General features: G+C 51.6%; 7 protein-coding genes, 1 long non-coding RNA gene and 1 other non-coding gene across 35 annotated transcripts in view, besides 1 other annotated feature; 1 reads left to right on the top strand and 8 right to left on the bottom strand.

Moving 5' to 3' along the window:
* Window positions 1-8855: 8855 nt before the first annotated feature.
* Window positions 8856-8959, bottom strand: Gm25622. The gene has a single exon (XR_003950305.1). It is a non-coding gene; the product is annotated as a U6 spliceosomal RNA (small nuclear RNA).
* Window positions 8960-33584: 24625 nt separating this feature from the next.
* Tmem121 (transmembrane protein 121) lies at window positions 33585-37205 on the bottom strand. 2 transcript variants are annotated; one of them, NM_153776.2, is made up of 2 exons: window positions 37150-37205; window positions 33585-35129 (listed from the first exon to the last, which is right to left on the bottom strand). In NM_153776.2, exon 2 carries the CDS (start codon window positions 34942-34944, stop codon window positions 33988-33990), a length of 957 nt encoding a protein of 318 aa, NP_722471.2. In that variant the 5' UTR covers window positions 34945-35129; window positions 37150-37205; the 3' UTR covers window positions 33585-33987. The 2 variants fall into 2 exon arrangements, with proteins under 2 accessions (NP_722471.2, XP_006516264.1); XM_006516201.4 differs by lacking the exon at window positions 37150-37205 and adding an exon at window positions 37077-37145.
* Window positions 46181-49863: an origin of replication, noted in NCBI's record as "region spanning probes 199M11:76 and 199M11:79; contains origin of replication detected by change in replication fork polarity". NCBI's record gives the evidence for it as "EXISTENCE:two-dimensional agarose gel electrophoresis evidence [ECO:0000339][PMID:12370427]".
* Window positions 57650-66687, bottom strand: Tedc1 (tubulin epsilon and delta complex 1). Its single transcript, NM_134041.3, has 8 exons — window positions 66537-66687; window positions 66355-66433; window positions 65745-65947; window positions 65381-65530; window positions 64941-65039; window positions 61719-61805; window positions 61216-61395; window positions 57650-60055 (listed from the first exon to the last, which is right to left on the bottom strand). The coding sequence occupies exons 1-8, from the start codon at window positions 66669-66671 to the stop codon at window positions 59726-59728; spliced, it is 1263 nt and encodes a 420-aa protein (NP_598802.2). The 5' UTR covers window positions 66672-66687; the 3' UTR covers window positions 57650-59725.
* A 2541-nt stretch (window positions 66688-69228) lies between these two features.
* On the bottom strand, window positions 69229-71096 carry Crip1 (cysteine-rich protein 1 (intestinal)). Its single transcript, NM_007763.3, has 5 exons — window positions 70955-71096; window positions 69733-69827; window positions 69596-69653; window positions 69444-69490; window positions 69229-69333 (listed from the first exon to the last, which is right to left on the bottom strand). Exons 1-4 carry the CDS (start codon window positions 70992-70994, stop codon window positions 69450-69452), a joined length of 234 nt encoding a protein of 77 aa, NP_031789.1. The 5' UTR covers window positions 70995-71096; the 3' UTR covers window positions 69229-69333; window positions 69444-69449.
* A 3893-nt stretch (window positions 71097-74989) lies between these two features.
* Window positions 74990-76646, bottom strand: Gm30599 (predicted gene, 30599). Its single transcript, XM_006516447.4, has 2 exons — window positions 76546-76646; window positions 74990-76156 (listed from the first exon to the last, which is right to left on the bottom strand). The coding sequence occupies exons 1-2, from the start codon at window positions 76624-76626 to the stop codon at window positions 75248-75250; spliced, it is 990 nt and encodes a 329-aa protein (XP_006516510.1). The 5' UTR covers window positions 76627-76646; the 3' UTR covers window positions 74990-75247.
* A 955-nt stretch (window positions 76647-77601) lies between these two features.
* Crip2 (cysteine rich protein 2) lies at window positions 77602-82872 on the bottom strand. Of its 3 annotated transcripts, none has more exons than NM_024223.2 (7): window positions 82494-82872; window positions 79497-79649; window positions 78953-79093; window positions 78811-78879; window positions 78615-78709; window positions 78241-78298; window positions 77602-78145 (listed from the first exon to the last, which is right to left on the bottom strand). In NM_024223.2, the coding sequence occupies exons 1-7, from the start codon at window positions 82534-82536 to the stop codon at window positions 78078-78080; spliced, it is 627 nt and encodes a 208-aa protein (NP_077185.1). In that variant the 5' UTR covers window positions 82537-82872; the 3' UTR covers window positions 77602-78077. The 3 variants fall into 3 exon arrangements, with proteins under 3 accessions (NP_077185.1, NP_001334372.1, XP_030102750.1); NM_001347443.1 differs by having other exon boundaries at window positions 82330-82503; XM_030246890.1 differs by lacking the exon at window positions 82494-82872 and adding an exon at window positions 79956-80114.
* A 95-nt stretch (window positions 82873-82967) lies between these two features.
* On the top strand, window positions 82968-84753 carry F930026P19Rik (RIKEN cDNA F930026P19 gene). The gene is made up of 4 exons (NR_165646.1): window positions 82968-83050; window positions 83709-83818; window positions 84224-84371; window positions 84453-84753. It is a non-coding gene; the product is annotated as an RIKEN cDNA F930026P19 gene (long non-coding RNA).
* A 1148-nt stretch (window positions 84754-85901) lies between these two features.
* On the bottom strand, window positions 85902-124860 carry Mta1 (metastasis associated 1). Of its 20 annotated transcripts, XM_030246531.1 has the most exons (23): window positions 122671-122738; window positions 122498-122573; window positions 110895-110962; window positions 106027-106120; window positions 102847-102897; window positions 102155-102281; window positions 102022-102085; window positions 99874-99991; window positions 96231-96333; window positions 95394-95493; window positions 94888-95076; window positions 92914-92988; window positions 92516-92574; window positions 92108-92223; window positions 91641-91792; window positions 91346-91535; window positions 91131-91220; window positions 89771-89923; window positions 89532-89612; window positions 88296-88307; window positions 87280-87311; window positions 86676-86827; window positions 85902-86590 (listed from the first exon to the last, which is right to left on the bottom strand). In XM_030246531.1, exons 6-23 carry the CDS (start codon window positions 102247-102249, stop codon window positions 86440-86442), a joined length of 1932 nt encoding a protein of 643 aa, XP_030102391.1. In that variant the 5' UTR covers window positions 102250-102281; window positions 102847-102897; window positions 106027-106120; window positions 110895-110962; window positions 122498-122573; window positions 122671-122738; the 3' UTR covers window positions 85902-86439. The 20 variants fall into 20 exon arrangements, 12 of the variants coding, with proteins under 12 accessions (XP_030102391.1, XP_006515481.1, XP_006515483.1 ...); XM_006515418.2 differs by lacking the exons at window positions 122498-122573; window positions 122671-122738 and adding an exon at window positions 124663-124860; XM_006515420.2 differs by lacking the exons at window positions 122498-122573; window positions 122671-122738 and adding an exon at window positions 124663-124860 and having other exon boundaries at window positions 89532-89567.
* A 9330-nt stretch (window positions 124861-134190) lies between these two features.
* Window positions 134191-139250, bottom strand: part of Tex22 (testis expressed gene 22) — a 14455-nt gene continuing 9395 nt past the window's right edge. For 3 of the 5 annotated variants that reach the window (NM_029381.2, NM_001361920.1, NM_001361919.1), the window contains exon 3: window positions 134191-134628. In NM_029381.2, coding sequence (NP_083657.1) covers window positions 134215-134628 — 414 coding nt within the window. In that variant the 3' untranslated portion in view covers window positions 134191-134214. Of the gene's footprint in view, window positions 134665-139250 lie in introns of all 5 variants that reach the window. The other 2 variants (XM_006516338.4, XM_030246974.1) reach the window with 1 other exon arrangement.

Here is a 139250-nt window from a genome sequence, read left to right as displayed (position 1 = left end):
TGCACAGCTCAGAGCAAAGGTACAGCCTTTGCCCAGTCCAGCAAAAGTGGAAAAGGCCTGCCCTGGTCTCCATAGTGAGCACTATAGTCAGGTTACATCTGCCTCAGCAGCTCAGAGCTGGCACTGAGCAAGCAAACTCTGCTGCCCCCGTGTGAGCATAGCCAGCGTTGCACACACACCACGCAGACGCTCTCCCTAGGGATGATGGGGGCAAGGAGGGTTTGTCAGGGTGTGAAGGGCGGCCTGCCCCGTGTAGCTATGGACTAAAGGGATGTATTCCTATCTAGTTATTTTAGATGGAAGCACACACCCCACCTATTTAGGGTGGGTAGGGACATGTGCCTTATTATAAGTCTGTATTGAGAGTGCAGACTTAAACTCCTGACCCAGGAGCACACCTCCTGACCCCTGTGTAATTGTCCCAGCATCCTCTGTGCTATTGGCTTCCTGGGGTCTGTTGGGACCCCCGCCCCCACCCCTGCCAATCAAGACTGGCACACAGGGGATGTGATCAGGCCTAGCCCTGGGGCTGGTCAAGGCACAGATGGACCAGTGATGCCTCAACTCCAGGTGTGCCTGCTGGGGCTCCAGAGTGGTGTAATACAGGGCTCGTGCGCCCCCTGGTGACCATGTGTGTCACTGCACACGGAAGGCCGGATTCAGATACTTGGCTCTACCCAACCAGGTGTACTTTCAGTAACAAAACAGACCCAGAGTATGTACACACGCAAATGTCCATGTGTGTGTCCCCATGTTTACACATCTGTGTCCCAGGGAGTTCATGTATCACCCATGATAAATGTAGACACTGGTGGAAATAGTATGACAGGGGAACAGGAACTGCGACTGGAGAAGGTGCCCCCAGGAGCAGATCTCTGCTGCCACCATGTGGCCATTGGTGGTATTATCTTTGCAGCCCACAGGAAGCTCCTCTTACGCAGGCGCAGAGGGACTAAGGCACTGGTTCTCAACCTGTGTGTCAGGATCCCCGCTAAGGGGTCCGATGTCTTTTCCACACTAGTTGAAAGTCAGATGATTTGAAACAGTAAACAAATTACAGTTATGAGGTAGCAAAAAAAATAATTTTACGGTTGGGATGACAACATAAAGAGCTGTATTAAAAGGTCACAACGTAAGGAAGATTGAGAACCACTGAGCTAAAGCGACCAGGAGTACATGCCTGGGTTTTGATGATCAAGTTGAGAGTTCAGGCTTGTACTGCAGTTTGGGAGAGAAGGCTTATATTCTCCTCGTGGTTACCCCAAGACTCTGTACATATCTTGTGCACAATGTACCAGCAACAGGAAAAATAAAAAATTACATAAATAAATAAGCCCCAGTCTGGGCTCCTGGGCAGTCTACAGTCCCATATTCCACACAGATCCATGGACACGCCAGGAAACAAAGAGAATTAATAACTGAGGTAGGTGGGGAGAGGGCTAAGTGTCAACAGAATTAGGGGGTACCCAGGGCCACCAGCTCCAGCCGCCCCGCCCCCGACCTGCACTGTCCCTAATACCTGTTGGGTTCCTAGGGCCTAACGATACTTTGCAATCTGGTGTCTGGCACTGAGGAAGCACGGTTAGGCCAGTCGTGAGACTGGTCAGGGCTGTCACACTAGCTGGTTGCCTAAGCACCTGAGATACACCTGTGGCGTCTCCACAATGACCACAGCGTAGTGCTCAGGTGCCCCCTGGTGGACAGATGCACCACTGCATGCTGTGCCAAGCCAAGTTCAAAACCTGGCACCTACAGAAAACTACTACGATAGAAGCTTCTTAAAATATATACATATAGGGGGCTGGAGAGATGGCACAGTGGTTAAGAGCACTGACTGCTCTTCCAAAGATCCTGAGTTCAAATCCCAGCAACCACATGGTGGCTCACAACCATCCGTAATGAGATCTGACTCCCTCTTCTGGAGTGTCAGAAGACAGCTACAGTGTACTTACATATAATAAGTAAATAATTTTTTTAAAATATATATATATACATATGTGAAAGAAATCTAAATGGAGTCGCCAAATAACAGAAGAGACGAAGGCCCAACTAGACATCTCTGACCCTCCAGTGTGTGTGTGTGTGTGTGTGTGTGTGTGTGTGTGTGTGTGTGTGTGTGTGTGTGTGTTTAGACATTTATGTCTCTAATCCTCCTCCCCGCTGAGGCTCCAGCACTGTTCACATCACAAATGAGTCGGGCGTGGAGAGAAAACAACATTGGTAGAAATCCAGAGGTCATGTGATGGTGTTAAAGTCTCACTGTTGACCGGGATTCTCTGACTGACCAAATTGCAGTCACCAGGAGGGGCTCTGAGCTCAGAGCTCCACAGAGTCTACTATGACTACAAAGTTCCTCCCAGCCCTGTTCTAACCAGCATGGGCCTGAGGCCTGCAAGAGCAAGACTCTACTGGCCTCATGTGGCCTCTGGTAGAATTGCACTTACTGCCTACTCGAAACTCTCCTTAGAGCTCTTAGAGCAGGTTGGGGAAGGGCTGTTTTCTCAAGGCAGGTGGGGTCAGTAGCTCTTCCTCTAGTGTGGGAGACAGCGCATGCTCTGACTAGTCATACAGTTACGATGGGGAAGGGCATGTGTCCCATGTGTCTAAGGCTGCACTTGGTAGTGAAGGTAGGGGTGCAGGCTTACCCACCCAGGCTCATGTCCACCTCATGGTAATGCCCAGGCTCTGTGCATGCCATGTGTGTGCACAGTTACTGGCAGCAGGTTCCAAGGCCCAAGCCAGGCTCCTCAGCAGCCTAGACTCCACATCCCATGTGGACACACAGCCACACCCCACACTAAGAGAATTTATGACTGAAGTGAAGAGATGTTCGTGAAATTTGACAGAATTAAGGAATTCTGAGGGCCAGTGTCTCCAGCCAACCCCACCTACACTTCCCTGTGGGCTTTGAGTTTCTAAGGCATGGTGGGATACCCACTGTCTGACACTGAGGGAGTGTGGTCAGTCCCTGCCCTGGAACAGTGGAGTCAGATCACATTGGCAGGTCAACTAAGGACCACAATGCACAGTGCAGAGCTCATGTGCCCCCTGGTGGCTAGATGCACCACTGCAACCTCTGCTAAGCCAAGTTCAAAGAATTGGCCCCACCCAGCCGGGTAGACTCTCAGGCACAAGTGACAAACACGTACTCAGAGAGCATGTATATATGCCGCTGTGTGTGTAAGAGGCCAACACTGGTAGAAATAGAGATTGTGTGATGGTGTTACAGTCTCGCTATTGGCCAGGATTCTCTGGTGCCACACCACCCCCAGTTGGATCTGTGTGACAAGTTCCACAGACTGTGGCGATCGACCTCAAAAGGGGAAGACTTCCTGGAACCAACTATGGAACTCTTTGCCGGAGAAAAATTATTGAGCCATAGTTCTCATGGCAATCTATCTGTTTTGTTTTCTCTTATTCCTTTTCTTATTTACATGTTCCTGGAAGCCTAGGCCAAGATCTTAAGCGAGAATAATGGGTAAGAAACCATCCCTAGAGATGGGGCCACTAACATGACCTTATCCCCAGGGAAACCAACACTTTACTTTTTAAATCATTTATAAAACTATTATGATAAAAAACTTTCCCAACAATAAAATTTCATATGGTTACACGTGTGTCATCGGAGGTGGGTTTTGGTATATAGTAAAGAAAGCCTTAATTAGAAAGAATTAAAATGGTTTAAATTTATGCAATGAAGATTTATTTTAAAAATCAGACATTAGATGTTAAATAATAATTGACCATAAGTGGCTGGAGAGTTAGCTCAGCAGTTAAGAGCACTGACCATAAAGATTTATTAACCTGCTCTTGGAAGTATACCACTAGCCTTGGACGACTGCCCCACTGAATACATTCTTTTAGAATTGTTGTTATATTTTGATGATTTATATTAATAATGATGTTACTTGCTCTGTTTGTGATTCACTGAATACATAGTTTCAGAGTTGTAATGCTTGGATGATTTTTGTGCTTTACTGTGCCAAATGATTTTTGTGGGTATTTGTGATTGTTTCACTGGATACAGTTTCTAAGAGATGTGATGTTTGGAAGAAATGTGATGTTTGGTTTTTTAATGTATAAAATCCCCTGCTTGAGCCCAGAGGTGGTGGAGCACGCCTTTAATCCCAGCACTCAGGAGGCAGAGGCAGGCGGATTTCTGAGTTCGAACCCAGCCTGGTCTACAAAGTGAGTTCCAGGACAGTCAGGACTATACAGAGAAACCCTGTCTCAACAACAACAACAAAATCCTACTTGAGATCTGCAAAATACACTCAGATGCAAACTGCCTCTGTGTTTGTTTCTGTTTGTCACCACCGAATCCTTACCCACCTAGCTTCGAGGACCCTCATTCCAGGGACCCCCATACCCGACTGGGGTGGTCCATGGCACTCTGGTTGACCAGACTGTAGTCAGTCTGAGAGAGGGGCGCCACTGAGGTGTGTCGGGCCTGGGACGCTAGGAGTTGAGTCCGGACCAGATGAGAACTGACCCTAGTTGGGGGTTGTCTTAGTCAGGGTTTCTATTCCTGCACAAACATCACGACCAAGAAGCAAGCTGGGGAGGAAAGAGTTTATTCAGCTTACACTTCCACACTGCTGTTATCACCAAAGGAAGTCCAGACTGGAACTCAAGCAGGTCAGGAAGCAGGAGGTGATGCAGAGGCCATGGAGGGATATTCTTTACTGGCTTGCTTCCCCTGGCTTGCTCAGCCTGCTCTCCTATAGGACCCAAGACTACCAGCCCAGAGATGGTCCCACCCACAAGGACCCTTCCCCCTTGATCACTAATTGAGAAAATGCCTTACAGCTGGATCTCATGGAGGCATTTCCTCAACTGAAGCTCCTTTCTCTGTGATAACTCCAGCTGTGTCAGGTTGACACAAAACTAGCCAGTACAGGGGTAGAGTGGAGCATGTGTTGGGCTCCACAGCCTCCACTTGCCCTCCCAAGACTAACCAGCAACTCCAAGCAGGTTGCTAGTCAGTGTCCACAGGAACAGCGCTCTGCTGCCACCGTGTGGTCAGTAGAGCACACTACATCCTGCCGCTCGCAGAAGGTTCTTGTCAAAGTGGGTGAGAAGGAACTGTGAGAAAGGAAGTGTGGACGTGCCTACCCTGTCTGGTTGAGGCAGGAGTGCACACAGCCCTCCTGATGATCAAGTCGGGGTTGCAGACTTACACTACATTTGGGTAGATCAGCCCATAACTCATCTTCCCCTCATGGCAATCCCCTGGCTGTGTGCATGGCATGTGTCCCATCTATACAAGGAGGTACAGGGGGCTCATGGGTTTATAAGTTCAGGTTTATACCAAGGTTTCGGGGGGTAGCCTGAGGCTCATGTACCTTCTTGTGGTAGCCCCCAGGTTCTGTGCATGGTACTGCTCAGTTACTGGCATGGCTTCTGGGAAGGCTGGGCTCCCACGTCCCCTGTGGACACATGGTTACGCCAAGAACAGAACTACAAAGTTAGGAGTTACCATTCCCACCTGCACCTGTATCTCCAGTACCTGGGTTTCTAAGACGTAGTGAGTCCTCTTGCCAACCAGGGTCTGCCACAATGGTCAGGCACAGCTGTGGGCCGGTCAGCCCCATCAGGTCACACCAGCAGGTCCCAGGAGCACAGAGCTTAAATGCCCCCTAGTGTCCAATTGCAACACTGCATGCTCCACCAGACCAGGAGGAATCTGGAGACCAGGGAAGGCAAGCCTGGGTTCTTCAGCCCTCCAGAAGCCTCAGAAGAAGGCACACACATGACACAGGCACCTGTGGATGTCAGGTGTCAATCCTCACCTTGCCCTGGTTCGAGACAAGGTCTCTTTGTTATTCATGGCTGCATACACCGGGCTATCTGGGATGCACGTTTCCAGGGATCCTGTCTTTACCTCCCATCTTACCTTAGGAGCAGAGCTGTTACAGACTCAGGCTGCCACACACAGCTGTTCAGGCTCTGAGAATTCACACTCAGGTCTTCACACTTGCTGGGCAAGTGCTTCACTCCCCGAGGCCCTGTGTCTTTGTTTTTAATTGTAGGCTTTCATTATAAACTCAGTGTGGGGTAGGGTGGTTCTAACTTCTGTGCATGAATCTCTTCTGAGTGGTCAGCTTAAGCCATTGCAGCTTGCTGTCATTACCAGTCTTGGGTCTTGGCTCTCTCTTTGTGCGTATTTTCATGGCATTTTCTCTTTCCTTCCTGTGTTTATCCTGCTTCCTGGTGATAAATTAAATTTTCTTCTTCTGTTTTCTTTTTTCTTGATTTTATTTTCAAAACTGGGTTCCCCCGTGTAGCCCTGGCTCTCCTGGAACCCACCATGTAGACCAGGTTAGCCTCAGACTCGTAGGTCTCCCTGCCTCTGCCTCCTGAGTGCTGGGAATAAAGGCGTGAGCCAACATCCATCTTCCTTTGGAGTCAAACACTCTACTTGTCACTTTGTGGTGATTGCTTTGAGGGCCATTCAATTCATTTATTGAATTTATTTATCCTAATATCCTTCCAATAAGACATATACTTCAGCCTAATGTGTCTCCTCTAATCATAGCCCCCTCCCCCTAACCACGAGGGTGGTCTCTGGGTTATGGTTATGAGTCCTGTGTATTATGTTCGCCTGCATGTCCTTTCTGCAACAAGAGGCTGGTCAGTTGGCTTCTTGCAACTCTTACAGCAGGCTGCTGGGCCTCTGTCTAGGACAATGTCCTTAGACTATTCCTAATGGGGTCTCTGGATGAAAATTCCTGTAAGCTCCTCTGCCTAAAATGTCTTCGTTGTGCCCCTGAAAGGGAGCAAGCAACTCCACACCACCAGCTTAGATGAGCGTCAGGATTTGGTTAAAATATCAGCCCAGCCCTGGGACGGCCAAGGTTTGCTCAACTTTAGGGTCATCAGTGTCATGGCAGTGTCCAGTCAACACTGGCAGGCAGGTCTGCCTCAGGCTCTGCAGCAGCTGCTCTGCCTTCGTCGGCCAAATTATAGTGCTTGTGCACCCCCTGGTGGCCTCTCCACATCACTGCATTCTCCGCCAGTCCCACCCAGCCAGACCCAAGTTCATCTGCCCATTCAGTGGAACACACCTCCCTGCTGTCCCCTGAGTGATTCATCACCCAACTCTTACTTGACTTCTGTCTCCCATCAGAGACATAGCTGCTATTCCTAGGACTCATCTGTGCGAGCTCCTGACACTCATCCCTAGTATTGGGAAGAAAGCACATAGCCTATATCCCTGTGACCACAGAGATCTCTATGACACTCTGCCCCTCCCCTAGTCTCTCCCCTTGCCCCTGTCCCTGAGATACTATAACACTGGCTGATTCCCAGAAGGCCTCTCTCCTACAGCCAGAGTCCAGACAGTGCAGAGGGCATCTCTCAATGCTGCTAAGCCACTAAGCCATTCCTCTTGATCTTGATTGTAAATGGCAAATAAAATCCTTTCCACATCCATTCTCAGCAATGAAACTGAATTCACACAGTGCTCACCCACAGCAAAGGGTGACCTCCCGGTTTCCACAGCCATTACGACTGTCGGTTTTATTAACTTCACCTCATCAAAATGTTTGCAGCGTCGGTTGTACCAAGAGGCTGAGGTTCCCATGCCAAGGTCTGGGCAGCACAAGAGCTTCCAAGTGCAGTTTGTTGACTGACAAAATGTTTATTCTTTTATCTGTAACACTCCCTTCGTTGAATAAGACTGAAATCGTATTAAACTTGTTGAACTTAATAAACTTATTGAGTCAGTCTTGCCGATCGTGGCGGTACAAGCCTACAGTAAGCTGCAGAAAAAGGATCCCAAGTTTGAGCCTGGGCTACACAGTGAGACCCTGTGGACAAAAACGGGCTCTGGAAAATGCAGACTTTTTTTTGAGACTTGCACTCAGCCATTGTGATGGTTTGAATATGTTTGGCCCATGGGAAATGGCATTATTAAGAGGTGTGGCCTTACTGGAGGGGAGGAGGTCAGCCTTTTTAGAGGAAGTGTGTCACTGTGCGATTGGGTATTGAGGTCTCCTCCTAGGCTCAAGCCCAGTGTGGAATAAAACACTCCTTCTGGCTGCCTTCCGATCAAGATGAAGAACTCTCCGCTCCTGCAGCACCAAGTCTGCCTGGACGCTGCCATGCTTCTCACCATGACGATAATGGACTGAACCCCTGAAGCTGTAAGCCAGCCCCAGTTCAATGCTTTCATTTGTAAGAGTCGCTTTGTCATGGGGTTTCTTCACAGCAATAAAACTTTAAAACAGTTAAACACATTCACTCACCATTGTTCTACCACCAAATCCCAAGACAGAGCCCGACACCAACAACAGATGCCTCTCAGGCCCCTCCCACGAGGTTGCTACTGCATTCAATGCCCCCCAACTTTCAGATGAAGAAGCCGAGGCATGGGGCGATTCGGTCACACCGTAAGGATATCACAGCCAAAATGTGAGCCCAAGGAAGTGCCTGTGACCGATAACTAAAACTAGCAAGGTCCAGAAGAAAAGGGAAAGGGACTCTGCAACCAAGATCTGGAACCACTCATGGGGTCCTGGTAAGTTCAAGCCTAACGATAAGACAGCAGCCGGCGGGCAAGGGGTGGAACACAAGGCGGCCTGGTTCCCATTGCAGCGCAGGGAGGCTCAGAACCCGGAGGCCGCGTGCAGGTGCAGAGATTGAAGTAGCAGAGCAGCCGCGTGAAGGTGCTGTGACTGGAACAGAGGGTGAGGGACCAAGAAACAGCAGAAAACCAGAGATCACCGTACCCTGTCTATGTCGAGTGTCCCTTTCCCATATAATTACCTATTCATTTATTTATAGCCTTTGGGTTTTCATGATATGCTTCAAGAATTTGCAAATTTATTTATTCATTTATTTATGGCATGTGGGTTTTCATGGTACGCTTCAAGAACTTGAATGTCATCTTTGCCCAGAGGCCATGTTAATCTCAGTACTGTTCCAGTTTTAGTATATGTGCTGCCGAAGTGAGCACACGTGTGGGCGCTTTATGCGTGTGCGTGTTCACGTATGTGTCTGTGTGTGTGTGTAGGTCAGAGGTTAATGCTGTATGTCTTCCTCAATAATCTTTCATCTTATTTTTAAAATGTTTTTTTAATTCTTTTTTTAAATTCATTTATTTATTGTGTATAAGTAAACTGTAGCTGTCTTCAGACACACCAGAAGAGGGCATCAGATCTCATTACAGATGGTTGTGAGCCACCATGTGGTTGCTGGGATTTGAACTCAGGACTAAAATGTTTTTTTAATTCTTTCTCTAGTACATTGGTGTTTTGCCTGCATTTGCGTGTGTGAGAGCATTGGATCTCCCAGAAGTAGAGCTATAGACAGTCAGGAACTGCCATATGGGTGCTGAAAAATGAACTCCGGTCCTCTGGAAGAGCGGCCAGTGCTCTTAACCATGGAGCCATCTCTCCAGCCCCTAATTATTCTTTGAAACTTTCCTACAGAAATACAATGGATTTTGCCCCCATCTGTCTGCCCTCACTTCCCCCCAAATTCCTCCAATGCTCCTCATGTCCCCTCTTTTATCATTATTATTAATAACTAAGTCCAATTAGTGGTGCCCACATGCACAAGAGTATGGTGGCAACATACAAGAGGCCATGTCCTCAAAGGAAAGTGGCATTCCCTCCCATGCAGCCAGCAACTGCTAATAGCTCCTACACCAAAGATGGGTCTCAAAGGCTCCTCCCCAACACCGGCTGGAATTTTGACTAACTTGATCTTGCTTCAGTCCAGCCCTGGATGAGACCACTGAAGTCCCTCCCACCCTTCAACAGCTGGCACAGCAGCCTCCAATGCTAGGGAAGCTAGCCAGCAGGGAAAGCAGGGAAAGGGTTCCTGGCCGAGCAAGATGGAATTTTCACTGCTCTGCATCCAAAATAAGTGGCTCTTCAGCAGTAAGGTCTTACCATCTAGTCATGGTGGACGGCCAGGAACAAAGGCAATAAACAGCCTGGCTTGTCTTGGATTCTTCTGGAGTCTTCCAACTAATAACTTGTAGGCGATTAAGATTTCATTTAGTAACCCATGTCTTTTTGTTGTTGTTTTGTTTTGTTTTGTTTTGTTTTGTTTTGTTTTGTTTTGTTTTAAGACAGGGTCTTTCTGTGAATCCTGGTTGTCCCTGAATAAGCTATATAGACTAGGTGGGGCTCGAACTTAGAGATCCTCCTGCCTCTGCTTCCTGAGTGCTGGGATTTAAAGCATGTGTTGTTGTAGCTTGTCAAAAGACCCTCACTCACACAAAGATTCCACAGAGACCGCCATCGTTGCAAAAACGAGTGAGGATTTTACTTATCTAACATGTCGGGGAACCCCCTCTCAGCACGAAGGCCAGAGGAGAGGCCCAGAACAAAGAGAGATCACACTTTTTATACTTTTGTAAGGGCCGGATATAGGCACCAGGGTAGTTTGGCTTAATTTAATTGGTGTAGCCAATAACCTTTTTAGACATTGGTTGGTTTGTATACGGTGACTCTCTTTTTGTCTGTCCTTGTGGTTTTTAGTGTGCGGCGGGGCAGGGGAATTGTTAATCTTGTTTTGGAAGCTTAGTAAGTTTAACCGTTAAAACTATGTTTCTATCTTTGTTTAGTCAGCCAGCTTCCTGATCTGGCTCTGCACTTGGCCTGCTAGTACAGTTTGAAGGGGGAAGGTACTGGGTAGTCTTGAATTTAATTTGGATATTACATTCCCCCCTTTCTCTTTGGTACATTTCAATCCTGAAATGATGTCTTACTTTGTTGTAGCTACTGATATTATTGTCTGAACATCAAAACTTGTAGTGTACTTAAGCAATTAAGGATGTATGGGCCAAAGGTTAAGGACAGAAAACAGGATAAGAAGGGGTAGTGAGTAGGGCTAGGTGGGGACCCTTCCATCGATGCTCAAGGGTCTGAGCGTGATCCAGGTGCACGCAGATTAGATCTCCGACTGGAACTGGTGAAATGTCTTTGGGGTACCCGGCTCGTTCGCTGTCACCAGTTGGATCAGACTTCTTTTTGTATCACCTGTAAGTCTTTTAACTTAGCATACAGAGCATTATTATAACAACATGTGGGTTTAATTATATTATTTAAACAGTGGTGGACATGGGAGCCCCATAAAGGATCTCAAAAAAAAGTGAGACTGAATTAAAAGGAAGTATTTTTAGTTTTAAACAGGGCAAGGGGAAGGAGCACTATCTGGTCTGTAGCCATGGGTAATTTTGTCGAGGTCTCTTTTAGGGTTCTATGAATCCTTTCTACCTGTCCTGAGCTCTGAGGTCTGTATACACAGTGTAATTTTTATTTGACCTCTAAATACTTAGCCACGCCCTGACTTACCTGGACAACAAAGGCAGGGCCATTAATTGGCCTTATTGCTTTTGGCACTCTAAACCTTGGAAAAATTTTTTCAATAATCTTTTTGATGACTATCTGAGCAGTCTTATTTTTACAGGGGAAAGCTTTTATCTATTTTAAGAATGTTTACAAAAGCCAGAAGGTATTTATATCTTATCTGTTTTCAGTAAAGTCTACTTCCCAGTAGACTCCAGGTCTGTCTTCCTGATCTCTTCTCTGGATCCACCATGGTGTGGCAGACATTGACTTTTTGGCAGGGCACACACTTTTGCACCACCTACTCTATAAGGTGTTTTAAACCTGGTACATGATACTTAGTTTTGGAAAATGTCTGGATGAGCTTGCTGACCCCTACGTAAGTCCACTGGAGCATCTGTTTGATCATAGCCTCTGATTGTCTTTGTGGCAGGAATTTTCTTTCCATGGAGGTGTACCACAGTCTCTTATTTTTGTTGAACTGGTGACTGGAATCTTTGGAAATGAAGGCTAAGTCTTTTGCTATGTAGGCAAACTCGGGCTCCATTGCCAGGAGCACCCGCAGGGCCATGGCTGTAACTGTTCGTGCCTCTCAGTCTGTCACGTTGTTGTCCCTTGTTATCATGGGTTCTCTCTTCTGGTGACTAGGACAGTGGATGATGTTTACCTTGGCAGAGCCATGGAGGGCCTCAGTAGATCCAGTACTACTTCTTTGTTCTTAATTCCTTTTCCTCCCGACGTCAGTAGACTCCTCTGTTGATATATGGCCTCATGGACGTGGTCTGTGGCAAAAGCGTACCTGCTATCCATGTAGATGTTGAGTCTTTTTCTTTTTTTTTTTATTTCAAGGCCTTAGTGTGGACGATCAGTTCTGCCTTTTGAGCCAATGTGTTCTCTGGCAGGGCCTGTGTCCAGCTACCACAGCTGCTGGTCTGTCAGATCTTCACGCCAGTCTTGTCTGGGAGCAGGGTAGCTAAGTTCAGACTTGCGGGGGGCAAAAGTGACTCTACCAGAGTTGAGCAACAGAATCTGGTAATGAGTCATGCGAGCATTAGTCAGCCATCGATCGGGGCTGATCCACACTTTTTAGGGCATGCACTAAGTTCTGTCCCAGAGTCAATTTATCTGCTTCCTTGACCAGTAACGTTACAGCAAACAAGCCGGCCATCCTACAGCCACAGGGTCTAATTTTTTAGATACGTATGCCACAGGTCTTTTCTAGAGCCTCAGTCTCTGAGTAAGAACTCCTTTTTGGCAATATCTTTGTTCTCAGTCACATCTGGGAGGCCTAAAGCTGGAGCCAACATTAGGGCAGTCTTAATGGCATCAAAGGCCTGTTGTTTTTTTATTTTTTTTCATATGAAGGGCTGTTTATCTCTTTAATTTAGCAAATTCTGGAATCCACAGGCTGTAAAGGCCCGCAGTGCCCAGGAATTTTCTAACTTGTCTTGAATTGGTTAGTGGGTGAATATGAAACACAGTCCCTGTTTTAGTTTTAGAGAGCCACATTGTCCCTTTTCTTCTTTTTGTTGGAGCAGTCTCTCACCCAGTGTCTTTTTTTTTCTTTACAGTAAACATTGATCTTTAGCCAAAGGCGCTCTGCAGCTGCTGCCCAGGTACTATCTATCTTACTAGCCTCTCTAGCTTTCCTGACTATTGTGGCCAATAATTTATCTTATCCCTTTTTAATTTCTTGGCTTCTTATTTGTTGTTGTTGTTGTTTATCATTTTTAAGTGCTAACATTATCAGCATGTGCCACTTCGCTAGGCTCTCGTCCTTGTTATGTGTTTCATTACAAGCATGCTAGGGCACTACATATTATTTCTCATAACAGACAATCTTGAAGCAACATGAAAAAGCAGGTTACAGACAAACAAAACTTCATTATTCACATGTTACACACATATCATTAAAATGTTCACAACACTGTATTTGTGGGTAAAGGACCACAGGTAAATAGCCTGGTGTAAATTAAAAACACGATAGTCTGGGGGTTGGTGAGATGGCTCAGTGGGTAAGAGCACCTGACTGCTCTTCTGAAGGTCTGGAGTTCAAATCCCAGCAACCACATGGTGGCTCACAACCATCCATAACGAGATCTGACTCCCTCTTCTGGAGTGTCTGAAGACAGCTACAGTGTACTTACATATAATAAATAAATAAATCTTTTTTAAAAAATAAAATAAAATAAAAAAACACGATAGTCTGTAACTCCTTGGAATGTTTGTGGAGAGCCATCATCGTATTTTCTAACATGACCCACATTTAGAGCAAGGGGTGACCAAGTGGAAGGAAAAAGAAACTGTAGTCTCAGGGAAACATACAAATTAAGTAATCTCTTGATAGAACACAAACTAGTGATGCCTAAATATCAAGTCACCGGAGGACTTGCTCATCACTTACCATGCTCTTAGTTCCATAAATGCCTTTTGAACAACACCAAATCTACACACATTTAACATAAGCAAGCGATACAGTGTCACCTCACCCAGCCTAACACATTTCTTCAGAGAGCAACATTGTTCACCCATGGATATACTTTGTTCAAATTGCTTTATAAATGTTAGCTTACAGAGTAGCGACTTTATAAGGCTTCTTCATGTGTCCTTGCTCTTGGCTAACCCGACTTAACCCTCTCCTCTCCCCAGTCCTCCAAGCCCCTGATTCCCACTTAAATCTGAAATCCCTCCATTTTCAAGCTGCCTGTGTTCTGCATCCCCCTCAGAATTTTTTTTTCTTGTGTGGAGGTTTGTAGATTTGAATGTAGGAAGCCTTCACTCTGGCTAAGCCTCCCCCAACCCAGCCTTTCCCATCCCCACACCTCCTCACGTGTGATTTAGCCCACGTCCCCTCATGTGCATGGTGTTTCTCTTCAGTCTGAGGTATTACCCCCATGTCCTCTGTAGAGCGGCCTATGGTCACAAATACCTTTCATCTGTTTTTGCTGGGGAAAGCTTTTATTTCCCCTTGAATTTTAATAGTTTCCTGGTTGAGAATTTTGGTCTTTCAGAACTTGGAATGTCTTTCCACACGTCTGGCCTTAAATGTTTCTACTGTGTGGCTGCAGAGATGGCTCAGTAGAGGACTTGGATTTGGTTCCTAGTACCCACGGGGCAGCCAAGAACCATCTGTAACTCCAGTCACACAGGATTTGATTCCCTTTTCTGGCCTCTGCACACTGTATGTATGTGGTGTACAAACACACATACAGGCAAAAAGGCCCATACACATAAAATAAATATGTGTAAAATGTCTCTAGAGTAATCAAGTGTTATCATTCATAAGTCAGGTGAGTCTACCTTTATAAATAACTGAACCTTTCTCTCTTTTTTTAAGATTTATTTATTTATTTATTTGTTTATTTATTTATTTATTTATTTCCTGTATGTAAGTGTACTGTCACTGACACACCAGAAGAGGGCATCAGATCTCATTACAAATGGTTGTGAGCCACCATGTAGTTGCTGGGATTTGAACTCAGGACCTCTGGAAGAGCAGTCAGTGCTCTTAACCGCTGAGCCATCTCTCCAGCCCCTGAACCTTTCTCTTTTGCAGCCTTCAATATCCATTCTTTGTTTTCTGTTTTTAATGTTTATAAAATGTCGTGGAGTGTTTATTTTCTGGTCCTGTCTTTTTGGGGGGTTTCTGGGGGTTTCTGTGTCTACATGGGCACCTCCTTCTCTAGGTTTGGAAATTTTTCTTCTATGACTTTCTATGCCTTCGGCATGGTATTCTTTTCCTTCTATGCTTATAATTTGAAAGTTGGCTCATTTTGCATCATGCCCATCGGGGTTTTGTTTTGTTTTCAGTCATTGACCTTTACTGAGTAAGCCAGTTCCTCTGCTTCGTCATGCAGCCCTGATATGCTCGCTGCTTTCTTTCCCCGTGAGTCGTCCTGTTGGTGAGTCTCCTGAATGAGGCTTTCACTTGGCTTACTGACTTTTTCACTTCCAGCATCACTATAGCTTGGGTTTTCATCAGCAATGAATGCTACCTCCTCACTTAATTCTATTTTCACATCTTGAATTGATGTCTCCACTCCATTCTGCTGTTTGATGTTTTCCTCTTGGAGTATTTTAATACCTTCTTTGAATGGTTTGAACATAGTTATATTCATTCTTTGGAAATTCTTCGTTGGGGAGACCTTCCAGGTCATTCTGACTATGGAATAAGCAGTTCGAGGAGTACCCATGTCATAGCTTTTCGTGTTATTTTTGTTCCTTCTCTGGGACTTCAACATCTAAAGTGGTTTGGGATTGAATCTGTCTTTTTGTTCAAATCGCCCTCTTCCTCTGTGAGACTATTACTGAAGACTGCGATTCTATCCCTAGTTTTCATTTGAGGGTTGTCTTCTGTCTGTGCTGACAGTCTCTATCAGAAGGTCAGCACACCCTTCCTGGTCCTCTCCTCGACACTTGGAGGAACAGCTCTCCAAACCTACACACCCTTGGGTCAACCGTGGTTGTGGGCTTGAACTCTCAGGGAAGCCAGGTATAAGGTCGGAAGGCCTGTCGGGTGGGAAGGAGTGGAGCTACCTGGTGCATCAGAGAAGCAACATTCAGGAAGCCTGTGTGGTGGGGAGATGTGGCTTCACCTTATTTGGTAAGGCAAGGTCTCATACTGATCCTGGAGCTTACTACTAGTCTAAACTTGTTAGCCAACAAGCCCCGGGCAATCTCGCGTCTCCACATTCCCACCCAGTGCTAGGGTTACAAGAAACACGTGCTCTGGATTTCATATTGCCAGAAGATGCTATGCAGGCTGCTGGGGGGCGCTAGGGGGAATACACCAATGATTTTTTTCCAGCACCAGACTCTGCATGCTTCAATCTTGACCTGTCCAGTAAGATGTGCCCACTGGTGCAACAGTACAAAGACTATTATGGGATTGATGGTTATTCTATGTCTGGATTTGAGGCCTGCTCCATAGGAGAGAGTTCATGTGTGGTTCTATAGTACTGTTTAAAAAAAAAATAGCTGAGGGCTGGGGGGATGACTCAGTGGGTAAGAGCACTGACTGCCCTTCATAAGGCCCTGAGTTCAAATCCCAGCAACCACATGGTGGCTACCACCACCCGTAATGAGATCTGATGCCCTCTTCTGGTGCATCTGAAGATAACCACAGTGTACTTATGTATAATAATAAATAAACCTTTGGGCCGGAGAGAGCAGGGACTGAGCAAGTGGGGCCGACCAGAGCGAGCGGGGTTGACCAGAGCGAGCAGAGGACCATAGGCTGGAGCCTGCTATGGCTGTTTTGCAAGATGGTCATGCTGTAACTAACTTTACTTTTGTGCCCGTGGGCCCGGGGCTGCTCTCAAGCGTGGCCCCCTTTTGCAGAGGGCAGCAGTGAGTGGGGAGACACGTGCCTGGTCAGGGTGCTGAGACGAATGAATGCCCAACCCTGAACAAGAGAGGAGACAGAAAGAATGCAAAAGCCAGAGGATGGGAGGAGAACATGGAATGCTTTCTTCTAGACATGACACGCCACTGCATTGGTGAAGTCACAGCAACCGCCATTACCTGTGCAATGTCAAGCCTGCCAGTGTCCCAGCACAGGACGGGTACAGGACTCCCAGGCCCTGTCTCACACTAAGGAGCTATTGGCCTTGCTAGAGGGACCATTATTTTTGAGAATGTTGCTACCATTAGACTCCAGTGTTCTGCTGGACGGACCTTTACCCATGCACATATGAGCAGCATTAAGGATTTAGTAAGCTATCAAAAAATGTTTTAAGGATATAAATATGGGAGGGAAGGGGCATACTGAGTGGGTTATGGGCTGTGGGGAAGTTATAAGGGGAAAATGTGGGTTATATAATCATATTTCATTGTAGACATGTCTGACATTTTCAGAAATAAAAGAACATTCTAGAAGGAAGAAAAGGGTTGTGTTGCCAGATGCCCTTCACCTTGGAGAAGGACTTTCATCCACAGACCAACTTCACTTTTCATCCCCATGTCGGGAATATCACAAAGCTCACCAGAGCTGGGATTTATGTAGGGAGTCAGGGGAAGCCACTGGGACTGCTTACAGCACCTGCCACAAAGTGGCAGTACAGACTAAGGCAAGAAAGACATTTAATGCCAGACAAGGCCATCTTCTGCTACATAAGCAGTTGGAGTCATGGGTCCCTCCATGGTTGGTGGTGTAGTCCCTGGGAGTTCTGGGAGCTCTGATTGGTTGATATTGTTCTTCCTGTGGGGTTACAAACCACTTCAGCTCCTTCAATCCTTCCTTCCTTCCCCTAACTCCTCCATTGGAATCCCCGTGCTCAGTCCAATGGTTGGCTGAGAGCATCCGCATCTGTATTAGTCAGGTTCTGGCAAAGCCTCTCAGGGGACATCCATAGCAGGCTCTTGTCAGCAAGTGCTTCTTGGCATCAGCAACAGTGTCTGGGTTTGGTGTCTGCAGATGGGATGGATCCCTGCCTTATCTGGAATCAATAGGACGGGAGGCCCGTGGTCCTGTGGCGACTCAATTCCCCAATGTAAGGGGAATGCTAGGGCGGTGAGGTGGGAGTGGGTGGGAGGAGCTCCCTCATAGAAGCAGGGGGGAAGAGGGGATCGAAGAGGGGGTTGTGGAGGGGAAACTGGGAAGGGAGAGAACATTTGGAATGTAAATAGATAAAATAACGAATAAATAAATAAATAAATAAATAAATAAATAAATAAATAAATAAAAGATATTGGAAAAAGAAGACTAAGCAAGTCCTTCCCACAAGCCCTCAGGCCCCAGTTGGGATTAAGCCTGACGTTCCTAAAGAACAGTGACTGCACAGGGCCATGTCCAGCCTCCGTCTTGTCACAAGCCAGAAGAGGGGCTCCCCATCTTTTGCGCGTTGGGTGCAGACGTGCAGGAAGAAGTATGAAATCTCACAGCAGCAAACTAAAGCTAACACGGGTTTTTGTCCCGGAGAAACAACAGCCTAAGGGTCAGTGGGTCTACTAAGCAGTTTCCTCCACGAGGTACCGGAACCCTAGGGCTGTGGTTGATGGATGAGATGGTATAGGTGCTGTAGCCTGAACGTGCCTCCAGGACAAGGAAAACAGCCTGGGGCAAGCCTGGGAGGAGGGCAGTGCTCAGATCATGGGCCCACTGCAGAGCTGAGAGTTATGCCACGTGGCTTGCCCACGCCTCGTGCCCTGTGGAGCTGCAGTGTGCGAGGCCTCGGCTTCACATGAACCTCAGCCCTGGACTGTGAGTCTCAGAACTGCGACCTGGCACTGTAAATTCTCAGGATCTGTAATTACCTGCACAAAGCCGGTCCAAAACTGAGCCCATCAACATCCTGTCACGAAGGGTTGGGAGCTCGGGAGGCCTCACTCCTTCCTGAGTTTCTACAGGCCATGACCTCTGGGAAGGAAGGGACATTTGTGGAGATGTCGTTATCCGTAAAGTGCATGCATGCGCACGCTCTCTGGTACCCATGCCTCGCTGGTACTCCCGTAAACAGCGCCAATGAAACGCATTAGGTCATAACCCCACGACCCCAAAAAGTCATGAAGAGTAGAAGAGGGGTTAACTGAGAAAAGGAAGGTGACCAGTGGGGGTGAGGAGAGGACAAGAGGGGATAATAGAGACGAATATCATCAAAGGACATTATATACAAAAATGTAATGAAGCCCATTGTTACACATATAGTTAATATATGCAAATAAAAAACTTCCTAAAAAAAAAAAAAAGCAAAATTGTCGTCCTCAAAAAATTCAATGGTGACAAAGGAATTTTTTTTTCCAAAATAAAACTGCATTTCTCAAACTGACATTGAATGTACCCTGGGAAAGGCCCCCAACCAATAGCCAGCGAGAGCGAGGTAGACGGGAGGACAAATGGAGAGAGAACAAAATCCGAGGTAAAAATAGGCTCCGCTACATCAGAACTCACAGTAAGTGAATGCGAATTAAGTTTTTCTTTTCAGCACAGCTTTCCAGGGGGAATTTAAATAGCAAGCTCACATCCGAAACAAGCCACACAGTGTCCTCTGCTCGGGTGAAGTAGTGGACGTTCGCTGTCACAGTTCTGAAGGCTGGAAGCCCGAGGTCTGACTGCTCTACCCAGGGTTGACTGGTGAGCAGTTCCCTGGCTGACCCCTGTGTCCCCACATTGCCGAGGGAAGAACTCTTACCATGCCTTATCTAACCCTCATTAGCTGGTCCCCACCCCCAAAACACAGCAGGGCAGGATCAGGGCTGGCCTTCAGTGAAGGGACACTGAACTAGAATGCTCAAACAGAACTATTCACTCTGAAAATATATATATATATATATATATATATATGTGTACATATATATATATATGTGTGTACATATATATATATATATATATATATATATATATATATATATATATATATATATATATATAGAAATGATATAAATGGAATTGAAAAGTATTTACCAGACGATGTGTTAGGGGGTTGGCTTAGAGTCCTGGTTAGATTTTTTTTTTTTGTCAACGAGACACAAGCTAGAATTATCTAGAGAAAGTGGAACTTCAATTGAGAAACTATCTCTGTAAGATTCCTTGTAGACAAATCTAGTGGGCATTTTCTTGATTAATGATGGAGGTGAGATGTCCCAGCTCGTTGTAAATGGTGCCACCCCCCCGGGGAAAGTGACCCTGGGTACTACAGGAAAGCAAAGTGAGCAAAGCCAAGAGAAGCAAGAGAGCCAGCAGCCCTCCACTCTGGTTTCTATGTAGTTCCTGCCTCCAGGTTCCTGCCCTGACATCCCTCATTGATGGAGTGTGGTCTGAGAGCTGTAAGACAAATTAAGCCCTTTCTTCCTCAAGCTTGCTCATGGTATTTTATTACCTGTTTGAAGGAAGCAGGTCTGAGAGGTGGAGCCTATTTGGATGAAGTAGAAACCCTTGATTTGGCTCATGTTGGTTTGGAACAGGGTCTTACTGGGTAGCCCAGAGTTAGAATTGTAAGCAGATGCCACTATCCTGACCAAGGTGATAGATTTTGGTTGGTTGGTTTTTTTGGTTGGTTGGTTGGTTGGTTGGTTGGTTGCTTGCTTGCTTGCTTGCTTGCTTGCTTGCTTGCTTGCTTGCTTGCTTGCTTGCTTGAGTTAAGATCTCATTACGTAGCCCTGGCTGGAGTGGAATTCACCATGTAGAGCGGGCTGGCCTCAATCCACTCAGATCCTCCTGCCTCTGCCTCCTGCGTGTTGCGATTGCAGGCTTGTGCCGCCACCACACTGGCACGTGATAGATTTTTAATTGGTGCTCAGAATAAAATAAACAAAATGCCACAATGTGGAGACTCTTAATAAGATACATGGCAAAAAGTAAAACTAAAAAAATAGACATTTCGTAAATACATATAGATTTAATGAAAGTAGCCAAGCATTGTGGCACATGTCTGAAGTTCTACTTCAGGAGGTAGATGTAGGACTGCTGCAAGTTTGAGTCCAACCAAAGAGGTGATGTGAGACTCAGTCTCCCCCAAAAAATTTTAAATTAAAAACTAGTAAGTAAAATTGTATAGAAAGAAAACCTAAAACAAAAAACACAACAGTAGGACTCAGGGTACTCAGTGGGTGCAGTGGGAGGGGCCTGCTCACACAGTGAGTGCAGTGGGAGGGGCCTGCTCACACAGTGAGTGCAGTGGGAGGGGCCTGCTCACACAGGCTCAACTCTTGTTTTGTTTGGGGAGAGTGCAAGTGCCTGTTAACATTATAAAAAGCAGCACATTAAATATGTAAAGCAACCTGCCCACCAGTGCCAAGGATAATGGCACTTCTAGTTCTTTGTGTGTAAGATCCATTTAAGTAATAAATAAGTGGTGGCAAAAAGTGAACTCTATAATTCCAGGTCAAGGGCTGCCGGGGATGAATAGCATGATCCTGTCTTAAAACAACAAGCATGTGGAGGAGAGCGGGGACAGGACACTCGAGGCAGGGGGAGAGACACAGGGAAGAGGGGATGGGGTCACCACACCTTTAATCCCGACACTCTGGAGGCAGAGACAAACACATCTCTGAGTTCGAGGCCAGCCTGGCCTACAGAGTGAGTTCCAGGACAGTCAAAGCTACATAGAGAAACCCTGTCCGGAAAAAACAAAAGCAAACAAAAACAGCAACAAATCCATTTAAAGAAAACAAAATTATGGCCAGAATATGGGCAGGGTTCCTTCAAATCCCTACCCTAACCCCCAAAAAATGGAGTAAGAAAATGGATTTGGAAAGGACAGAAGAGGGACATTCCCCAAAATAAGCGAGACACTCAGCCTACAAATGGTCAGGGCGAGGCTGATGAATCCAGACTGCAGAGCCTGGCTGGCAGCCACTGCTACGACTCTGCCAAGGCAAGGCATGGGTGAAGAGCCAAACGCTGGATGTCCACTGACAACACAAGACAAGGTGAGGCTGAGAAGACCAAGTCAGTCTGTTTCCAGAGGCTAGCCCATGACCCTAGGATGGCCCCTTTCTCTGCCACACCTGCTTATAGGGCACCCAAAAGGTAAACCCTTTCCCTGCTTGTAGCATGTATCTAAATTCTGGACCACAGCGGTATCATGTTTTGAATCTGAACTATCCTGCAAACATTCATGTGGAAAAGTTTGGTTGGCTTTGGGAAGTGCCTGAGTCCTGAGAGCTCCGACCTCATAGATGAAGATTTTATAATTCAATGAAATTGTTAGAAGTGGTAGATGCTGTTGGGAGCCGCCCCCACATTCGCCGTCACAAGATGGCGCTGACATCCTGTGTTCTAAGTGGTAAACAAATAATCTGCGCATGTGCCAAGGGTATTTTACCACTACATGTACTCTGCCTTAACTCGGCCATGGGCTGCAGCCAATCAGGGAGTGATGCGTCCTAGGCGGAGAATAACTCTCCTAAAAAGGGGACGGGGTTTCCGCCATTCTCTCTCTTACTTGCGCTTCTTGCGCTTTCGCTCTGGCGCGCTGGCGCTCTGGCTCCTAAAGATGTAAGCGAGGGGCGCTTTCGTTTTTGGGGCTGGGGGCTTGCGCTCCTGGCTCCTGAAGATGTAAGCAATAAAGTTTTGCCGCAGAAGATTCTGGTTTGTTGTGTCTTTCCTGGCCGGTCGTGAGAACGCGTATAAGAGTTGGTGCTGAAATCCGGGACGAAAAAATACAAGAAAACTCGGGACCGGCGCAAGGAAGATCCCTCATTCCGGAACCAGAACTGCGGGTCACGGTAATAAAGGTTCCCGTAAAACAGACTGTTGAGAAGGATTCAACTGCATGAATTCAGAACTTTTCAGCTGGGGAACAGGAGTACCAGTGAGTACAGCTTTACAAGGTAAGTCTGGTCTTGAACTTTCTAACGAAATTCAAGACAGTCTATCAGAAGTAAAGTGGAAAATAGCTTTACAAGGTATGTTTGGCCTTGAACCTTTTCTAGTGTTAGGAGCCCTTTTGTTCTTTTTCACATGTTATCAGGTGATTAAGATAGGGCTGAAAATTCTAGATGAAATTCAGGACAATCTATCAGAAGTAAAGCGGGGAGAGAGAGTAGGAGCAAAGAGAAAATATGGTTCACAAAATAAGTATACAGGCCTTTCCAAGGGTCTTGAACCCAAGGAAAAGTTTAGGTCAGGTAAGAATACCTGGGGAGAGATTAGAAGGAAGGAAAAGAAAAAAGAAAAGAAAAAAGATCAATTAGCGGAGGTCTCTAGGAGATACTCGTCACTAGATGAGCTCAGGAAGCCAGCTCTTAGTAGCTCTGAAGCAGATGAAGAATTCTCCTCTGAGGAAACAGACTGGGAGGAAGAAGCAGCTCATTACCAGCCAGCTAATCGGTCAAGAAAAAAGCCAAAAGCGGCTGGCGAAAGCCAGCATGCTGTTCAGCCTCCGGGCAGTCGGCTTCAAGGTCCGCCCTATGCGGAGCCCCCGCCCTGCGTAGTGCGTCAGCCCTGCGCAGAGAGACGATGCGCAGAGAGGCAATGCGCAGAGAGACAATGCGCAGAGAGGCAATGCGCAGAGAGACAATGCGCAGAGAGGCAATGCGCAGACTCATTCATTCCCAGAGAGGAACAAAGGAAAATACAACAGGCATTTCCGGTCTTTGAAGGAGCCGAGGGTGGGCGTGTCCGCGCTCCGGTAGAATACGTGCAGATTAAAGAACTCGCCGAGTCGGTCCGTAAATACGGAACCAATGCTAATTTTACCTTGGTGCAGTTAGACAGGCTTGCCAGCATGGCACTAACTCCTGCCGACTGGCAAACGATTGTAAAAGCCGCTCTCCCTAGTATGGGCAAATATATGGAATGGAGAGCGCTTTGGCACGAAGCTGCACAAGCGCAGGCCCGAGCAAACGCAGCTGCTTTGACTCCAGAGCAGAGAGATTGGACTTTTGACTTGTTAACGGGTCAGGGAGCTTATTCTGCTGATCAGACAAACTACCATTGGGGAGCTTATGCCCAAATTTCCTCCACGGCTATTAGGGCCTGGAAGGCGCTCTCCCGAGCAGGTGAAGCCACTGGACAATTAACTAAGATCATCCAGGGACCTCAGGAGTCCTTCTCAGATTTTGTGGCCAGTATGACAGAGGCAGGCTCTTGCAGCCTACAAGGTCTTATTGTCCACCCTAAAGTTGTAGATCAAGATTATAAAGGGGAACTTCAGGTTCTCTGTTCTTGTCCTCAAGTTGTCTTTTCTATATCACAAGGGGACAGAATAGCTCAACTAATAATTTTGCCAAGCCTACATGGCTGTTTTTTCTTCCTCTGGTATTCCTAGAGCTGCAAGAGGGATTAGTTCTACTGGAAATGATTCTGATTACTTAATAATGCCTTTAGATTGTTGTCAAATTTTATCTACTCACGTAGGGGTAAGCCCTCGTGGCGTCAGGCCATTACAGGTCTGACAAATGGATGTCACGCATATTTCCTCCTTTGAGAGAAATCAATATTTACATGTTTAGATAAAAAGAGATCACCTCCATACCTTAAATGATTTTCAAAAGCTGTTGGGAGATATTAATTGGCTCAGACCTTTTTTAAAGATTCCTTCCGCTGAGTTAAGGCCTTTGTTTGGTATTTTAGAAGGAGATCCTCATATCTCCTCCCCTAGGGCTCTTACTCTAGCTGCTAACCAGGCCTTACAAAAGGTGGAAAAAGCCTTACAGAATGCACAATTACAACGTATTGAGGATTCGCAGCCTTTTAGTTTGTGTGTCTTTAAGACAGCACAATTGCCAACCGCAGTTTTGTGGCAGAATGGGCCATTGTTGTGGATCCATCCAAACGTATCCCCAGCTAAAATAATAGATTGGTATCCTGATGCAATTGCACAGCTTGCCCTTAAAGGCCTAAAAGCAGCAATCACCCACTTTGGGCGAAGTCCATATCTTTTAATTGTACCTTATACCGCTGCACAGGTTCAAACCTTGGCAGCCACATCTAATGATTGGGCAGTTTTAGTTACCTCCTTTTCAGGACAAATAGATAACCATTATCCAAAACATCCAATTTTACAGTTTGCCCAAAATCAATCTGTTGTGTTTCCACAAATAACAGTAAGAAACCCACTTAAAAATGGGATTGTGGTATATACTGATGGATCAAAAACTGGCATAGGTGCCTATGTGGCTAATGGTAAAGTGGTATCCAAACAATATAATGAAAATTCACCTCAAGTGGTAGAATGTTTAGTGGTTTTAGAAGTTTTAAAAACTTTTTTAGAACCCCTTAATATTGTGTCAGATTCCTGTTATGTGGTTAATGCAGTAAATCTTTTAGAAGTGGCTGGAGTGATTAAGCCTTCCAGTAGAGTTGCCAATATTTTTCAGCAGATACAATTAGTTTTGTTATCTAGAAGATTTCCTGTTTATATTACTCATGTTAGAGCCCATTCAGGCCTACCTGGCCCCATGGCTCTGGGAAATGATTTGGCAGATAAGGCCACTAAAGTGGTGGCTGCTGCCCTATCATCCCCGGTAGAGGCTGCAAGAAATTTTCATAACAATTTTCATGTGACGGCTGAAACATTACGCAGTCGTTTCTCCTTGACAAGAAAAGAAGCCCGTGACATTGTTACTCAATGTCAAAGCTGCTGTGAGTTCTTGCCAGTTCCTCATGTGGGAATTAACCCACGCGGTATTCGACCTCTACAGGTCTGGCAAATGGATGTTACACATGTTTCTTCCTTTGGAAAACTTCAATATCTCCATGTGTCCATTGACACATGTTCTGGCATCATGTTTGCTTCTCCGTTAACCGGAGAAAAAGCCTCACATGTGATTCAACATTGCCTTGAGGCATGGAGTGCTTGGGGGAAACCCAAACTCCTTAAGACTGATAATGGACCAGCTTATACGTCTCAAAAATTCCAGCAGTTCTGCCGTCAGATGGACGTGACCCACCTGACTGGACTTCCATACAACCCTCAAGGACAGGGTATTGTTGAGCGTGCGCATCGCACCCTCAAAGCCTATCTTATAAAGCAGAAGAGGGGAATCGAGACTCTACCCCGAGCACCAAGAGTGTCTGTGTCTATGGCACTCTTTACACTCAATTTTTTAAATATTGATGCTCATGGCCATACTGCGGCTGAACGTCATTGTTCAGAGCCAGATAGGCCCAATGAGATGGTTAAATGAAAAAATGTCCTTGATAATAAATGGTATGGCCCGGATCCTATTTTGATAAGATCCAGGGGAGCGGTTTGTGTTTTCCCACAGAATGAAGACAACCCATTTTGGATACCAGAAAGACTCACCCGAAAAATCCAGACTGACCAAGGGAATACTGATGTCCCTCGTCTTGGTGATGTCCAGGGCGTCAATAATAAAGAGAGAGCAGCGTTGGGAGATAATGTCGACATTTCCACTCCCAATGACGGTGATGTATAATGCTCAAGTATTCCCCTGCTTTTTTACCACTAACTAGGAACTGGGTTTAGCCTTGATTCAGACAGCCTTGGCTCTGTCTGGACAGGTCCAGACGACTGACACCATTAACACTTTGTCAGCCTCAGTGACTACAGTCATAGATAAACAGGCCTCAGCTAATGTCATGATACAGGGAGGTCTCATGCTGGTTAATCAACTCATAGATCTTGTCCAGAAACAACTAGATGTATTATGGCAAATAGCTCAGCTGGGGTGTAAACAAAAGTTTCCGGGATTGTGTGTTACTTCCATTCAGTATGTTAAATTTACTAGGGCAGCTAATTTGTCAAAAAGTCTTTTTCAGTATATGTTACAGAATTGGACGGCTGAATTTGAACAGATCCTTCGGGAATTGAGACTTCAGGTCAACTCCACGCGCTTGGACCTGTCCCTGACCAAAGGATTACCCAATTGGATCTCCTCAGCATTTCCCTTCTTTAAAGAATGGGTGGGATTGATATTATTTGGAGATACACTTTGCTGTGGATTAGTGTTGCTTCTTTGGTTGGTCTGTAAGCTTAAGGCCCAAACTAGGAGAGACAAGGTGGTTATTGCCCAGGCACTTGCAGTACTAGAACATGGTGCTTCCCCTGATATATCTATGCTTAGGCAATAGGTCGCTGGCCACTCAGCTCTTGCATCTCACGAGGCTAGACTCATTGCACGGGATAGAGTGAGTGTGCTTCAGCAGCCCGGGAGAGTTGCACGGCTAAGCACTGCAGTAGAAGGGCTCTGCGGCATATATGAGCCTATTCTAGGGAGACATGTCATCTTTCAAGAAGGTTGAGTGTCCAAGTGTCCTTCTCTCCAGGCAAAACGACACGGGAGCAGGTCAGGGTTGCTCTGGGTAAAAGCCTGTGAGCCTAAGAGCTAATCCTGTACATGGCTCCTTTACCTACACACTGGGGATTTGACCTCTATCTCCACTCTCATTAATATGGGTGGCCTATTGCTCTTATTAAAAGAAAAGGGGGAGATGTTGGGAGCCGCCCCCACATTCGCCGTCACAAGATGGCGCTGACATCCTGTGTTCTAAGTGGTAAACAAATAATCTGCGCATGTGCCAAGGGTATTTTACCACTACATGTACTCTGCCTTAACTCGGCCATGGGCTGCAGCCAATCAGGGAGTGATGCGTCCTAGGCGGAGAATAACTCTCCTAAAAAGGGGACGGGGTTTCCGCCATTCTCTCTCTTACTTGCGCTTCTTGCGCTTTCGCTCTGGCGCGCTGGCGCTCTGGCTCCTAAAGATGTAAGCGAGGGGCGCTTTCGTTTTTGGGGCTGGGGGCTTGCGCTCCTGGCTCCTGAAGATGTAAGCAATAAAGTTTTGCCGCAGAAGATTCTGGTTTGTTGTGTCTTTCCTGGCCAGTCGTGAGAACGCGTATAAGAAGATGCTGGGAGGCGGAGCCTATTTGAAAGAAGTAGGTCTGGGAGGTGGAGCCTATTTGAAGGAAGTAGGTCTGGGAGGTGGAGCCTATTCGAAGGAAGTAGGTCTGGGAGGTGGAGCCTATTTGAAGGACGTAGGTCTGGGAGGTGGAGCCTATTCAAAGGAAGTAGGTCTGGGAGGTGGAGCCTATTCGAAGGAAGTAGGTCTGGGAGGTGGAGCCTATTTGAAGGAAGTAGGTCTGGGAGGCGGAGCCTATTTGAAGGAAGTAGGTCTGGGAGGTGGAGCCTATTCGAAGGAAGTAGGTCTTGAAGGGGTCTCACACAAACACACTTTTCTGACTTGCGTGAAGTGAGTAGCCACCTCCACAGCACACTCTTGCCATCATAACGCCGTCTTCCCTCAGGTCCAAAACAATGGAGCTAGCCATAGTCTAAAAGCTCTGAACCTCTGAGTCAAAATGAATCTTTTCTACTTTAAGCTGTTTCTCTCTGAGATTTGTCTGTAAAGAAAACCTGCCTAACACAGGAGAGTGAGCGTGTGTGTAAAGCCAGGATCCAAGCATCCCCCACCGCATCCCCTCCCCACAAAGAAATCCTACCAGGGCCCTTTTCGACCTATTCAGCCCTCTCTCTGGCTTTGACCTAAGGGAGCAGCTGCAGTTTCAATAGCAGAACTCACACCAAAGAAAATGAGATCGGAGAGACGTGGGTTCCATCAGCTGGGGAAGTGGCAGCCTGGACCACTTACACTGGCAGATTTACAGAGAAGAGAAACGAAGTCCACACGGGCTGCACATATTCCGCACATATTCTCCCCATGTCTGTGCTGCAGTCACAACATGCTGCAAGCTGGGAAACTGATCAGCAACAAAAATTTACCTCTCATGTTTCCAAAAGCTGGAGGTCCAAGGTCACGTTGGCAGCAGGTTGTGCACAGTGAGCGTTGCTCTCTGCTGCCAAGACGATGCCCGCTTCATCCTCCTACTGGGTCATCAAAGGAGAGCAATGGCAGGCTCCCCACATTAAAGCCCTTTTAAAGGGCACAGCCTTCAACTAGGTTGCTTTGGGTTTAAAGGGTCAACACAGATTTTAGAAGGACACAGACTGTCAAGCCATAGAGCTAGCTTGAGTTTTATATCCTAGTGAGAAGTTATATGTGCCTTAGCTGGCTCGACCATGCCAAACCCAGCTTAAGTAAAACAGAGAGCCCATAAGTCAACCTGACACCAGGGAGTTCTCAGTGACAGACTGGAGTCTCTTCACCTGGAGAGGGAGGCTCTGGGCCCGTTCGCTGGCTAATTTTATGTCAACTGAAACAGGGGAACCTCAATTAAAAAATGTCTCCAGCCAGGCAGTGGTGGTGCACGCCTTTAATCCCAGCACTCGGGAGGCAGAGGCAGGTGGATTTCTGAGTTCGAGGCCAGCCTGGTCTACAGAGTGAGATCCAGGACAGCCAGGGCTACACAGAAAAACCCTGTTTCCAAAAACTGAAGGAAAAAAAGGAAAAAGAAAAGAAAATGTCTCTATAAGATTGGGCTGTATGCAAGACTCTTAAGGAATTTTTTTTTTAATTACTGATTGATGGGAGAGGGCTCAGCCCATTGTGGGTGGTGCCATCCCTGGACTGGTGGTCCTGCGCTCTATAAGAAAGCAGGCTGAGCAAGCCATGAGGAGCAAGCCAGCAAGGAGCACCGTCCATGGCCTCTGCAACAGCTCCTGCCCCCAGGTTCCTACCCTGATGTGAGTTCCTGTCAGGAATTCCTTAAGTGATGAACAGTGAGGAGGAAGTGTGAGCCTTTCCTCCTTCTCAAGTCGCTTTAGTCACAGTGTTTATCACAGCAATGGTTACCCTGTCTAAGACAGCCCTATAGGTCACTCCTGACCAGGCCTCCTCAGGGTCCTAGACTCTACCTCCTGCAGTTCAGTCCTGCCAGCAGAGAACTCCCACATATCTATATGTGGCACACACCTGCCCCACCCACACCAAGCCACAGAGGTGACAGTTCTTCTTGCCCACCTCTGGTTGAGGAGCCCTTTGCATTTACTTCTGATCTTGTCTCACAAGTGAAGTTACTCACGGCTTACCATGAGGGTAGTCCCCCACCCCTTGCTTCATCCTGGGCAATTAGCAAAGGAGTTCCTAAGAGGGAGGGTGACTCATCTAAAAGACAACAGAATAGACAGCTTTGCTGAGGGCCATTGGTTGGTGTCTCTCACAGTTTCTTTGCTCAGAGCAATCAGATGACAGGAAGGTAAGTGGGTCTGATTTTGATGAATTCAGGTTTCTTTCTTTTGCAGCCATTTTTCCACAGCAAATGTGAGTTTGTTTTCAAGTGGAAGGTGAATGGCCACAAGTCCAGACTTTCCCCTGTGATGGGATCAGACTGGCAAAGGCTGTCTGACCCTGGTCCAACAACATTACTTCAACATAAGTACAGATAGAACGGGCAGGCATCCCTAAGTGTCCCTCCCTCCTCAGAAGCCCTAGCTTGGAACCCAAGACCTCATCCAGCTCCTAGCACAGCCTCTTTTTGTGGGGCTCCCATGCTTGGCCATGTCTGGGATTGGACTTTGAGAGCCTGCCACAGTGCCAAGGTGCCAGGGAAAACACTGACTCCTGGGCCCAATATGCAGTATTTCCTGGCCCAGCAAGCAGCACATTGTAGCCTGAGCGTGTTGCTTCCTCTTGCCCACAGGCCCAGCCTAAAGGAGACGGTGAGGGCCAACAAGGGGCTGCCCAACGCAACTCACCAGAGCCCACTTCCTCAGACTGTAGATAGTGGAGCATCAGTACTGAAATATTGGTGGTCTGCCCAGGGCGTGGCACACCACAGCAGACAGCAGTCCTTGCTACCATCACCCCTTACCAAAGCCCGACCAGAGGAAGATGGAGCAAAGGGCCCTAATGCATGCAGCCCTCTCACCTGCACCAGAAAAGGGCTAAGATTGGGGTTAATCTATGACAGCTTTGCCTAAAGGAGAAAACACCAGCCTACCTTTAAGGGCGGGGCTGAAGATGTAGATCAGTTGGCCCAGTGCTTGCCTACCATGCATGAAGCCTGGGTTTCAGACAGTACTGCTTTTTTAAAAGGGTGGTGGGCACAGTGTTCATGCCTATAATCCCAGCTCTGGGAATGGAGGGGCCATCATCCTCAGCCACTCAGTGCATTCAAGGACAGCCTAGGGTACATGAGACCCCAGCTCAATAAACAATCAAACAGACAAACTGCCCAAGTCAGGAAGGTAGCACCTATATTCTCAGCTACTCAGGCAGCTGGGGCAGGGACAGCACTTGAGCCCAGGACTTTGGAGCCAATCTATAAGACAATATGAGACCCTCATCTCAAAAACTAACAGTTGAGAAAGCTGAGGGAGTTTAGTGCCCCAGGAGAGTTTCTAACATTTGGTTTGTGGGTCTTGATCACCATGAGGCTAGGCTCCAAGTCCACAGACCTGTCCGGACTCTGGTTAAGATCTCAGATCTTGGCAAAGTCAAGCTCCCGACAGTAATGGGGCTATCTACCTAGACAGAGAAAGTCAAGCACACAGTAGGTCCCACTCTGGGACATGGGCATAGGAGCTTCTCTGATCCTTCCCCGAGCCTTGACACATAAGCTGGAAACATGTGGCATTGCACTGGAGGAGAAGCTGGAGAGGGTGGCTATGCTCCTGATGACACCAGAGGTGAGTTGACTCCTTGGAGGGGCATCGCACATGGGGTAGCCCTGGCCCCCAGCCTTGCTGTCCACTTCTCTCCCTCCACTCCCCACTGACTCCCCAAGGAGCTGACTGCCTATGCTGTCTTTACATTCTGACTCTTTTGCCCAAGTCTCAGGAAGCACTTCTCTCCCTGGCCCACACGGGCGCCTCCAGCCCATGCCCTCCATGCCAAGCCACAGCTCCCACCCCTTCTTGGGCCTCCTTGGCCCCACCCATCTTGGCCCCACCCATCTAAAGCACTCTGGGGGTTTAGCCTTGGATGCTTCATGTCTTATGCTGTGTACAATCTCAGAATCCTCTTCTGAAGCAGACACAGAAGCCATTTCAGAATCCTCACAGCGAGCATGCCTTGACAGGCCATTCCTCTAAAACCCACGTGAGGGCTAGAGCCCAGGAAGAATTCTCCATACCAATTTACCTCACAGGGAGTGTCCCCATCCCATCCCCCATCCCCGAGTCTGCTCACCATTCGCCTCCCTGCCCATTGGCAGTCATCTGACTTACCCAACACTTCACCTGAGGTATTCACTGAGGTCCCTGTGACCACAACTATCCCCCAGCCTCACACAGTAACCTTTCTTGATGTTAGCCAGAACCCACCACTCACGGCCCTGGGATGCTTGCTGTTGGAGGGCCCAAATCCAATTTCTTTCCATGTCCCCAAGGACCAGCTCTGCCCAGTGCTGGTTCCAGATGCTCATCAGACCCAGACCTCTTAAGGACTTTAGATCACAGTCAGCAGCCTAGCACCAGGATTTATGAAGCAGGAGTGAATTATGGGGACAAGGGACCCCTAGCTCCCTTCTCTACTATATCTGGACAAACATGCCACCTCAAGAAGTTAGGGAAGAGATGGCTAGGTGCAGCTAGATAAAGATGACCCTTCTCAAATGGGACCACAGAGACAAGAGACCAGCAAGGTAGGATGGCCCTGGCTTAAGCAAGAGAAGGCCACAGGCAACAGCCCAGCACTGCAAACTAAACCTCATCCCTTGGGCCTCAACTACTGTGCTCCCCACCCAACACTGCACAGAGCCTGGGTCTGCCTATTAGCTGAGGAATACCCGGAGCCACCCCCCATGTGTACTTCACAGGGTTTCTGCCCTGTATACCATAGGCCTCCACTCTCTAAGGCCTGTCGGTGGATTGCGGTGTCATGGGAGTGTGGAACCCAAAGCCAAGGTTTTCAGGATGCTCATCAGGCACTGTGATCAGTAGCGGAGACAAAGCTCAGTAGGGCAGGCAGAGAGGCACTGCCGTACTCCACCGGGTCAGGGGTGTAGCCATGAGTGGCCCCTGTACCCGTGGAGAGAATGATCTCCAAGGACAGCTGCCTGCAAAACAGGTGACTCCAAGTCCAGACTCAGCGAAGCAGCTCCCTGGGTAGAGAAGGGAGCAGCCGGTGCATCCAGAAGTGGGCACAGGAACGGAGCTACCCTACTGTATACAACTGGGTCTGGTCTACACCCCTCTACAACCAGTGACAGACTGGACAGCAAAACCCTTGCTCCGTCCGGATCGCAGGGCGTGGATCCTCGCTTCAGGGGAGGTGAATGTAAGGGACCGGGCAATGCAGTGAACGCAGGCCTGGCAGGCCGTAGGTCTGCATGGCACTGCAGATGCCGGGTCAGGAATCTATGTGACCCTCACCTCTCACAGGTAAGGCTCCCCAAACAGCCTCATGAAGGTCCCTCCCCCAGATGCCACAGAGAAACACTCCAAGGTCTGGTGAATTCAGTCACCACAGATGCAGGGTAGAGGTCAGGGAGACCACCTGCAGACAGACTTCAGGGCCTCTGCCGCTGGGCCAGGGCACTGCGGGACTGGTCAGTGTCTGGGGCAGGGCCAGGCTGGGTGACATAAGGCCAGATTGTTCTGGCTGAGGCTGCAGGCAGCACCAACTTGGGAACAAGGCTGGCACCTGATCCCGTGGGACACTGACAGTCATGAGTCAAGGCCCCCACAGGCAGAGCAAGTCTGCACGGGAAGGGGGTGGAGGTGCAGGACTTTTCTGAGCCTGAGTTGGACAGGGGTGGGAGGCCTGGGAGGCTGTGGAGAGGTGGAATGGGAGGAGAAGGAGGAAGTCAAGGTACCATAGCAAAAGCAGATTCTGTGGGGACAGTCACAGTGAGGTGGGAGAAGAGAGGGTGTCTCTGACACGGGACCACAATGGACTACCTGGAGAAGAGACCCCACAAATACCTGTTTGCTCCAGAAGTACCTGACTGCCCCATGGCCACCAGCACTCACCAGTCCTTGCTACTCTGGCCAGCTGTTAGGCAGGGGACTCATGAGACAGGAATAATAGCCAGGCTTTGGGTACAAAACTGTAAACACAAGTCTTTAAAATGACAGAGGCCTCTTTGGCCCCAAACTCTGAGCCAGAAGCCCCTACCATAGGTCCAGATCTCCTGGAACACTGCCCGCCCTCCCATCCCGGCAGCCCCGCATCAGGCAGGGGTTGAGCCATCTCCACTCAAGACCAGGCCTCACCAGCTGCCTTTGCATCGAGGCGAGCTAGTGGAGTGGAGGCTGAGAGTCCGTGGTCCGAGAGATTCCTGAGATGAAGAAGCAGACATGGCCCCAGGCACCGCAGGCACTGCACAGGTATGCATTCACAACACCTGTCCCTAAGGGGAGCCTGCCCCATCCCATCCCATGCAAACCGCGCGCAGTTAGTCCAGCGTCTGTGCGGCCCGCGCGGGGGGGGGGGGCTGTCACGTGTCCAGCGCATCCCGCGTGGGTGAGGGCCCGTGGGGGCGCACTGGCGGGCCATGCAGTGGTGGAGGAGGCGGCACCGAGTTGCGCTGGGAAGGCGGTGGTTGCAGCTCAAGTGCAAGCGCAGGTGGTGGAAAATCGCGAACCTGGCGACGGTACTCGAGGAACGTGCAGGCCTTGGTGGCCAGTGCCACCACGTTCTTGCCTACGAAGATGGCCGAGACTCGGCTATCGCGGAAGAGTGCCATATTGGCGGCACGAGCCAGCACAGCCACCACATTGACAGTGGCGAGGCTGAGCACCGGGTACAGCATCATCTTCTGCGGTGCGATGTGCTCCCCTTGCATGCTGACCTCGCTGAGCGCTACGCAGGGCAGCACCAACAGCAGCATATAGCAATAGAAAAAGGTGAGGCCTTCGGCCCACAGTGGCAACCCAGTGCGTGGCGGCTCCCAGAGGTTGGCCTGCATGTCCAGCAGATCCAGCAGATCCAAAGCCACCCAGAAGAGGCGGCCCCGCAGGTCCTCGCGCTTTCGGAAGGTGCGCACATATTCCATGCGGTCTAGTGCCACAAGCAACAGGAACAGGCCTGGCACGCACACAGACAGTAGCAGTGTCAACGCCTTGCGAGCCACTGGGTCGGCCGCTCCGCGCCGCGCAGCCTTGTAGTTCTGAAAGATGAAATAGAGCTTGATCTCCAGCACGAAGATGTAGAGGAACCAGAGGATCATAGCGTAGCCACGCTTGGCCGTGCGAACCTCGGCCCCCACCCACACGGCCACATAGCGCAGCACCAGCAGGAAGCACACATCGCCTACCAACACAATTATGCACACGCCAATCTTGCGCGGGCCCTGGTTCTGCTCCACCAGGTATGCGTCCATGACGGCCATACTGCCCATGATCACCAGCGTGGTCAGGCACACGTGGCGCCGGTCTGGAGGAGGCAGCACCATGGTCAGCGGCCCGGGCTCCGCCCTGGCGCGCGCAGTCCCAAGGCGCCAAGGGACGAGGTCCTGCTGTGTCCCAAAGAGCAGCGGGCCCCAAAGCTCAGCCCTCCGGCATGGCGCAGCGCAGCGGGGCGCGGGGCTTGTCCACTTGCCCGGAGAGCGCTGCTGCTCCCGGCCGGCGAGCTCGGAACCTGGGAAAGACCAAAGACAAGTCTGATTGTGGTGGCCAGTGGCACCGAGGTTGGGACTGGTAGGGCGCACGGCAACCTTCCCAAGCCTAGCTGTTTCCTGCGCATGGTGCTGTCCCCCTGCCGGGTGCGGGAGGCCTCCTTGGACGCACGCACGCGCCGCTGCTAGCACCGGAGACCTGGAAACCCTGAACTGGGCCTCCAGAGGGCGCTGCGGCCCCACCTGAGGGACCGATCTCATTCCCGCCACCGCCTGGAAGGAAACGGAACGGAAGTGGTTTCTCCCCGCCGCCACTCGCATTCTAAATGCCCTGGTGATTTGTCGCGGCTGGACCCACACCTCCCTCTCTCCTAGCTCTGGCAGCCTAAACCACAATGCCCCGGCTGGCGGCTTTAGGCCGCTTCTTTAGAGCTTCAGGGCATCTTCTGGAGATGCGCTGAAATAGCCGCACAGGAGAACTGAAGACCCAGGTCCCACCCTGGGGACAAGGCACTGAGCAAGTTTTCTGATCCTAGATGGACGGTCATTCAAATCCTGAGATATCCATCCTACAAGTCCCTCATGCCTATGACTTTTTTTTTGCACCACCAGCACCCCCTTTTTCTTGTATCCACAGTCAATCGCTCCCCTTCCTTAGGCTAAGGCAAAACAGACTATTCTCTTCCCTGACCCACCATTGCTAGCCATCGCCCCAGAAGTGTTTTCCTCCTGACCACACCTCCTGCTATACCCTCTCTGGCCTAGCACACTTGCACCTCCAGCTCCTCTGATCGCAGGGCCAACCTCAGGAAAGCCATCAGTGGGATTTAGTCTCTCCCTATGTTCCTGGCACTGGCTGTCATGTCTGTGGTACTCAGATGGCCAGATTGTGCGTCCTGATATCTGAGCTTGTTCACACCACCCAACCCAAAGCCACTTCCAATCAAGGCCTCTCCTCCAAAGCACCTGGCACAAGGGCTCTGTTTACTGTCCTGTCTAGACAAAGACATAAAATTTAGTGTCACCCATGACAGCGATGCATTCAACCTGCTCCTGGTGACACCACAGTAACCCTCAAACTCCATCTCAGCTTCTGCCTCTTCCATTCACCCCTGGGGTTCTCAGTGCGCTTCTATAAGGTGTTTAGGAGTCATCTGCCCACAGCAGGGCTCCTCCTTGTCAGGTACACCCACTCTCACTCCCACTGGTAGGTACTCCTCTCCCAGGACGCACAGGCTGGACCCACCCCTGCCCACCTGGAACTCCATTGGCTACAGCCAAAACCTGAGAATTCCCTTCCTCTTAGCAATTGTCCAGGCCGAATAGCCTGCTGCTGGCCAACCCATTCCATCATCTGCACACCATCGCTCCCTTGCTCGGTCACTGTCAAATACCAAATGTCACGAGCCAATTGGTAATGGGACAGACCCCAACCGCTAAGAGAGGAGTGCCCGGCCTTCAGAAAGCCAGAACCCAAGCCTTACGACCCCTCCCCCACACTCTGCCCTAGCCATGTTCCCAGAGACCCAGCCCAGGTCCACCTGGCCTGAGTCTCCCACGCCAGGCCCAAATGCCCTAGCAACCCTGCCCCCTGTTCAAGCCTCACACCAGAGAGAGATTCAGGGCCTCCAAGCCCTAAAATGCCTGTCTCTCTCTCTCTCTCTCTGACGCTTTGCAAGATACCCTCTTAGCATCTCCAAAGGAGAGGCTGAGGCGAAGGAGGGTCCTCTCCTCCTCAACCCCGTTGAGGAGGGTCTAATGGCTCCCAGCAGGTTGCGTTTCAGTTTGTCTTTTCCCACTAAAGGTTTCCCCAGTGGGGCTTGGGCCTGGTCCCGCCGCCATGCAGCTGCCCCTGCCCAGCCCACGGCCTGCAGCCTGGGGGCGGGAATAGTATAGGCCCACTGGCAGTCGCTACCGCTGCCGCTGCCGCTACCGCTGCCGCTGCCGTTGCCGTTGCCGCCGCCGCCTACCGCCCAGCTCTGCCGACCCGCTTGGCTCAGCCACCCGCCTCCTGCTGTCCCGCCGTTCGCATCCCGCGCTTACCCGGCCGGCCAGATGCAGCGCGCCGGCCGGCCCCGCCGAGCCTCCGCGCCGGGCCCAGGCGCTCCGTGCTGCGCTCCGCCCCTCCGCCGCGGGCACCGCCTCCGGCCGAGGCTCCGCCCCGCGCCCCCTGGACGCCCGGACCCCAGCCAAGAGAGGACCCAGGTCCTAAGGCTGTTGCGTAGTTCAGGTTGCCATGGCGACAACTCTGCGCGCTCAGGACAGGTGGCACTAGGTGACAGACAACCTAGCATCCACCCCAGACCCTGTGGTCAGTCCACTCGGCCTCACTCACAGCAAAAAAATTGTCAAAGAGTCCTCCTCACACCATGAAATGGCTCTGTATGTAGCTCTCCAAGCTCAGACCCTGACAGCCAATAAAGCGACTCTGCTTTCCTGCTTCAGGAAGACCTCTGGACTGGGACCCGCGGAGGTGGCTGGACAAAGGGGTGGGACTAAGTGCCCCGCTAGCTAGCCGCAGTTATACCTCCTGGCCAGACCTCAGCAGTGGCTCACAGGCTCACAGGGACACACACACGTTAGGGCCTAGATCCCAACACTGGAGTGTTATACTCTATGGGGAAAACCCAGCTGTGAGGCTTTCAGTCAGTACAAGGAGGGCCAAATGGGAGTGCATCGAGGCTCCAGGATAAGACTTCTCTCCAGGTCCTGCCTTCACTGAGTGACCCATTCCTTACCTGACAACCCAATAGCAGGGCTGCCCTGCCCAGAGGACAACAGGAGGCTAACTGGTTGCCTACGCTTCTTCCCAGAGCTGCAGCTTCGCTCTGCAAGCACTGAGGGCAAGAGAGCTGAAGGAACTTGAAGGGGGGAGCTCCTGTCAGCAGCCTAAATGACATTGGGTACACTTGGCAGCCAGCTCTGAGTGATGCATTCTGTTCTGGTGACCCTGGGAAGCTAGAATATCAGGCCATACTGGGTCACCCTCCTAGTAGGGGGTGGTTCCAAGATGCCCATCGTCGGGAGAGAAGGCTAAGGAACAGCCCTGTAGTAAGCAGTATGAGCCCCAACCAACCAGCTCTCTCCCCAGAAGTGCAACAAGACCCCGAAGCTCTCGTGTACCCAGGAAGAGGCCCTGCATCTAGCAAGGAAAGGTTCGATCTCCTCAACCTAGAGAACCAGGGGCCTGGGGGGAGAACACCCCTGACAGAGTCAAGCAGGAGTGAGGAGGCGGCTGGGAGGAGAAGGACAGGTGGCAGGTGGCAGCCCTGTCTGCTCTGTTTCTTCCTTCGTTCTCCTACTTCCTCTCAGCCACGGTTAACCCAACCCTCACCTAAAACCTGCCAGCTTGCCTCAGTGCTCTCTCTGTATCCCATGCCAGCATCCTCGAATCTGTGGGCAAACACAGGGAAAGGGGACGCTCCAGCTCTGCTCATAGTCAGGACCACAAAAGGAGACATCACCCAGGAACCATATGGGTGGGTGGTCCAGAGTCTTTACGAAGGTCCTTACAAGAGAAAGGCTAGGGTGGGTGGGTATGGGGGACTTTTGGTATAGCATTGGAAATGTAAATGAGCTAAATACCTAATAAAAATGGAAAAAAAAAAGAAAATCAGACCGGCAAAAAAAAAAAAAAAAGAGAAAGGCTAGAGGGTCAGGTCAGAGGGTGAGGAGGCTGCACCACCAGAAAGAAGGGGCCAGGGGTCAGGGGCATGGACTTCTGTAGAATCTGATTCAGTCAGCATATGGATTCTACAGGGCCCCAAAAAGAAGCAGCCTTGATACGAGCCTACTGGGGCTTAGGCCTGTACCACCACACAAGCAAACTGTATTGCTTCAAGCGCTTGCTACAGCCACAGTGAGAAACCAATGCATTTTCTGACCTGAAGCAACTCCACACAACTAAAAGGCAGTGGAGATTATTGCTGTGGCCACACCTGTAGTTCCGGCTCTCAGGACTGTCATGAGGGGGTAACGAGCCCAGGACCTAAGACCAGTATCTTAAAGCATGACAATATAGTACCTAAAAAATACATAAGTCAGAGACCTGTAGTCTCAGGTCTAGAGGGGGCTGACACGGTCACATTGGCGCAGGGTAGCCCATACAAAGTAGATCCAGAGGACCTTTTCAGGTTACCCAATTACAAGCCCACTCTGACCCACACAGCCTCTTGACTCGCCATCCTAGCCCAGCCATGGCTGTACTCCGTTAGATCTCTGGGTGGGATTCAGCTGTCCAGCCTCAGAGCACAACCTGGAAATGTGCAGGGCACAGTCACAAACTATGCTTCTTTGTTCAGAGAACGAAGAGAATCAAAATCAACAGGGCCCAGGGCAGAACAACACTGAAACTTTCAACTACACAAGAGCAGACAGTCAAGCAATACAGAAATAAACAAATATAGGTCAGACAGGGGATGCAGGGCTGGCTCAGAATGTGGAAAATAAATGATGTGATCTACTTACTATGCTAGCAGGAATCAAAAAACTACAGGGCTTAATGCACGCCTTTAATCCCAGCACTTGAGAGGGAGAGAAAGGGGGTTCTCTGAGAGTCTGTGTCAGCCTGATCTACATATCAAGTTCCAGGCCAGCCAAGGCTATATAGTGAGACCTTGTCTCAAGCAAAACAAAAAAAAAAAAAAAAAAAAACAAAATCAGAAACAAAAACAACAAACAACAAAAACAAAACAACATGTGCTCAAATCAAATGATCCAGCAAAAGTCTGCAGCCATCAAACGAACCAGAACAGAAAGAATATGCCTGATATCACCTAAGTCTATTACAGGGAGCCTACAATAATCAATAGCAAAACTACAACTATCATGATGTTTAAGAGTGGCCAAAGGCAGGCATAGTAGTGCACGCCTTAATCCCCGTGTGGGGAGTGAGGACATGAGAATCTGGAGCTCAGGGCCACCCTCAGTGACATTCTGAGCTTGGGGCCAGTCTGGGCTGCATGTAACTATCTCAGGACAAAAGTCTGAATGCTTTGCACCATGGTCAAGAACAAGGTAAAGACATCCACCCCATCCCTCCCTCTTCAACCCGACTCTCAGTCCTGGCCAAAGGGGAAAAGCCTACAAAGTAAGAAAAGGACACACACACGCTAAACTCAGTTTACACGCTAGGCTCAGTTCAAAGGGGGTTCTCAACCTGTGGGTCATGACCCCTTTGGGGAGGTCACAAATGAGATACCTTGCACTTCAGATATTTACACTACAAATTTATAACAGAAGAAAATTACAGTTATGAAATAGCACCAAAATAATTTATGGTTGGGAGTCACCATAACAAAAAGAGCTGTATTAAAAGGTCACAGCATTAGGAAGGCTGAGAACCACTGGTTTAGAAAGGAAAAATATGTCACTCTCCCTGCTGATAGACAACATGAAAGTCTATAGAAACCCCAAGGTCCCTCCCCAACAGTGTTTATAAGTGGAGTGTTTATAAGCAAGCTTAGCAAGGCGGAAGGACACCAGGCTGAAGCAAAAATCCAGTTCTATAGAGTCACAGACCCTGTAGCTCAGGCCCATAATTCATGCTGCTCTTTATGCACAGGCTAGCCCTAGGCCGCCTACACATAGGTAGCAGATGTCCAGCATGGTCTCCATGTGGGTCCTCTAACAAGCAGAGCGGGGCTGACTCTGACTCTGTTGCCTCCCTTCCCTAGTGGGCTACCTTGTTTGGCCTCAGTCTCCTGCTACAACTTAATGTGCCAGGGCTGGTTGGTACCCATGGGGCGGGGGTGGGGTGGTGGGCTTCCCTTCTCAGAGGAGAAGGGGGAAAGGAGAGTGGGGGAAGGGATGAGAGGGATGTGATGGTGGAACTGGGAGGAGAGGAGGGAGGGGCTGCAGTCAGGATATAAAGTGAACACATGAATAAGTTAAGGGAAAAAACAACAAAAATGCAGAGAGAGAGAGAGAGAGAGAGAGAGAGAGAGAGAGGATCCATGCTGTTCTTGAAGCAAGGGATCTTTATGACTTCAAGGTCAGCCTGGTCTACCCAGCAAGTTCTAGGCCAGCCACAGTTATATTGTGAGACCATCTAAAACAAAACAAACAAAACCATGCTCCTTTTTCAGTGTAACTCAGGACAGGACCAGAGTCTGGGCCTCATCACCCACAGAGGATAGCTCACTGTAACTCTCGCTTTAGGAGATCTGATACCCTCTTCTGATCTCCACAGGCACCCACAGGTACCCACACTCACACACACACACATGTAGGCATGCAGACACACATAGATCAAAACAAAAATTATCTGAAAAATGTCATTAGCAGTGAGTGATTAAAAGCCAACTTTTTTTTTTTTTTTCGAGACAGGGTTTCTCTGTATAGACCTGGCTGTCCTGGAACTCACTCTGTAGACCAGGCTGGCCTCGAACTCAGAAATCTGCCTGCCTCTGCCTCCCGAGTGCTGGGATTAAAGGCGTGCGCCACCACTGCCTGGCAAAAGCCAACATTTTAAAAGTAATAACATTTATAGTAACTACCAATAAGTTCAATAACCACTATTAATCTACAAAAATTTATATGTCAAAAACAGAAATATAGCTGGGCATGGTGGCGCATGCCTTTAATCCCAGCACTCGGGAGGCAGAGGCAGGTGGATTTCTGAATTTGAGGCTAGCATGGTCTACAGAGTGAGTTCCAGGACAGCCAGGGCTACACAGCTACACAGAGAAACCCTGTCTTAAAAAAAAAAAAAAAAACAGAAATATATTGACGGAAGAAATCAACAGTGCCTCAACGTGTGGGACATTCCAAACCCATGAGCACCAAAGGTCACCCCAGCTCCACCCACAGTGACCTGTAGATCAAACGCAGCTCCAGGCAACAGCCCTGACATTTATAGATACAAGTAAGCTGAGTAAAATTTTGTATGTAAGCATAAAGCCACAACCCAAACAATGCTTATAAGAGAAAGAAAAAAGACAAAAGAGTCTAGACAGTCAGGTAAAGGGCTAAAGACTGAACTTACATGGCCTCAAGCAAGCTAAGCAGGCATTTTGCCATGAAGCCACACCTCCCAGCCCACATTAACAGATTTTTTTTTTTTTGAGACATGATCTCCTTGTGTATCCCTAGATAGACCAGGCTGGCCATGAACTCACAGAGATCGCCTGCCTCTGCCTCCGAAGTGCTAGAAATAAAGACATGCACCACCATGCCCAGCTCTTGGTGGATTTTAAGACTTCATGTAAACCTGAGTGGACAGGACAGTGTATATAGGCAGAAGGAGAAACACAGAGGACTGTGGGACAAGGAAGAGATAAGCTCTTCCGAATGTGGCCAGTGACTTTCGAAGAGCCTTACTGACTAGCTCACAAGCCACAAGGGGCCACCATGCAGTTCAGTGGGTCTTGGCATATTCATAGGCAAAAAATAAAAAATAAATCTACTTTGCCAAAAATTAACCCAAATTGTTACACAGGCCCTAAATTAAATGCAAAGTTAGAAAACTTACAAACGAAGAAAAAAAGTCAAAAGAAAATCTATAGCCCATCATGATGGCGCACACCTTAAAATCCCAGCACTCAGAAGACAGAGGCAGATCTCTGTGAGTTCCATTCCAGCCTGGTCTATATAGTGAGTTCCATGACAACCACAGCTACATAGTGAAACCCTTTCTCAGAAGAGATAGGGTGGGGGGAGGGGGAGAGAAGGAGGGAGAGAGGGAAGAAGTATAGGGAAAAGAAAATCCTTACAACCTGAAATAATAAATAGATTCTTAGATATGACACTAAAGCGCCATCCCTGAAAGGTAAACTGTGATTTGGGTATAACTCAGACAGAGATAGCCCAGCACCTGCAAGGCCCTGGGATCATCCTCCAATACACAGAGAAAAAGACTAGATAAACTGATAAATGAACTTCATAAAAATCTACAACCTTCTGCTTGAATTGGAAGTGTGTATGGCTCAGTGATAGTGACTTTAGCATTAATGTAGTCCCCTGTCAACCACCAGAACCAAAACGAGGGTGGGGAGATATTGTCCCTAAGTCACTATTAAGACAATAAGTGACTGGGAGGTGGTGGTGACACACATCTTTAATCCCAGTGCTCGGGAGGCAGAGGCAGCTAGATCTCAGTTCGAGGCCAGCCTGGTCTACAAAGCAAGTCCAGGACAGTCAGGGTTACACAGAGGAACACCCCACCCCCTCAAAAAATCAAAGTCAAGAGTGGCGGGGCACGCCTACAGCCTCAGCAGAGCGGGACGCATAGGAAGCTCCGTTGGAGGCCAGGTTGAGCTCCACAGCAAGACCCTTATAAAAGAGCAGTACAGCCGGGCATGGTGGCGCACGCCTTTAATCCCAGCACCCGGGAAGCAGAGGCAGGTGGATTTCTGAGTTCGAGGCCAGCCTGGTCTACAGAGTGAGTTCCAGAACAGCCGGGCTATACAGAGAAACCCTGTGAAAAACAAAAAAACAAAACAAAAAAAAGAGCGGCAGAGACGCTGAAAGGCAAAAGACTTCTTTGAGAAAAATGAGTACCCGTGATCATTTGACTTACAGCTTCTTTTTCAGCTTTACGGTGTTGGGAAAGTGATACATGTTCAATAGGAGCCATACTTCAGGTGGCTATAATAACCCTGCCTCATGCTGGACAGCTTGAACTGCAATCGCTGCGGGCTTTAGGGTCAGGGCGGGGTCTGCCGTGCGCAGTGCTGCTGGCTGCGGCATTTGTACAGCAGCACATAGTTTTAAACGTTTGGTGCATTTATCGCGCATCCGGATTTGACCTCTTTGAAAACAGACGATCATCTTTATAGGATACAGGAAGGTTTGAAGGGAGGAAAGGAGGGGGGAATGATGTAATTATAATCTCAAAATTTTATGTATACAAATACATCTCAGCAGCAGGAAGCAAGACACAGGGATGCCACCTTCAGCCCAGGCACTTGGGAGGCAGAGCCACGTGAATTTCTGTGAGCTCAACACCAACTTGGTTGGCAGCGAGTTCCATGTCACCCAAGGCTACACAGTGAGGCCCCTTCTAAAGATAAATAAACAAGCAAATAAAATGACAAACAACCCAACTTAAAACAGCCAGGCACTACAGATGTGGCTTGGCAGAGCGTTTACCCAGCGTGTGGGAGGCCCTGGGTTCAATCCTGGTACCCTCTACCCCCCACCACAGAAGTCAAGAGACTAAAAAGACTTTTCACCAAAAAGGATGTATGAATGGTATATCCTGAGAAGTACACTGTTAGGGAAATACACATCTGAATTGCGGAAAATGTAAAAGAAACATGCTTGTCTTTTTCCATCAAAAGGTTAAGTAAGACAAAACTTCATTTTTAAAATATAAAGAACAGCTAGCTGGGTGTGGTGGCGCACACCAGCACTCAGGAGGCAGAGGCAGGTGGATCTCTGTGAGTTCAAGACTAGCCTGGTCTACATAGAGTTCCAGGACAGTTAGGGCTCCATAATAGCGAGTTCCTGTCTCAAGGGGGGAGGGGGGCTGCTTGGCAGAAATTCAAATTCCTCAAGGGTCAGAACTTCTTCTTTTTATATATATATATATTTTTAATTAGGTATTTCCCTCATTTACATTTCCAATACTATCCCAAAAGTCCCCCATACCCTCCCCCCTCCCCTACTCACCAACTCCCACTTTTTGGCCCTGGCGTTCCCCTGTACTGGGGCATATAAAGTTTGCATGTCCAATGGGCCTCTCTTTCCAGTAATGGCCGACTAGGCCATCTTTTGATACATATGCAGCTAGAGTCAAGAGCTCAGGGGTACTGGTTAGTTCAGAATGTTGTTGCACCTACAGGGTTGCAGATCCCTTTAGCTCCTTGGGTACTTTCTCTAGCTCCTCCATTGGGGGCCCTGTGACTGTGAGCATCCACTTCTGTGTTTGCTAGGCCCCGGCATAGTCTCACAAGAGACAGCTATATCAGGGTCCTTTCAGCAAAATCTTGCTTGTGTATGCAATGGTGTCCTTGTTTGGAGGCTGATTATGGGATGGATCCCTGGATATGGCAGTCTCTAGATGGTCCATCCTTTTGTCACAGCTCCAAACTTTGTCTCTGTAACTCCTTCCATGGGTGTTTTGTTCCCAATTCTAAGAAGGGGTCAGAACTTCTTGAAATCAAACTATGTGCTCTGTGCTCAAAGTTGTAGGTGATGCTCAAAGGTGCATTCTTATCAGCTGAGTCACTTTAAATTTGCCCAGTCATGTAAATGCAAGGCTGAGCTCTGCCGCCTTTCATTAATAAACCCAGCAGGAACCACATCCAGTGTACTGGCCTGCTTGGTCCACAAACTTCTCACCTTGCTGAAATGCTCTATAATCATTTTCTTCGGACCCAGACCTATTTCTAACATAAAGGATGATTCATGGCTTAGACACCTCCTAGGGTAAACTGGAAGAGCCTCAGCTGAAAAACTACCCAGATTAGATTGGCCTGTGTGCATGAGTGTGAGAGACAGCCTAGTTTGATGATTAACACGGAAGGGCCCAGCCCACTGTGGGCGGTGCTCTCCCTACGCAGGTGGGCCTAAGCTGCTAGTGAAGGAATCCAAGCACGATCCAGTGAGCTAGCAAGCAGAGTTCCGCCCATGGTTTCTGACTCAAGTTCTGCTGGGACTTCCTTCATTGGTGGACTCTAGCCTGGAAGTACAAGCTGAAATCAACTTTTTGTTCAGTGTTTTATCACAGCAATGGAATGAAAGTACTACAGCCGCTTTGGCACACCTCTCAAAGTGGCTTCGAGTTGAGGCTATAGCTTGGATCTAGAACGTTGCCCGCATGGGCCCACGTTAAGGGCTTGTTTCCTAGAGTGGTGTGATTTGAAAAAGTACAGTTGGTCTTCTCGTCACTAAGGGTGTACTTCTGAGGAGGAGAGAGGGACTCCAGCCCTTCTTGCTCTTTTTTTTTTTTTTTTTTTTTCGAGACAGAGTTTCTCTGTGTAGCCCTGGCTGTCCTGAACTCACTTTGTAGACCAGGCTGGCCTCGATCGAACTCAGAAATCTGCCTGCCTCTGCCTCCCGAGTGCTGGGATTAAAGGTGTGCATCACCACGCCCGGCTGCTTCTTGCTCTTTTTCACATCCCCGCCACAAGATGAACAGATATGTCCTGATGTATCTTCCCACAGCTAAAGTGATGAGGTATGGACCAAAACCTAAAACCTTGTGGGGCAAAATAAGCCTTCCTCACCCTAAGCTGATGATCTCCTCAGTTAGCCATTTCAATAACATGGTGTCACAGACCAATTGACAATTCTGGAGGTTATAGGTAGCTGGGACTTATATCAGTCAGCCAATTACAAACAGACTGAAAGAGGCAAACCGATTCTCTTTCTACGACTCACATTTAAAAAGACGTAGGTAGACAAGTTGACATCAAGGGAACAGACAAGATGGTCTCCTGAAAACGGGGGCTAAAAGAAAGCTCAGGTCCCCAAACTTCTGAGAACGATGGCCAAGAAGTTGTGTCCTATATCCTCCTGCACCCAGTATTGGACACAAATAGAATTTCAGAGTGTAAAGTGCCAGCAGGGGCTCAGAGGCACACCTGTCAGGAGCAATTCCACTGAACATTGTCACAGCAGGGTAGGCAGCACTGGGGAGAAAAATGGGAGTCACTCGTGGTCCGAGTCTACCCAGAGTACGTGTCCCTCCTGGGGAAGTAGCAGGAAATAGTAGTCGTAGTACCACAGCGGTATGAAGGTCAGGGAAGACAGAATAGCTCCGAGACAGAATGAAGGTCACTACAGAGGGTGGCAAACTCCACACAAACACATCTGCAAAACTGGGACTAAGCAGGGGATTTGGGCGCAGTCTACAGATTACACAGGAGCACGGGATCTGTAGTATTTCCCTAACACTGAACGTCACGGCGTGTTTGCAGGTTGGCAAGTGCTTTGACTTCAAGACTATCCTCTTAGACCGTCAGGGTATTGAGCTTCATGCCTGCAGCATAATTTTTTACATTGGTTTTATTTATCTACATGGGTGTGTGAGGCTGCATGAGTTTACATGCACCATGTACGCCTATGGAAGTCAGAAGGTGTCAGACTCCCTGGAATTGGAGTTATTAGATGGTTATGGGCTGCCAGATGTGGATGCTTGGAACTGAACTGGGTCCTTCACAAGTGCAGTGAATGCTCCTAACCGCTGAGCCATCTCTCCAGCCCCGAGCTTTAGTCTTTGTTAAAGTATGAGATGCACGGAATCTGGCTATTACTGATGATCTCAAACTCCTTGGCACCATCTCAAACTGCCCAGTAACTGGGACAAGTTTTAAGTACCAAACCTGGCTCTGCAAGCCGTTCTCTAATGGCGCAGCAGTATCTACACAAACTACGTATAAGCAGGTTTGTATCACACACGCTTTATTCATGTTGTGTATGTGTATATACACACATGGTGTGGGGCCAGAAGGAATACTAAAGGGAAATGTCCAATACTGGATAAGTGTTTATGAGAGTCATTCAAACAACTTCTGCAGATTTTTTTATTTGAAGTTATATTTTGCGTTAGCTGTTTCTAGAAACCCACAAATGTAATTCTTTACATTAACAAGCTCAAGGGAAAAATATGATCATGTCAGTAGATGCAGAAAAGACATTAATAGAATCTCATTGCTGCACATGACTTGCAAGAGAGGAACTCCCAGGAGAATGGAAGAGAATGATCTTTAACCAACAGAATTCATCTGCAAAAACCCTACACAAGCAGCAAGCGCAGCGATTAATGGTTGGAAATATTCTTTTAAAAAATATATTTAATTTTTTATTTATGAATACACTACAGCTGTCTTCAGACACACCAGAAGAGGGCCTTACAGATGGTTGTGAGTCACCATGTGGTTGCTGGGAATTGAACTCAGGACCTCTGAAAGAGCAGTCGGTGCTCTTAACTGCTGAGCCATCTCTCCAGCCCTGGAAACATTCTTTTTGAGCCAGAAGTAGATAGATGCCCACAGCTACTGATCTGCTCGTTGTTGTACTGGGGACACCAGAAACCAGGAAAGAACATGTTATGAGTAAGAAGTAGACATTTTAGGAATATACAGGAGTGTGGCTGGAGAGATGACTCAATGGCTAAGCGCATTTGCTGTTCTTACAGATGACTTTGGGTCTGGTTTCCAGTTCCTACACTGACTGTAGTTCACAATAATCCATAACTCCAGTTCGAGGGGAATCCGATGTCCTCTCCTGGCCTCTCTGGGCACCAGGTATGCATATTGTGCACATACATGCTTGCAGAAAGAGAAACTATTTACACATATAAAAGTTAATCTGAAGCAGCAGCAACAATCAGGACTGGAACGGCGGCTCAGTGGTTAAGGGCACTGCTGCTCGTCCAGAGGATCCAGGTTCAGTGCCTAGATGGTGACTAACAACCACGTAACTCCAGTTCCAGGGGATCTGATGCCCTGGCCTCCACAAATAGGGAATACATGTGGTACACAGGCATATATTCAAGCAGAACCCCCAAACACGTTAAAATACTTCATTTTAGAGTTGGAACTCATTAATTTTTTTCAGGTGGTCTAATTGTGCTCGTGACAATTTTAAGATAACTAGAGATAAGTTCCTAGAATAAGTGATTCTAGCAGGCAGAAATCAGTTATGCTTCTGCAGCCTTTAGCAAATGTAGTATTAATCTTCAACAGAGATTAATGCTACATTTGCTAAACAGAGAGGGGGAGAAAGTTAATAGAACTTACTCAAATACTGATAAAGAAAACCAAACAAGATAAACTCTCTACCCAAGGATCCATGAGACAACAATAGAGTGTTCAGAAGCTGGAAGAATCAAAATTATCAAAACATGGATTCTCTTAAAACTGCAAATACAAATTTTTTGATGGGGTGGGTGTTTGCTTAGTTATTTAGTTTGGGGGGCGGGGAGTGGCAGATGTGTTGTTTTTTATGTTGTTGTTATTACTGCTGTTGCTACCGAGCCATAGCCTTGGCTGTTCTGGAACTCACTCTGTAGACCAGGCTGGCCTTGAACTCACAGAGATCCACCTGCCTCTGCCTCCACCTCCCAAGTGCTGGAATCAAAGTCATGAGCCATCATGCCCAGCCAACCTTTTTCTAAAGTTTGCCACTCACTCTACAATGTCTGAGGGAATGTTGTCAGGAAAGAGATCAGCCCTGAAACAGCACAGAGAACATTGCCCTCCCCACGTGACAGGTTATCTAAGGCAGGGTAAGAAATCCATAAAAGGATTTGCAGGACGAGCACAAATGAGAATCAGGAACTCAGCAGCAGGCCGCCATGGAGGGACAGGCTTGGAATCCCAGCAGCCCAAGCCGCCATGGAGGAACAGGCCTGGAATCCCAGCATCAGCTCACAACCAATCCACACTGCCCTGTCCAGAACCAACACACAAGAGTCCCAGTGTAGCATCCCACACCTATAGCCCCAGAACTTGGGAGATGGAGGCAGATGGGTCAAGAGTTCAAGGCCATGCTTATGGGGGAAGGTTCACGACACCAGGCATGGTTAACTGGTTTCTTCCCCAGAATCCACATGGTGGGAGGAGGGAACTGACTCCTGCCTGCCTGTTGTCCCCTGACCTCCACACACTTGATGTGATGCGTATGCACCCATACACACACACACACACACACACACACACACACACACACTAAACAAATAAAGTGTATTTTAAAAACTCAAGGCTAGACAAGTCCCTTTTCTTTCTCTCTCCTCCAGCAGAGCAAGATGCCCAAAGGACAGAAGGCCAAGGGGAAGAAGGTGGCCCCAGCCCAGGCCATTCGTGAGAAAACAGGAGTCAAAAGAGGTGGTCAATTTTTTTGTTTGTTTGTTTGAGAAAAAGGCCCAAGAACTTCAGCACTGGACAGGACATCCAGCCCAAATGTGATCTTACATGCTTCGTCAAACGGCCCTGCTACATCAGGCTGCAGCGGCAAAGGGCCAGTCTCTATAAGCAGCTTAAAGTGCCTCCTGCCATTAACCCGTTCCCCCAGGCCCTGGACAGACAAACAGCTACCAAGCTGCTACAGCTTGCCCACAAGTACAGGCCAGAGGCAAAGCAGGAAAAGAAGCAAAGACTACTGGCACGTGCTGAAAAGAAAGTTGCTGGCAAAGGGGATGTCCCAACTAAGAGAAGTCCTGTCCTCTGAGCAGGGGTCAGTATAGTCACCACCTTGATGGAGAACAAGAAGGCTCAGCTGGGGGTGATTGTCCATGATGTAGACCCCATTGTGCTGGTGGTTTTCCTGCCTGTGTTGAAAGATGGGGGGTTAGGGAGGGTGCCCTACTGCATCATCAAGGGAAAGGCCAGGCTAGGACTCCTGCTCCACAGGAAGACATGCACCACAGTTGCCTTCACACAGGTTAACTTCTTCACACAGAAGACAAGGGTGCTCTGGCTATGCTAGTGGAAGCTATTAAGACCAATTACAACAGATAGGACAAGATCCATAGCCACTGAAGGGGCCACGTCCTGGGTCCTAAGTCTGTGGCTCACACTGCCAAGCTGGAAAAGGCAGAGGCTAAAGAACTTGCCGCTAAACGGGGCTAAATGTACACTGCTAAGTTTTCTGTACATAAATATAACTACAAAATTAAAAATAAACAAAACTTGGGGGTTGGAGAGATGGCTCAGTGGTTAAGAGCACTGAGTGCTCTTCCACAAGTCCTGAGTTCAATTCCCAGCAACCACATGGTGGCTCACAACCATCTATAATGGGATCTGATGCCCTCTTCTGGGGTGTGTGAAGACAGCTACAGTGAACTCATGTAAATAAAGTTAAAAAAAAAAATTCAAGGCTAGGGGCCAGGTTAGAGAGAGATGGCTCAGTGGCTACAGATACCTTCTGCCAATCCTGATGGCCTAAGTTGGATTCCCTAGCACCCATATGGTGGAAGGACAGAGCCAAGTTTATCCCCTATCTAATTGTTGTTGTTCTTGTTCTTGTTTTGTTATTATTATTATTATTATTATTATTATTATTACTATATGGGAAAATATAAGAAAAATGAAAGCAAGGCCAGCCTCTGCTTCATAGAGTCTGAAGCCAGCCTAGGCTATTTGAAACACTGTCTTAAAGAACAAACAAATAAAGCAAACTCAGAAACTAAGGGCCTGACCAGCTCTTCAGAACAGTGGCACAGGTGGCACATCCATAAATGATAATAAGAAATTTCCATATTGGAAAAAAAATAGTCAAAGCTCAAAGAACCAGGGGCTGGAACTGGCTCAGCGCGTAAAGCAAGTGTGCATACTTAATGCTGGACACAGTGCCATGTGTCTGTAACCTAGGGAGCTAGGGAGGGCTCACAGCCAGCCAGCATAGCCAAAACAGCTAGCTCCAGTTGCAAAGACCCTATCTCAAAAAATAGAGTAGAGGGGCTGAGGAGATGGTGTGGCAGTTAAGAGGAAATTAAGAGCACTAGCTGCTCTTCCAGAGGTCTTGAGTTCAATTCCCAGCACTCACATGGGGCTCTGTAACTGTAGTCTCAGGGAATCTGATACCCTCTTCTGGTATACAGATATACTTGTAGACAAAACACCCATACACATAAAATAAGTAAGCCTTTAATTAAAAAAAAAGTAGAAAGTGATGAAGATCTGGCCTCCGCGTGTATGCTTGTGCGCAGGCACGCACCATTGCACACATCTTTAATGCCAGCATTAGGGAGGCAGAGGTAGGCAGATCTGTGAGTTCAAAGCCAGCCTGGTTTACAGAGCGAGTTCCGGGACAGCACAGAGAAACCTGTTTCAAAAAAAGAAAGAAAGAAAAAGATACAACTAGTCATTTACAGAAGAAATAAACAGGGCTACAGAGATTGCTCAGTGAATGAGGTGTTTGTAGTGCACGAAGGTCAGGGTGGCCTGCCTGTAGTCCCAGCACAGGGAATGAGGACAGAGGAAGCCTAGAACAGCTGTCTAGCCCAAATAACTACAAGTGCAAACTCTGGGTTCGGCAAGAGACCGTTCGACCGTTCCTCAGCATGTAAGATGAACGTGAGCGGGAAAGGCACTCAACATGGACGAATGTGCATGCACCTACCTGTGCATGTGTGCCACCCCATGCACACTTGTGCCTACATACAAACATGCAAACATACATGTTCCACACACATATGTGCACATTCATCAAATAAGACCAGAAAACTAAGTAAGTGCATGTACTAGACTTCAGCAATCAAAACAGTCACATGGGACAGAATGACCACTTAATGTCCAATCAACAGTCTATAGAAGCTGAAGCTTGTTAAAGGGTGTCAGGGACCCTGGCAGGAGCTTGCAGGCACTGGGTTGCAACTGTCACCCTGACCAGACAGCCAAGTCATTGCTCCAGAGCAGGCTTCAGAGAACCAGAGATAACGTGCTGTTGAACTGTGGGAAATGGACGGAGATGGGTACACAGACCTCACCGGACATGGCATAGTGTGCTTGGGTTAGAACAATACTCCCAGTGTGAGTCCTTTTTTTTTTTTTTTTTTTTTGGTTTTTCAAGACAGGGTTTCTCTGTGTAGCTCTGGCTGTCCTGGAACTCACTTTGTAGACCAGGCTGGCCTCGAACTCAGAAATCTGTCTGCCTCTGCCTCCTGAGTACTGGGATTAAAGGCATGCACTACCACCACCCGGCCCAGTGTGAGTCTTTTAAGACATGTCAGTACAGACAGAGTGGGAAAACACAAAGACAGGTATTAGCTGGAGCTAGGTTCCTGAAGTGTGTGCTAAGGCATCCCAGGATGCCACTGTGAATTCTCATGGAACGCTGCAAGGTACTGGGGGAGTGGGGCATATTTTTTGAGACCAAGCTGACTTGAGCTCAGAGACTCACATGCCTCTACCTCCTGAGTTCTGGGATTGGAGGTGTGTGCCGTTACACTTGGTTATTTCAGTTTTGAGGGAAGCTCACATAGTGATTGATATACAGCCCATCAGATACCTCCTGAGCAGCTTGAGAGAGCTGAGGGTTTCAACACTGGGCACACACCCCTTTGATTATTTCCTTAACAAACTGGGTTGACAGCCACTGCCGTGATAAGAAAGCAAATTCCAGGCAAAAGCCAAAGCAAATCAGGATGCCCAGCTGATCCCACCTGATCCCATAAAAGCTTGAAAGTGTAGCCCCACGATCCTCTCATCACACAAGCACAGCTGTTTAAGAACTAAACCAAGGCTTTTTGGATTGGTTTGCCCACACATACACACCCATTTATGTGTCTTTTACATTTTTTTTCGAGACAAGGTCTTGTGCAGCCCAAATTGGCTTCAACCTGCTCTGTAGCCCAAGGACAATCTTCAACTTCTGATTTTCTTGCCTCTACCTTCTAAGGGCTGGGATTACAGGCTCCGGCCACTACATGCAGCTTATCAGATGCTGGGGACAGAACTCAGACTTTCACACATGCTAGGCAAGAATTCTACCAGCTTAGTTACTTAGTTCTCAGCTCCATAATTAACTTCCTAGGACGGGACAAAAACTCCTGTGCTATCTGACCCACCCAAGTCCACACAACTGCTAGGCCTTCCTTTTGTTGGTCTGTGTGTCTGCGAGCACATGCACACATGTATAGGACAGAGATCGACACCACGTCTATTCCAGTATGGTTTTATACTTGTTTTTTGTATTGTTTGTTTGTTTAGATTGGTTTCTGTTTATTTTGAGGTTTTTAAAAAAGATTTTACGTATATGAGTATACTGTCACTGTCTCCAGACACACCAGAAGAGGGCATCGGATCCCATTACAGAATGTTGTGAGCCACTATGTGGCTGCTGGGAATTGAACTCAGGACCTCTGGAAGAGCAGCCACTGCTCTTAACTCCTGAACTACCACCTCTCCAGCTCTATTTTTGGCTTTTTGAGACAGGGTTTCTCTGTGTATAATTATATATATTTTTTTATATATCATTCTAAAAGCATATATAATTAAATAAATTTTATATATAAAATTGTTGTAGAATCATATATTATGTAAATATAATATTCATTTATAAGTTAACGTATATGAGTGCACTGTCTCTGTCTTCAGACACACCAGAAGAGGGCGTCAGATCCCATGACAGATGGTTGTGATCCACCATGTGGTTGCTGGGAATTGAACTCAGGTCCTCCGGAAGAGCAGTCCGAGCTCTTAACCACTGAGCCATCCTCTCTAGCCCTCATCTCCACCTTATTTTTTGTAACAGGGTCTCTCAATGAACCTGGAGCTCACCAATGAACTAGACTGTCTGGCCAGCACATGCTTTGGACCCTCATCTCTTCTTGCCAGTACCCACATTACAGGCGCGTGACTCCAAACCCAACTTTTTACATAGGTGCTGAGGATCCAAACTCAGGTGTTTGTGCCTGCATATCAAGCGATTCACCCACTGAGCCATCTCTCTAAAGGATGTAAGGAAACTACTGAGACACAGACAATATCGTAAACAGAGAAAGCTCAGAGACCACCAGGCCTGCAACGGAACAGCAAGGAGCCAGAAGGGCCAGCTCCGAGTCACTGTGTCCTGCAGGTGTGTGGGGACGGGAGCAACAGTGTCTCATCCGGTCCCAGGCTCCCCGGCTTACATCCCAGGGCTTGAGGCCTGACAGGTGTCCCTACCACATGTGTTGTCTCTATTACCACATCCTCACGGTCCCTAGGGTATAATGGAGTGGTTCAGGGAAAGCTCTGGTCCACAAAGAGGAAGCTGGGTTACAGACTGACAGACCGCACAGGAAGAGCCTGCCCTACACCCCCTGCAATCAATAAGATCTCCCTTGACTGCCAGGCACTGTGGTGCTCGCAGCTTGCAGGTCCTTTCTCTTAGCATGGGTACAAAGGTACCTGGTCTAACAGTCACTTCCTGCTTGTACAACCTCAGGGGACACCCCTGCATGTCACAGTATGAGGGTACCACCACCCCGTGCTGTCCTGGTCTAACAGTCACGTCCTGCTTGTACAACCTCGGGTGGCACCCATGCCTGTGGCTCTGACTTCATTTTCATAGCTGCTGCTTGCAGGAGGCCCAGGCCTCAGATTTGCATCTTGGCTCCATGGCTTCCAGTGTGGTCACACCCACACCAAAGTTCTCACCGGAGTTCTCACCTATTCTCTAGCCCCAGCTTCAGTTTGTGAAGTGTTAGGCGCCCCACAAACTGATGCCATAGCTGGAGATACATGGTGAAAGCTGGGCTCCATGGATGACTAAGCTCTAAGACTAGGACAGTTCGTGACCAGGACACCAGACCTTGTGCCTACAGCAACTGGACCCCTGTAGCTCCCCAGGCAGGCCTCACCTCCCTTCTGCTTGACCCCAGAATTTCTCTCAAGCCAGAATAGGCCATCCAAAATGAAGATCAGATCTAGGGCCGGGCGTGGTGGCCCACGCCTTTAATCCCAGCACTCGGGAGGCAGAGGCTGGCGGATTTCTGAGTTGGAGGCCAGCCTGGTCTACAAAGTGCGTGCCAGGACAGCCAGGGCTACACAGAGAAACCCTGTCTCGAAAAACCAAAAAAAAAAAAAAAAAATCAGATCTAGGCCCTGCTGTATTCCGCCCTACCTCCCACCATCTTCCCTTTACACACGAAACTTAGTCCAACCAAAGGCTGTTGTCCTCCCCCACCCCACCACGCCAGCCCACTAGCTCCACTGCATGGGTTTGCTCAGTGTCCCTTCTCTTCGATTTAAGCCGTGGGTGCTCAACTCTGGTCCCACTCCATCCCTACCTCATCAAAGAGTACCTTGTGGGTTTTTGTTATTGTCTGCCAAATGGGTAAGGAAAGAGACAAACATGAACAGAGAATGAGAGAGGAGGACCAGGGCAGGAGGAGAAGATGGTCACCAGAGCACTCATACCCTCAGGATTGGCGACAGCTCCAAGCCCAGAGCTCCTGCAGGACAAAGCGTCAGAGGCACCTGTTGGGGCATGGTGGGACAAGGCATGAGACCTCACGACCATACAGGTGGACAGAGACTGTGGGCCCGAGGGAATGGCAACAGTAGGACAGACTGACAGAAGCAAGTCCCGAGGGCACTGAGGCAGGACCAGACACTGCTGAGCATGGTTAAAAGCTGATGAGCGTCCATTTTGTGTTGAACTGTAAACACCCAACATTTTGTTTTGTGCAGATGAGCAAAATAGCAGCAGGTGTAGGCCACAGGCCTTTGAGTGGCAGGAAGACCCTTCCTGGAGGGCTGGCAGCCTCAAGCAGGGACCTGTCTGCCAGGCAGTCCTTTCTCTCAAAGCTGGTGGCACTGCTCTCAAAGTAGCTGGCTGTTTTAGACACTTCACTGGGAATATGCCACCGTAACTGGACACCTAACCCAAGAGGCCTTGCCTGAGTCCCCGCTACTCTGCAGGACGACCCCGGCAGTCTTGAAAGGCACCATCCCAGGTATGACCCTCAAACTCTTTCTCACTCTGAGTGTGAAGAGGGCTGCCTCCTCAGTACCTCAGCAAGAAGCCAGTGCTGAGAGAAATGGGAGCTGGGCCCATTTGTGTAAACAGAATCCTCCATTAACAAACATGTCGTACACCCGTACATCCCCTCCTGGCTATACAACCAGGCTGCTCAGCTTTCTCCAGTCAACTGGGAGACATCGGAGATGCCCCAGGTGCTGCACTCGGCCCAGTGGCAGCAGTGAAGATGGCAGAGTGGAGGTGGAAAGTGATGGGGGAGAGACTGCAGGCCAGCACTAGGTCTTGGAATTACAGAGGATGCTCTCAGTGTCTACACAAGTATGCAGGAGGGCTGCAGGCTGACCCGTTACCCGGGGCTGACCCACCCACCCGTGTTATATGAAGGGCGAAGCTTCTTACAGCATCTTCATGGGATGGGGAGAACACCCACACCTACCCTTGTTCTAGCACATTCCATGAATGAGATTATTGTGCCAGTCTTTTTCTGGCCGATTAACTGGGTTCTCTTTCGGTGCTAGGTGCACCCTCTGCACTGCTTTATTATAATAAACAAAACTGTTTATTATTATGGCCTCGTTAAATATCATACTGCTTTTTTAAAGCTGTTTTTTGATTTTGCTTTTTAAGACAGGGTTTCTCTGTGCAACTGCCTTGGCTGTCCTAGAACTCACTTTGTAGACCTGCCTGCCTCTTCTGCCTCCTAAGTGCTGGAACTAAAGGTGTGCGCCACCTCACCCAGATTCAAGATTACTGAATTTTTACACTCAGGACTGCAGCATCCTTTGGCGTCTCTTAACATCGTGGGTATTTCTGGTTTCTGTAGTTATATAGCTCCCGGGCAGTCCCATCCAGGCCTGTGCATGTACAACTAATTCTCTGGGATAGGCCTAGAAGTGGTTCTCCCCATCCACTGCGTTGGTTCCTTCCCCCACCCAAAGCCGTTTCTCAGCACACCTTCCGGCCTGTAACTGGCACCCCCTTCCCATTCAACCGGCAGCCATGAAGATGACTACTTACCGATCTCAGTTCCTGCCTTGCACAGCAACCCTTCCATGACTGATGTCCTGTTGCACACCGAACCATTTGCAAACGTAACTGACACTCCCAGCCCAAACTGTTTCCACCGCCACCACCACCTCAAACCAAGATGGAGATGAAATCCAATTTCACATAAGACACTCAAGCGTTCCGCCATTGAGACACATCTTATTAATGTCGACTTTTAAACAGAAGTTTCTAGTTTTGACAAGAGTTGGAATTACTAAACTTCCCTTCCAGTCAGCACATTCCGGTGTCAGGAATCCACCTCTGGTATTCCCCACTACCTCAAGCAAGGAGGTGTCTGCCTTGGGTGGGAACCCAAGGAACAAACTCCATGTCCTCACTGGTTCGAGAGCATGGCCCCACTGTCCACCTGCTGGCCTCAAATGTACCCGTGGGTGGCCAGAGCTTCAGTTCTCGTGACAAGTATTAAAGATGCTGCGGACCTTAGGATCAGGTTGGGAGTCCTGGCGGACAACGTGGTCTTCCTCAGAGGCAGGGAGGATAGGGTTGATGGTGGTCCCTAATGCCTGATCTGTTATGCTGCAGGACCCTGGAGCAGCACGGTCATCAACCTGTGAACTTGCCCCAGGACGTCAGGATCTGCCAGGGACATTGTGGCCAACTGACACTACATTTTATTCCTACTTGACTGTGTGGCTCCCAAGTATGGGAGCTGAGGACACAGAGCACTGAGACCACAAACGTGGGCTATTTCAAGCCCTTGTGTGGAAAAGCTAGTTCTGAGGTCCTTCCCAGGTGACAACTTGACCAAGGATGAGTCCCATGGCTAAGCCCCCTACCCCTACAGGCTCTTGCCTTCTCATGGCCTGAGACAGACAGACACAAACAAACACACACACACACACACACACACACACACACACACACACACACACACACACACACACACACAGAGGATTCTGACAGGAATTGCACTAACTCTGCAGAGCAGATGGAGAAGCGAGAGCTCTGAATCCGCTTTGGATTTTTAAGGGTGAGTTCCAGAGGACCACTGGAAGTCCTAGAGCAGGGCAGTTTTCAGAGACAGCGAGCTTAAGTAGATTTGTTTATAGACCACATCACAGTCATGAGGAGCCAGACAGTCAAGTTCCCACATGCCCTGGACCAGAGCCGGAACCCACTGGTGGAAGCAGCAAGAAGAGCTGAACAAGTGTTCGCAAGCAGGAACAGGGGCTGCGGGCCAGGAGGTCCAGCAGAGGCCCAGCGGCAGGCAGGAGGTTCCAGAGATTCTAGGAGCTATGTCCGTAAAAGTTAGGAAGGACCTATTAGACACTGGCCATCCAGAAGTGGGCTAGGAACATTCACTGTAGCTAACCATATGGTGTCCTGCCTCAGGGCCACAGGCCACCTGTACCCAGACATGAGCTGTCACTCCAGCACACACCACCAGACAAGCAGGAAACCCCCATGAAAGAATGTTTTAGTGTTCAAGGCTCCGAGTCACGTAGTGGCTTCTGGCCTAGATAAGCAAGAGACAGAGGCTGCCTGGTGGGTCCTACCGGCTGTCCAGTGCCTGGTCAGTGTTTGGAGCTGGGGATTGGAAGGAAGGTAGGGCTAGAGACCATGGAACCCGCTTGAGCCTGCTGGCTGGGAAAGACTGGGTTAGGACAGAACTATCCCACCAGGCTGTACGCACGTCCCGGACACAGGCTGCTTTGTGAGCGCCGAGCTTGCCCAGCAGCCTTCAGAACAAAAGCCTTCTGTCTGCACCGCAGCTTCCTCTCCTCCGGTCTCCCAGGCAGAGCCCCCAGGCTCCCATCCAGCTTCCCACCACACACACACATCAGGCGCATCCGTGGCCCAGTACAGGAGGGAGCTCTGCTGCAGGAGGCATAGAGCCAGAGTCTAAGAAAGAGGTTCAGGGAAACAACCAGAGCTGTTCCACTCAGGGAGGCCCAATACTTCCTGTACTTTGGGGCATGTGTGATTACAGCATGGTGCCAACCGTACGCTACACACATCCCAGTGTGCCAAAAAGAGGAAGATAAAGGGACAGTGGAAGAGGGCAGCAGCCAGGTATCCCCAGGAACAGCTCTACCGCGTATATATAGGTCCCCTCCAAACCTCTCAGGAGGACCAGACTGTTGTAACACCAAAACCATAGGCGAAAGGGCTCTGGCCCTGGAGGGAACACAAGCCTGGACCTCTCTGCTCCTTGCCTCTGAGATCCTACACAGATGGCTACATCCTAGGGCCTTCAGTGTTCAGGAGGCAGAATCCAAATCAAGCCAGGCAGAGCACCAGCCAGCCTGGCTAGCTCCTGCTGACATTGCCGCTGCAGTTGGTGCAACGCCTTCTTCAGACAGGCCTCCTTGGCGCTCAGTGTCCTGATCACCTCGGCTGCCTGTAGGCCTTGGGGTCTTGGTGCCCCATCTTTACTTCTCACCAGTCGATGGGGTCTTTGTGGCTGGCCAGGGGTACTGGATTGCTCCCAGGACCCCTGCAGGGCTGCCAACTCCTGCTGGACAGCCTCCTGTAGGGCCTTCCTTGAGTTGCTCCATTCTGGCCCCTGACCTAGGCCTCCAACCTGCGTGAGAGAAGGTACAGATGCTCTTGAGCCAAGGGCAGCTCTGTTCCCAGAATCCAGGATCCAGGTGCTCCCAGCAACCCTGCAGCCCCGAAGCTCCTACCATAGAAAGCCAGCCCCACTCTCCCAGGTCCAGTACAAACGGCCTAGCTAGCCCCAAAATGTTTCACCCTCACAAAGCAACTGAAGTCCATGCCAGCAGCAACTGGAACACAGGGACCCAAACCCAGGGGCTCAGAATCCCTAACCTCAACCTCCAGGGCTCCATTCTCAAGACCTACACCTGGCTGCAGGATAGCCTGGCAGTTTCTGGCCTACCATGCTCCTTAAGGCCCTTCAGAACTCAGAGGCAGACTCTTGAGGACAGCCGGGACTCCGGGACTCAGTGTAGCATCTCCCATCTCCCTCCACTGAGCCCCTTCCCACCGCCATCCAGGAGTACATGAGTGGGAGGGAGCATGTCCTCCTCAGGGCAGACTCTATCCAAAGACCCCGTGGGCAGCAGGCCTGGGGGAAGCACATGGATGAGGTCTTCCCAGCCTCTAACTCACTTGGAACACTCAGAGAGCCACTCTGAGACCTGGGTGCTCTGCTGGGTGGGTTCTGCCCTTACTTCTGGGAGGGGAGGAGACCTCTGGCTCAACCACAGCCTGAGCAGTCTGGGGCCTCACTAGGGTGGATAGAGTACAACTACCAGAGGCTTCCCCTGATCGTCCATTAGACTACAGAAGAGCTAAAGGGCCCACAGCTAACATTAAAATGCTACCCAAAAGGAGAAGTGATAGGCCAGTGAGTGCACACACTCCCAGAATGGCTGGGGAGGACCACTAGGCAGGCGCATGTGCATTCAACGGGGGGGGGGGGGTACACAGGCAGACAGCTCAGCACGGAGTTGCCTAACTCTCTGGGAGTCCCTGGAAAAAAATCAGGTGTCAGTGAAAGACAGCAGGGTCCCTTCACTGTAACCCACTGCTGTTGGAATCTGGTGCCCACTCACTCATCAAACTGAATTCAAATAAGCCGGGTAATTCATCTAGAAGCTTTGTCAAATGGTCATCCAGCCCTCACCCAAGAATAGCCAGTCCAGACAGGAAGAGAAAGCGGTAGGGTTGGAAGGTGAGTCAGGAAGAGTGGGCTAGCAAAGGAGATGCCTAGCTTACCCGGGCTTCCCACGCAGCCCGCCGGGGCTCAGACACTTCCCGTAGCTCCTCCTGCAGGGCCTGCAACTCTTGTTTAACGGACTCCAGCTCACCAAGCCCACCTTCAGAGATCTCGGGCAGGAATGTTGGCTGGGATGTCACAGCAGGAGTCTCAGGGGAACAGGTATCCAAAACTGTATCCTGCAGAGATCCCAGTGAGATGGTCAGGCACAAGCACAGGTCTCGAGTGGGGCAGAAGATGCAGAGGTTCGTGAGGTAGCAGTAGCATTCCCAGGGCCTCAGAGCACAGGGCAGCTCATACACCCTGGCTACCACCTCCCTGGCATGCAGAGAGGCACAAACCCAGGCCTCTGGAAGACCCAGAGGTAAGGACATGCGGACGTCCTGAGCAGAGCACCCCTTAGAGTCTTCATCTTCCAGGTGGGAAGAGCTTCCAAACGCTACCACCAATGAGCCTGGGCAGGGCCAGAACGGGCAGGGGAGGCAGAGAAAAACGTCCTCACCATCCACTGCCAGAACACCAGCTCACGGCGCCGCCACTCCAGAGCTGCCTCCAGGCGGATGTTCTCACTCTCCAGTGCTTGCAGAAGCTAGGGGAAAACCACAGCTGACACAGACCCGCTGACCCACCGACCTGCCGACCCACCGACCCGCTCCTGAGCCACTTTCTAGACCAGGGGCCTTTGACCAGAGTGCTCTGTCCAATAGCCCACTAACTGGAAGCTGTCCCAAAGCCTGCATAGATAACAAGGAGCAGGGAGCCCACTGGGTCATCCCATGTAACTGTGGGAAGAGTTTGCAAGTGATGAGGACTTAGGCATAGCAGAGGGGCATGCGACAGAGTTCAGACATGCTTAGGGGGTTAGGACAGGGCCAGAAGATAACCTTTGCCCACCCTCAACAACAGAAAGCTTGCTAGTCTAACAGCTGTGCATCAGTGACAGAGCAGCACCTCTTCCTCTTGGGGTACACTCCCTGCTTAGCTAGAGCCAGAAGCTGCTAGCTCTTTATCTCCCACCCTTGGTCCTCTGGCTGGTAACCCCCCCCCCCCCGACTTAGGGAATCCCTTCCGAATGTCGATGATCCAACACAGCTGACCCTTCTGGAAGACAGAATGCTCAGCAATCTGTAAACTGAGGGTGGATGCCAGGGATGCCCATAGGTGCCAGGCCTAGTCACAGGCACAACCTACACAAAATGTAAGTGCTCCCACATTTAACACCTGCACGAGGGACCCAGGGAGAGGACCCTTGCAGATGACAATACGTGCCAAGCCCTCTGCACCTCAGACCCCCAAACCAGGCTCTGCAGAGAAGTTTCCCATGGCCTGAGAAACTGGAGAGAGACCCTGAATGCTAGCCAAGGCCAGTCCATTGGGGCAAACACAAGAGACAGGAGATCAGAGCCACCACTTAGCCATGCGCAGAGATGGGAGAGTGGTGAGAGATGTAAGCAGCCAGCCAGATCAGGGTGAGTGGAGCACAGAGTGTGGTCCACAGGTGTACCACCCAGTACCAAAGAGCAAAGACCCTACCCACAGATACAAGGCACCTAGACACACCATCAGAAGGGCAGATAATACAGACCCCAAGAATAGTCCCCAGGGGCACAGTGCCCCCAGACCGTGGGGTATGGGTGTGATAGACGAGCAAATAAACCCCTTCGCTTTGCCATGGCTCCACCCTCAATTCTGCAGTCTCCTGAGGCAATCTCCCTGAACCTCCTCCCAGTAGGAGCAAGGACACAGAGGTGCAAACAGAAGGCTGTGGGCTCCACTGTGATCCAGGAAACTGACTACCAATGCAACAACAGGCCTGGCTGCTCACACACCAGGCACACACCATTCCAGAAACTTCTGGGACCTGTCTGCGGGTGGGCCAGATGCAGGTTTTAGCCAGCTCCTCTCCAAATACAGGAAAAGAAGCTGACCTGAGGCCTTGGTCCACTTAGCTGTCCACAGTCCTCCGTCTCAGCACAGGACAGCTTCTGAGACAAGTGGTGCCGTAACCAGCGGCCTCCCCGCACCCTGCCCCTGGAGTGGTTCTGTGGGAAAGTCCCAGGCAGTGCTTGACCAAGCATGGGAGGCCTCTGCTATAACCCAAAGTCCAGCAGTCGAGTCACATTCAAAAGGGGGTCAGAGGCAGGGGTGTGCATAAGGACCCTTAAGTCTATCTCAGCACTTCAAGGTCAAGCGCTGGCCCTACAAGGCTGGACCCAGCCTGGGATTTATCTAGGGATACAGATCCAGCTGACACCAACGGCCAGGTACCTGACCCAGGAAGCACCTTTGCTTCAGAGCATACAAATCACCAGAGCACAGAAGGAAGCCCAGATCCGGAATCTGCCAACCAGCCTTGTAGCAAGAGCCCCAGAAGATGACAGGAAGAGTGGGAACCAGGAATCTAGCCATCCGCCCCTCACCCCATGAGCCTCTGCTTTCACCCACCCAGCCATAGGACGGACGGGCCTTTGAGAGGGTAGAGTCTGGACTGGAGAGGGAAGAGGCAAACAAGGGAGTTGTGCCTGGAAGAAGGCAGCATCTGAGCCCCAGTTCAGGTGCGTAAGAATACAAGCCTAAGGCCGGCAGAGGCAGCCAACCACTCGGGCTGGTTTAAATCCAGCCCCGAAGTGATGCCCAGTCCTGAACCTGTCCTATAAACCTCGGAGATAAGCTGAGCAAAAGGAAGACACCAGTGATATAGATGGGTAGGACCCTAGAAAGGCAAGGAAGGATGGAAGGACAGCACAAGGGGAGCAGGGGTGGGGTGGGGTGGGGACCAAATATCCTGGGGAGAAGCTGGGATGGGGCCAATACTGACACCTTCCTTGGGCCTCGTCATCCCCGGGGTCTCATAGCCTACTGTTCTGCAGGGCTCTGCTCGCTCTCTCACTCTCCCTCTTTATAAAGATTTGTTTATTCTTTTTTGTTTGTTTGTTTTTTGTTTTGTTTTGTTTTGTTTTGTTTTTCGAGACAGGGTTTCTCTGTATAGCCTGGCTGTCCTGGAACTCACTCCGTAGACCAGGCTGGCCTCGAACTCAGAAATCCGCCTGCCTCTACCTCCTGAGTGCTGGGATTAAAGGCATGCGCCACCACTCCTGGCAGATTTGTTTATTCTTATTTATCTGAGTACACTGTAGCTGTCTTCTGACATACCAGAAGAGGGCATTGGATCCATTGCATATGGTTGTGAGCCACCATGTGGTTGCTGGGAATTGAACTCAGGACCTCTGAAAGAGCAGCCAGCACTCTTTAACAGCTGAGCCATCTCTCCAGCCCGGCTCTCTTAAGATTCAAGTCTATCAGGAAGCTCAGGAGCCCACTGCCTAGAAAAGCCATGCTTGGAAAGAAGTAAATGGCTCCTGGGCAACGAAGGAGGATTAAGGCCTACAAACATCCAGGCCAGTACCCTGGCCTTCCTGTTAACCTCCCCACGCTGATTCCTGTGAGTCTAGCCCCAGGCTCTGAAGGACAGCCGGCCTGCTCACACTCAGGCTTTCCTACCTCCAGATACGTCAGGTAGAACTAGAGGTTCATCTCAGACCTGACAGCAGTGTTTTCCCATTCCAGTGGTCCCCTTCCGGAACCCCAACTGTGACACTAGCCACCCACAGTAACAAACGACAGTGATTGGCTGTCAAAGCCTAACACCAGCCGGGTATTTCCCCAACAGACCAAACACCCTGCCATGAGGCAGCGCCCACTGCAGCACCCTGCCAATCCTCACCTGCTGACCGCTCTCTGGATCTCTAAGCATCTCTGTTTCGGCAACAGAAAGATGGCCAAGGCTCTGTTGGCTGTGGCATCCCTGCGTGTACAGGTGGATCTGTAATAGGTAAAATAGCCAGGCTGGGGAGTAGCTCCCAGCAAGATCTTTCAGCCGAATATGGGCACCTTTAGAGACCACTTATAACCAGAAAGGACAGAGCTGGGCTCAGGATACCCCAGTAATACTGGGGGCAGAGGCTGCAGAAGGGCACCAGACAACTTCACCGAGGGCTTCCACACCTTGCTCACCAGGACACAGGTAAAGCACGGTCCGTCCCTGCTTGTAAAGGTCAGAGTTGGGATAAGCCCAGCAGTCCAGTGGTCCAATAGTGGTGACAGAGATGGACCCCAGGGAAAGGCAGCCTGGGCACAGGGTGAAGAGCCATGTGCCTGTATTACCTTGCTGAGGAGGATACACTGCTCCTGCTGACTAGAGATCAGGCATCGCCACCTAAACCGCAGCCTTCCCATCAGCCATTCCACTAGTCGGAGATCCACGGGGCTCTTTGGTTCCACAAAGGGTGCAGGAGGACCAGGACTGGTTGGGGCCTCACAGTAGAGAGGGAACAAGAGTCAGCCCTGCTATACATCCCATATCTCGAGGAAGGACCAGGACAGGGAAGCTGTACTACTGACGTACATCCTCAGCTTCAAAGCTGGATGAGAACCACACCAAGGGCAAATACCACATGAGCTGGAAGCCCGGAGAAATCCACGGGTTCTGGGCAAAGCAGGGCTCTGACACCCTCAATTACATACTCACCTCCCACTGGGGCAACTGGTCACCCAGCTGCACACGGGTCTGGGCAAGCAGCTGCTCAAGCAAGGGTCCTCGGGCGAGGAGCCAAGACAGGGCCAACAGCAGTTCCCGGCTTCCCTGAGAACTGCCGTCTGGAAATTGTAGCAGCACAGACCTGGGGTAGCCTTGGGAGCCCAGTGCTGATTTCACCACACAGGCTTGGGCCTCTGGAGTGGGAAATGATCAGATCAGGGGGTGCTAACCTGGAGATTTCACCTGGATCCCTCTGGGGACCTGAGAGCACCCCCTAAGCTTAGAACCTGCTAAGCGTGGACTAAGGAGGCGAGATCTGAGAGTCTATGAGGAGGCAAAGTGATAACCAACGGGCAGGATTTCTGTGAGTGGTTGGCCAGTCTCAGCGTTTCACTGGAGTGATAAAGCCACTACTACCCAGGTAAGCGTGGTAAAGGCTAGTGGGAACTTATACTAATGGAAGTGGGCGCAACAGCGAGAGGAGCAGGTGCCTGCAGGAAGGGAGGAAACAACAGAGGAGCTTTGATGGGGCGGGACTTGGTGGGTTAAGACAAAACTACAATAGCCTTGGGGAGCGGCTTTCTGAGAGGGCGGGGCTTACCTGGGGCAAGGTCGGTCCAGGTATTGTTTGCAGCAAGCGGTGAGAGCACGCGCAAGAGAAGCTGCCAGAGCACTGGAGCCTGAAGCAAACGAGGAGTTTGTAGTCAGCGGGTATCAGGTGTCACCTACATCAGCCCAGGCAACGCCTGCCCCGACCCCGACCGCCTACTCGAATAGCCTCACCGCCTCAGGTCGATCGAACTTGGCGCGGCGGAAGATTTCTGGGCTGGGCCCAGCAGGCAGGCACCGACTCAGCGCGGCGACAGCCTCAGGCAGGGCCCGGGCAGCCCCTTCCACCCGGCTCCGCCGCCGCCGCATACAGCCAGCACTAGACAGCCTCGGATTGCCCGCTCGGGACCCCGACCAATCACAGTTCCGGATGAGGCCCGCCTTCTCCCCTCAGGCCCAATGAACGATGACTCTGGCGTTTGAGTGCCTACCAGTCTATCCCGTAGGCAGGCACTTCCGGGGTCGGGGGCGGGGATTGGAGGTGCCAACTCCGTTGGAACTCACCAATCAGCACCTCGACTTATCAACCGCCTTAGCAACCCCGGGCTAGGGAAGCGCGAGGCTGGAGGGCGCGCATGCGCCCGAGGTGTTCCCTGGAGGAGCGGAGGAAGGAGCAATGTGGCTCCACCCAGCCACGAAGGGAGTGTCTCTGCGAAGCCGCCCTGGAAGGAACCCGCCGCCAGGGGTCGCCAGGCCTCCGCGAGAAGCAGCTGAGCCCTGCGAAGTGGGTGGGGAGTTCCGGGGGCCACGTCGCCAGAAGTCTCTTCGGAAAGCCATCCTCCCTCTCATGTACAGCCAGCCCCAGACTTCCTTGTCCCCATATTCATTCTTCCTCCAGCCACTAGAAGAGCAGTTTTTAAGGAAAATTCTCCACTTCATAAAAGGGTGCGGCCCTCTCTTTTAAGGTTGAACTTAGTTTTGCACTCAGCCCTTCAGGAGCAATCTTGGTAAGCTTTGAGAATCCCGCAAGGATTCACAGTAGCTACATGACAATGGCAGAATGAACCCAGAGTGCAACCTGATGCACGGGGAAAGACATGCAGTCGGCAACTATCCTCCGCAACCGGCATGAGCCTACTACGTGGCTACAACCTAGGTGAAGCCAGAGCAGCCTCTGTGGGAAGCCGGATGCGAAAGATCACATTATGTGCGCCAGTGCGTGTGGAGGAGGGCCGGACAAAGGCCGGACGCTGCCAACGGTGATCCAGAGACAAGCCTGTAGGCGACGAGTGGCAGGAAGAATTGCTGGGGCGAGACCTGAACGCTCGAGCGGACACAAACTAAGCTTTGTGCCCTCGATGTCGCCACCAAAAATAGTTGGAGCAGCGGACAGACAGTACTGCGTGTACTCTGCATCTCAAAGCTAGGAAAGAAGAGGCAGGTGGAGAGGGAGAGGGTGCGGTGCGGAAAAGGAAAGTGAGGTGAGAGGGAGGGGCAGAGCTGTCCCTTGGCACCTGCCAGTTTAACGGCGGTCTACAGGATGGCCACGCCCTCCGGAAGTGCGGAGACTGCGGGCTCACCTTTACCTTGACCCTCCCTGTGTTTTGCTGCAGACCTTCCTCTGCTCATCTGGATACCTTCAGCTATTCTGCCTCAGGGTCTCCTCCTTCCTGGCCCCTTGCCACACAGCAAATGGCCTCGCCCAGCTAGTTTCTACCTGCTCTTCCTGCCCTCGCTTCAGAGCCATGCTATACTGCACACCTTAAACACGAAGCGCCCTGAAAAGCACAAAGACTTGAGTTCTTGTCTACTGTGCCAAGGAACTCCTGATACACCCTTATGGAACTCTCTGCCGCTTAGGCTTCTTTGCAATACTATACACTTCCCTCACCTGACCTGCTCATTCCTACAGGCCTCTCAGGTTGCTGGAGGCCCAAGTCTACTCCAGTTGAGAGACGTGGATCTGGGCTCGAGGGGCTGGAAGTATGAGGAAGACAGGGGCCTTAAGGGTGGAAGACAACAGGGGAAAGTGAGTTTCTGCCCTTCACCCATACATCTCTTCCAGGTCCTCTGCAGGTCTGGTTGGACACCAAAGATACCCTCACCCCTCCTAGTAGGAAACTAATACCGAAGGTGGGCTTCTTCTACTCCATACTGTGGTCACCTCAAACACTATGGCCTCCACCTATTGAAATTCCAGAATCACCCAACAATACACACTACACTATACTACACTACACTGCAGACCACTTACTGGACTATCCAGCTTGTTCCTGCAGTGTAGGTGCCAAAGATGAACCCAGGCTAGACCAGGACACTGCTGAGACCTTTGTGACCTTGTTAAGTCCAAAGGGTTTTGAATGGCCAGTAGCATAGGGAAGGCAAAGCTGAGAGCTGCCTGGCTCTACAAGGGTTTCCAGAAAGCCCTTTCCACTGTCACCCTCAAATCCCATTAGAGCACTGGGTCACCCAGGGCACTCCTGTTCAGGGAAAAGGTGTCTGGGACCACGCTGAGCAGCTACAGAGCTCACCCACAAGGGTGCACTTCTGGGGACAGGGTGGGGTTGCAGGAAGTGAAAATGGAATAGATCAGGAATCCACACAACTCCCTCCCGAAACAGCTCAAAAAGGGAACCAAAGCAGCTCCCACTGATTCACCCTCTGAACTGCGGCCAGCCCCACCTACGCCATGTTCCTGCTGACCCCGACAGCCAGGACCTCACCCCAGGCCAGAACCACTACAGAACCAGGCGACAGGAACTTTACGGATCCTGAAGTTGGATGTAGGCCTGAAACTGCACCCCTCAAAGGGTAGTGGGCACCACTGCCTGCAGCAGCAGGAAAAGCAGTGCCCTGCATCAGGCCTGGGGTTGAGGCTCTCACTGTACACCCCTCTATCACACATCAGCAGACAAAAACACAGGACTTCCAAAGATCAGGTTTATTAAAGGCACTGAGGGTTCCCGAGAGCCCTGCTGTCCGGGGGTAAGGCCTGGCATGTGCCTGGGCGGGCAGGGAGAGTTTCCACAACCTGTAAGAAAGAGAGACAAATGTGAGCGCAAAGTTTTGTTATTTACTCTATTAGGGATGACTCTGTCCTGTAAACTGGTGGACTGGGTGGGATTGGAGATGGGGCTATACCTCGGTCTACTTGAAAGTGTGGCTCTCAGCTCCACCTCGCCCAAAGCCTGCCAAAGATAAAAAGAGGATAAGATAAAAAATAAGGATACTGACATGTTGGGAAAGGAGGCCGGCACTGGGAGGCCCGTTAGGGAAGAAGTCCGGCAACATACCTTTGGGCCCAAACATGGCGGAGTAGCAGGGATGATTGCAGTAGGGCTTGCCTTCATGCTACAAGGAAAAGAACAGTAGGGTTTACCTTCACCCCAACTCCTATAGCTCCTCCCTCTGCCCCCTAACGGCCCCTTACCTCAGCATGACCCCCAGAGGTCAGTGTCTTTCCACATTTCTCACACTTCAGGCAGGGACGATGCCAGTCCTTGCCTAGTGAAGTCACTCGCTCAGCTGCAGAAGCACAGATCCACTGTGAGACACTGGAGTCCCTGCAACCCCTCTTCAGCTGCACAGACACCCACACTTCATTCTTTCAATGTGGCAGCCCACCCTGTGTCCCCAGAGACCACTGTGCTCCAGAGAGGGTTAGGGGCAACTATGGTGCTCTCAAGCCAATCCCACCTCACAAACCAGAAGGGTCACCTTTTTGGTGGGATATTTTCTTTTAGGTTGTTTTTTGTTTTTGTTTTGAGACAGGGTTTTCCTGTGTAGCCCTGGCTGTCCTGGAACTCACTCCGTAGATCAGGCTGATCTTGAACTCACAGAGATGCTCCTGTCTCTGCCTCCCCGGACTAAAGCACTGGGACTAAAGGCGTGGGCTACCTGGCCACCCACCCATCCCGGCTCATTGGTGGGACACTTTTAAGTGTCACCATAGGGATATGACCCCCGAGGGCTTGTAGAGCTGGAGAGGAGGAGGCCTTCAGACTTGAGAGTGGAGGAGAACAAGTCTGGAGGATCTAAGGTTAGGTAAACCCAGTTAAAGTCCTCTGACCTCTGCACTAAACCTGGGCACACCCTTCTCCTCAGCAGGGGCAAGGGGACCTCTTAGTCACGCACTATCTCATAGAAGCCCTAGGGCGCGCAAACAGCAAGAAAACGAGCACCCGAGATCGAACCCCCCGGACGTGGTTTTGGGCGTCTGTTTCTACTTAGCATTGGGAGGGGCCACCCTAGTCCCGCGTTCCTTCCTATCCAGCAGGGACCCCGCCCAAGGCGCACAGACAGAAGGCGGGAGAGACAGCAGGATCCAGAGGCCAGGGTCACAGAGAAGGGGAGACCCACAAGCATGGGAGTCACAGAGACCTGGAGACCCAGAGACAAGGAAGCCAGAAGACCGACCCAGAAACATAAGAGCGAGTAGGCACAGATGTCGGTTCTGTTTAACACCAAATTGTCCCACCCTCAAGCCGCGGGCAAGATCTATGGGTTCTATCCCAGGCGATGCCCTGGACTCTAGACAGCCAGGTCCACCTGAACAGCCCAATATTGTCCGCCTCTGGACCACGCTTCCGCGTACCGCCTGCAGTACGCCCGCGGGCATGTGGAGAGAGGTTGGGATACCCAAGCGTGCTCACCGAAATACACCTCCTTGTCGCACTTGGGGCACTTCGGCATGGCGGTACCTGGTCCTGCACAAGTGGCTGCAGCTAGAAGGAAGTAGGTTGCAGGCTCTGGACTGGGTGGCGCCCGCCTGGTCCGCGCTTTTCAGGGACCCCGTGGCCCTGCCCTTTAAGGCCCCGCCCCCGCCCCACCCCCTCAGTCCGGGACTTGGACCCCTGGGAACGCTGATCCAGGCCGACTGGCCAAGAATGGTCATCTGGTTCATACTCGCCTCCGGCAAGATAAACTGGCCAAGGGCCATGCAGGGGTGCGGAGTCTTCCCGGGACCCTCTAAGCCCAGCGGCTCCTGCGGACCCAGGCCCCGCCCCCTGCCTGGGGCAGGGCAAGTCTCCGGTCTTGAATAGGGGTCGTTGAGTCCTCCCCTCGAAGGACCAAGAGCTCTGTCTAGCCTAGCGTTTTTTGCACCTGCAACGGCTAGCTGGAGACCGGGTAAGCACAGGAAACTTCTAAAGTGCAGATAAAGTGGGACGTGGTGTGTTTGCTTGTCCTACTAAAACTGGTGAGGCCAATCTGGTCTCTAGGGTGAGACCCTGTTTCAAAACACACGTGCGCATGTGAACACACACACAAATAAAGCGCAGAGAGACACAAATTAGCATTCAAGGATTCTGCACATATTTTGATGCTTCTTCGGAAAGAGTTGAGGACATTCAGAGTCTCAGCCTTGTAGCCCAACTCCTTCCAGCCTTTCCCAGATCTAACCCACGCAGACGCCAGGAGGTCCACTCTGGCTAGCCGCATGTGAACACCCTGACCTTTGGCAGCTGACTGGACTGCAGCCACAACTTCACCGGGGAACTCAGAAGAGGGGACTCCCATCCAGAAAAGCCCATCCTGCCACAGGAACTACAGACTCTAAGCTTGAGGACCTAACAACCTGAGGTTGGAGACTAGAGGTCAAGACAAGGAATTCGGGTGAGGCCATGCCCAGGCTGTTTCCCTGGTGCCTCGAGGCACAATTGATGAGTAGTCCTTATCTCTGGGAGAAGTGCCCAGAGCTCAGCGGTCCAAGTCCACTGCCCAGCTAAGGAGGAGGCTGAGCCGTGGTTGGTACCAGGTAGAGAACAGACTAAGCCTACAGTAAATATGGAGGGCTGGGAGGTTTCTACTGGCCTGAGCTTCAGAGTAGTTTGTAGGCTTAGTGGGGGTTAGGGGTTGGGGCTCTCTGATCGTTGCCTAGCAAGCTGACGATGCAGTTGCTGATAGCCGGACATTAAGTTCTCACTGTTCAGCCCTGACTGACACTCCTGTCCACACCCACCCATTTATCTGTCTCCAGACCTAGCTCTGGGCAAGGATCAGTCAGGGGTATTTCCATCTCCCTGGCCACTGCTGGGGTAGGGAGTCAGAACTCTCAGATGGGATTAGTGTTGCACCATGGGTCAGGGACTACCCACAGTTGCAAACGCAGCCCCTCTGGAACACTACCTTCCTCCTAGGGACCCTAACCTGAGGGTACAGCTCTGTCCCAAACTGGAGCTCCACAAATGCCCAGCTCTACAAAGACATTCTGAAGCTCTTCACTACCAGCTGGGGGCTCCAGAGCAGGGGTGAACACAAGCCCTACAAGGATAGACTTCCATCTTCTAGCCTATCATTACCTAAGACCCACCTAGAGGCCTGGATTGGCATCCCTGAGTGGTTTCTGGACTTAAGGCTGACTTTGCTCCCCCATCCACACCCCCAGGCCATTTCTTGTAATCTTTCAGTCTTTCTGTTAAAAAAAAAAAAAGGACATATTTCTATAGCTCCTGACTTAGTCTACAAAGGAGAGGGGAGGGGGAGAAGCATCCTATGGGCAGAGGTTCCGGAAGGGGAGATCTGAGCAAAGCCCTTGGTGATATAAGGAGAGGCCAGAGAAGTCCAGGACCATCCGGAAGGGTGGTGTCCCTACCAACACAGATCCCTGGGGCCTGACCACACACAAAGCACACTACCTCACTGTCCGTGGAAGAAGCCAACTGCTGCCTGCCAGGGGTGTGCACTGGGTGGAGGCACAAGGCACCTGGCAGACTGCTTCCTCTCTTCTCTGGGGTGTGTGTGTGTGTGTGTGTGTGTGTGTGTGTGTGTGTGTGTGTGTGTGTGTGTAGCAGAGGCTGAATGCTCGGATGCACATGCATATGCTAGGACCTGCAGGCATACCTGTGGGATGCATATCCTTTGGGGTGGCTCAACCTCCTGTGAGTGGTCTCTCTCTCAAAGCAAATAGCTATGTTTCTACGTATCTGCACTCAGGGATCTTGTTTTGGTTTGGTTTGGTTTGGTTTTTCCTGACAGGTTTCACTGTGTAGCCCTGGCTGTCTTGGAACTCACTCTGTAGACCAGGCTGGCCTCAAACTCAGGGACCCACCTGCCTCTCATTCCTAAGTGCTGGGATTAAAGGTGTATGCCACCACTACCTAGCTAACTTCCTACCTCTCACCCAAGAGACATGTGCTAAGTAAGGCAGGTGGGTCAATAACCCGGTCCACGTTCCTTCCATCCATTGCCCCTCCCAGAGATAGGTCCTCCTCCCATCCCTAAGTCTAGCCCCAACCCCAAGCCACAGGAACCTTCTTGGCCTTCCAGAATGTTGTTTCCTGTTGCCATGGTCACGGGAGGGGTGCCAAGGCAGGGGCCAAGGGCTGATACCTTCTTTGTTGGTACACAGCAGTTTTTTTCCAGACATTCCATTCAGACGTATCCACTTAAAGACACAAAGACATAATACAAGCTGTGGCATGGCTTCATAGGCCTGTGATGGGCTAGAACCATGCCAGAGACTGAGGCTACAAGAGCCTGATCTACAGAGCCAGACCTTGTCAAGAAATAAAGAAAAGGAAGAATGGAAGGAAGGAAGAATGGGAGGAAGGAAGAGAGGGAGAGAAAAAAGAGGAAAAGAGAAAAAAGTCGGGGATGGTGATGAAGAGACGGTAACACCATCTTGTTTGCTTAGCTCACAGCCCTTCACTCCCTCAAAAGTCACATCTGCCTTGGAAACGCTCGAGCCTGCTCTTAGCCTGAGAGCTCTTTTTCAGTACTTGAGGTGGAAGCAAGAAGATTCAAAGCTAACCTGAGCTACATAGATTATTTAAGGTCAGCCTGGGCTAAATGAGACTGACTCAAAAAATAACAAGAACAACAACAGGGCGGGCAGTCGGCTGGGGTTGGGGGTTGGGGAAGAAACTCTTCCGAAGCTTCCATAGTGCCTGCAAATGCCCCGCCCGCCCGCCAGCCCGCTGCTGCTACTGCGCCTCTAGTCAGACCTCTAGCCTTAGCCCTCTCAGGCGAGGCACAGCTGGTGTCAAAGCCCGGCCAGCCTTCCTGAGGACCAACCCTACACTCTCACCTGCCTCTCTTATCCCAGGCTATCCCTGGAGGAGGACGACTGACCAGGACTCCTGGGCTAAGTGAAGGCCTGCTGTGCTCTGCACAAGCACTCAAAGGGCACACGGTGATCTCTCCACTGCTTGTGCCAGGACAGCATAGAGACTATGGGGGAGGGGAGGCCACAGAACCATGATCTATCTGCTCAAGCCTTCTCTGTACACACCCATGCGCCCTCCACTGGCTGGGGAGCCACACCCCGAGGCCAGCCAGAGAAGGTAGGTAGGGCTGATGACCACTGAGGAATCTCAGAACCCACTCCCACTAGGAAAACTCAGCCGCTCAGGGAAGGGAGGGCCTCTGCAGTGTTGCAAAAACGACCTTTATCTACTAGCTCTCCTGGTACCTGGCTGAGGGTGTGGTCACGTGTGGAGATGTCCATCTAAGGGGTGGAGGTCATCTGAGCCTGCCCTATGTCCTCTGCTCTCTCTCAGGTACATATGCTGCCATACACACGTTAGAGAACATGCTGAGCCCAGACACACACAGCACAGGCCTCCTTAGGGCCCACCCTCCTCCTCCTCCTCCTCCCCCTCCTCCCCCCTCAGACCAGTGGAAGACATTTACAAGTTCCCAGGGCCTATTTTCAGCAGCTTGTCTCCAGGGACCCCCCCCCCCCCCCGTCTGGCACAAGATCTGGCCTTAGGGTAGGTCTGCAGGGATGGTTGACCACAGTCAGAAGGCATTGAACATTGCTTCACAGACAGGTTCCTCCACCCTTCAGGCCTTATGCCTCAGGCTTAGGCGGACAGCAATTAGATTCCTCCTTTTCCAGAAGTACACATCATAGCCAGGAAGGGAGCCATAGACAGTGGAAACAGGGTCCTTAGCCACCCTTCTCTCAGTAAGACTGCATTCTCTACCGGGGACCTATTATCTGGTCAGATGGGGTACCCTGCCCCCTGCCTTCCCTGAGGCCTGCCCTGTGCCCAGTGTCTGCTTCCTGGAACCAAAGCCCAGGAAGAACCGCCTGGAATTCCAGTCTCTCCAAACCAGCAGCTGATGGCCTGGAGCCCACCCCCGCAGTCAGTCTGGCCTGGGAAAAAGGGCTGCCCACACCTGGCACCCTGGGCTCCGGCCAGCCCGAACTGTACCCGCTCAATAGCCAGAGCACTAGCACATGGTGATCCTTTTGATACCCTGCCCACAGGCTTCAGCCAGCAGCCAGTGAGCAGGGCCAACCATGTCAGATCTAGAGATAAATGGGATCTGCTTGAGGAAGACTCGGGCAGAAGGGTTCCCAGGGCCGATGCAGGAGAAGCAAGGCTAGGCAGGAGGGAGGATGCTAGGGTGTTGGCCAGATGATCAAAGATTAAGGTATGTGGGGAGAAGGAGCCATAGGCTGGGCACCCCATAAAGAAGTCCAACTGAGTATACTGGTAAACAGAGAGGAGATCAGAAGGCCTGGTTGGAGAGTGCAGCAAGGCTAGATAGGTGGGTGGTGGTCGCGTGGAAGGGCGCGTCAGGGGAACTCCTGCAACTAAACTGTGTAGAGCAGCCTGGGCTGCGTCTCCTTGTGAGGTTCTGGACTCGGCAGAACTTGGAATGGAGTGAGATGGTCTGTTGGCATCTAGAGTCATCTCTGAGTCTAGCTGTTTATTTGGGAGATAGAAAAGCTCAGGGCACTCTCCCATAAGGGTGGATGCCAGACAAAGGCTTCTTATTCTCTCCTCCATCTTGGGTGCATCGGAAGCTGGTGCCACTGACGCGACCTGGCAACGCAGCGGACACCGCCTGGCAACAAGACCCAGACAAACAGTCGCAGCACCGCCGCGTTTCCACGACAACTCCTTGGAAACAAACACCAAGCAACGTCATCTTTCTCGGCAGGAAAAGCCAGATCCTGCCCTGCCCCTCCGATGTACAGCAAAGCTGGCCGCAGGGCGGGGATGGATCTGCCCTGGGAAGACCCCTGCCCTCGTGGCCCAACCAGGGGAATCCCCTTCTTGTCCTCAAAGGTTCCGCCCAGGATCGAGGAGAGCCCGCCCCTTCGATTCCTTCAGGCTGAGCTGGTGGAAGTCTTTCTGCTACTAGGGCTGACAATTCACCGTCCCCTCTACTCCCACGCGCCGCCAACCAAGAAGAGCCGGAGCTGCCCAGCTCAATCCAAAATGTGCAGCCAAGAAGCGGCGTCTTGGTGGGAAAGGTCATAAGGGGGCGGAGTCCCAGAGCCCAATACCTGCTGGCGAGGACCTCCCTTAGTGAGGGTGAAGAGAGGGGCAGACACCGGACTCTGAGGCCAGGACGTGACGTTGTGCATATGACAGTAGCCCCGGACACAGTTACACCAGTGTCAGTGGCCAACACGGCTGGACAAGAAATCAGGGACAAACCTGAAAAGCCTTCTTGCCCCGTGGCAGTGACCAGATCTGGGAGCCACTTGCCCCAGACGCGCTGAGTCTTGGATTGAAGGGAGCAGGATTAGCTGGGGCAGATCAGACGAGATTCCCCCAAGAAATTGAAATGCAGGGGCGCCGTCTAGTGGGCATTCGTGGAGAAGCAAGTGAAGGAAGAACACGCCCACTGCGAGAAGCGGGTTCTAGTCCCAGAAGCTGGGCCACTTGAGGAGACAGGGTTCACTGCCTCACTTCAAACCCAGACCCTTGCCTAACAGACTGTTCACATTCTGTTACTGGGCCATACACTAGAGACAAGTCAGGGTGGTCAAAGGCCTTGTCCTATGGACATAGTGGGAAACAGCCGTAGCTGAGCATGGTCAGACTGGTGTCTAACAGCACCCTTAATCTCCCATGAACTTCTCTGCCCTGTACCAGGCCGTCCTCCACTTCAGGTTCCACCCAGTTCTCACCAGCTCCACATGCTCTGCCCAGGACCTTTCTGGTCCCTGCCTCCAGGCCTCATTTACATGGCTCCTGCTTTTCTCAAGTTGGACTTCACACACCTGTGAGGTGTTCCGCCATGCTCATCACAGGTATATACCTCATTTCTGTCCTCCATGGATTCCATCTGTCCATCATCCGGACCCCTTTCCTTCCCTCCTCTGCCCAGTACAGCTCCTCGCTGCTTCCCACACACTTCACCGTTGGCACTGATGCCTGTCAGCCTCCCCAGTTCAGAAATGTCTTTGGACTACATCCCTACCAATACTGGGCCCATGGATACAAGGGGATGTCTGTGGAGAAAGGGGTACGGTCTTGTGTTTATATGCAACACACACACACACACACACACACACACACACACACACACACACACACACACACGACACTGGGTCTTGCAATCCTCAAACCAAACTATTTATTGACAGCAAAAGTCTCCATAGCCATGAACCATGTGAGGGTAGGTAGGGAGTAGTGTGGAACCAGCAGAGGGCTCCTCGCAAGGGCGCCAGCCATCACCCTGGGAATGCTGTGAGCTCACGGCCATCACCGGCAAGCAGAGCATAAATAATACTGGTGGGCAGGTGTGGGCAAAGGGATATATCATAGGACAGTCACCTTGGAGAGCTATCAGGGACACAGGAACACAGGACCCATGGGGCTACGGAGGCACACAGACAGGAAGTAAACGGTGGGCAGCACGGGACACGCCAAGGTGACAAAGGGGGCTGAAGCTCTGGGACTATCCAGGCTTTCTCCTCCACCACTTAGGTCCCGGATTTGCAGGCGAGACACGCTGAGGCAGGACTAGGCAACAGGCCACTTTGCCTCCGGGTCAAACAGGGGGACCCCGAGGACAGCATCTGCAGATCTAGGGCTGAACTGTGCCTTCCGGGTCCTTGTCGTAGATATAGCTGCCCACAGCACCAGTATTCACTCCTGCGGAGAAAAGTGCCCGGCGTGGCTGAGCGGGAACGAACAGGGATCTGGGGAGGGAAAGAGGTCCTCACCTCCTCCACCGGGACTCTACTCACCTTTGGGTCCAAAGAGTATTCCATAGCAAGGCTTGTGGCAGTAGGGCTGGCCATCGTGCTGTGGGCAGTGGAGGGAGAGGAGCTGAGCACAGACCCCCTCCCTTCCTTTACCTCCCCAAACAGGCCAAGACCTTCATGATGTGCTAGTCAGCTCCCTGAGGACTCAGAGGCTTCAAAGGTCATGTACAGGCCCACTCACTCTGACAGGAATAGCAGAGCCCCAGGGAGTATCTGCAGAATCTGCCCTCTAGTGGCCAGAGGCAGTACATCTAGCCTAGGGCAACCCCAGATCAGGGAGTGGCAGAATTCCCGAATCCTTACTCCTGAGTGCTCTTCTTCCCTGTCCCCTCCTACGTCCCAAGTGCACCCCTTACCTCAGCATGCCCGCCTGGGGTCAGGGTCTTGGAGCAGCGCTCACAGCGCAGGCAGGGCCGGTGCCAGTCCTTGCCCAGAGAGGTCACCTTCTCAGCTGGGAGGGAGGAGAAGGGTGGTTGGTGGTAACCCCAAGGCAGAGGCACGATGTCCCTTGGATGTACGTCCCTTGAGTCAGCGGGGTAGGGAGTCACTTACCGAAGTACACTCTCTTGTTGCATCGAGGACACATGTTGGGCTCCCCAGTGAATGTGGTGACACTAGAGGCTGAAGGGGTGAAACTGGGTCAGGGTGGACCTTGGTTACCCATATCCAACTCCCACCCAGAGCCCGTCCCCACCTTTGCTGGGACCCTTGGGGGGGCCGCTGGTCTTTCGCTCCTCAGTTCTCACCACAGGGACCTCGATGGGGCCAGTGACCTGAGGGGCCTCGGTCTGAGGCTTCTCGTAGATGTAGGAGCCAGCGCCCCCGATGTTCACGCCTGTAGATGATGGGTATGCCAGGAGATTAATGGCTAGAGGCCCTGACCCCACCCATCTCACACAGAGCTTCTCCCAAAGTTGCTTCTTGGCTTTCAGGATAGGAAGGGCACAGGGAAGGAAAGAGCAGACCAAGCCCCAACATACACAGGAGCTGTCCCAGGTCTGAGGCTCCAGCATACACAGGGGCTGTCCCAGGTCTGAGGCCTGGCTAGGACCCTGCTCACTTTGTTTGTTTGTTTGTTTGTTTTTGTTTTTCGAGACAGGGCTTCTCTGTGCAGCCATGGCTGTCCTGGAACTCACTCTGGCCTTGAACTCAGAAATCCCCCTGCCTCTGCCTCCCAAGTGCTGGGTGGGATTAAGGAGTGCTCCACCACTGCTTGGCTGGGACCCTGCTTACTTTACCTTTGGGTCCAAACAGCGTGGCATAGCAGGGCTTGTGGCAGAAGGGCTTCCCATCATGCTCAGCATGGCCGCCGGGGGTCAGTGTCTTGTTGCAGCGCTCACACTTGAGACAGAACTTGTGCCAGTCCTTGCCCAGGGAGCTCACCTTCTCAGCTGTAGAGAGGAAGAGGAGGAGGAGGTCAAAGCATCGTGCCTGTTCCTCCTCTTCTTGCAGTCCAGAAGGTTCCAGGTCCCACACCCTTGCATTTTACATCCCCTGGCAGACATCAAGCTCCACTCCCACCCCGCCCATGGTGACTCCGAGATTAGGCTACTGTTTACAGAGACTCCCTCAGCCATCCTGGAGCCCTTTGTCCTTGCTCATCCCGAAAAAGTGGTCTCAGGCTGTGCACCTGGTTTAACCCCTCAGTGTCTTGCTCTCTGCACCTATTTATTATACCTTGCTCCTCAAAACCTCACCCTCATGGTGCGTCTCCTCACACCTCTCCCCCTCCCCACAGAGCCAGGCAGAGTCCCCGAGGCCAAGAGAAAAGCCCTTGATTTTCAGCACCAGGTGAGGGAACACCAGTCCTGGCTGCCGCGGGACCACCAGGAAAGATCCCTATTTGGTTTCCTCGTCCTAAGCCCTGAGACCTCACTCCACCCAACCCACTGCCTCCAGCTGCCAGTTTGGCGCCAAAGGTTTGTGATGAGCAGCTGAGGGCTGTGGACCCCACCCCGCAACCGCCAGGGCAATGACTGCCGAGCCACATCCCAATGGACGGAAGCCTGGGCCTCCCCAAGGGAGTAAGGCAGGAAAAGGGTGGAGAAGTGGGCAGGAAGAAGGGCCTGAGCTGAGAGCAAGCAGAGCCGGAATTCCAAAGGGAAGGGGCCAGGCCAGAGTGGCGGGGGAGGAGGGAGGGGTGTTTATGCTTGCTTGGCTCTGGCACTCCACTCAGAGGATAACAGAAACAGCCAGCTCTCCAGCCTTCCTTTCTCAAGAGCGGCCCACTGGTCCCTCTGGGGCCATGCCTCCTCTGGACAACCTTGGCAAACGCCAGGGAGCACAGCCTACTGTGAGAGACCCCTCCCCCTGCTGGGAAGTGCTGCCGCTGGGCAGCAAGCCTGGATCCTCCATGTGGCTAAGTCTGGCTCTCCGCAGCCCTAACTTGCTGGACACGGGCAGGTGTTCCCCAGGAACCCCCCACCCGACCCTTGTCCTGGGACAGTACTGTTTAGTTTCCTTTCCTAAGACACAGGTGAGCCAGAACAGGCAGGAGCTACCTGGATGGCAAGCAGGCTTGGCTCCCATGCCTGGCATTCTTTCTTGGGACAGTGATAAGATTGTTGGGATGGTCATCAGTGGCTGTGGCAGCTGCAGCTCAAGGCTGCCAAAACCACTATGTTCTGGCCAGCTCTGGGATGTGGGCCATGTATGGGGCAGGGAGCTGACCCTCAGACCCACTGGTTGGGTCGATGGCCCCATTACAGACCCAAATTGGGAATACAGCATTGATTAGGTCTAATAGCTTGGAAGGGAATGGTCTCCCTACTTGGCCATGTGTTCTGGAAGAAAAATCGGACTCACAGCACCCTGGGGTCCCTTGGACCTAGCGTTTACTCAGAAGTGGACTGCCAGGGCACAGCCTAGCTGGGCAGAGAGGGCATTATTCTGGACCCCCATCGCCTTCCCACAGAACAGAAGCCAGCCGACTCTGAGGAGCCTTTGTTTTCTGCTGAGAGCCAGAGGCGCCCAAGCAGGCAGAGTGCTTTTTCCGGGTGCCCTGTTGGCCAAGGCCCCAGAGAGTCCAGAGCTGGCCTGGTCTGGAGCAAAGTCATACAGAGAGGCCCTGAAGACCGTCTTCACTCGGGGGCTTGTTAAACATCTCTCTGTAGGAAAAGGGCTGAAATCAGGCAATCTGTCCCCTCCAGGAGGCAACAGGAAACCCCTGGCTCCAGGCCACCCAGAGCAACTCCAAGCCAAATCCGGTCCCTCCACTCTGGGAACAAACAAAAGTGGCCTCTCCTCTCCTCCCGTCATCTGAAGTTCACTGACCTGGACACTGCTGTTTGGGGAAGAGCATAAGAGTCCCTGTCCTTTCATGTCCCTGTCTTCCTCTATTCTGGCCCTGAGTCTATTTTTCAGTGGCAGCTATACTGCTACTCTGGCAAAGTTGCTCAGCTAGGAACACAGCCCCAGGAGGTTAGCAGATCAGGAACCAGGGGATGCTTGATAAAGGTGATTGCCTTCAGGGGCTACCTTAGCAGGAACCAATTCCTGCATACCATAGCTTCCTTCCCAGATGGCCTTGACCTCCAAGAGGCCAGGGTCCTAGTCACCCAGTGCACTCTCAAGCTCATGGAGAAATACGTGTCACCATGCCCCACCCCGGGTGAAACTGCAGAGGCAAATGGCCAAGAAAAGGAGCAAGCTGGGGCATGTAAGAGGCAGAAGCCAAGGTCGCCCCCGCTTGGACTGAATCCGAAATCCCAGACCTGGCCCAACGGCCTGGGCAGAGGTCGAAGTGAGCACTGGGGTCACTCACTACTATGGGTCACACTAGTGGGCCCATGTGCAGGCTGGGAAGCAGCCATAAGGTGAAGAGATGCCGGAAACCAGGGGATCTCAACGGACCAGTCTCGGGCGTCGGACCTCATTGGATCCCGCCCCGAAGAGCGTCCCTGAAGAAGGGCGATAAGCTGAACATGCGGGTGGCCAGGAGGGCGCTCCTGGCCCCGGCCGACCAGGACTTTGCGTACCTAGACCAGTGCCTACCGAGCGCTTCGGAACCCACCCGACGCCACCCGCTTCTCCAGAATCCCAGATGGTATCCCTCGCCCCGCGTAGCACTACCTTCGAGCCTCGGGCCGCACCCGCGAAAACAGCGTGGCGAGCTTAGCTACCGATCGGATCGCGCATCCCAAGACGGTGGCTGCGCACCCCATCCGTGTACATTCCGGGGTGTGGCTCTCAGCCAGGAGCCTGGAGGCGAAGGCGGACGGCGGGTGGATACTCACCGAAGTATACGGTCTTGTCACACTTGGGACACTTGGAGGCCATGGTCGGTGCGCTCGGTCGGTCCGCGCCCTCCACCCGCGCTCGTCTCTGTGCCGCCGCCCGCGCCTGCCCCGCCCGCCCCCGGACGTCGATTGGCTCCGAGACCTGGGCGGGGCCTCTGGAGCCCGCCCCCTAGACGCCAGCAGCTGGGCGCGCTGCAGGCGGGGCGCACCTGCCAGGGTCGGAAGGGCCCGGCCTAGCGCCCCCTACCCCGGAGTGAGGTGGCGTCCACAGGGATCGCCCGAGGATTCCATGGCCACATAGTGATCTCTAGCTGTAGAACGGACTTGGGATCCCCAGCTTTAGGTCTCGAGGTCCGGGCCTGCTCGTGGTAGAAGGGGGCACGAGAAGCCCGCGGGACGCGCCCCCGCCCCTCGCGCCTCCCGGCGCCGCCTCCCTTTGTTGCCTCGTTTCTATAGCAACGGTCTCGCAGCACAGAAGCACGAAGCATCGGATTCCGGGCGGGGCGCCGCGGTCCTGTCTGTGGTGCTGAAGGAGGGGCGGGCGAGGCTCACTTGTAAGCGCCACCACTTCCAAAAACAGCTTAAGAAACCACTGGGATGAGTGGGGGCGGGGTGGCGTCAGCCAGAGCAGGCTCTGACGGGGCCGCAGGTGCACTTGCCTCTAAGGCACTTTTATCCTTGGAGGAATGGGGTACCTGCGAATTTCCTCCGCGGCAAGTGTTGTGGGCTAATACCCCCTTCTGTGAGGTTGCTGCTGCTCTTCCTCAGACTAAGAGTCTCTGACTCCCACAATGCTGGCCCCAAAGCATTCTGTAGAGCAGCAGAGCCAGAAATCCTGCTTGTCCTCAGAATAGTCCCCTTCCAGTTTCCTTCCCACTAAGGGCTTGCTTGCCGTCCCACCCTCCTTACTTTCTGACTCCCATGGACCTACAGGCCTCTCTCTGAGCCTCTTGACCCAACCTGAGCCTTGGGCCTGGGGAACAAACACTCTACAAGTCTCAAACCCTGATGACCCTGCCCAGTATGGACAGCTGACTCCAGAGAAACCCCTCCCACACTTTCCTCACTGCCGTGCTGGAGACCCACATTTCATTTCTGTGTCCAGCCCATGGACTGGGAGCCAAGTGGTCCCAGGTACCAGGCATGTTGGTAATCCCTGGCCTACTCTTATAGCTCCATGTGGTGGCCTTCCTTTGTACACATATCCTGCAGTAACTGCCATTTCCATGGTGACAACAGCCCAGAAACGTGCCACCCCCTCCAAGCCTGACTGACCAGCCAGACCAGCTCCCCCTGGCACCTGTGGACACATGCCAGCCAAGGTGAGAGGCAGGCAAGGAAGCCTTCCTGGACAGACCCTTCGCTCACAGCCAGGTTCCTGTTCAGGCTGAATGTATAGGTGTCCTGACTTCCAACCCAAGCATCCATTACTGCGCCCCCTCCAGCTTCCCATTTAGGAGTCCTGTGGACCTCTAGGTACCAGCCTGCTTGACCACTCCACCGCTAATATCTGCCGTGAAAGACAGGGCTGACTGGGCTAAGCACAGCTAGTCTTCTAAAAAGGCCTCAAGGGTGCCCGGCCACAATGAGAGTGGATAGGAGTAGGCCCCCTCCCGGGGCAATCCTGGCTGGATGCCCAGGGCGAGAAGGGGATGGAGAGGGCCGGGTAAGAGTTCCTAATTGCTGCTTCTGTCCTACCTCCTCTGCTGGGTCCCTGGATGATGAAGGAGGGCTATGGGGCTGTTGTGAGCCTGGCAGGAAGGCACACGGGCCAATGACAAACAGTAACCTTGACCTCCACACCTGAGGCTGTAACAGGATCGCATGGGCAGGCACAGAAAGGCACCTCTGGACACACACCAGCCAAGGGAAGAGGTAGGTAGAGGCTTCCACAGTGCCTTTTGGGACAGGGTCCCTCCTTTCTCAGCTAGGATGGACTCATTTGTGTCCTGGTAGATGGTGTGGTGTGGAGCAGGTCAGCAGCTCTCTTCTCTAGGGCCCCAACAAGATAAGAAATACAGTGGAATTCTATCTTCACGTGTCCTGTCATCCAGGGCAGGGTCACAGATCTACCGTGGGAACCTATGGCCAGGAATGGTAAGGCCTGGAATGGAGGCTCTGAGCTACGTCCAGGTCGTCAAGTCAGCACCAGTCTCTCGGGTCACTGCCTGACCATTGTAGAATGGGTCCTACCTGTTTTTCTCATTAAAAGGCTTCAGGATAGTGTAGATTACTTTCCTGGGCCCATGAACCACCAGCCTATGTCTAATTCCCGTTCTTCACCTTGGCTTTCATGTCCAATAGTCTTGGCCCTGTTTCTATAGTGGGCACTGGAGCCCACTTAGGAATGTCAGTAAAAAAGAGACCTGTGTCTGTGGAAAGCTGAGGGAACTAGGCCAGAAGGGGCTTCGTCTGGACCTCGATGGAGCCATGCTCCCCAGACTCCCGATGGGAAAAGGACTCACAGGAGGCCCTTGAAGAGAGTAGTGGAGGACAAGGTAGAGGCCAGAGCAACCGGGAGAAGCCCAATGACCCTGGGGACGTGAGTAGGGTATATGTCACAGCACTGTCCCGGACACCTGGCCTGTCACCCCGATAAGCCCCATCACAAGCTCAGGGAAGCTGAGATACCCCTTATCTGTATCTCAAGTGGGAACATAAATGGTTTCTATTTTAATCCCGACTGCGATTTCTACACATCACAGGCGCCTGAGGAGGGCAAGGGGGGCCAGGAGGCAGGGGCCAAAAGACTCCACTGTTCCCAGAAAGGGTCTGAGCCTCCTCTTGGCCAGCTGAGGCTGCAGCAGCCTGAGGGGCGATGGCCTGCAGAGCCAGACCTCCTCTCTCCCTCCCGTAGCTGGCCAGGCCCGCACCTGTCTCTGGGCCTGCGAGGCTAAGCGCAGGCAGAGATAGGATTTCTGAGCAGAAATATGAGCAAATTCTTGAGAAAAGCACACCTGCCAGGGCAGCACAGCTTAGCACAGAAAGCCCGACAGCTGGGGCAAGGGATCTGCTGGGCACAGGGGGTGGGCCCTGGACCTTAAGCTTCTGTGCCAAGCTGACCCAGGTAGAAAACCCTGGTAGAAAAAAGTTGTGGGGCCTCAGGTAGGGTCAGCTCTCAGTGTGGCACGTGAGACACTGTTTCTGCACAAGGCATCCTCTGTGCCCAGTCCCCCTTGGAAGGGCAGCAGGCCCTTGACCAAAGGCCTACAGGAATAGGTCTCAGAGTGATATTCTCTGCCAGCCTGAGTAAGACCCCCAGCGCTAAGCTGACCCTAGCTATGGCTACTGCCCATCTTTCTGCCAAGGGATGCCCTGGGTATTCTGGGTATTGGAGCAGCCTAGGTTCATGGCCCTAACTAAACCAGGAGAGGGACTGGGAACAAAAGACGCAGAAGGGCTTGGTGGGGTTTTCCTTTTTATGAGATTTTTTTCTTTGTTTTTGTTTAATATGAAAATTACTTGAAAAGACAGGGGACCAACCCTGCAGGCAGCTTGGCCGCTGCTGGCTGCTGCACCAATCCTAACATCCAGGTGTAAGTTACAGAGCTCAAGTTCATCTACAAAAAAGTAATAAAAATAAAATTTAAAATGGCACCTTCAACAGAACACAACAAAACCTTAGAGCCCACCCCGGGTGAGAAGCCCTGCAGCACACGGCCCAGGGCGCTCCTCAGCTCTGCTCCAGCCAGAAAGTAAACACAAAGCTAAAAAAGACTCCTCCTCGGTGTCTCGGAATAAGTTAGACCACACTTCTTCCCCACATGTCCACCAGAGGAGCAGTTTCTCTGCATGTGAGGGCGGGAGTTGGGGCACTACGGAAACAGAGGGTGGGGTGGGCAGCAGTCTGGTGGGGGAGGGAGGCCGCTTGGCCTCTGCAGGCCTCACTGGATACTCTGGGGCTGATGGAGGGGCCCAGGCAGGCCACGGTGTGGGTGACCGCCTAGTCCTCAATAACAATGGGCTCATCATTGACTGGTGCAGGTGGGGGTGGCCGCAGCGGCAGGGCCTGGCTCTGGCGCAGGGCAATGGGTTTGTAGGGCCGGCGGGCAGCACGCTTGGTTTCTGAGGATGAGAGCAGCTTTCGGATTTTCCTGTGGGAAGAGGTAAGCCAGTACAAATCAGAGGGTGGTAGCTGAAGACTCTCATATCCCGTCCTTTCCCAGAAAAGGCTCCAACCTGGTCTCTTCGGTGGCCATGTAAAATACATCATCTGGGGCGTCGATCCAGTTCATTCGCCGCCGCTTGACTGGAGGCAGGGAGCCACCACGGATTAGGCGCACTTTGGTGGGGTAGGACTTCCCATTGAGCAGGAGATTCCGACTTGGTCCCTGTGGTGAACAAGAGGTATGGACACAGGAAGACAGTACCCTGACCTTACCTTATAACCCTCAGCCCGAGACCCTAACCTCCTGGGCAGCCAGGTCTCAAGGCTCCACAGCTAACTTACAGCCCAGGTAGGGAGCCCTGGAGGGCTGTAGAGACCTGAATGCACTGGGTCTACGCTACCTGTTAGATCTGGCCAGGGCTCCCAGATGCTCTCTGCATGGCACATGGTGAGGAGCGAGAGCTACCTGGGCCACTTCCCCAACACCTTGAGGGATGTGTGCGAACACAGAAGCATGTGTGTGCGAACACAGAAGCATGTGTGTGCGAACACAGAAGCATGTGTGTGCAAACACAGAAGCATGTGTGTGCGAACACAGAAGCATGTGTGTGCGTACACAGAAGCATGTGTGTGCGTACACAGAAGCATGCCAATTCCCTAGTCACCCATTCTTACCATGTGCCTGGTCTGTCCATGGTTTGCCAGACCTGATGAAAGAGAACACAAAGTGAGGCCAGAGCAGGGGAGCATGCTATGCATCCACACTGACTGCCAGTGCTTCTAAGGCCAGGCCACAAAGGTGGAGGTGGGGGATGGACCTCCTGAGGCAACCCCTCCAACCAAAGCCCACACCCAAGGGGCCTGCCTGTAAGATGTCCTCAGCTAGCTCAGGTGGTCTCACTCATAGCCCTGCCGACCCTGAGGGCCACCTATACCCTGGCCAGCAGAAGATTTGGCAGTCTGGCAGTCTGGGGCCCGGGTCTGACGCCAGGCTAAGGTGTGCGTCAAGTGCACAGCTGCAGGGCCGTGTGTGCCTCATCCTCCCTATGGCTGCTTAGGGCAGCAATCGTCTGCTGCTTGCTCAGAATGCAAACAGCAGACGCTAGGTAGGAAACAGATCTCTGATGACAACAGCATGCTTGTAGGCTGAGGGCCTAAGGAGAAACTGAGATGTCACTGGAATGAGGCTGAGAGGCAAAGCCTAGGCCCTGGCATCCCACCGCAGCAGGAGTGCCAGCTGTGGTCCACAGCTGGAAGCACTGCATCACAGATCTGCCATGGGTAAGCGCGTGTGCCAAACAGGTCTCTGGATGGCCTGGCCCCAAGCAGGGAACAAGACAGGACTCCTCTACCATGCCTGGCTAGTGCCACTGGATGGACCCCATGACAATCCGCCAGTTACCAAACCCTTAAAAGAAATATTTTGAGACAGGGTCTAAACATGTATCCCAGCTACCTGGAACCCAAGATCCTCCCAGCTTCAGTCTCCCAAATGTGGATTTACAGACTAGCCTGTCTCTACGAAGCAACAGCCTGCCCCATGCTCTCTACCTGCAGTCTGCCCTTTTCCAGAATCCTGGATCCAGCCTTTCTCTAGCAGCTCATTTGGCTCTCGGGGACAGCCTGCTCACAGTACCTACTGGGACCCCAACCTTGTGCCCACACAAAGCCCTATCACAAGAGCTACTTACCCAGGTAAGTGCCTGCCAGAGTGAGGAGGCGGCAGAGAGAGAAGATACACACTAGAGTTAAGAGTGAGCTGCATGCACGGGCAGCTAAGCCACAGGGCAGAGCAGCAGGCAGTATGGGGCAAGGGTTAGTGAGTTAAGAACCTTGGGTGCCAGGGGCTAGTGCCTTGTCCAGAGTTTCCACCTGCCCTGCTTATTTATGCAAGGCCCAGGCCTGAGGCGCACCACTAAGGTTAAGGCTGTCTCTAGCTAGCCAGCCTATGGCTCCTAGGCTAGTTCCAGTACTGAGGCCTAATTTTACAATTTCAGGACAGCCACTTCTCTTGTGGCTAGACCCTCTGACACGGGAGCTGCCTAGACCACTCACAGGGCCAATGAGTTCCCACTACATCCTGGTTGGGTACTCATTGCAGGACACACCTCAGGTCTGCAGGATAGACTTTGAAAAAATTCAGTGGAAATGAATAGTTCTTTATAGAACTATTCCAGAAGGTCTGGGAAGGCCATGCCTGGGCCCCTGGACTGAGGTGTAGATAACATGGCCAGTCCCATAGCCACACAAAAGGGATATGGCTGCTAGGGTACCTGACAGCTGGCAAGCTTCCAAAGCAACCTTGAGAGGGAGTGTCCTGAGGGAATAAGGTACAGTTAGACAATCGCTGCCCACTGCTGCCTCCTGGGCTCGAGTCTTGACAGGTGGGGAGGGGCCTGAGCAGGGCCATGCTGGCTGGCTGCTGTTTCCCACACTGACATCGAGACTTGGTGCTGTCCCTCACAGCCAGAGCAGGCTTGTGCCCCACAACCCTTACCCCATCAGCAGACTCCAGCTGATCCTCAGCAGACACAAGGGCCGTATGTAAGCTCAGCCACCAACCCATCCCTACAGTCCCATCAGGCAGGGCACACAAAAATTGCAGGTAGCACTAGCGGCCCTACAAGCAAGGCTGAAGGCATGCGAGCAGTCACAGCGCAATAGCAGTGGGGGCACCAGGGGCCTCGTGCAAGGACAGTCCATCCACGGCTCAGGCCAAGACAGGCCATGGCCAGAGACCCAGGGTTCATGGGTCCTCTACCAAGAGACAAGTCTACAGGGGCACGGAAGTATGGGCTGTGGCCTGGGTCTGTGTGGACTGCCCCTATACGTGCCCTGAACCGCCCAGTCTGCTAGCAGACAGTACACACAGGCATCACGACAGGACTAGGCCACAGCACCCCGCCAGCGGCCGCCCCAGGCCTTACCCCTACTGGGCATCAAGAGGCGCTTCTTCATGTTGCCTGGCAGTGCCCAGGAACAGGAGAGAGAGGGAGAGAAAACATCAACTAAGACAGCCGGTTGAATAAGAGTCACGTGGAGCTCCAGGGCTAGCCCTAGTCCCATGGCCCTCAGGAGGCCTGGCTTCCTTCAAGGGCCAGCCCTGCAGCTCCCAGAAGGCCTGGCTTGGCCTCTTCACAGGGCCAGTCCTTAAGCTCAGACTCACCATCTACCCCATTGTGCTGCTCGTAGCTCCTCTTGCCCAGGATGGTAGGGGAGCCGTTGTTGATGACAGGGGCTGACTTGGCAGGGGTCAGACTGCTGAGCACACTGGATGAACTCTTCACGGGGTCGGGCTTAGGCGGGCGGGGATGGGTCTCTGTGGAAATGAAAGGGTAAGGGTGTGGTTCAGAAACGCAGTACAGGAGGGTCCATGCAGTAACAATACGTTCCTACCCTACAGCCCCATTGATTAGGCCAGAAGGAAGCAGCCCTATGTTACCAGAGCTCACTGAAACCAGGGATCAAAGCACCCTTAGCAGGAAGGCTATCTAGGATATCTTCAGGAAGGGCGGCAGCCAAGTAGAGCCTAGCCCACTGCTAGGCTAGCTACAGGATAGCTGTGTAAGTGCCAAGAGCTTACAAGATCCAGACACTGCCCATAAACACACGAGTTCCATCAGACAGCCTCCACATCCAGGCCACCGGGTCTGATGGCAGAAGACTGGCTACTGGCCAGACATTGAGCAGCCTGGCTGGCCCAAGCAAGGACCCACCCCACAGAAGGCAGGCCCTGGCACTGACCACACCCTCCTGGGTGAGGCTAGTCCTGGGGCCTAGGACCCAGGGAGCAAAGCCAGGCACTTGTGTCTGCAATGAACACACTTAGCTTATGGTTCTGGAATGTCCTTTCTAGAAGGACTGTTCACTCCATGCTGGCAGACTGACTCAAGTCCACTCAAACCCTACAAACAAGTGACCCCAAGTGTCTGCCACAGCCTCCTATGATGTGTCACTCCTAAATGGCCAGGGGCACTGCCGAGAAGTCAACAGTCCACAAACAAACACAAGCAAGGAGCTATCCCTGCAAGGCTGCCAGCCAGACCAGCACCTTGACAACAGGGGCTCCCAGAAAGCCTCCAATGCTGCCTTATGTTAGGGAGAGACCCCCTTGCAGCAGCAGGTGTCCACTGAGCCCGGGCTCTGTTGGTAGGGTTCTGCCTGGTATAAACCCGAGTCAGAAGTCAGTGGTGGTGCACGCCTTTAATCCCAGCGCTTTGGAGGAAGAGGCAGGAGGATCTCGGGTTTGAGGCCAGCCTGGTCTACATAGTTCCAGGATAGCCAGGGCTAGGTACAAAGAAAGACCCTGTCTCAAACAGAAACTTTTAGTCAGGACACAGAGTATGGCAGGAAGGTTAAAGCCAGAGGCTCTGGGACCCAGGACCTGGAGGACAGGACGAGCACAGCTCTCTGTGGGTGCTCCTGAGCCGGGCACGCCCGCCTAGTGTAAGCCGGGTGACCACTCAGTGACCCTAGATGGGGTGCGAGGAGCAAAGCCAGAAACCTAAGTCAGCCGTTGAGCTTACCAAGATACCGGAGCACGGCCTCCAGGGGCTTCCGTACTACCTGCTTCAGCACCAGTGGGCTCTGGGAGGCTTCGGGCAGCCGTGCTGTGCCTGTACAAGGACAGGACAAGGTACGGTGAAGAACCATGTTCCCCAAGAACCTGTACCCCAACCTGGACACTCTGCCTGAGTGTGGCTCCTGCTAGGCCCAAGAAAGAGAACAGGGGAAGACTCACATTCAGCCTTGATTGCTGCGCTGTTGATGGGCATGTAGGGGTGGCGGGCAGCATGCCATGGGCGTAGGATCTCACGGCACAAGCGCCGGGCAATGCGTGTCAACTTGGTAGTATGCAGGTAGAAGGCCTGCCTTGTCTTCATGGCAAACTTGGGGCTCCCACTGCTCCGAGCTGGGATGCCATGGGGACTCTGTGGAATGGGGCACGGTGCCCCAATATAGCACTGTGACTGGAAGCCAAGGACCCGAGGCTGACATGCAGCAGGTGGCAGATCAGTATGGTGTGTCCCACTTACCATGTTATTGCGGTTTGGTCCCGGCCTCTCTCCATCTAACCGGGTTGGCATTTTCAAGCCACCATATTTCTTCCAATATGTCCAACAAGATGCGCAGAGGCGACACTGCATGTTAGGGGGACCCCAAGAATACCACTGGTAAGACTGTGTGGCTACGGACAACAAAGTTGGAAATAGACGGATTCTTAAGCAGGACCAACGGTGCAGAGAGCATCCCACAGTGTCCCCACCGCCACCACAGCCACCCCAACTCCTGGCTCAGGACCAAAGGAGGCCAACCTCATACTCCTGAGGAACTCTTCCAAACTACCCCATCCCACCCCCCGCCGCCACCACCACCACCACTGCAGCCCCACTATGGTGAGTCATTCCAGGTTTGGGCGCAGGAGCCTTCAGGGGCCACACAGTAGCATCCATTCCCGTGGCCCCTGCTGCCCAGGGTGGGTGCCAGCCGGGACAGCACTTACTGTAACAGCTCTCGCAGGCCCGACCGGCCCCGGGGCTCTGGCCTGGTGTCCCTGTGCCATTCACTACAGTGGCCTTGACACTGCTGGCGCTGATCTGGTTTGGGTTGGGCTTGTTACTGATGGAGGAGAGGGATCAGTCACAGGTGCCCTGGGGTGTCTGGATCCCCACAGACATCCCTGTTCCTCTGTCCACTGTGTTTCAGCTGCCATAGCCCAAAATGCTTAGCACTAAACCCAGATTAACTCCTGAGCCAAAAAAGCTTAAATCCTGATCCCTCCTCCCCAGTGGAGCAAGCTCATGAGAAGGGTGGCAGAGGTTCTTCAGCTCAACTCTGGAGGCTGCCAAACCTGGAGTCCTACACCCACCGCCCACCCTGACCCGCCCCAGGAACATGAAATAGGACTTACTAGTTGGGAATATAAACCTGCTTTAACTTGCTCTCAGCTTCAGCTGCTTTCAAGCGTTTCTTTAAACAAAACAGAGGGTGAGGGAGGTCACCAGGCTGGCCAGGGAAGCTGGGAGGCCACAGGGAGGGGTCACCATTTGTTTCTCCATCACTGGCATCCTTAGGGAAAACTTGCATGGCCCTCCCTGGCCAACCTAGGCCCAGGAAGTGGGGGTACCAGGCTGGCTAAGGGTGAGGAATGTCCCTTCCTCCCAGTCTGTGAGTCCTCTAGTGACCCCAGCTCCTTCCTCTTTGCTCTAGGGCTTAAGGGGAGGCCGCTGGGAAAGTATGAACAAATGTAATGTGGCTATGTGGGGATTGGAGAGGACGGATAGCGTGGTGCGAGAGTGGATGGTCTACCTGCTGGACGTATCTGTCGGTGGTCTTCCACATGTAGTAATACTCAATGATGCTGGTGAGCGACTTCCATGGGAGCTGCGGGGACAAGGCAACACGATGGGTGGCAGAACAGGGCTGCTGCCCACACAGGCGAAGGAGAAGAGTGGCAGAGGCAGTGCTGGGTATCACATCAGGTCTCCCACTAACGGCACCCCGCCCCCAGTGTTCATTAAACACAGCAAGACCATAGCAGGTATCTGGTTGACCTTGCTCTTCCCTGAAAATCCAAGCTAAAACAATTACCATTATGCCTGGAAGGAGATGACCATAACTTGGTTCTGTTCTTACCAAGAATCAGAGATGTATGGACAAGATCGGCTCAAGTCCCTCAACCAGGACTTCTCAGCTTCCAGAACCAGAGAGGGGTGAATTTGTTGGAATCACCCATTCTCAGGGGCTTGAATGAGAGGCCTCCCCACGGCCCACATTCTTAACTCCTTGGCTGGAACGCCAAACCTCCCGCTTCTCTGGGTTACTGAGCTCCAGGGCGACTTTTCCATGTTCTTTGTCCTTCCCGTTATGTGTTTCTTTCCAGTGTCAAGCACCTAAGGTTTCTCTCTTTCAGCACACAGCTACAAGCCCCTAACCCTGTGCCTCCTTCCAGTGCTCCCTGGGCCACCAGCTACATCACTCAAGTTTCGTCTTCTCCCCTGAGTTACTGTTTGGTCGGTCTGTTGGCAGTGGCAGGGATCAGAACCAGGGTGTCCTACATACAAGGGATGCGTTCTCCCACTGAGCTACACACCAAGGCTGGCAACTTCAGTCTTTAAAGGCTGTGTGCTGGTTAAATGTCACCTGCAAACATTGTCTCTTTAGATCTTTGAGCTTTATCTACGAACAATTTCCTGTGAGCAGACTCATGAAGTGTTGAGTGGCATGAGCTATGCAAAGGTGAGTCTGCCTGTGTTCGGTAGAGCCCTGTTTCTGTGCCTGGTTCACTCGATCCTCTCGCCCAGTCAGCCTTGCTCTCCGGCAAGCTTCTCTCCAGAGTCCGACAGACTCAGTTTACCTGTTGAACCATGTCTAGAAGCACAGAGACTCTCCAGAGCTGCCAGCTCAGTTCTCATCACTGTCTTCCTAGTGCTACTTTCATCTAAGAGGCTCTGCTCACGTCATTTGGTTGGTATTTTTTTAATCCAGTTGCACCCCAGGTCGTTGAGCTGTGGGTACTGTGGCCCTGGGAGTGACCAGCACCCGAGCCCCCGCCAGGTCCACCCCTTCAGGCCTCCAGCCTACATCAGCACTCTGCATGCTCCCAGCTCTGCCACCCTGGTTCCGGTTTGCTAATGAGCTGACTTGTTTGTTTGTAGCAGTTTCCCAGGCTGGATCCTCCTGCCTCAGCCTTCTCAGTGCTAGGATTACAGGCACGTTTCACCATGCTCAGTCAGTCTTGCTATTTTCATAGCGCTCCAATGTCCATTGGAGTCCACTTAGTGTCCATACAGTCCGCTTACTACACCCTGGATCCTAGAAACGCCACCTCCTCAAGGCTGTATGAAGGTGGCCCAGCTACCTCACCTCATACAGATAACAGATATGCACTCCAGAGTGCCTGTAGGCTTTTAGTCAAGTTTAACACTATTCAGTCTTTTGGGAAGTTTTTTTGGGGTGTGGGGTATGGGTGGGGGGACCTCTGAGAACTCAGCTCTCCCACATTAAAGACCCTGAAGACTTGCTAGAACTGCACACAGGAGTGAGGTTCAGCTTAAGAACAACAACAACAACAACAAAACCAAAAACAAGTTTGGGCAACTGTTAAGTCTTGAGGATGCTTCCAAGAGAACCTCCTCCACAGCAGTATCCTAGCTCCAGTGAGCTGCTGTGCCTGCCCAATGTTCACTGCTAGCCACACCATCCCTGGACTGAGAGGGCAGAGGCCTGGCCATTGAGAGATGGGGCCTGATAGCCACTCCCCCAACCTGCTTAAGCACTTACAAAATCTTGTTGAATGTCGGTGAAATCTTTCCCATATTTTTCCAGAGCTTCCTCAAAAAGGTTGGCTTCTGATGCGGACCACTCCTCCATCTCATCGCGGCAGAGCACTGGCCCACCCTGGGGCACGAGGGCCGAGATGGCCTTGGAGATGTCGTAGATGTTCTTGTGCAGCGTGTCCATAGCATGGAACTGCAAGACAGCAGGGTTCCCCTGGGACCAGGCTGTCCCCAGGCTCTAAGGAGTGTCTTCCTGCATCCAAGATGTGACCCCCCACCCCCACCCCTTCAGGTCTCAAGGTGACAATCTAGTAGCTGCCAAGCCCCTCCCGGGGGGAGTTGGGGGCGGGGGAGAAGCCCTCCCTAACTCCCTTAGCATGTTAGATAAATCTAAGGTACACCAGGAAAGGCTGGAGTCCTGAGTCCTTAGTTACCTTGCTAGGACCCCTGTGTCTAGGTCGGTGCTGGACCCCAGAAGAAAACAGGAGAGGTGGCAAGTGGCCCACTCACCAGGGTGATGTCTCGGGAGGCCGCTGCGGCACTCATGTGCAGGCTAGGCTGCCGCACGGAGCTGCTGCAATCCAGGGCCCGTGCAAAGGTACCCACAGAGCTGGGGAGAAGGAGACCCACTGACCACCGGAGTTGACCTGGAGGGACGGGCTCCACCAGGCCAGTCAGTGAGGGCCAGGACCCAGGTGCTACACCCACCAAAGGGTCTCTGGGGCTCAGCTCTGGAGGGGCTCAGGTAGCTGTAGATGCACGTGGTGGCACAAGTCCCCAGGTATGAAAGAATCAGAGGACACGCAACATACAAAACATGACTCAATGCTGGCTGAGAGAAGTCTGTCTATCCATGTGTGTCTGCTGGAGGTCACTGCATTGGGAGCTGCCTCAGACCTGGGACACTAAGCCTCACTGTCTGTAGCAAATGTAGACAGGTCCCTCCTAGGCCATGCTGGGATTTGCTGAGCCACAACTGCTCTGGGGGCTCAGCACTGATTGTGGGGCCCTATCTTCTTCATTCAAACAGCCGCTAGCCTCCCACTCAACCAGCCAGGAGCTCTTTAGCTAAGTCCTAGCCTAGCCCTGGAAGAAGCCCCTGCCCATGGTGGAGACAGCCCTTAGGGCACACAGTGAGAAGAAGATGCCCAGGAGCACTTGACACAGGACTCCAGGGACATCTGCAGCCTTAAAAGGCTGCATTCATACTCAGGAAGAGGTCTGAGCAAGAAACAGGGATAAGACCATGGACCCCCATATTGGATGTACAAATTAAGGCTCCATGTCCCCAAGACCCACCACACTGCTCCAGGCAACATCCTGCTGGCCTCTGCTTACTGAACTTACCGGGCCACCACCAGAAACTGGTCAATCTGCTTATCCACAAGTGGATTGTGGGCTTCCCACACCTTGGTCTCCAGTTTTGACTGATCGCGGCCGTCCTCCTCACCTACAGGGAACAAATGTGGCTCAGGGAGAACAGCAAAGGCTGTGGAGAACAGTCCAGCGTAACCAAAAGTCTGCCCATGGTCCCATGGTGCCACTTCTCCCCAGGTGATATGAGATGCTGGCTTGGAGGAGAGGCTGGCACACACACACACCCCTTGGGGCTGGAGTGACCTGAGGGGTTGGGTAGGGGTCAGGTACTCTGCTCTTGGATTTCTATTATTCTGGGAGTTAGGGGACAATTCCTGATGAAATAACTGTATACTCATTAAAAGACATACAGCAGGACCAAGAGTTCCAAGGAGAATTTTGTCACGAGCCAGGCCAGGCCTGACTCTAGGGAAAGGCCCCAGGAGATATCCCATAGTCGTCCATTGTCTGAGTCTCCAGCCAAGGGCTACATTCATAATTGAGTGAAGGTATCAAGCTTCCAGTTTGCATCAGATCCCATCAACTCCCCTTTGGCCCTTGGCATCAACGCACCATGTGGCCATGAACAGCCTACACTTGAGTTCCCGAAGAATACGGGGTTCCTAGTCAGGACACTGAGTAACAGAAGGACTGGATGTCTGTCGCCAAGAAGATATTCCTGACCCTTTGGAGAGTTACTGTCTATGGGTCCTAAATCCAGGACAGAGCAGAGCAAGGCAAGGGAGCTCTTATGACCAGCTAGTCACAGAGGATGAGGGTCCCACCCCTGCAGAAGACCCGGCAGGAGCCATGGGAGGAATGGAACTATCAGGTTCTCCGATGCTCACAGGCTACAGCTGGAGGCTACAAACTCCAGCCTATGCAGGCCCAGGACAGTGGCCTTTCCCCCAATGTTGTGAGTGGGTTTCAGTCTTGATGTGAACTGTGCTTAATCGGGGGGTGGGGGGTGTCACAGGGTACAACCCTTGACATTCTAAGGTCCCCAAAACCAAGGTGCTGTTCATAGCAAATGATCTGTAACTGCCTGGAACAGAGAGCAAAGAATGCCTGTGGAACTCAACCAGAATCACTCACTTTGAAATTTCCAATACAGTGAATGAAGGCAAGCATTCCATGTCATCATTCAAAATGCACACACTGGGGCGGAGACATGGCTCAGCCGTCAAGAGCATACATTGCTCTTCCAAAGGTCTTAAGTTCCAATTTCCAGTACTCCTGTCTACCAGAGCTCACAAACATTAGTATCTCCAGCTCTAAGAGATGCAACACTTCTGGTCTTGTCCAGACAGGAGGTGTGTACACACACACACACACACACACACACACACACACACACACACACACACACATATTCTAAAAGTTTAATTTTTTAAATTACACAGGGTTTCTCTGTGTAGCCCTGGCTGTCCTGGAACTCTCTCTGTAGACCAGGCTGTCCTTGAACTCAGAACTCCGCCTGCCTCTGCCTCCCAAGTGCTGGGATTGAAGGCATGTGCCACCACGCCCGGCTAAAAGCTTAATTTGAAGACAGATACCATGGGGAAGCCGCTGACCTTTGTGTCGAAAGGCTGCAGAGACTAGGAAGGAGGAGGACACTGTGGTAGCTGGAGACTCCCCTGAGGTCCTGCTTTTTTTCACAGGCAGGCCCCACAGACAAAGCATAGCTTTCTTGGGGGTTCTCCTAGCACTAGCCAATGAGCCCACACATGCCTGGGACACCTGGAGCAGCTTGATTCTGAGAAACAGAGGCTGAAAGCAAGGTCCTCTGACCTTTGAGACCTCTCCCACCTCTCTGGTCCCTGTGTAAGTTCATGTGACTGTGACAGCCTCGGCTGGCCTCTGACACTTCCCTCTGACACTTCCCTTCAGTCAGGCTGAGAAAGCGGATACCGTGGCTTCAGAGTTAGGAGGCTGGACAGAGTTCAGGCCTGTCTACAGAGCTTTAAGGCTGGGGCTATTTGGGGAATAAGCTGAACAGGCAGCAACTGGCTGGCTCTGGCTATGAGGTTGTGCATGGGCATCTGGAGGCCCAGGTGTTAGAGACAGGGTAACGAGGCTCAAGCACGGAACAGAAGTCAGAAAAGACCAGCCTCCCATACACAGCTCAGAGGGACGCACCTACTCCAACAGCCAGGCCACACCCAGCTGCCACCCAAGTGGGCTTAGCACCTCATTCTGAGGTCCAACAAACACCAGAAAATCAAACAGAAACCACAAGGCAAAGGGAAGGGCATGGAAAACGCAGGAAACAGGTGCTACGTCGGGCCAGCCACCCTGAAGGCAGCACACTGTCCTAGCATATGACAAGCTGTAGCTGAGGCCCCCAAAACAACCAAACAGCAATTGCCTCAGAGACTTGGTGCACGGAAGTGGTGCTCTCTGAGCCCCCAGTCCCAGCTAAGCCAACAGTTCCAGAAATGCGGAGCCTGACTGGGTCAGAGGCTGAGTGCTTCCTTAGGAGACAGAGCATCTGGAGCCCATCAGAGCATTTTGCCAGGGATGCTGAGGCGAGATGTGGAAGGGACCTGCACGCCTTGGATGCCAGGTCTGAGCCAGCTCATGTCAATCTGCTCGCACTTCCCACCAGGCCTGACAACCTGAGTTTGATCTCTGCTGCCACCTAGGATAGACTCAATTCTTGTAGGGCATTCCTGACTAAACCCCTACATGAATGAATGAATGAATGAATGAATGAATGAATGAATGAATGAATGAATGAAAGGAAGGAAGGAAGGAAGGAAGGAAGGAAGGAAGGAAGGAAGGAAGGAAGGAAGAAAGGAAGGAAGGAAGACAGACAGACAGACAGACATTTTAACCCCCCGAATGGGGAGGGGCTGGTGAGATGACTCAGTACGCTAAGGTGCTTGCTGCTAAGCCTGACAACCTGAGTTCAGCCTCCAGAACCACGTGAGAGGACAGAACCAACTCTACAAATTGTCCTCTGACCTCCAAAGTACACTAAGGACTTGAAGGACAAATTGGATTCCTGAGTCTCACATTGGGGAATGAAAAACCAGACTCTACACACACACACACACACACACACACACACCATGAATGTAGAATTATAATGAGCCAGGTGTGATGGTTTGCCAAAGAGGAAGGCAAGTTCAAGGTCAGTTTGGGCTATATAAATAAATGAGACCCTGTCTCAAAAAACATGGGATGGAGCTGGGGAAATGGCTCAGTGGTTAACAGCACTGACTGCTTTCCCAGGAAACCTGGGCTCACTCACCTCCTAGCCCCCACAGGGAGGCTCACAACCTTCTCTAACCCTAATGCCTTCTGACTTCCATAGACACTGCACACAAGTGGTGCCCTGACATACATGCAGGCAAAAGAATAAAATAAGTAAGGAACAAGGGTGGGAATGTGGCACGTGGCAGAATACTTTCCTAGCAGAAACAGTATAAAATCAAACTCATAATGAGCTACCAAAGGGAAATCCGAGGTCAAGGAGCCACAGGGCTCAACAGGCGGCTCTAGGGTTTGAGCCTTGCGGCTGGATGCCAATGTCCACTAGGACGGAGGCTTGGAGGAGCTGAAGCCTAGGTAAAAGCTACAAGTACTACCTCCAGCCTCCTCCATGCTGCTGGCCCAGCCTGAACCTCACCTTCTTTCAGCAAGTCAGTGATGTCAGCCTGGTACCGGTTTCCTACACGAATTTCCCCTTTATCAGCCAGGAGGGTCTTCTGCTGTGGGTCGTAGACTAGAGAGTAGAAGAAGAAATCCTGAAAAATACCACATACAAGACAGAGGTGTCAGACAAGTGTTCTCTTCTAGCTGCATCCAACAAGCCAGTCCAGTTCTGAGGGTGAGGGATGTGGTCCTGCCTGTCCAGGACCCAGGGCAGAAGCCCTGCAGCAACAGAAGTGAAGTAAGGACTAGGTGAGTCCTCATCAAACTGCTAGAGGGTACTTGCCTGGTGAGGGGCTCTCAAGGCTGCTGTGTACAGCCCCCTCACAAAAGCCACTGTCTTTCTGTCACTGCAACCTTTTGAAACTCAGCTAATGAAGGCCAGGCACAGTGGCACACTCCCTTAACCCCAGCAGTTGAGAATCAGAAACAAGCAGAGTTCTGTGAGTGAGGCCAGCCTGGTCTACATAGTGCGCTCCAAGACAGCCAGGGCTACATGAGAACCTGTCTCAAACATCACCACTACCCCTGGGGGATGGGGGGAGGGGAGCAGGGAAATCAACTTATGAGCGCAAAAAAAAAAAAAAAAACATGGTATCTAGGAATAAATTCTCCATGCTGAAGGCAGGCAAGCACATGAAGAGGCACCAAGCACAGCGCTACAGACCATACCAGGCTGCATCCTCATGGCTGACTCTGATGCTCTGTGCCTGGCCAGCAGGCTGACACTCACACAACACAGCCTTTCTTAATCTTTCCTGTGTCAGGCTTTAAGCCCAGCCTCACTCCATACAATCAGCATGGTGTTAGTTCTGAGTAGTGGTCTCCTGGGCCCAAGGTCACCCTCCTCCCTCCCGTCACCACCTGGGCCCTCAGTGCTCCCTGTTCCTGGGTCTATTGCCCAGCTCATCCACAGCTCCTTGGCAGCTGGCCCCTCACCTTCACATTCCACCCCACGACTTACAACTCCCCCTTTTCCAGCTTCCATTCTTCCTGCTACCACTCTGAAAACCACTAACTCCTCTTGGCCACTGCATGGAGGTGTTAGTCAACGACTGCTGCCTTTCCAGGGGTCCGGTCCACTCAGTGGACAGTGGTGCTGACTCAGGCCTGTCACTGCGGAGGAGAGTCTGGGTGGCATGGTCATGCTAGGCCTCCCTTCTCTTGGCTACTGTCTGAGACGTGGATGGCCTTCTCTCTCAGTGAGTCCCTGCCTGGAGTGCTGAGGTGCACATCTCATGGCGGCTCAGATTCCCAGCCCTGAAGGGGCTCACGCAGCAAAAGCTGAACCACCACACCCAACTCTTTCTGGGCTCTGCATGGCCGGAGTAGGGCTACAGCTGAGAACGCGGGCTTCTCAGTGAGCTCTGCATTTGGACAAGATCCCTGTGTAAGGGGTGTAAGCTGAGCGTAGGACGGATTCCTCCATCCTGGCCACGCAGTGAGTGAGGCCTGTCTAGGCCACCCGAGCTAGTGTGTGTGTGTGTGTGTGTGTGTGTGTGTGTGTGTGTGTGTGTGTGTGTGTGTGTGTGTGTATGTGTGTGAGAGAGACAGACAGACAGTGCATGCATGCTTCTTACTTGGCTTAGCATCCCTTTCAACTGCCACATCCTCCAGGAGACTGACACGCCAGCCAGCCATCTGGCCTCAGAAGCCTGACCTTCCCAGCAGTGGTGTCCTACAACATCTTAAGGGACCTTGCTTCCTCTGAGGCACTAGTTTCTTGGGGGTGACATCTAATACGTGACACCTAACTATGTCCAAAGCGACCCTACATAAGAACTACCTGCCCCAAATGCAGCAGTGCCGACCAAGGTCTTTGGCCACAGGGATCACTTTAGATTGTGGACAGAGGTGGCCTGTGTAAGTTTCTGTTTCCCATGTGACACCCACAAGGCTTTTTTTGCAAGCACTCAGGTAGGAGACAAGGTAACTCTTGTTCCTGGAGTCCTGTTAGTGAGGCAAAAGTGCTCACCAGCTCCAACCATTTTACTCCCTAGAGCGGGGACCTCCACACAGAGGTCACACCTTGAAAGAATGCCTTGGTGACAGGGTACCGTGGGTAAGGAAGAAGATGAAGTGTAAGGAAAAGGGCCAGGCCAGAAGACAGGAGGGAAGTTCTTACCTCACGCTCCAAGTAGGACTTGAGTGACTCCGTCTCATTGAGCAGGGTAACACTGCACTTGCCCCTGGAAGAGAGAGTGGGTAGGTGGAGGAGGAGCAGGCAGTCAGGTGCCAGGTAGGGCTGTGAGAACTACCTGATGTGGGTGGCAGGCAGAGACTCCAACTGCCGAGACAGGAACAGTTCTCGATGCCGCAGCTGATGCTTAAGTTTCTCAGGCAGGTCCACCATCTCTGGGTTTTCTACCTCCTCCTCCACTTCCCCTAGAGGACAAAGAGGCCCCGTCAGACATCTCTGAAGATGGTACCTGGCAGCCCCAGCTCCCAAGTTAGCTCTCCCTCGTGCGGGGCACCAAGCCCAGCAGGGTCACTTCCCTGCCTAGCACATCTCCTGTCCATTCCAAGGTGGCTCAGGAGCTCTGGGCAGGCCTCCACAGGTGCCCTGGAACCCTGCAATGTAGGGCTCAACATCAGGATGGGAAGATGAAGACAGTGCTCAGACCGCCTCAGAAGCAGCAGGCAGAGAGGCAGGAAAACATGGGTACACTACGTGTTCAGGACAGGGGGGTTCATCCGCCAGCCTGAGGCCAGAGGGTCCACACAAAACACAGCAGATCTGCACCAGCAGGACCACCTCTTGAAGCCTGAGCCATAACCAAGGCCTGGCTACAGGCTAAACAGGGGGTTTCAGCCCTCAGCCGACCGGCAGTCAGGGGACACAGGGATGGGCATGCAGGCAGCCCATCCAGGATGCATCCTGGGTGCATCGCCCGCCCCAGCCCAGGGACACAGACGCGAGGACGCCCTCCTTGCAGAGGTCGGCTCTTACCTTCCTCGCCGGTGTCCGCCCCCGGTCCGGCTCTATAGCAGACTGACAGGGCTACATAACAGACAGACAGCGCCCAGATAGCAGGTTAGGGCCAGTGCTAGCGCTTGTTCCCTGCCCAGGGCCCGGACCGAGGAGACATGGGGGCCACAGGCCTCCCAGTGGAGGACAAATACCACCCAGCCAAAGACTACCTATGTCCCCTAACTGCTCCAGTATTCAGGCTGCCCACCCACCCCTCTTCCAACTACTACCTGAGACCCCTGTGTGTGTAGCTTCTGTCTGCCCCTGCCAGACTGCTCTCACACACTGCAGCAATCATGAGCTAGCTCCTCCCCTAAAAGTCAAGTACAGGAGTCCAGGCCTCCAAACACGGGCAAGAGAACAGCAACAGGCCAGCAGGGAGGATGCTGACTCCTGGGAGATGTGCACCTCAGCACTGTGGTCACTGCTCACTACCCCAAGCCAACAAAATATTCTTTTAGCCTCATCTAGATCCCCAAATTGGGGAGTATGGAATAGTGTGCACTATGAAGGCCCTATCACCCTGCTGACACCCACAGTTTCCAATAAGCCTGACAGATATGGCTGCTCTCTGCTGCCCCCTTGTGTTGACTGCAGGGTATTCTGGTACTTTGGGAAGAGATATCCCTAGCCTCGGGCATCTTAACGGAGGCAGGGATGTAGGTTAGTTTTCAGGATTACTGGGTCCCAGAAGCCTGGGGCATCTCTACTAAGCCATTTTCCTCCTAAACAGGAGGCAGGCAGGTCTGTCCAGAACAGCTCCTGCCCAGCAGCCAGGAGCTATGCACACACATCATCTAGAGCCTAAGATCATAATTACATGAGGCCCAGCCAACAACCACTCAGAGGTCAGCTTTTGGGTATGTCCACTCTGTAGTACACATCTAGGGGACTTAGCTATGACTCCACTGATAAATGGACCTGTGGGCTGTATCAATGTCAAATCCCCAGGTACAGTTCCCCCACCAACCCTGACACAGGCATTGAGTGGTCCCAGAATACCCTCTTCTAGGCCTGCAGCAGGACCAGACCGTATCATTGCTATATGCACAGCCCCTAGCTCCAGCTCTCCCTAGAGACCTTTCAGACGGCCAATCCTGAAGGCAGATGGGACAGCCCCAACCTCCACTCCCAACCCAGAGCCTATCTCAGGCCACCTTTAGTCACACTCTGCTAAGCTCTACCCTTGCTCTGGAGGTACTGAGTAGAGGCCAGGCCACAGTTCCCTCTGTGGGCATCTGGAAGGGGCCCCTGCTCTACATGCACCACAGGCTACAGTGTCAGACGTCCCATCTGAGAGGAGCAGGGCTTCGGTTGGACACCCTGGCAGGTCACCAACTGGGAACCAAAAGGCAGGGCCCTCTCAGAGTCTCTAGCTTCCATGTTATGGACCATACTGTGCAGTCAGATGTGTGTGCCTTGGATATAAGAAGCTGTATGTAACCATGAGGCAGCACCAGGAAATGGGGCACTCACTAATCATAAGGTAGGCCAAGAGTCAGCCTGCAAACCCTGCCACACTGACGGCCTGCCTTATTGGCTTAATGAGGCTCTCAGGAAGCCTGGCCAGAGAAGCCCTGAGCAGTTTTCCTAGGAGCACAGTGTGAGGCCTGGTCTGGGAGGCTCCACCCTGAGGGAACTGCCCGGGATTGCCCGAGTCCTCCACAGACACAGCAGCACCTCCGGGGCATCCAAACAGCATCGAGAAGGTTTAAGAACCATGCACGGGCTCTTAGAGCAGACCACTGCCCTTCCAGCAGACTCCCCCCTCCACTGTAGTGGACACAAGATGGCCCCAGCATTACTGGAGACTTGGGACCCACACCTATAGGGCTACAATTAGGTCATTATGTCAAACATTCACGGGGCAGGAGCATCGGGCACGTGCAACTAGAGGCCAGAGTATGAGCTTTGAGGTCAGAGGTCAAGGAGCCCAACTTTGTATCCAAAAAGCAGTCCTAAACACGGGACCTGGTCTAAGCTAGGAACTGCATTTTCATTTTGGAAATGAAATGAAAGGCTCAAAATGCTGTGCTAGTGAGAGTCCCCCGGGGCTGCCTATAGGATGACAGGGACTTCACCAAACGCCAGCCCTGCTCTAAAGTCGGCCCTAGTCCTTCTCACCCCTCCCTAACCCAGTCCCAGAGCTGAGGAGGACAGCCAGTTCTGGACACCTGCCTCTCAAGCACTCCTGCTTAAGGTAGGTTTCTAGAGTCCCCATTTGGCCGGCTGCCACCACAAAGAGATGCTGGCTTCTACAACCCTACCCCCACCCGTTAGGAATGGGGACAATCAACATGCATGTGTCTGCTTGTGTATGTGCGCTCATGTGTGCGTGCGTGCCTGTGTGCTATATGACTGGGTCTTGAGCCCTTCACCAAGCTAAAGTGTCAGAGACCGCTCTCATTGAATTCTTGATGGAAAGTTACTCTGCTCCTCACCTGCTGAGACAGCACCCACAGTGACCACAGCCTCACAGTTCTCAGGCTCAGGAGAACCCCAGGTGAGCAGATGTGCATGGCACGGGGAACGTCCCCCAGGTCGAGCAGGCAGGGCTCAGCAGTTGTCCCTCATTCACAAAGCCCTGCTCCAGGTATGTACCCAGGCATACAAAACACCGCAGGTCTAAGGGGGTCTGTGTCAGTGAGCGATCAGACCCTAAGCAGGAGCACCAGGCATGTGTCCAGTAGGCAAAGTGCCTTTGGACCACGCTTATCAGGCTTGGGCTTGAGTTACCCCGAGTAAGGAGAAAGGTCTTTATTTCTGAAAACACTGAGGGCACAGTAGACATCTCCAGTAACATGAAAACCATCTGTCTCGAGGGTCAGGCAGTGACCACAGCCTCTTCTCTGAGCCAGCACCTTCCTTACCCTCTGCCCAGTGCTCTCAAGCCAAGAGCCAGGCACACCAGCTTCCTGGGCTCACCGTAACTATGAGCACAGACACTGGCAAGTAGCACGAAGAGGGATGTTGCACGCTAGCCCATGGGTAAACAAGACCCGAGAGGGAACTGCACATAGCTATAAAGGTTCATCAGCAGAGTCAGCTACACACAGGGAAAGCAAGCCAGCGGAATAGAATGGCCTGTGAAGCCAGGACTCGAGAGCAGGCACTGAAGGGGACAGGCATTATCATCCCAGGAGAAAGGCTGAGACTCACTTGCATGCTTGTCCGCCAGCGCGATGAGGCTGCTGGAAATGTCCCGCCTTCTGTAGAAACACACCACTTTGGCCTCCACATTCCCGTTGGCTGTCTGTAACAGCAAGAGAGAGTTATCTCATCAATGTAAGCTCCCAACAGGGGCTTCAATATAGGACCTGCACCCCCAACCAAGGCCCCAGAAACATTTAAAAGAAAATGACAGATCTCCAATGCTAGAGCCCAGGTGTAGGGCCCCAAGGAGTGAGCCCCATACCTGACACATCCAAAGCCAGTAAGTGTGAGCCAAAGGGAATACACACCAGACTACTACCCAGTAACCTGCGCCCACAAGGTTCTACATTGCCTGCCAGGGCCCCACCAAGACAGTGGCCCTAAAGCAGTAGAGGCCCTGCTTGCTTTACCAGAAATCCTAAGGACAGCCCTGACACAGACTGCAACTTCTCTCCTTCCCTTCTACCCCAGGCTCCAACACTGCCCTCCCTCCACTGGGCGGCCAGCACTGGAGACCCACAGCACCAACAGGAACCTCAACTGTGCGTCCCAACCTGAACTCCTGTGACAAGCTGCATGCTGGCACTAGCAGAGAATATTAAACAACTTGTCAGGGTTCACATAAATGATAAATAATGCAAGGCATACCTATAATCCCAGTGAGATTTGAGAGGCAGGAGCAGACAGATCTCTGTGTGTAAGACCATCCTGGTCTATATAGTGAATTCCAGCAATTCAGGACTACACCATGAAACCCTGTCTAAAAACTAATAATAATATAATAATGTTGCAATTATGTAAGGTTATAACCCTGACTGGCTTTCCCACCTTGAGTGGGGGACGCATAAATTAAGTCCTACACAAGGTGACTGTCTGTCTTGTCGTCCTTTCTATCAGCCCTGTTCTGTTCACTCACTCACACTGGCACAGTCTGTGGACACCCAGAGCCTCATCCAACAGAACGCTACCCTTCCTGTGCTCAGACCATCCTTCTACGGCCCCTGTGTCTGTGAGATGTCACTATGGTGAAGTATCATACCGGGTACTCACTCACAGTAAGTCCCGCAAAATAAGCCCCTTGGGTCCAGCCTTCCCCAGGCTCTAACAGTAGCTAGAACGCACTCTGCACACAGCCCAGGACGTTTCCTCAACAAGTATTCCAGGCTCTAACAGTAGCTAGAACGCACTCTGCACACAGCCCAGGACGTTTCCTCAACAAGTATTCCAGGCTCTAACAGTAGCTAGAACGCACTCTGCACACAGCCCAGGACGTTTCCTCAACAAGTATTCCAGGCTCTAACAGTAGCTAGAACGCACTCTGCACACAGCCCAGGACGTTTCCTCAACAAGTATTTCAGGCTCTAACAGTAGCTAGAACGCACTCTGCACACAGCCCAGGACGTTTCCTCAACAAGTATTTCAATGTTCTTCCACATTTATACTCTTGCCTTTATTTCTCTTCCTGTTGCTGTGGCTAAGTTAGTTGACAGAAGTAACTCCTCTTAAGGGAGAAAAGGACTTAGTCTGGCTCGTAGTTCCATGTTACAATCCGCAGTGGCAGGGAAGTCCCACAGTACTAGAAGCTTAAGACAGCTAGTCACACGGTCAGGAAGCAGAGTGGAGCTCGATGCTACAGCTCAGCTCTCCTTTCTCCATTTACACAGTCCAGGATCCCAGCAATGGAATGGTGCCGCCAGCAGTGGGCGTGGCCGAGTCTTCTCACTTTAACATAATCAAGATAAGTCCCTACAGGTGTGCCCAGAGGGCAGCCTTGCAAGTGATTCTACAGGGACAATACTACTCACCACCCTCTTTCTCTTTGAATGACAATGTTCAGTCCTGCCTACCGGATGGCAGGTCTTGTCTTAAGTGGGCGTTGGGCTTTCTGACTTGTGTCCTGGTCTCTGCACTCCTGTCCCACTTCTCAGAAAGGCTATTCAGCTGTCCCCCATCCTCTCTGTCACTTGTGAGAGCCTCCCTCTGAGCTCTGGCACAGCACATGCTCGTACTGTCTCCTCCTCTGGAGGCCCCTTCCCTCCATACTCACATCTGCATCAACCTGCCTTCTCTAACATCTCATCCTGTCGCCCAAAGTGGGCGTCAGAAAGCTGAAAAGCTGAGTCCCGGGTGTTGCGGCATCATCAGTCACTGGGCGTGGGGTAAGGAACACATCTGCTCGACTTTGTGCTTCAACTCCCAGCAGGTGCTCCTTGTCACCTTCCTGCACCCCGGGGTGGGGGTGGGGGGACCTTGCCTCAACTGTAGCGCCTACTCTTCTAGCCTAGGGTAGGTAGGGCTCTGGCCAGTCAAGTTCCAAGCTGTTCTGAGTTTGGTCAACTGCCATGGTGGACATCGTACTTCCTCCCCTCACATAACCTGGGTGGGCACTGGAGTCCTACCCTGTGCCTGTATATACAGCTTTGGCGTTCCTTTCCTAAATTCTAGGGGTGAGGGTCTGTGTCCTGCTGGCAGCACTAGCTTGAAAATAGCTGTAACCATTGTGCTGGAATCCAGGAGTTTCTTTCTCATCACAGAAGATACTTGTCTGTTCTGTAGCAGGGTCTTGAGACAATTTCATGTGTGTCGACCATGCTGGCTGTGATTGGCATCCAGTGATATCGGGCAAGTGTTACAGCTTTGTTAATCTCACATTGAAAGTGAAACCTAGAGTCCCTCACACAGACTAGAGTCAAGGCAAGCCACTATAGAGGTCCAAGGCCAAGGTCAAAACACAAGCCCAGACAAGAGCCCCACCCTGCAACAGAGGTCTGACCCTGAGAGACAGCAAGGCTGGCTGGTCTACAACTGGGCCTGCCAGCCTGACTCACAATCCCAATATGATGTCCTCTGCACTTGGCTGTGAGGTGGGCAAGGCTTATGCTAGATTGTCAATCAAAAAGATGGAGTTAGCCGGGCATGGGCGCATGCCTTTAATCCCAGCACCTGGGAGGCAGAGGCAGGCGAATTTCTGAGTTCGAGGCCACAAAAGGGCACACAAACCTGGCCACTCACTGCAGCTGCTCACTGCAGGGTGCAGGGGACACAGGCACAGACCTGGCCACTCTCTGCAGCTGCTCACTGCAGGGTGCAGGGGACACAGGCACAGACCTGGTCACTCACTGCAGCTGGGATACTCCTCTATAAGCCTGTTTGCTCATGTCCAAGTTTCTGCAACTGAAATGTGTGAACGAAGAGCCTAGGCTCAAACTGAGAGCTCCAGCCACTCAACCTACTGCTCTGCCTACTGCCAACTGTGATGAGGGTCACCCATGGGGTCCCTGTCAGGGCTCTGGTGCCAGTGAAGTACATCAGAGTAAACACTAGTACCCACCTATATGCCATGACAGGCCTCCAGAAACTCCCAGTATGCTCTGACTTCCCCAGGTGCATACGTATACACACAAACACTGTCCCCAGGCTAGTAGCAGATGCTGCAGCTGCAGCATAAGGCCACAGATGGCATAGCCTGAGCTACATGAGCCTCAAGGAGCTGGTAAGGCTAACCCCTAGAATCTGGGGCCACATCCATGCTTTCATTAGGAGCCACCGGCAGGGACCATTCAGGCTCAATAGAGCCACCTGAGGGGGAACATCCAGCCTTGCCCCACCTGTACGGTTTGGTCCCAACAATCTGAGGTCTAAGGAAACAGCCCCTCTCACTGGTCTGTGGCGCTTAAGACTACAGAAGCCTCAGGACCACCCAGTCTGGCAGGAATGAGCAGGTTTTCAGGGCCACAGGTCTGGAAAATCTGCCGTGTCATCTGCCTAGCACTGGAGGAAGCAGAGCAGGAACATGCCTGCCATGCCTGCCTGCCTGTCCCAGAACCCTAGTAAAGTCTCCAATCGTGTGTTAGCTTTAGAGCCAAGAGTGGCTCAGCTACATTTAAGGCTTAGAGTAGGGAAACAGCCATGAGCTCCTCGCAATCCAGAAAGAACAAGAAGGTTCCTAGCATACAGGCAGGCTATGACTTTGGCTGGCCTGACCCCACTCCACTCCCCAAGTATAGAATGGAAAGGAGCGTGGCATGTAGTTACCCCTGGGATTCCAGTAACGGAACAGCCATATCCCCAGACCAAGGATTAAGACATACCAAGGACCCCTAGCATCCCAGAAAACACAGGCCATGGGAGAGGAAGCTACTGGGCTCAGAGGCCAACAGAACCCCTAGTATAGAAATAGTTCATGTACCCTCGAGGCTATCCTGGACAGAGCAGATGACTCTGCCATTTACATTGTAGTCCTGTGGCCAAGAAGCCACCTAGGCTAATAAAAATGGGAGGAGGAAGAGGAGGAGGAGAGTGAATATAGGTTAAGTAGTGGCAGGCACTTAAGGCCACTGACCGCCCTTGGACTGTGACCAGTATCCTCTGAGTCCTGGGTGTGTACTCAGGTCCATGAGGGCACCTGTCTCAGAGAGACCAGTATGTGCTGGGAGATGAGGCAGGGAGAACTGGCAAGACCTGAAGGCCACCCTGAGCTCATCCTCCAGAAGCCTAGGCTAGGGCTGGAGAATGGAGTTAAAAGCATCTCCAGAGAACTAGGGTTCGATTCCCAGCACCCACATGCCCGTTCAAATCACCTGTAAGTCCATTCAGTTCCAGGGGACCCAATACCCTCTTCTGGCCTCCTCAGGCGCCCACACGGTACACAGATATAGATGCAGACAAAACACCCATACACATAAAACAAAACAATTTTTTTAAAGAAGTTTAGACATGGCCCCCAAGAGGTCGCGGACCCACTCTCAGTCTCTCCTGGAGGGACATCCAAATCCAGGCAGAAAGACCCTGACCACCCACAACAGGGCAGGCCCAATCGAGCCTCTCCACGGGCGGGGGGCGGGGAGGTGCAGGCAGCAGTGTTGAGCTCTCACCTTGTTAAGCTCTTCAATCCTGCGGATCAGGTACGGGTTGCTGGAGGAGTTCTCAAAGTAGACATAGTCTGCAAACAGAGAAATCTGCATAAACACATAGCACCAGGTCTCTAAGTCATTGCCACCATTTAAGACAGCCCACCCCCACCGCCCCAAAGGGGCTGGAGAGATGGCTCAGTTCAATACCCAGCAACCACGTGGTGGCTCACAACTATGTGATCTGGTGCCCTTTTCTGGCATGCAAGTGTACATGCAGATAGATCACTCATACATTAAATAAAGAAATCTTTAAAAAAAAAAAAAAAAGACACCAAAAGAATTGATTGGGAGCCTCAAGCAGAGCCTTGGCAGACCCTGTCCACAGAGCAGTAGATGGACAGAGCCCAGAGAGGGGTGTGAGGGAGAGACAAGAGAGAGGAGCTGCCTAAGAGGAGCCTGCAGCCCGCAAACATCCAATATCAACTGCCTGTAGGAGCACAAGCCTTACTGGGAAGTCTGTGGGGACCAACTGCAGCTTCCCTCATAAACTCCAACTGAAAAGCTACCCCAAGGCTCTGCTCAAAGCTACTAGGCCCCTTTCTAAGTGGCTGTTGCATGAACCGTGTGTCTGTCCTACACCACCACAGACCACTGCAGCCCAGGAGGACATGCCTGGCCTCTGCCAGACAGAAACAGCAACTACACAGAACACAAGCCATGGCTTCTAGGCAACCAACAAGACAGTCACCTCAGAATTACAAGATGTCTCCTCTAGAGACAGAGAGCTAGAGGGCCTCAGAGCCTAGAGGAGCAAAATCCAAGGGCTGCCACATGACCCTACAAGGTCCCCTGGAACTATCAGGTCAGTATAAACTTTAGCATTTTGGTGAAGCTATATGGCTTCAAAACCTCTCTCTAGCTCTACAGATAGACATGAACACTTTTGAAAGCTGGCAGACTGTCTGGACAGTTCAGATCACCCTACTACCCAAGGCTCCGGGAGTCCCAGTGCAGAGAGCATGACAGATTATCATCCTGTCAGGCTGGAACTCCTTGGCAATGAACCCCTCCTTAACTGAGCTGACTAGAAGGTTCCTCCTGGACAGTCAGAAACTGCAGCTCCTGGCTCAGGTACTCTCGCAGGCACAGGCCTGTTACCATATTGCTTCCTGAGCCTGTGCCAACTACCAACAGGTCAACCACACCCTTACTACTCCAACAGCTAGTGCTCGAAAGGCTGAAGGGTCTCTAAGAAAAAGCAAGGCCCCAGAAGCAAAGGGTACAGGATTGGGGGAAATCTCTGGGCTTAGATGTAGGCCCTCTTGGAACAACCTGATACATTTCATCAATCTGGACAAGTTCTTGTTTGTTTGTTTGTTTGTTTGTTTGTTTGTTTTTCGAGACAGGGTTTCTCTGTGTAGCCCTGGCTGTCCTGGAACTCACTCTGTAGACCAGGCTGGCCTCAAACTCAGAAATCCGCCTGCCTCTGCCTCCCTAGTGCTGGGATTAAAGGCGTGCGCCACCACCGGCAATCTGGGTAATTTCTTAATAAAACTAGTTTTTTTAAAAAGGCATGGTGGCGCACGCCTTTAATCTCAGCACTTGGGAGGCAAAGGCAGGCGGATTTCTGAGTTCCAGGACAGCCAGGGCTACACAGAGAAACCCTGTCTCAAAAAGAAAAAAAAAAAAAAAAAGGCATCAACAGTCTAAAATTTCATGTTTACAAATCATAGCAAATTAACCCTAAATTATTCATACTTGCCAAAAACTGGAATAAAATCAAAGGCCTCCCAAAAAAAGAGCAGGCAAACAAGCAGGGCACCCAGGATGACCCTGAGCAGCAGGCACTGAGCTAGCTCCTCTCAGGGCGAGCACACAGACATCCGAGAGCAGGGAACAGGCAGTGGCGAGGGAAGGGGGTCGTACTACCAGAGGACACGCTCAGTGGCAGCAGTGACCCAACTCCATGCCTCTTCCAAACCTCAGAGGTACCTGCCCAGCAGGAAGTGTGCTAAGTGCACGTTACACTCTAGCGTGAAGAAAACCAAGAACACAGAACATAGAAAACAAAGAAACTAAAATGAGACTAAAACATTAATAAAAGAGAAAAGCTATAGAAAACCACCCGCCACGACAGGAGCGCTGTGAGGAGGGAGAACATCACGGAGGCCATTGCTCCATCTGTGCCAGCTACTCAACAACTTTGCTGAACAAACCAACTGCCTAGAACACAAACCCGTACAGCTCGCTCAGGAGCAGAGAGCCTCCTACACCCGTGGAAGACAGTGATGCAGGCCTTCCAACAATGGCAGTTCATTGGTGGTGGACTGTGAGAGCCTCGTTTTCTCACACCACACACACACACACACAGTGATAGGGTGTGTATTATAAAAGTATAAACAGTAGGGACGGCTCGGCAGTTAATAGGTTAATACGTACTGCTCCCAAACCCACAGGGATGAATAAATGCCCCTAATTCCAGCCCAAGGATCAGATGGCTTCCTCTGGCCGCCACGGTACCTGCGCTCATGCACATACATACCCACACACTGACACACAATTAAAACAGGACTGTAAAAGCCACGCATAAACTACAGTAGAGACTGACACATCTCTGCTGACCCACAAGGTACAATTTAGGCAGGCAGGTAAAGCCTGAACCGAGCGAAACACACAGGCACAGCAAAACTTCCAAATGTTTTATTGAAATAAAAAATTTAAAAACTGGCCAGATGGATCAATGAAAAAACAAGTGGTTTAGAGGGTGACAACAGCTCAGGGGTACTGCTCTGCTCGAACTCTCGATAAGAGGTTTAGGGGTGACAACAGCTCAGGGGTACTGCTCTGCTCGAACCCTCAATGGGATAGCAAGCATGGACTGTGTGTGCAGACACCGATCTGAGCAGAGCAGACGCAGTTGCTGCGGAGCCTGCTGTGTGCTTTTCCATGGACCTGTTCCCTGAAGATGTCCAAAGCGAGCGCTCTCCCTGCACGCCAGGCTGTGCACACAGTCCTGGGAGTGGCTCTGGCCATGACAACCATCCTTGGTACTAACATGGATCCACGGCTGAGGCTGCATGGTGTCGACTTGACTCCCGAAGGGACGGAGACTGAGAAAGTGGTCACTCACAGACATGTGACCACACTCCAGTAACAGTCCTGGTTCCAAGGCCCACCTCCACGTGTGTCCCCAGTCATCAGTACCACGTGCTAGCCACGGCTAGTGCGGCGCACCCTTCTAGTCAAGAAGCAGGTAACTGGGTTTAACAGCACTGTAGTCTCCTGAGCATTGCTAGCAAAGGACGGGTCCTGAGGGCAGTCTAAGGAATGCCTCCCACCCTTCAGAGCAAGGGCTACTGTACAGGCCAACCTCTCTGGGGCTGCTGGGGCCAACTCCTGGCTCAGACACGAGCTTCTGCCAGGGAGGAACTATTTCTGCTCAGACCTCCAGTTCTATTTCTCCCCAGTAAGAGTGAACTTAACACAGTCTAAGCATTGCAAACAAATGTTGTGTGGCCTTGAGCGAGATTACATCACAATGAACTAACAGCATTACCAAGCATGTAGCAAGAACCAAATCTAAGCCATTCATTGCTTTACTAATGGTGACTCTAAATGGTTTGTCTTGTTTTGGGAATCTTCCATTCTGGTCCAAAAGCACTGGGAGGTCACCATGCTGAGCTGTATTCAAGGACCGATCGCCATGTCCACCTTCTTGCTTCTAACAATGTTCACAGAATCATGGCCAAGCAAGGCCCTGTAGTCAGAAGCACGCTGTCTGTGGCACCAACTCAGTGAGGTGTGGCTGCCTTTCTGGGTCTTGATTTTTATTTTATTTTTTCACTTGTCTAGTCCCCGCTCCCTTCAGCCCCATGCACCGTCACACATCTTAGCAGACTCCTCTCCTGTTTGCACCTCCAGTTTTCTCCCAACTACTTCCAGCTTACAGACTAACTCAGAGGCTCACATCCTCTTCTGGTGCCTCCAATCAATGGCTGAGCAGCAGCGGCCAAGTGCACTGCTTCAACCTCCCTTCTGATATATCTGACATATCTGATATATCTGACATATCTAACATATCTGACATATCTGACATATCTAACATATCTGACATATCTAACATATCTGACATATCTAACATATCTGACATATCTGACATATCTAACATATCCTCACTTACTGAGGAGGCTCCTTTGGTATGAGATTCTCCCTCTACATTTTTTTATTGTTCTGACCATTCTGCTTCAAGTTGACGATACTGTAAAGCCAACATACACCGTACTCCTCCCACAGTGATAGTCCTGGATATCAGGCAAGACTATACCATTTGAGGTAATCAATGACTAGTGGCATTATTTGCCACTGCCTTAAAACCACAAAGTCCCTAAGTACAAGTATATTCACAGCACACACCTGGGCTCAAAATAGTAAGGCCACTGTGTTCCTAGGACCTGCTGTGTCAGGCACACACAAAAGCAACAGCTACTGTGATACTGTTGACAAAGGAAATGCATACGTGGTCTCCATCCTCACTTCCTGGCACATGGCTTCTAAAAAGCCTTGGGACCTTCACAGAGATAAGAGTGTTCTTTGCATGTGCAATTATAAGATATGGGGTGCCTCCACAGACCCATGCTCAGAAAGGCTTGGTCCCCAGCTTGGCAGTGTTGGGGGCAGGGCCTGTGTGCCTTTCCTGTTTTGTGCTTTTAATGCTCCAAGTCGCTGTAAAATGCCCAGTTCTGTGACATCTTACATTTCTACTCAAATGCTTTGCTGTGTCACAGGTCCAACAGCAACACAACTGACAGACTGAAACCTCAGAAACTGTCAGCCAAGATAAACTCTCTTCCTTGTAAACTGGTAGTCTCAAATTGTGAAAGCAGTAAAAAGTTGACTAACACAGGAGACCCATAGACCCATATACCTGAGGCTCTCTGGTACCCAGCACATCACAGGACACCCGTGAGATGGTTAACACACACACACACACACACACACACACACACACACAGGGCATTGCCAAGCACAGAGCTAACTACTGAAAGACCAGGCAGGATCAGGGGTTGGGACTTCCAGCTCTTCATCTGTGTGCTTGTGTCCTTTGTAATGGGGCAGCAAACAGGACAAGTGTTTACCCCTGCAAGCTGCTCCAACAAATTAACTGAACCTGAAGAGTGTCATGGGAGCCTTGATCCAAAGCTCTCAGTCAGGAGCACAGGCTACAGCCATGGATGCACAACTAGCCTGTGAAGTGTGGGGATCTGGTGGAACTGAGCCCCCCAGCTACAGGTCTGCGTGGTCTCCAGGCAGAGGGCATTAGAGCTCTATTTAATCACAGCATGCCCAACCAGTGGTCCATGGAGACCTGGATGGCTGCTTTGTGACAGCCCCACCCCATGTTTGATGGCAAAGCCTCAGTGGTCTGTTCTGTGCCTGGGAAGACAGGCTCCTCGGTGTGGCTCGGAACCAGCCACACTGGAGCTTCTGTGGCCATGTTCCAATAAAACTTTATTTATGGGTAAAGCAATTTGAATTTCATATAATCTCATGTCACAAAGTATTCTTGTGATTTTTTTCCCCCTCAACCACATAAAAATGTAAACGCCATTCTTAGATCGTGAGTCACACAAACCTAGGCAGTACCGTTTGCCAATGCAGTTTGCCAGTCTCCAAGAGGCCCTGCCATCAGCCAGGGTCATCCAAATCTCACTAACTTGTTTGCTTTGTAGAAATCAACAAGCCAGGGCCAGCAACTAAGAACACTCACAGTCAAACCCTACAACCTGACCTCATTTTCCCAGAAACCAGATGGTCGAAGGGAAAGAACAGGCTCCCCTAAGTTGTCCACATGTGTGCTTTGGCACGCATGCACATCCCACAACACACACACACACACACACACACACACACACCTGTGTTTTACATAAATAAATGTAAAATACTACACAGTAAAAAAAAATCAGCAACAGTCAGGGAAGTCGTCGAACACATCTTTAATCCTAGCACGGGAGGCAGAGGCAGAGGCAGGCAGATCTCTGAGTCTGAGGTTAACCTGATCTACACAGTGAGTTTCAGGATGACAAGGGCTACACAGAGAAACCCTGTCTCGAAAAACCAAAACCAAACCAGAAAGCCAGCCAACCAACCAACCAACCAACCAAGAGCAGGCTTGGTGACACGCTGCTCTATTCCAGTACTCCTAGGCAGAGGCAGGCAGGTCTCTGTGAGGTTGAGGCCTGGTCTACAAGAGAATTCAGGACAGCCAGGGCTACACAGCGAGAAATCAAACAAACAAAGCCCAACAAGGCTTTGACAGGGAAGCCAGGAACCAGGACAGAAGGCACTGTTCTGTAAAGAGCAAAGCTGGAGGGAGGGCTCGCACCAGCAAAATCCCTCCCAACACTACAGTAAGCTCCAGGCCAAGACTTGCACTGACAAAAGCTGCCAGATGATCACCGAACAACTGTACGGTCGGGTCGACCAACCCAATACCAGCATCCCACATCCTCACTGCTGTCAAGGTGACCCAGTGGGGAGAACTGGACACAAGCATTAAAGTACAAAGGCCCTTAACCCTCACAAAGAAACTAACAAGATGGACACCAAAGTCAAACGCAAACTTTTAAGGATTATGTAATAAAAAAGGATAAAGACTTTGTGATCTTGGGTTCTAAGAGACACGCACAAAGCACACAACCTCTGTCCTCTGAGGTCTGAAATGCAGAATATAAACCAACTCAAGGGGCTGGGGTATGGTGGAACAGCCCTTATCCAGTATAAGCAGACCCTTGGTTAGTCTTCCACATCACAAAATAATAAGATATATAAATAATCACCTCACAGTCCATGACAGTAAGAACACAATCCAATTTAAACACCAGGGAAAGGCCAGGCAATGGATGTTTACGCCTTTAATCCCAGTGCTAAGAGGCAGAGGCAGGTGAGTCAATCTCTGAATCCAAAGCCAGCCTGGTCAAACAGGGAGTTCCAGGACAATCAGGGACACTTAGAGTCTCTGTCTAAACACACACACACACACACACACACACACACACACACACACACACACACACAAACAAAAATCAAACAGCAGACCATGGTAGCCACTTAATCCCACACAGCAGAGGCATGAAGATTACCAGTACAGTGCACTAAATAGCAAGACCCAGTCTCAAAGAACCAAACAAACAGAACACACAGCAGGGAAAGGACAGCATACAGATGGCAATAAGAACTCATGAGAAGCGGACACCATTCACCAGGGAGCTCCAATTAAAACAGTAAGGGCACCCTGCACACCCGCCACACCACTGCAAGGCACACGAGTGTGGGTTCTGGTGCCTCTGGGCGGGGGTGGGGGGGGGGTGCGGGAAACAAGGGCTGTTAGCCAGACCAGGTGCCCTTGAACTCCTGAGCTCACTGTACAATCATACATTTTTACTCAGGAGAAGTAAGAACCCATGTCTGTTGTTTTTCACCTTGAAGTCCACATGAAGTTCATGGACTGGGGATTCACAGTGACACGCCCAGAGAGGAGCACTCCTCAGAAGAGAAAGCCAATCCAGAGTGGTAAAGCAGCCATCTTAAAGGATGGTCCCATCTATGAGACAGACACTCTGGGGTACAGAGTTCAGGAGTAGTTAAGAGAAGGGAGACTTCCCAGCAAAGAAGACTCAGAAATGTGTAGATTATGGGAATGTCCTAAATATCTGTAGTGACATTTGCCAAAAAGCACAGACCTAACTGGGTACGGTGCACACCTGCAGTCCTAGCACTTAGAAGGCTGAGGCAAGAGGATCAAATAAACTCAGGAGTTCAGGGGCAGCTGGCCTGGCTGGTGGGTGGGCGCCAGAGCCCACACCCCCTACTGTTACCATAGATACTGACCAAACATGGACTCTGTACTCCCAGTCAAAAGCCAAGGTCCCTATGGGTCCTTAGACCCCTCCCCCTCCCTTCTGACACAGAGGGTAGCAACATCTGCAACAGCATCAACCCTGCAGGGTCCATTCCCAGTTTACGGACAGACTGCTCAGAGGTGGATCCTGCGGGAGCCACATGCATGCTAAGGCCTCGGGTCTCCCATGCACTCCTCTTGCCTGACGACCTAGGCACTCCTGTAAGCTGAAGCCTCCACCTCTAGGGGCACTAGACTTCATCCTGGCCATCGTCCTGTCACCCAGCCAGCACCTGAGTCTTCTAGCTCAGCCTGGCCTCCACTCTACTTCAGAAGGCCTCTGGTAACATAGTCATGACCTTGGAGGGCAGCCAGTACAGGGAACGACCATCTCACTGGCCCCGCAAAATCTAAAATGGGGAAGAGGCCAAGACCCTACCTGCAAGAACAAATGACCAATAACCCCCAGCAGTGGCACCCAGTGTGCACAAGAAGCCAAACGGCCCAGGAAGGCCACACGGAGCCCCGGGGATGAACCAACAGATTGTTTTGGATTCTGCTGACCAATGAAAAATGGCCTTGTGGTTCATTTCCTAAGTGGGTGTGGGGTACACTGAGAACTCCCCTACCATACGAGTAACCCACACCTTGCCTCTGACCCTGGTTCTTCAGGATATCACACGCTACCCCTGCACACAGCAGACTTGCCTGTGAACCTCCTGAACTGCAGCAGCACCCTGCAGTTGTGGACCCTAAATATGAACCTTAGAGTCTCCCTAGATCTCAGGAGCAGACCCTGACTCCCAAGTCCTGAAGGCCCCTGGGGGGGGGGGGGTGAAGTGGAATAGCCGGGGGTGGAGCACACACAAAGACTTTAGGCCACCAGGGCCCTGTGGGCACAGCAGGGGCTGAGGGCAGGACACTGGGTAACAGGTTCCCTAAGTGGCTGTAAGTAGATCAGATCTGCTCAGGACCACATCTGACATTATCTTATATGCTAATGTCCAGAGCCAGAGCCTTTCCCAGGTCCCCTCCCATAAAAGCAATCCCAGCAGCCCTCCTCCACACGCCCGCTGATATGAGGTCCACAAAGACTTTGCCTAGTGCCGTTAAGGGAGCCCCACTGCATCACTCTCTGTGGGCACCCTGGGGAACTCTATAAAGGCCCAGAAGCAAGGAAAGATGCTTTCTGCGTGTGACCTTAAATGTCCTGAGAACACAGGTTTGAAGCAGAGTGCATGCTGGGACAGGACAAGGATGAGGAGCAACTGGCCGGCCCCAGTCAGGCAGGACCAAGCTTGATGTCTGGCCAGGAGTACCCAGGTGTTCAGTAGTGCCAACCAGGGACAGAGGGGCCTATGCCTGTCCCAGGAACTCACCCTGGCATCCCTTATGCCACGTCCGAGTGAAATCCTGCTTCATGGGGCACCAGGACCCTGCTCAGGGACAGTCAGTCGTGGAGGTCCCTGCAGGTCGGCGCCAGTACAGAGGGAAGCTTCGTGTTCTGGGATTTAACCACGAGAGCTGCTTCTCTGGACCATTTACTTCTGTTTTAGTTGTTGCTAATACGGGAGTTTAATGCTAAAATGTTCCTTCTCAAAATAATTCAGAAAGCCAATAGCAGACACACAACCCACCTCTGGCCCCACAAGGGGGCAGGCTAGCCACGCTTAGTAGGCTAAACAGGATGGGGAGGCCTCTGCCCGGCAGCCTTCAGCACAGATGATGGCTCAATGGCTTCAGAGGCTGAGAGGTCCCATGCTGCTCCACAGACAGGCTGCAGCCTTGGGCCTGGCCTACTTCTACAACTGCTAAAGATGCAGGCTTAAGGTCAAAACTTGTGGGCTTTTCCTTACAAGTGCTGTGGCAAAGAACTGGGCAGAGCCCAGAAGCCTCCACCGGGCTCCTCAAATTGGCACATTGCTCACAGTATAGGTATTCCCTCACAACTCTAGAATTTTCAATCATGGGAATATTTTAGTCCAAAAGTTTCAATTGGCCAGGCCATGGTGGCACATGCCTTTAATACCAGCACTCCAACCACCCTTCCTGTTTAGCATGGCTCCTAATGACTTGGCCCCTGCTTCCTGACTCTAGGCAAGTATATCCCTGAGTTCTGGGCCAGCCTGGTCTACAGAGTGAGTGCCGGGACAGTCAGAGCTACACAGAGAAATCCTGTCTCAAAACACCAAAATAAGGACAGGAGAGACGGCTCAGCGGTTAAGAGCACTGACTGCCCTTCCAGAGGTCCTGAGTTCAAATCCCAGCAACCACGTGGTGGCTCTCACAACCATCTGTAATGGGATCTGATGCCCTCTTCTGGTGTGTCTGAAGACAGCTAGCTACACTGTACTCATACATAAGATATATAATTCTAGAAAAAAATTAAAAAAAACCCTACTGAAGCAGAAAACAAAAGTGTCTATTACCAGGATTAAATACAAATGATGATATAAATGAAAACCCAAGGTAGGAAACCAAGAGGCTGGCTCTGGGCATAGGAAACACCACACAAGTCAGGGCAGGGGCAGCTGTGATGTGTCTGTGGCCTGCAGGCTGTTGCTTCCTGTAACGTTCCACAAGCACAAAGCCACTCAAAAGAATACGGGTTAAACTTCTCGCGGTGAGAGGAAAAAAATACTGCAAAGGGAATGGCCATAGCCCTTCAATTAAAGACAAAAAGCTCCCACGTAGCCAGGTGGAGGTGGTGCACGCCTTTAATCCCAGCACTTGGGAGGCAGAGGCAGGTGGATTTCTGAGTTTGAGGCCAGCCTGGTCTACAAAGTGAGTTCCAAAAAAACCAAAAGAAAAAAAAAAAAAAAAAAGCTCCCACGTAGAAGCAGCTGTGACGTGGGGAGACTCAAAGCAATCTCTGTTCCTCTGTTCAAAAATGCCACCTAATTTTACAACAGACACACAGGTAAGAAACACAGGTGCCTGCCCTAGGATGTCCTCAGCCTTAATCCAAGCTCTCAGTAGGGACAGCCTCTCAAACCCTCACCCAACACCCACCCCTGCTCTCAGGCGCTGGCAGGAGCCTGGCAAGCCCACCTCTTAAGATGCAGTCTATCTTTCCACCCTGGCTGACCTCTTGGCCCAAGTGTTCTGGGGCTCCTGCAACCTCCTCCCCCATACTTTCACCGGCCTAACCCACCCTAACACGTCTTCCAGACAAGCTTGCCAGGGAGTACAGGACGCCCAAACATTGTGCTGCAAATCCCAATCTTTCCTGTCCACATGCCTTCACAGTTGGGACACTGGGGCAAGGCAGTTTTCCTGAAACTTAAACCTGACACGTGTGCCAAGAAGGGGGTGGGGTGGGGGCAGAGATACCCCAACCTAGGTCTCCACCAGCCACTATTCAGAACACATTTCCCAGGGGGCCAGAGCCCAGACAACAGACTGAACCAAGGCCTGCTCAGGGAGCCACAGTGTGTCCTCTCTCATCTGGGGGCCTGAGAATCTGGCAAGCAGTGACTGGGGCAGGAAGCCAACAGCCACCACCCAGAGCACCATTGCAAGGCCGTGCTGGGGCTCCCAGGATGGCACTAGAGTTCCCTATCCAAAAAGTCCTTTAGGGGCTGACCCTTCACCTGCCATGGATACCCTCTGGGGACCACTACCCTGCAAAGCACTACAGGCAATACAGATGGTACCCCAGACCACGCTTGGCAGCCAACATATACATAGGAACACAGACCTATCCCTACTCCTTAGTCATACATACTTGCTTGACACACAGGCTCAGGGTCCAGCCACCTATCCTCATGGGGCCTCAGACACTCCAGGATACCAGCTATGTCCTGGAGGAGCAGATATAGGACACAGGATGAAAACAGGGATGGATCTCTAGCCACGCCGTGGGGAAACAGGTACAGATGAGCCAGTCTAGGACCTCACCAGATTGCTAGGGCCTTGGCTATAGCCCCTCCGCCAGGCAGGCAGCTGTGGGACTCTTGGAAACGGGCTGAGACCTCAGTGCCCTGCAGACCACCTTCCACGCTCTCACCACCTCCCACTGCCTGAGTCAGATGCAGGAGCCCAGACCTTCACTCTTTTGCTATTTATTCATGCTATTTATTCATTTCTTCAGCATATGACATGCCATCATGGGCCAGAAACCATGAGAACCAGGAGGGGTGGGGGGTGGAGGTGGCCCAGGGGTCAGGGTCATACAGGAGTGGTGATGGGTGTTTCAGGGTGGTCTTCCACTCCAGCACACTCTCAGCAGAGCCCAGTTTTGCTAGTGGGGGAAGAGATTCATCCACATTTAGTCTGTGACCAGGAGGAGGGGCTCCAAGTCCAGATAGAGAGCAGGGTCAGGGACCAGGATAATGGGAGCCTTTCACGGGCAAAGGAGAACCTCTGAAATGAGGGAACTAGAGGTAGAACCCGAGGAAGCAGCAGCCATATCAGCAGGAACCATGGTGAACAGGAAGGGGGATCCTTGCAAAAATGGTTCACTGGGCAGAATAAGGGGCAACACCTGGAAGGGGGCCCCCTGGGGAGCCAGGAGCTAGCCTCTGCCCTGGAAAGCAGGCCAGTAAGCCTATAGCATCCAGTGACCTGGCCCACTCCCTCTGGGGCTGGCAAGGCTGAATCCTCACAGACCAGCCCCTCCTCATATGACCCCAGGCTGTATGACCTGTGGCAGGTCCTGGCAGAGAGCAAAGGTGTGAGATCAGGGATTCCCTGAGAGGCCCCTGCTGTGGGAGGCCTGCTGTGGGAGGATGAGCCATCCGTGTGGAGATAGCTGCACCCCTGTGCCCCAAGCCACAGAACTGAGCTGGCTGGGTCCCGCTGGTGTGAGATGGAAGGAAATGACCTAGGCACTCAGGGGTCGGGGTCTTCCGTAGGAGTGGTTGATGGGTGTTTCGGGGTGGTCTTGCACTCAAGCACACTCTCACAGCAAAGCCCAAGTTTGCTAGTGGGGGACAGCAGCAGACTCATCCACATTTAGGCTGTGACCAGGAGGGTCTCCAAGTCCAGAGAGAGAGCAGAAGAAGGCTATGGGATAACTATAAGGGTCAGCATGGCCTGGATGTGTGCAAGGCCATTCCGGAGTATCCTGGTCACACACACACATACACAAACTGGGCAAAGGGCTTCTTCCCAGGGCCCAACAACTGGGGGACCAGCCCGGGCAGACAGGCTCTCATGGCCCCAGGTCAGTAGGGACCTCTGGCCTTCCAAAGGCCAGGAAAGTGCCTCCTTGCTAGGCAGGGGTGAGCAGTAAGGCAGAGAAAAGTTTGGGGTGATTCAGACCTGCACTTGGGATGTAGGCCCCCTGCTGTAGCCAACCCTCCCCCCCAGGAATCCCTGCTAAGGAAAGCCCTCGGCTGGGACGGGCTCGTGGCCCCTGCAACAGGACTCACGGTGCCTGCACACCTAGCGGGCCCTGCACGGCCCCCTGAGGAGACCGCTTGCCCCCCAGACCCCGAAACTCCTGCTCGCGGGACCGCAGCCAGAGCTCCAGAGGCACGTGCTCCTGCTCAGGGGCTCCGGCCCGGACCCAGGCCCAGGCCTCCCGCCGCCGGGCCCGCCGGCCCCCGGGATGCCCTGGCCACCCTGGCCACTCGCCGCTACTCCGCCTGCGTCCCGCGGGCCACCCCCGGTCCCCAACAGGTGGGCATAGCCCCCTCCCAGCGCCGCTCGGCGCCCCGCGCGCGCGCGCCCCGGCACCGGCAGCCCAGGGGCCATTTTGGGCCGGGACGAGCACCGGAGACCAGAACCGAGCCTCGCGGGCGGGGCGCGAGCGCGACGGGGGCGGGACGGGGGGGAGGGGCGCGGGCCGCGCGCGAGGGCGGCGTGGGGGAGGCGCGGAGGCCGCGGCGGGGCCGGGAGGCGCGGGCGGTGGGCCCGCGGCGCATAAAGGCCGTGGCGGGGCCTTACCTCCGACCCTGTACATGTTGGCGGCCATGTCCGGGCCGGCGGCGGGGCCGCGGGGCGCGGGGCGCGAGCGCGGGCGGCGGGCCGGGCGCGGGCCGGGGCGGGGGCGGGCGCGGGGGCGCCGGCGGGCGGTTTAAAGGGACCGCGCTGCTCCGCCGCCGCCGCCGCCGCCGCCTCCGAGGCCGCCGAGGCCGCGCAGGGACGGGAGGGCCGCGGCGCGGGCGGGAGAGGAAGAGGAGGAGCGGCCGCGGGCGGCGGGGAGGGGCCTCGGGCGCCGCCGCCCACCGCGCGGGCCGTTACCCGACCCCGCGCCGCGCCGGCCCGCGTGCCCCTGGCCGAGTGGCCCTTCTGAGCCCTTAGCTCGCCTGGTCCTCGGCATCCCCGGATCGCCCTCCCACGACCCCTCCTGCCTGGCTCTCAGCATCCCCGGGTGGCCATCCGGAGCCCCACGCTTTCGTGGCCCTGGCATCCCGAGTGGCCCTCCTGCATCCTCTCCAAAGTGGTCCTCGGCATCCCTGGGTCAGCTGCTCATCCCTTGGAGGTCCTTCGAAGCCACTGCTGGAGTGGCCCTTGGCATCCCCAGGTGGTCCTCCTCGGCAGGCCCACACCCTGCGTCCCTGGGACGCACTCCTGCAACCCGCCTAGAGTGGCTGGCCCTCCACATCATTGATGGCCCTCCTGCGACCCCTCCGGAATGATACTTGGCATCCTCCAGTGGCACTCTCCAGGCCCACGCCCGCCTGGACCTCGGCACCCACTGGGTGGCCCTTCTTTAACCCTCAGTGGTCCTCGACATCCCTGGATGGCCCTCTTACATGGTCTTTCAGCTTACCTGGGAGGCTCTCCACGACCCCTCCCAAATGACTCGGGCATCCTCCAGTGGCACTCTCCAGCACTCTCCAGGCCCATTCCCTCCTGGCCCTCAGCACCCATTGGTGACCCTTTCCCTGCCCTCCCCCCACCCCCGCCAAGCTCCATGCTCACCTAGTCTTCAGCAACCCCAGGTCACCTCCAGAGACCTCTCACATACCTGACAAGGTGAGCCCTCCTAGGACTGGCTCCTTGGGAGTTTCTCACAAGGTTGCCTTGGGTCCTTCTATGTGAGCCCTTCCCTGCACCCCTGTGTAGGGATCCTTTCCAATTCTTGTAGGGGTCCTCAGTGTGTCCCCCATTGTCCAACCTCTTCAGTCACCCAGGAACATCATGACTATCCTTGAACAAGGCGGTCATGCTTGTTCCTGAAGTGCCAGGCCTCCCTCCGTGTACCTCCCTGCTCGCTTGGATTCCCTCCCACAAGCCCAAGCTGAAGCCAAGACCACATAAGCCGTGGGGCATTGCGGTGCTGAGGAAGGTGCCTCTTTGTGGCATCTGTGACTAAGGGCTTGCCTTTGCTTATCTAAGGTCTGTGAAGAGGGAGTTCTTAGACATTACCCCAAGGCCAGAGGACAAAAGGTTGTGTCCCTGATGGGACTCCTGTCCCTGCCACAGTTGGGGCAGTGAAAAGGAGCTGACTGGGAGTTCTGGTTGAGTCTGAGCACGGCGGGTTACTTTGTCGGTGGAAGTCTATGGCCGCCAAGTCGGCGTCCTCTTTGAGGTGCATTCTGTGGAGTGGAGTAAATGGCGCTCAGGAAAGCATTGTGGGCCACGGTGAGGGTTAGGCGTGGGGGGGGGGGGCTCAGGGCTAATGCACTGTACATAACTAGGCAAGAAATCTGCATGACGCTTGGACCCATGGAAGGGTCTCAAGGCCTAGGCCACCTCCCTGAGCAATGAGAAGAAACATCACTCTGGTCTACATAGTGAATTCCAGGACAACCAGAGCTGCATAGACCCAGTCTCAAAACAAAAAGCTAACCAAATAACATCTAGGCAGTGGTCAGGGCAGAGGGCATAGACTTGACATAGTCTGTAGCACCTCAGTTTGCCTCCGCCCCAGAGGTAGCCCTCCAGCCCCAGTTGCAGGCCTCAGTCCTCTTCTTCCTTGGGGAAAGATGGCAACCAAAGCACAGGTGGTCACGGCTGACTTCTAAAGGGGGCTTCTGAATTCCAAGCAAGCCAATGCTCTCCAGAACGGAACACGCTCCCTCAGAATAGAGTGCCGTGTGCCTCAGAAGGCAGCTCAACTCACTGCCTCCCCCTGTACAGGCTAGAGAAGGTAGACTGCCCACCCAGCTCAGGTCTTGTCCAGGAACAAGGCGCATTCAAGATCTCAGAGCCAAAGGGAAGAAGAGAAATGAATGCACTCCTCGGTGGCAGAGCCGCCCGACGGGAGAGCTGCCTGTGCAGCAAAGAATGCTGGCGTAGGAAGTGGCACGGTGACCACACAGAGTAACTCGATAGGAATACCTCTCACAAGGGAGGCGCAGGGCAGGTAAAATCCAGCAGAGAAGAAAACACAATAGAAGACTCCATCGCAGGAGTGTTTGCCTCCCGGATCCGAGCCATGTGGGGACAGGGAGAGCTCAGACGCTCAGTGACAAAGCAAACCGAGAGGAAGACCGGGCCCAAGGGAACACCTTATGGGTCACAGCACACCTCAGAGGCAAATTGTTGAACTAAAAAGGGGAGAAAGGCTTCGTGTCATTTGAGGAAGACACAACTGTCAATGAAACCCATTCAACTTATTTTCTGAGTACCTCTGTCTCAAGGCAATGTGCCGATAAAAAACAGACAACAATGGGAAAGCACTGCTATCTCACGGGAGGCCAGGGAAAGCAGTATAGGAGGGTCCCAGGCAGGTGGGCCGAGGTCCGGAGATGGGTACCTGGGGCCGTATCTTGTCTCAGGTCTCTCTGGTGTTGTGGGATTTGGGTCTTGCCTCTGGGTGATCTGTTGAAGACATGCCTATGGCTGCCATGCTGTGAAGGACAGGAGAGCCCCAACCTACCTACGGCAGCCGGTCCTAGGGGCAGGAAATCCAAAGCATTGAGAGTTAAGCTGCAGGAAGATCTTCCTGGAGCCTGCATGAGAGGAGAGGTCTGTGCCATGCTGCAGCACAGCAGCGTGAGTAACACAAGTCACCTGAGGCTGCCCCACGTGTGGTGGCACTTCAAGGACTTCTGAGACCCCTCTTGAGAAAAAATACTGCAGGCAAGGATCAAAAAGCAAAGCAAAGCACTGGATGTGGTGGCGGCTTCCCTTAAATCTCAGCACTGGGAGGGAGGCAGGGCTAGGCAGGCAGATCTCTGTGAGTTCGAGGTCAGGCTGGGAGGCAGGGCTAGGCAGGCAGATCTCTGTGAGCTCGAGGTCAGGCTGGTCGACATAGTGAGTTCTGAGCCAGACAGCAAGAGATACAGAGACTGTCTCTTAATCCCATCCTCCCCCCCACACACACAAAAACAAAACAAAACAAAACAAAACAAAACAAACCATTCATCCATTCATGGTCTCAGCTGGGCTGTGGAGTGGAGCTGGCCTCAGCCTACCAGACAAACTGTGTTTTCTGGGGATGGAGAGCTGGAGGAGTCAGATCAGAGATCATGACTGAGTACCAGATGTCAGAATTTTACAGTTTGATTTTGGTTTTGATTTGATCTGACTATACCTGTGTCCTGGTTCTTCCCTGGAATAAACTATTTAGCTTATTGTATTCCAGCAGCCCATAACAAAGAAACATTGGATTTTTAAAGAGAACTTTGACTTTAAAGTGTTGAAATTTTAAAAGATTGTGTGATTTGTCTCAGGGTTTTACTACTGTGAGCAGACACCATGACCAAGGCAACTCTTATAAGGACAACATTTAATTGGGGCTGGCTTACAGGTTCAGAGGTACAGTCCATTATCATCAAGGTGGGAGCATGGCAGCATCCAGGCAGGCATGGTGCAGGAACTGAGAGTTCTACATCTTCATCTGAAGGCTGCTAGCAGAATACTGACTTCCAGGCAGCTAGGATAAGAGTTCTTATAGCCCACACCCACAGTAACACACACCTATCCAACGGGGCCATACCTTCTAATAGTGCCACTCCCTGGGCCGAGCATATACAAACCATCACAGGACTTTTAAAGATATATGGTGTATCAACATGAACTTGAGAACACACAAGGAGGATTGTTTTGTGTTATGTTTGTGAGTCAACTTGATTGTGGTCAATTGTGGGGTTTTCTGGGTTTTTGTTTTTCAACTTAAACTAGAGTCCTCTGGGAAGAACCTTCACAGAGGAATTGCTCCATCAGATTGGACAGTGGTTATGTCATTAATGATTGATGTAGGAGGGGCCGTCCCATTGTGGATAGGGCTACCCTTGGGAAGTGATTCTCACTTGTATAAGAAAGCAGACGGGGAAGCCGGGCGTGGTGTCGCACTCCTTTAATCCCAGCACTCGGGAGGCAGAGGCAGGCGGATTTCTGAGTTCAAGACCAGCCTGGTCTACAAAGTGAGTTCCAGGACAGCCAGGGCTACACAGAGAAACCCTGTCTTAAAAAACAAAAACAAAGGGGCCTAGCAAACACATAAGTGGATGCTCACAGTCAGCTATTGGATGGAGCACAGGGCCCCCAATGGAGGAGCTAGAGAAAGTATCCAAGGAGCTAAAGAGATCTGCAACCCTATAGGTGCAACAACATTATGAACTAACCAGTACCCCGGAGCTCTTGACTCTAGCTGCATATGTATCAAAAGATGGCCTAGTTGGCCATCATTGGAAAGAGAGGCCCATTGGACACGCAAACTTTATATGCCCCAGTACAGGGGAATGCCAGGGCCAAAAAATGGGAATGAGTGGGTAGGGAAGTGGGGGGGGAGGGTATGGGGGACTTTTGGGATAGCATTCTAAATGTAATTGAGGAAAATGCATAATAATAAAAATATTAAAAAAAAACAAAAACAAAAAACAAACAAAAAAAAGCAGACGGAGCAAGCCATGAAACACAAGCTAGTCAACAACACCCACCTTGGCTCCTGCCTCCAGGTTCCAACTGAGTTCCTACCCTGGCTTTCCTTGATAATAGATTATAACCTAAAATAAACCCTTTCTCCCCTCCCCTCTTCCATCAGCAGCACTTGAAACTTAGAAACAGTTCCTAAGAAAATATAACCCACAGATTTTAACCCAGACAGATTTTCTTATAAATCCCTTAAGAAAACATTTTCATTTATACAAGAACAGGAGAAAGTTCTTTAAAAAAAAAAAAAAAACTCCAGTGGCCAGGGGCTGGAGAGATGGCTCAGCAGTTAAGAGCACTGGCTGCTTTTGCAGAGGACCCAAGTCCAGTTCCCAGCACCCACATGGCAGCGCACAACTTCCTGTAACTCAGTTCCAGCTGAATCATGGCACCAGGCATGAACGTGGTGTACACACCTGTGCATGCAGACAAAATAGCCCTACACATAATAAAAATAAATCTTAAAACAAAAAAACTCAAGTGGCTAAAAGTCAATAGAGGAATGACCAAGAGGCATCAACCCTACACAGAGAACTAAAGGAGACCTGAGAGCCGGAGAACTAGTCCTCCCCAGGGAAGAGCACACAATGGTTACCCAATGCCAAGTGGTTAGCTCTGAAAACATAATACAAGTAGCTTATATTTAGAAATATAGATGTGTATATGCATATATCAGTGCAAAAAGAGTCCATGAATCTGGAAGAAAGCAAGGTGGGATGTATGGAAGGGTTAGAGGGAGAGACGGGGCAGGAGGAAATAAATCATGCAATTATAATATCAAAGAGGAAAAAACCTTAACTGGCCAGCTGTGGTGACACACAGCTGTAATCACAGCACTGAAGGCCAGCCTGGGTTACATGAAACGCCATGTAAAACAAACAAAACTAAAACCTCAGGGGCCTGGAGAGATGGCCCGGCACTTGCTGCCCCTGCAGGAGACCAGGGCTCAGTTCCCAGCACCCATGTGGCTGTCTGCAACTGTAACTCCAGGCTCCAGGAACCTGCTGTTCCCTTCCGGCCTCCTTGGGCACTTGAGTTCATGATGCACATACATACAGGCAAAACACATGGACACACAATATAAAAGAATCAAGACTTAGGAGGCAACTTAATTTCAGCTAATAAATATATAAAGCAAAGCATGCAACTGGCCCGAGTCCTGGAGATGAGCTGGCCAGAGGAGGTCAGAACAGGAGCTGGAGAGCGGGAAGGGAAGAGAAACTTAATAAACTCTGGCTTACATGAACTGGCTGAGGAAGGGCCAGGGCCGAGCAGACAGGGAAGGCCCGCGGCACTCAATACCGGACCAAACACTAGTGCCGTCTACATTGAAAAACAAATGATATGTATCCCTTGTGCACTTAGTTTCTAAAAATAATCTTACAATTAGAGACACGGTCTCACTGTGTAGCCCAGACTAGCCTCAAATTTGCATCAGTCCTTCTGCTGCTGCCTTCTGTGTGCTGAGACCATAGGCATGCCCCACCACATCTGGAATTTTAGCATCTTTTCATTGCTTTTTCCAGCTTAATTTTTTTTTTTACTTTTTTTTTGGTTTTTTGAGACAGGGTTTCTCTGTAGCCCTGGCTGTCCTGGAACTCACTTTGTAGACCAGGCTGGCCTCGAACTCAGAAATCCGCCTGCCTCTGCCTCCCAAGTGCTGGGATTAAAGGCGTGCACCACCACACCCAGCTCATATTTTTACTTTTTTAAGAGAAGATTTATGTATATGAGTCATAATTGCTGTCTTCAGACACACCAGAAGAGGGTGTCAGATCCCATTACAGATGGTTGTGAGCCACCATGTGGTTGCTGGGAATTGAACTCAGGACCTCTAGAAGAACAATTGGTGCTCTTAACTGCTGAGCCATCTCTCCAGCCCTTAAATATTACTTTTTTCTCTTTCGCATAAATGTCTTTAAATGTGTAAGCAGAAGCTCTGTACTTCAGACTTCCCATTGCTGCACCATCTCATACGTCCCAGGAATAGCTGGAATGACCTCCACCTCATGTCAGGAGCGATCAACTGTATTTTGTTTTGTTTTTTAAATCCTTTATTAATTTTGAGCAAGAGTTTTTGCAAAGCCAACGAAGTCATTTCTTATGTGGTGGCATGCACAGAGCTGTGAACTACACCTCCCAGGTACCCCAGCAGCCCTGCTCTGTGAAGGTCAGCTGCTAGAAAGGCCTCTTTCTACTTCAGGTATCCAGTCTCCTCTGCAACCCCCTTCCAAGCTGGAGGATCAGGATGAGAAAGTCCAGTGATCTGTGAGACCCCATGGCTGTGGCTAGCTCAAGAAAACCTCACCTGCCTACCCTTGACTGAGGTGCCCGGACCCTTCCCCCAAGACCTTTGTGCTCAATCTAAGATGAACCAACCTTTCTGCTGTGAACCCCTTACTCAGCCCAGTCTCCTTCAGAGGCCTCCCTGTCTCCCTACATCCTTTTCTGTTCCCACATTTTCCCAGTAGAGCACCCTGGACATCCGTGTTGGTGGGGAGCTGTCCTATACACCTCAGCAGCACCTGACCCTCTGCCCCCCATTGGCCAACAGCGCCCTGGAAAAGGTACCATGCTCCCCTCCCAAAAGGGGGATCCTGTGACATGACTATGCAGATAAGGCACAGGAAATGACGTTGACTACGCCTGAACTTAGAGCTCAGAGATTTTCCAGGTCATTTGGGTGAACCCTGAGTAGTATCAAGAGGTCTTGTCCAGAGGAGCTGAGAAAGGTGGGAAGAAGGGTCAACTCAGAGCCAGACCTGCCACCCAACTTACCCCGGGGTTCCCTGGAGCCGCAGAAGCAGCACAGCTCTGCCTACGTCCTGATCCCACTATAGAACCCCACAGTGGGCTGCTATAGAAGCTAATGAACCTATATTCTTTAAAAACGCTAAACTTGGGACAATTAGTTGCAGCAGCCACTGGAAACGATTGCATTTGGGCCCTGCTAACAGTTCCAACACCAGGCTTCACTCCCTTGTAAACCCACGGGCCTTGCAGCCACATTGGCTACCACGGGTGCCTGGTAGGCAGGGGCCAGCTCTGTGGTGCTGGTTTGCGCTGCTGTGACGGGAAGATTCTAAGAGGATCTGGCCATCTCAGACTCATCCTACTGCGGACACAGCAGGTTCCCCGGGCAAGAGCACACGATCTGGAGAAGTCCTGTCAACCCTCAGCCATGAGCACAGGTGGAATAACTAACGAGAGACCTCTAAAGCTGTGCCAAGCTGACATGCGCTGTGCGCATGGCACGTGTGTGGTGACCTTTGACCGACTCACTTGGCGTTTACATGACTTGTGTGTCTTCTTGCCCAGCACGGGCCTTACTTCGCCCACTGCATGCTGTGCACCAAGTCATCTTCAAACCTCTGAGGAGGTGGGAGGGTCATAGCGCGCACCGGGGCGCTGCGCAGACTCCTTAGGACTATCCCTGCCCTAGTCCTCGGTGCACCAGGCTCTGCCTTCCCTTAACCCTTTGTATCCTGAGAAACACAGAGGCCTAGGATGAACAAAAGTGACACCAGGGGACAGCTGGGAAGAGACGCTCTGCGGGGTGATGAGGGCAGACTTCCTGGAGGAGGAGGAGGGATTTCACTGAGTCTTAGGAAGGTAGGGAAGCAAGAACAGAGAATTCAAGCTAAGCCGGGAACCCAGTGTCAAGCATGGGCAACTTTGTGCTTTCACAACGGGCTCTGGGCAGTTGGTGCAGCACTACCCAGCTTGCTGATTCCTTCAAGGCCCCATGGACAGGCTTGAATCATGCCCACACTTGAACCGAGGATCCATCACTTCCTCTTGACTCAAAATCCCCTGTACCCATCCCCACTCACACATAAACCTAGGCCACCACTAGCAGTCTCGGAGTCTGGGGTCCTGACAGGTTAGGGTTACTACCCTCCTTTTCCTGTCTTTCCTCCAGCTTGATGTCCCCAAATGTGGCATGCTATCACCCCAGTCCTAAACCCTCTGCAGGATCCCCAAGCTCAGGACAAACTGAAACATAAAGAGCCAGGGCTCCCTGTGTTAGCACAAACCTTCTGCACAAAGCACACTGCCTTCCTAGCTCTGTCCAACTCTAAGCTCACTGTCCGGAATGAGTTCTGCTTTCTGGAAACCTCCCTATGTCTAGAATCTCACTAGGTCCCTTTCTTCGAGTTGTCCCCACCATAGTGCCACCACCATATCTCTGAGGTCACATATACCATCTAGGCCTTGAGGCTGGATCCAGGAGTCCCGAATGGTTCATGACATGAACACCCCACTGGAGGGGCTGGACATGGCAGGATCTCACCACCTCCTCACGCAGCTGCTCAGTAATGGGGCTGATAAAGCAGCGGGCCATGAAGTAGGGTATTTGTGGCAATCCTGCGCCCCATCTCCCAAGAGGTCCACAAGTCTGCTCACCAGTAGGCCTCACATTACAGGGGCTCCTATGGAAGGTCTTCCCTGACTCACACTCCCTTGTGTGGTTCTCCCATAGTTCCCAAACCGGTTTCTTGGAAAGGAAGCTCGCCTGAGACCTGAGACCTTTGTCCTGACCTGTGTGTCCTCTGTGGGAGGGTCAAGACCGCAGTGAGACACAAAGAGGGCACAGGGGGTACCGAAGTCATTCCCCACCACAAAGAAAGGCACTGGACAATATAATACTGGGCTGAGCAGAGCTGCTTCTTAGGAGTGAGGCCATCTTGAGGTCTGGGCCTCAAAATTCTCATCCTTCCAAAGAGGCGCGTCCTGGGCCAAGAAGTCCTGGAAGGCATTAGAATTCTCGGTAGATCTTAGAGGCTGAGAAATGAGTACATCTCTCTCTACACCCTCAGACATCAGCTCGGCCAACACATGCGCGATGTCCTGCAGGGGATCAGCCATAGTCTCACAGGCCTGGAGGGGAGGGGTGGGGACAGACTGGGTCGATGGGGAGGTTTCGGTCTGCTGGCCCTCAGGGTGCAGGCCCAGCGGGTCTCCGGATGGGGCCCTGGCTGTGTCTGTCCTCTCCTGCATACGCTGCAAGGCCAGCCGCCTGCGCTCATCGATGCTGATGTTCCAGCGACTTCCTGGGCGCCTGAGTTCCTGAGGCTCACACACCTGCGGGGGCAGGGGGGGTTCTTGAGGCTCACACACCTGCGGGTGGGGAGGAGGCAGAGCCGCAGGTGCTCCTTTCCAAGATGGTCACCTGTTAACTCAGGTCCTCAGACCAACTGAGCTATGCCTCAAGCGTCTATTTGTTTATTTTTGAGAGGCTCTGCTTCAGGGCAAGCTCCTGGTGAGGGAAGCAGTACCTTCTCACAGTAGCCCGACATGGTACACTCCCGCACCAGGGTGCCTGAATATGTTAATGGGATACCTGAATATGTTAATGGGTACCACTGCATCTGTCCCCATGTGCAGGCCTTAAGAGTGGTGCTGGCAAGGTACTTTAATGGGGAGGGTGGGGTTGGGCCAAAGGCACAACAAAGCTAACTGCTTGTGTGTCCCCAGAAAGCTGAGTTTCAGAGATCAACCCCAGGTATCCTTCCTCCTTAGGAGGCCCATAAAGCAATCCTAAAGGCTGGTTCGTTACCAAAACCAACAAAAATAACAAATACATTGTCTCTAAATAGATCTAGGAGGAAAATTAACACTATAAACCCCCAAGGACAAATTAAGAGCCAGCATGAGCTGAGGAGCGGTGCCACCCAGCACCATGCAGGACACTGGAAGGTGGTGATAGACAAGAAAGCCAGCAGAGGTTTGTAGGGAAAGCCTACTATAGCAGCCACAGGATGCCCCTGCCCAGGTGGGTGGCCCATGGAAGTCCTTCCAGACTGCCCATTAAAGGGACATACCTAGCTACCTTCTGCATGGCTAAAAGGAGGGATGAGACAGTTCCAAGTGAGGGACCTCCTTACTCAAAAAAAAAATCTGGAAAGAATTAACACACAACAATCTGATGGTTCCTTTTCTGGGTGGAAGGTGAACACGCACCCATGTCCACACAGCAGCCTCCTTTGCTTGGTCAAAACCTGAATGCAATTCAAGTGCCTGCAGAGGGATGGATCCTCCCAGATGATGCAACATTAGTCAGTCACTCCGAGAGAGAGAGAGAGAGAGAGAGAGAGAGAGAGAGAGAGAGAGAGAGAGAGAGAGAGAGAGAGAGAGAGAAAGGGTGTCCTTTGGGACTGGGGAGGTGGCTCAGAAGTTAACAGTGTGTTCTGCTCTTGCAGAGAATCTGGGTTCCGTTCCTACCACCCATGTCAGGCAGCTTACATCTGCCTAATTTCAAGGAATCTGACACCCTTTGACATGCATGCACATAAATTCACACACACACACACACACAAATGCGCGCGCACGCAAACACGCACACTTTTTAAGACGTGCGTTTGACACTTGCTCGTGCATGGGTGAATAGGAACCCAGAGGGCACTGCTTGGTGAAAGAGCGGCCACCCGAGCACATAGCCCACAACTTCTACGAACCTGCTGGCTTAGGAGCTGGCAAATGCAGACTCACTGAGACAGAAAGGAGAACGGTTCCTCTGGGGACTGGGAGTGGAAAGGGAGATGCTTAATGCAGATAATGGAGACTGAAAATGGAAAGGCCTGGGAATCTGCTTCACCACAATGAGAACACTCTCATCAGAGGCTGGGCAGGTTCTATGAGAGAACACACACGAGACACATACATGGCCCTGTGACTATCCCCAGAACCGCAACAACACACACACACACACACACACACACACACACACACACACACGAATGGTTTTGATGTCGAAAGTCGGCAAAAGATAAGTGAGCTCTTGATTCCAAGACAGAGATACAAAGAACCACAGAGCTGATGGTCTAGATGCCAAGGAGGGTGCCCTGCAGATCCTCCTGCAGCCCTCAGAAGCCAGGCTTCAGGATGGAGGACCCACCAAATTTACAGGCCAAGGGATATACATTTTCAGAAAGGGGTGCACAGAGAGTGCACTCAGTGCCTCACACATTGAAACGCAGGGACAGGCAGTTTTTGTGAGCTAAGATGTGTACCCGCTCCAACCTGTTAGGGACCTGGGCTTGACCCGCCAGCCTCTAGAACTGAGCAGCAGTATCCCAGACTGCCTAAGCTATGGTTGTTTGCTACGGCAGCCCCAAATGATGGCAGCCCCGAATGGGGGGGGCACATTAACGTTTCTGATCCCTTCTCTTTAGAGACCTCTAGCTTTCAGATGTTTCAGACAATGCGCCTCTGTTATCTAAATCGGAAAAGAGGAGAGGTGGAGGTCCATGGTCCCTCATCCCATTCTGCAGCCTGGCTTACTCTATTCCCCCCTGGCCCATTCCAGAGAAGTCCCTTTCTGTTGAAAAGCAGAGGCCTGTAGCCACGGAAAGCAAGATGCCTACCTGACCACACCACAGCAAAGCTGTTAACAAGTGTTAACAAGGACCATGCAAACACCTCCACGCTCCAAGTCACCAGTGTCTGCACAAGTCCGAGGGAAAGACAGAATAGAGCTGCTAGTTACTAGTTTCCTTAGAAACGATCGAGAGACCCCAGGGCTCTGATATTGATGAGGCCCTGAGCTGCAGGATACGGAGGGCATGAAACAAGAGCAAGACGTGTGTGGAGGGGGGCATCCAGATGACAGCAATGACCTTGGGCATAGAAAGTGTGACTTGGCAAGATGGAGACTCAGTGGGAGGCTAGTCCAGAGCTCACCCTATTCTTAACCCACTTTGGGTGGCAGAACTGCACACCTCCCTGTCACCCTGTGCTGTCACAGTACTTCTTGTCGGGGGAGCTTCTGAGGTGACACTGGCTGACAGAATATGTACCCTACACACGGTACATGGACAGGAGGCCACATACCAGGGCCCTTGTGTTTATACAGCAGGTCCAGGAACAGCAGAAAAGAAGACCTTTGAGAGTGAGAAACACGCACAGGACAGCCAACCCAACCACCTCTGACCAGGATAAGGGAAAGCATAGCTCAGTGTTCATTTGGAGATAATCATTACACAGCACTACCACTACAGACTAACACAGGCTTGAAAGCAAAGCACCACAGCAAAGATAAAAGACAAAAACAAACAAACAAACAAACTAGGAGACCACAAGAAAAGCCAGAGAACCATTCCTGTTGGATCAACTTGCAATGAAATGAGAAAAGAGAGCTGGGCGTTGGTGGCGCACGCCTTTAATCCCAGCGCTTGGGAGGCAGAGACAGGCGGATTTCTGTTCGAGGCCAGCCTGGTCTACAGAGTGAGTTCCAGGACAGCCACACAGAGAAACCCTGTCTCAAAAAACCAAACCAAACCAAACCAAACCAAAACAAAACAAAACAAAAAACCAAAGAAATGAGAAAAGAGAACACAAAGACATATCCAGACAAGCACGTACACACTCTGTCCCCAGAGACGGAGGAAGCAGCCTTAGCAGAAGGTGTCCCGCTGACATTTCAGAACCCTGGCAAGAGGGAAAAGATCTTAAAGGGTTCTGAAGCTGGCATTGAAGAGATGGCTCAGTGGTTAAGAGCACCTGGGTTCGGTTCCCAGCACCCACATAGTGATTCACAACTGTCTGTTAACTCCAGTTCCGGGACATACAAGGCTCTCTTCTGGCTTTCCCAGGCGCCAGGCATACACGAGGTGCACAGACATACACACGGGCAAAACAGTCATACACATAAAATACATAAATCTAAAAAAAAAAATTGCAAAGATAAAACTGGCACGGGGTGGTGCTACACACAGGTGCCTAGCAACATACAGAAAAACCAGAGCATGCAGAGAGAATGAAAAGCCTGAAAGTCCATGGTATTACACAAGAGCACTGGAAGCTAATAGAGAGAAGCTAAAAGGCCAGAAGGAAAATTTTCCCTAGAATTTTTACCTAACCAAAGTGCTGTACAAGTGTATAAAGCCATTTCCTCCATGTTTGAGCCTTTGCATGAATGTGCGTGTGCGTGCGTGCGTGTGTTTGTTTCTCAGACAGGGCTTCTCTGTGTGGCCTTGGCAGTCTTGAAACTCTTTAGACCAGGCTGTTCTGGAACTCAGAGCTTCTTCTGCTTCAGCCTCCTGAGTGCTGGGCTAAAGGTGTGCGCCACCACAGCCTGGTGCTGGCACTTTGGAGTATTTAAGGCCCTACGACTTTGACACCCCATGAACTCTTTTGAATGAAGTGGCTAGATGGTATACTCTGAAAGTAAACAGAGAAATAGACAAAATCAAGGCCACAGGAACCAGGGAATCCTAAGACCAACAAGGGAGGCCTGCATGGGGCCCTGAGGACAGCAGACCAGCTGGAATGGGAAAGCCAGGACGACCCCTACCCAGGAGAACATGGAGCTTCTAGATGATCCAATGTACTGAGCGGAGTCCCAGATGTGGTAGAAGGTTCAGGAAGCGATCATCAACCTTCATTATCATCTCCAAGGAAAGGCAAAAGGGTGAACAAGAAAAGAAGCGTCACAGAACTGGGGAGATGGCTCAACTGTGGGTTCATTACAGCACTTGCTGCTCTTGCAGAGGATCCAGGTTCGATTCCTAGCACTCACACGGTAACTCACAGCCATGCATAACGCCAGCTCCAGGGGACACAGCAGGCACACGTGTAGTTCGCATACATCATCCAAACAAAGCATTTCTATACAGAAGGGAACATAAACCTTGAAGAAAAAGAAGAAGCAGGGTGTGGCAGTGCACACATTTGATCCCAGCACCCGAGAGGCAGATCTTTGTGAG

This window comes from Mus musculus, chromosome 12 (genome assembly GCF_000001635.26).
Source record: "Mus musculus strain C57BL/6J chromosome 12, GRCm38.p6 C57BL/6J".
NCBI classification, from domain to species: Eukaryota; Metazoa; Chordata; class Mammalia; order Rodentia; family Muridae; genus Mus; species Mus musculus.
The sequence above is the reverse complement of the archived record's forward strand: the minus strand, read 5'-3'. Positions and strand labels throughout refer to the sequence as shown.

Coding starts and splice junctions, on each gene's coding strand:
- Tmem121 (NM_153776.2), bottom strand. CDS start 34,944: ATGGTGCTGCCTCCTCCAGACCGGCGCCACGTGTGCCTGACCACGCTG.
- Mta1 (XM_006515418.2), bottom strand. CDS start 124,690: ATGGCCGCCAACATGTACAGGGTCGGAG. Junction 106,121..110,894: donor GGATTGAAGAGCTTAACAAG/GTGAGAGCTCAA, acceptor TTGCTGTTACAG/ACAGCCAACGGGAATGTGGA. Junction 102,898..106,026: donor GCTGGCGGACAAGCATGCAA/GTGAGTCTCAGC, acceptor TCTGTTATGTAG/CCCTGTCAGTCTGCTATAGA.
- Tedc1 (NM_134041.3), bottom strand. CDS start 66,671: ATGCGGCGGCGGCGGAGCCGGGTGGAAGGGGCTGCCCGGGCCCTGCCT. Junction 65,531..65,744: donor ACCAGTTGCCCCAGTGGGAG/GTGAGTATGTAA, acceptor CTCTACTGTGAG/GCCCCAACCAGTCCTGGTCC. Junction 60,056..61,215: donor GGGCTGCGTGGGAAGCCCGG/GTAAGCTAGGCA, acceptor TCTCTCACGCAG/GTTGGAGGCCTAGGTCAGGG.
- Gm30599 (XM_006516447.4), bottom strand. CDS start 76,626: ATGCACAACGTCACGTCCTGGCCTCAGAGTCCGGTGTCTGCCCCTCTC. Junction 76,157..76,545: donor AGGGAGGTCCTCGCCAGCAG/GTATTGGGCTCT, acceptor TTTGTTTCCAAG/GAGTTGTCGTGGAAACGCGG.
- Crip1 (NM_007763.3), bottom strand. CDS start 70,994: ATGCCGAAGTGCCCCAAGTGCGACAAGGAGGTGTATTTCG. Junction 69,654..69,732: donor CCTCTGGGGGTCATGCTGAG/GTAAGGGGCCGT, acceptor TTTTCCTTGTAG/CATGAAGGCAAGCCCTACTG. Junction 69,491..69,595: donor CGCCATGTTTGGGCCCAAAG/GTATGTTGCCGG, acceptor TATCTTTGGCAG/GCTTTGGGCGAGGTGGAGCT.
- Crip2 (NM_024223.2), bottom strand. CDS start 82,536: ATGGCCTCCAAGTGTCCCAAGTGTGACAAGACCGTATACTTCG. Junction 79,094..79,496: donor CACGCTGTTTGGACCCAAAG/GTAAAGTAAGCA, acceptor CATCATCTACAG/GCGTGAACATCGGGGGCGCT. Junction 78,710..78,810: donor CAACAAGAGAGTGTACTTCG/GTAAGTGACTCC, acceptor CCTCCCTCCCAG/CTGAGAAGGTGACCTCTCTG.